The 141,772-nt window shown below is 43.8% G+C and overlaps 7 protein-coding genes and 1 non-coding gene across 12 annotated transcripts; 5 read left to right on the top strand and 3 right to left on the bottom strand.

Annotated features, from left to right (window-relative positions):
- Positions 1-2,063: 2,063 nt before the first annotated feature.
- Positions 2,064-23,499, top strand: ZKSCAN5 (zinc finger with KRAB and SCAN domains 5). The gene is made up of 7 exons (XM_021680215.1): positions 2,064-2,457; positions 2,717-3,234; positions 7,260-7,398; positions 12,017-12,099; positions 12,378-12,513; positions 18,318-18,926; positions 22,083-23,499. The coding sequence occupies exons 2-7, from the start codon at positions 2,821-2,823 to the stop codon at positions 23,207-23,209; spliced, it is 2,508 nt and encodes an 835-aa protein (XP_021535890.1). The 5' UTR covers positions 2,064-2,457; positions 2,717-2,820; the 3' UTR covers positions 23,210-23,499.
- A 5,660-nt stretch (positions 23,500-29,159) lies between these two features.
- Positions 29,160-33,842, bottom strand: FAM200A (family with sequence similarity 200 member A). The gene is made up of 2 exons (XM_021680207.1): positions 33,759-33,842; positions 29,160-31,069 (listed from the first exon to the last, which is right to left on the bottom strand). The coding sequence occupies exon 2, from the start codon at positions 30,917-30,919 to the stop codon at positions 29,249-29,251; it is 1,671 nt and encodes a 556-aa protein (XP_021535882.1). The 5' UTR covers positions 30,920-31,069; positions 33,759-33,842; the 3' UTR covers positions 29,160-29,248.
- Positions 33,843-38,319: 4,477 nt separating this feature from the next.
- Positions 38,320-53,481, top strand: ZNF655 (zinc finger protein 655). 4 transcript variants are annotated; one of them, XM_021680211.2, is made up of 5 exons: positions 38,320-38,547; positions 39,764-39,906; positions 41,101-41,186; positions 41,592-41,718; positions 42,739-43,557. In XM_021680211.2, exons 2-5 carry the CDS (start codon positions 39,771-39,773, stop codon positions 42,933-42,935), a joined length of 546 nt encoding a protein of 181 aa, XP_021535886.1. In that variant the 5' UTR covers positions 38,320-38,547; positions 39,764-39,770; the 3' UTR covers positions 42,936-43,557. The 4 variants fall into 4 exon arrangements, with proteins under 4 accessions (XP_021535886.1, XP_021535885.1, XP_021535888.1 ...); XM_021680210.2 differs by having other exon boundaries at positions 39,744-39,906; XM_021680213.2 differs by lacking the exons at positions 41,101-41,186; positions 41,592-41,718; positions 42,739-43,557 and adding exons at positions 49,131-49,235; positions 49,751-53,481 and having other exon boundaries at positions 39,744-39,906.
- Positions 53,482-54,496: 1,015 nt separating this feature from the next.
- On the top strand, positions 54,497-66,776 carry LOC110571857 (zinc finger protein 501-like). The gene is given in 4 exon segments (XM_044915284.1): positions 54,497-54,655; positions 55,670-55,835; positions 65,805-66,390; positions 66,464-66,776. Coding segments are annotated over 4 exon segments (1,224 nt in total).
- Positions 56,516-83,982, top strand: TMEM225B (transmembrane protein 225B). Of its 2 annotated transcripts, XM_021680208.2 has the most exons (9): positions 56,516-56,563; positions 56,816-56,977; positions 71,615-71,746; positions 73,442-73,520; positions 74,840-75,050; positions 76,542-76,688; positions 77,110-77,181; positions 77,505-77,642; positions 83,633-83,921. In XM_021680208.2, the coding sequence occupies exons 3-9, from the start codon at positions 71,673-71,675 to the stop codon at positions 83,803-83,805; spliced, it is 894 nt and encodes a 297-aa protein (XP_021535883.1). In that variant the 5' UTR covers positions 56,516-56,563; positions 56,816-56,977; positions 71,615-71,672; the 3' UTR covers positions 83,806-83,921. The 2 variants fall into 2 exon arrangements, with proteins under 2 accessions (XP_021535883.1, XP_021535884.1); XM_021680209.2 differs by lacking the exon at positions 77,110-77,181 and having other exon boundaries at positions 56,524-56,563; positions 83,633-83,982.
- A 3,629-nt stretch (positions 83,983-87,611) lies between these two features.
- Positions 87,612-100,102, top strand: ZSCAN25 (zinc finger and SCAN domain containing 25). The gene is made up of 7 exons (XM_021680199.1): positions 87,612-87,654; positions 89,168-89,281; positions 90,353-90,768; positions 91,932-92,133; positions 92,733-92,824; positions 94,317-94,443; positions 98,336-100,102. Exons 3-7 carry the CDS (start codon positions 90,382-90,384, stop codon positions 99,166-99,168), a joined length of 1,641 nt encoding a protein of 546 aa, XP_021535874.1. The 5' UTR covers positions 87,612-87,654; positions 89,168-89,281; positions 90,353-90,381; the 3' UTR covers positions 99,169-100,102.
- A 9,483-nt stretch (positions 100,103-109,585) lies between these two features.
- Positions 109,586-109,689, bottom strand: LOC123324955. The gene has a single exon (XR_006540132.1). It is a non-coding gene; the product is annotated as a U6 spliceosomal RNA (small nuclear RNA).
- A 5,152-nt stretch (positions 109,690-114,841) lies between these two features.
- On the bottom strand, positions 114,842-115,785 carry LOC110571856 (olfactory receptor 1F12-like). The gene is given in 2 exon segments (XM_021680039.2): positions 114,842-114,873; positions 114,876-115,785. Coding segments are annotated over 2 exon segments (942 nt in total).
- Positions 115,786-141,772: the final 25,987 nt, after the last annotated feature.

Below are 141,772 nucleotides of genomic sequence, written 5' to 3'. Positions count from 1 at the left end.
AAAATGTGTGGCCCACATGCCTCCTAGCACCCCAACTGACAATCAGCCAATCCCCAGAAGGAGAAGTGCTTATCTCACCCACAGCTGACCACAGACAAAAGGAGCCCAGCAGAAAAGTCACCCAGCTAAGCGTGGACAAATCACCAGCCCACAGAGTCATAAGTAAAATAAGTGGTTGCTTTTTTAGGTCACTAAGTTTGGTGTGGTTTATTATGCAACAAAAACTAACAGACATACTTTTAAACACCAGAGTAACTCAATTCACAATTTTAACAAAAAAGATAAAATACTTAGGAATGAACGTAACAAGCTATGTGCAAAATATATGAAGAAAACTAAAACACTCCTGAAGGATCCAAAATTAGGCTTTCTTCTCCCACAAATGGAAAAACATACCATGTTCTTGGATAGGAAAATCAACTTTATAAGAATGTCAATTCTCCCTAAGTGAATATAAATTAAAAATGATCCCAATAGAGACTTCTCTCTGGAACTAGAAAAACTGAATCTAAAGTTAAATTTGGAAAAGAACTAAAGAAGCAAAAATACCTTGAAGAAGAAACAGAACTGGGGGGACATTTGCCCTAAGAGATACTAAAACCAAGGGCGCCTGGGTGGCTGAATCGGTTAAGCATCTGCCTTGGCTCAGGTCATGATCCCAGGGTCCTGGGATCTAGCCCCGCATCTGCTCCTTGCTCAGTGGGGAGCCTGCTTCTCCCTCTCCCCCTGCTGGCCGCTCCCCCTAATTGTGCTCTCTCTCTGTGTCAAATAAATAAAATCTTAAAAAAAGAGAGAGATTAAAACCAATGACTGATCCTCAATAAATGAAAACATCATATTATCACAGGGATAGAACATCGCACCAGAATAGAAAATGTAGAAATAGACCACAAAACACGAGGATTTAGTGTATGAAAAAGGCAGCATCACAAATCAATGGGAGGTAAAGACACTTTGTCATAAATGATGAGACAACTGGGTAGCGATTTGGAAAAAGACAGAGTTAGAGCTATACTTCACACCATACACCAAGATAATTTTGAATGGACCAAAGGCTCAGTGTTTAAAAGTGAGCGTACGCAAAGTAAATGTAAAAAGTGAAACCACAGCAGACATACCGCAGTGTCAATTTAGGCGTTTGTAAACACACACACAAACGAGAGGTTATTAAGAAGGGCATCCCTTTGGCTAGAGAAGCCCTGCATAGACGAGTCCTCTACTTCGCAGGAACTCATTGCACCGAACTCCACTCTCCCCAGCCTGGAGAGCAACCCACTCCGCCACTCTCGGCCTTGCCCGCAGAGGCGCTCGAGGAAACGCCTCCTTGCCTTCCCACATTCTGATAGGCTCTCGAGACCGAGGCTGCAAAGAGACCCACGGCCCTATTGGCTAGTGGGCGCGGCCTGCGCGGGGCTTCATGGGAGTTGTAGGCTCCTGCGACTCGGCGTCTGACGTCGGTGATTTCGGCCCCGTGAGCACTGCGGTGGTGAAGAGGTGGGTGTGTCTGGAGACGGGGTGCGGGGAGGGGCGAGGATGCAGGTGCAAAAAACGAAGGATTTAAAATTAAAAAGAAATTAGGGTTGCGGGCCCTCAGGAAGGGGCGAACCTACTTGGAAGTGGGGCACAGAGCGTTTGGGTGGGGGAGCGCAAGTTCTACGGCCAATCAGACATTAGCAATTCTTGCCTTAGCAACCACTCCGGACAGCTAAGGCCCGGTCCCTTGCCCCCACTCCAAGGAAAGGGGAGGAGCCCGGGCTGTTTAAATGGCTTTGGGCTCGGGTGGAGAGAAGCCGGTACCGTTTCTTTCCCCGCTCTGGTGGCTGGGAACTTGCGGCTCGGTGGGCGGGGAACAGCCGCGTCCCGGAGGCACGCCAAGTCCCCGCCGATTGGCCCACAATTCCTCGGGGGCGGGGTCTGGGGCGGGCAGATTCCCGCCCGCTGCGAGGCGAGGACCTCCGGGATTCCTAGAGAGGACTCGGAAGTGCTGTTGGCGGTGGGATTGATGGCTCGACCCCGTTGGACAGGGAAAGCTCGGACTTGCTTACTTCCGGCGAGGAAGTGTTGCGAAATGTCGGCTTCGGTTTTCTCTCCGTTTGTGGGAAGAAACCTGTCTTCCCAAGCGTGGCTGCGAGAGCTTGGTCTCCAGGAGAGCTCCCCGGGACTGGTGCCTGGAGGAAAGGGGATGGGCTTTGTGTCCAGACGGGGGTCCTGTGTCTAACCTTGACCGGCCCGGTTTCCGTGACTATGGGGTCGGGGGCGCTTCTGAAGAATCCAGGTCCAAATCTGTACTTATAACTGTGCTTCTTTTCGGGACCAATGAAGTCTCTTCTTGGTCTGTCATGCTCTTGTGGCATGAAGGACAGGACCCGTTTTGGCCATTGTAATGTTTTTAACCCCTGTTTTGACTTAAGTTTGGCTTGTGGTAGAGAAAAGCAGAGACTGCGTCTGGACTAGTTAGTAAGTCTTGTCCTATTACTTATATGAAATGTAATGTTCTTCACCATTAAAACTGTATTCGGTTAGGCCTGATGTCAGATTTTTATTGTTCTTCTTTACATTTTTTAAATGTTGGAAATGTTCTCTATTAGTAATTTTATGGGTGGAGTGACGGCTGTCTTGTAGTCTATATTTTAAAGTAAGTTGCACTGTTGAGTGGTCTTTAGTACTGATGACCTCTTTGTCATCTCTTTGCTAATAATGATTTCCAATATATCAGTAGGTTGCACACTAATGGAAGTGCCCTTCAGAAGATCTTAAAGAGCAGAAAACAGATCTGATCTGTGTGACAGCTAACCTGGAGAGACATCCCTCTGAGTTGGAATGATAATGACAGAGTCTGGGGAAGTTATAGACTTAGACCCTCCAGCTGAGACTTCACAGGAGCAAGAAGACCTTCTAATAGTGAAGGTGGAAGAAGAAGACTGCACGTGGATGCAGGAGTACAATCCTCCAGTGTTTGAGACTTTTTACCAGCGCTTCAGGCACTTCCAGTACCATGAGGCCTCAGGCCCCCGGGAGGCCCTGAGCCAGCTCCGGGTGCTCTGCTGTGAGTGGCTGAGGCCTGAGCTGCACACCAAGGAGCAGATCCTGGAGCTGCTGGTGCTGGAGCAGTTCCTGACCATCCTCCCTGAAGAGTTCCAGACCTGGGTGAGAGAACATCACCCGGAAAGTGGAGAAGAGGCTGTGGCTGTGGTAGAAAATATACAGAGAGAACTAGAGGAACGCAGACAACAGGTGAGTGAAAGGGGACACATTGGAGCAATGAGGAAGGAGAGGAAGAGAGTTAGGTGCTGCTGAGCAGGGGTGAGATCCTTTGAGCTCTGGTGCTTCATCCATATTCTTTTGTTCTCCTGGGATTAGGTACACTGTGGAGATTTCCTGCCACTCCAGCAAAGAAGCAGTATCCAGTGTGTTAATCTGGAGAAGACAGTCAGCGATTTTATTTATTTTTAAAATTACTGTTTCTATTTTTTGAATGACATGATACAAAATTCAAAAGGTGCATAAGGTTGTTATGAAAAGTAAGTTTCCTCCCGCCCCTAATTCCCCGGCTGCCTAGTTCTCTTCAGACGCAGCCACTGTCACCTGATAGCTGTATATCCTTACAGAGATAGACTTTCTTCTCTCTATATAAGCATACGTGTAGATGACATGCTTTAAGAAAACACAAATGTTTTTAAATCACTGTGCGCTTCTGCCTCTTGCTTTTTTCTCATATCTTGGTTTGTTCCATGTCCGTGCAAACAACGCTGCCTCACTCTCTGAAACTGTGTTATATTCCATTGTGTAGATGGATATACCATAATTTAACTCCCATTGAAAGCCATTTAAGTCATTCCTTTAGGATGTTTCTGAACTTTTACTATAACAAGCTGCAATGATTGTCTTTTACATATGTTATTAATTATAGAATAAGTGCTTAGAAGAAGTCAGATTGTTGGCTCAGGGGCCATATGCATTTGTAATTTTGACAGCTGTTGACAGCTTGCCCTCTGTAGAGCTTATACCGGTTTTTACTCCCTACTGCAGGGTATGAGAGAAATTTTTTGCTCACAGCCTGATAATGTGATGTTATCCAACTTTTTGTTAGTGCTAATCTGAAAGATGCAATATTCCATTTCTGTGCAATTTTAGTATGCATTTCTCATATTATGAGTGAGTTTGACCTCAGTATGTATTTTAAAGGTCTATGTGTGTACCCTTTGTTGTTGTTTTTTTTTTTAAAGTAAGCTCCACACCCAGTGTGGGGCTTGAACTCACAACCCTGAGATCAAGAGTCACATGCTCCACTGAGTGAGCCAGCCAGGCGCCCTATGTGTCTACCTTTTTTTGTGAATTATCTGTTTACAGTATTTACCTATTTGAAAAAAATAAGCAGTGTGTCTGTCATCTGAGTTGCAAGTTTATTTTTCCACTTTGTTGTTTGTCTTTGCTTATGCAGATTTTTGTTTTGCAGGGTTTTTAATTTTTATGTAGTCCATTTATTTTTTAATTTATGGTTTCTGGGTTTTGTGCCATACTTAGAAAGGCCTTCTCCACTACAATATTATAAGGAAATTTTCTAATAGTCTCTTCTTAGTTTTTTATTTTTATTTATTTTTTTGGTGCATGGTGTTTGATATGGTTATAACTTTCTTTCCCCAGATGTCTATCCAGTTGCCCCAGCAACTTATAGTAGTCCCTTTTTTTCCTCCCTGATTAAAACGCCATCTTTATTACATACCAAATTTCTGCATGTATTTGGGTCTATTTATGGTCTTTTTATTCTGTTTTATTGACCTTATTACCTGTTAATGTATCAGTATCTGAATTACTTGAGCTCTGTAAAGGGTTTTGGTATTGATAGGGCTACCCCTCCCCCTTCCAAATTTTTTTCAATATTTTCTTTTTTCCTTATGAACTTTAGAATTGCTTACTTAAAGTTTTCACCACTCCAAAAATCCTGTTAGTTTTTTTTTTTGTAGGGGGCGGATCCAGTAAATCATGTATTAATTTAGAGAGGACCGATACCTTTATGTTGTTATATCTTCTTGTCTTTTCTTCTCATTTATAACCTGATCCTCTACCTTCTTGTTGCTAGGGTCACACTCTCTTAACCCTTTTTTTTAGGCAAAGAAACAAAAATCATGAGACCTTAGGTCACAAGAGTTTGAAGCTAGTTGGAGAATTTCCCTCATTCTTTTTTTTTTTTTTTTTTTTAAGATTCTATTTATTTGAGAGAGAGAGTGTGAGCAGGGGGAAGAGGAGGGACAAGCCGACTCCCCGCTGAGCGGGGAACCTGACGTGGGGCTCGATCCCAGGACCCTGGGATCATGACCTGAGCCAGAGTCAGACGCTTAACTGACTGAGCCACCCAGGTGCCCTTCCCTCATTCTTGAGAGCCATTGCACTTCATTGTAAGGTCGCAGTCCAATTATTCTTCATCTCTGGGTAAGGGGTACTTCAGCCTTCCAGAACATCCTCAGGCTCTTCAGCTGGTTTAATTCACTCCATGAGGCAAGGGGGCAGCAGAGGGAATTGCTGCTGACCCTCAGCCAGACCCTTGGCTATACCCAATGATTGTCCTCCAGATGGGAATGTCTGAACCTTTCTATTGCCTCCATCAGGACAGAAAGTAAAGGTTCATGGTGACATCTCGTTATTCCTTTTTTAAGCCTAATTTGGGACATTAACAAACAAACTTGTCCCTCCTTTTTTTATAGTAATAAATATTCAAAAGTACAGTTAAAAACAGAAAGGATTTTTGAAACAGAGGATTTACAGCCGCTATGTACATTTACCTCTCTCATTGTGATATGCAGCCCGTCTTTGGAAGGGACACAGAAAAAAATAATTTCTTAGTGGTAGTCAGGGATTTGAGGCCCATAGAGGGGATTTTCTTTTTTTTTAAGATTTTATTTATTTATTTGAGAGAGAGAGAGAATGAGAGAGAGCATGAGAGGGAGGAGGGTCAGAGGGAGAAGCAGACTCCCCGCCGAGCAGGGAGCCCGATGCGGGACTCGATCCCGGGACTCCAGGATCATGACCTGAGCCGAAGGCAGTCGCTTAACCAACTGAACCACCCAGGCGCCCTAGAGTGGATTTTCTTAAGGGCCTTCACAGCTCACTTTGTTTGCCTTCCTTTCTGCCTGCCGTCTATATCCCCGACATTGTTCCTCAGCTTTATCTCCAGGTGGTTTTTGTCTCTGGCAGGCCTTTTCCCAGGCTTTATCCTTTACCCCTCCTCCTTGGTTTCTCTGGCCTAGTGTCAGAGGACCTCAAGGGCTGCTTTGCTTTTCGGTGCCGATGTGCCCTTTGACATACTTGGCATCATCTTAACTCTTATCCTGAGCAGGTCCACAAGGACACACAAATTTCCATGCAGAATGATCTTTGCCGCAACTGTTTTGTAGCCACCTGTTGATGTAACTCCTGTGCCATGTTCTGCCAGTGCTAAGAGGGTTAAAATTTAAAGTGCTTTGAAACATAAGGGAGGGGAAGAGGGGGATGGCAATTCTCTCTCAGTGCAGGATCTTAGTATCTGCTAGGATGCTGCTGAGCTAGTACCTTCCAGAAAAGACAGATTGTGGAGACCGGTTGTGGCAGAGTAACTGTGTGTCCCCTAGGGTTGACCGAGAGCCCAGAACAGAAAGATGGAGTACTTAGCAGGTCAGACAGGAACTAGCTCTGGTCTTGGTGTTGGCCTGTCCTACTTGAACGGGGTCTGCTAAGGAACTGAGTATGGCTTCCTGTGTCCTATATTGACCTTTGCAACCTCCCTTCTCACTTCTCTCCCCCTTCACTAAACTTGGCCTACCCTGGCTTTCTTATGGTTTCTCGACTGTACCAGATACCTGTTTCTGCCTGAGAGTCTTTGCTTATGTTGTTCTCTCTGCCCTGGACACTTCTGACTTTTTTCCTGGTGGGCTTCTTTTGCCCTTTAGGTGTTTACTTAAAGTGACACATCCTCAGAAAAGCCTGCCTTGGCCACCCTCTCTCAAGTAGTTTCATCTGTTCTGTCTTAAGGCACTGCTTTCTTCTCCTTTCTAAGGTATAACAGTTTGTAATTATGTATTTGTGCGTGGATATGTTTAATGGGAGTCCTCTTCACCTAGAAAGAAACTGTGTTTATTAAGCCACTGTGTAGTCAGTTTGCTTGGCTCATTGTAGATGCACATTAAATATTTGGCAAAAGAGTGAATGGAAGAAGAATGGAAATTTACTGGATTCTTCCATAGCCCTCCCTGCAATGTGCTGATCGGTGTGGTTGTGCTTGTTAGATCGTGGTGTGTCCTGAAGTGCTTCCTCAGAAGATGGTGCCACCTGGAGTTGTGCAGGAGTCCCTCAGCCACCAGCTCCCGTCTGTGGACCCCCAGTCTGAACAGGAGCCACAGAAGCCTCATCTCCTGGAGGAAAATGGTGAGGACGTGTGATTCGGTGGAACAGATGTGGCTAGAAGTGGGCGCCCTGGCCCCGTGGGTAAGCGGTATCTGTGTGAGAGAGACTTCGGGCTGGGCAGCCACTCTGCAGTCAGCAGGATCGGGAGCTTGGGAAGGGCTGGGGACCTGGCATCCAGTCCCTGGCATTCAGAGAGAGGTCAGCTTGTAGGATGGCTAGGCTGTGCACTGTAGTTCCGTGGGAAAGCTGTCGTGACGACGACAGCTCTCAGTGCAGGGACTGTCAGAAGATCTACAGGAGTCCTTTACAAAAGTGTCGTACTTGTTTTATGACAGCTTTCCGGCTCCACCTCGTCGATTTTGTTGTCTTACCGCTTGTGCAAGAGCAGCTCTCCAGTTCCCGATTGCACTCGTTTCTGGCTGCCAGTCGTTCACCTTGAAATCTTATTTCGAGCAGTGCCTCACAGTGACCTTTAGAGCGACTGTTCTCTCTCTCTCTCCTCCCCTACCCCCCTCTCAACCTTATTAACGTGTATTAGACACATGAAGGGTGAAAGTGAGCTGCTGCGTATCTTATTTATGACGCACATGTCCACAGGTCTTTAACCCTAATCAGAAACTCTCGCTATCAGATATATCTTAGGATTCAGAAATTTTCAGATTTATTAAGGGAATATGATTTATATACCATATAGTACAGTACCAGCAGGATTTGAGGTGGGACTCCACAGTGACACACATTAGTGAAATGTATGCTGCTTTACGGTGAGTGGATTAAATAAAAACTTTAAAGAGCTTCCCATCAGTTCTCGTCAGGTTTTGCTGTCAAATTAGTTCAGTGTGTAACTTAATGAGAGGAAGGCCTTTGGTATTGAGAGCGTGGGGATTTCAGAGTGTGGAGAACCCGTGTTCCAGGTTCGGCCCCAGGCTTGCTTCTGTTCTCCCCTTAGGGGTCAGGCCTTCCATTTCACATGCCCCATGGTTCTGACCTTCTCCAGCTTTCCTTTCACAGTGGTAATAATAACAGAAGTGTTACTTATGTAGAGTTTACTGGGTGTCGGCAAGTGTCCCACGTGCTTTACTTGTAGGAATTCATTAAGCCCTCAGTGTACCAGAAAAAATAATCTTTGCTGTTTACCACCCGGGGCCAAGGGATCCTTTATTTTATATATATATATTTACTATTTTATTTGATTTATTATATTATTTATTATTTTACTTTATATATTATCATGTATATGTCATTTATGAATAATTTACAGAAGAATCAAAGGATAATAAAAATAATTCTCAAGGAAATTTTAATAAGAACCTCTTTATATCAAGTACATTTTGATAATAGAAACATTGTAAAAAAATGAAAGAATACCGTTACACAGTACTGTCCCTGTTCCCTTTAGAAAAATGAATACTGTCCTTTTCACAAAATGGGATGGTCCAGAATCTTGTTGCAAAATCTTGCCTCATGAAGTCCTTCCTGTTGAATAATTCAGTGGATGAGAATGTCACATTTCCTTTTTGAAATTAGAAATAGAGTGTTTATCGTTGATTCTTATGTTTGAGAAAATTTACCTCTGATATTGTTTGTAGGATCCTTCAAAGATTTGCCCTTTGGCTTCAGTTTCATCATTATCGTGTAGAATACACTGCTCTGTCTCTTCATGTCATCTTCTTACTCATCTAGTAATAGTGAAGTGTCTTTTGCTGCAAATTTTTTTCTCTTTGCTGATAGGGGTGGAAAATGAAAAATTCTGAATTCACAGCTATGCTCAATGAAAGCTAAAAGCAGGTATCAATAGTCTTATACCTTCTTGAAGATGCTGCAGAACTCTGGGCAATGAATTTAATACTTGGAGACTAGTGAAGAATGATGATTTATTTCACTCTTACATCATCATCCTAAGTATTTCCTTTATTCTCCTGTTTTCTTACTATTTTAGTTTTTTCTGCTATCATTGGGAATAATTAATGAGTAATGATTGGTAAATATGTGGTAATTCCTAGGATGATGAATTAGGAAAATGTTTTATGATACAGGAAAAATAAGATCACTCAGATCTCAAAATGTACCCTACATGTGTAGAAGAGGCCAGTGGATCCATATAGAAATTACAAGACAGAATGAGTCGTATTCTATTTTTTAATAATACTAAAATAAGTTTTCTTCTTCAGAAGACCTCTAAAGGGATAAAAGTCATGTAATTCCAGCCTTTAAAAATAGTTAACACTAGGGCGCCTGGGTGGCTCAGTTGGTTGGTTAGGCGACTGCCTTCAACTCAGGTCATGATCCCAGGGTCCTGGGATCGAGTCCCGCATCGGGCTCCCTGCTCCGCGGGGAGCCTGCTTCTCCCTCTCCCACTCCCCCTGCTTGTGTTCCCTCTCTCGCTGTGTCTCTCTCTGTCAAATAAATAAATAAAATCTTTAAAAAAAAATAAATAAATAACACTAAAAAAAAATAGCTAACACTATTTATTTTTGGTTTTTAAAATTTTTATTTATTTATTTGGCAGAGAGAGACACAGCAAGAGAGGGAACACAAGCAGGGGGAGTGGGAGAGGGAGAAGCAGGCTCCCCGCGGAGCAGGGAGCCCAACACGGGGCTCGATCCCAGGACCCTGGGATCACGACCCAAGCCAAAGGCAGACACTTAATGACTCGGGGCCAGGTGCCCCGAGTTAACACTGTTTAAAAAAGAAACGCCAAGAAACGCCAAACCCCAAATTGTGTCTAATACACTTAGTTGGCATAGCAAGGGTTAATGTCCACACTGACCCAATAGAATAGGTACTACTGTTATCCTCATGTTAGAAATTAAGAAGCTGAGGCCTAGTCAGGTTAGGTAATTCATTCAAGGTCACGGAGCTGTCAGTGACTGAGCTGGGATTCTAACCCCAGCAATCCAGCTCTGCATTCATCCTTTTACCCCAGTCCGAGCTGTGCTGCTTTAGCCTTTCCTGCAGGCCCCCCCCAAGTGCAGACTCCTGTCCTCTTCCCGCCACTGCCAGGGTCTCATCATGCCAGGCTGCTCTTCCTTCTGTCCCCAGGTGCTGCTTCTCTTCTCTGCCCTGTTAGCTAGACCCAGCCAGTTTCTTTCTTCCAACAAAATTACGAGGTTTGTTTTGTGTTTGTTTCAGTTTTTGATTTCTGTGCACTGGGGAAGGCTGCATTCCTCCTGCCTTTGATAGCACCGAAGGCTGGTTTTCTGTCTCTGGGACTAATTCCAGCGTGAGAAGGGTGAAGTCATTTGCTGAAAAGCTAAAGAAACAAAAGGTTTTACAGGAACGTCATAAAATAAGTGGTATTGTTTGGAGTGTAATTATTATAATTATTCCAGTTGTAATTGGAATGTAGTCTATACTCAAAATCAAAATCACTGTTTAAGTACAGACTACATTCGTCCCTTTCTTTGAGTCCTGTTTTGACTCTGTAGCCACACTCCCGGTTTCAGCTGCCATCTCTGTTTCTGGCTTTCGTCTCTAACCATGATCTCTTTCTTTTTGTGTCATTGCTGATTACATCCTAGTCCTTGGACAGAAGCAAGCTGCATAACAACATACATCTTTAGGACCAGGGAAACCATAGCAACATCCTAAACTGTCAGGTTAAAGATTAATACCAGGTGGATCTGTCCAGATCAGGGCATATATAGACAATGAGATCGTATGCACCACCAGTCTCGCACAAAGAACAAGCAGAGGTGACACAGCAGGGGTCAGAAGGTCACCAACATCTAGAGATCAGACCCTGCAGGCATTGCACATGCAATTCACTCTGCCCAGAGAGCACCCTCATCCCCCCAACCCACCCCAGCCCTACTGACCAGAGTCACTTCCTGTGCAAAGGCTTTCCTGATGCTCCCACCTTCCCCCTCTCTGCCCTGGAGGTTCCCCTGTTTCCCTGCTCTTGTGGGAACTTGGGTGAATTTCAAGTATATTACCTTTACCCTGTGCTGGAAGTAAGTGAGGCTCACATGTCTGCTCTCCCCACTAGACAGTGAAGTTTTTGGAAGGCAAGAATTGCTTTATCTGCCTGTTCTTATAACACACAATGTAGACTTAGTGCATTACTAATTGCCTGACTCTCCATCAACCATACTAGCTTCTAGAAGGAAGAGAATGTGGACTAAGACCTTGCTAGTCAAAGGGTGGCTCAAGGAGCAGCACCAGAATCACCTGGCCTTGTTAGAGGTGCAGAATATGGGGGCCACCACAGACCTGCTGAGCCATATCTGCCCTGTACCAAGCCCTCCACGTGATCTGTGTGCGCATTAAAGTTTGAGAAGCCCTGGGCTCTTGGTAGCGCTTCAGCTTCGTGGAAGCTATGGGACTGGTTAATCTTTGAGATGACTAGATTTGATCTTGGCGGAGCAGATTGCATCCTTTACAGGGGACTGGCACAGTCTTGAGGTTACTGGCAGGGATTAGCCTGACCAAAGCAGGGAGTCTAGTTTTTCGGGGGGAAGAGCGAGTGTAGTTAGGTGGGGGAGGAGTCACAACGTGGAGGGCCTTGAGAGCCGAGCAGAAAAATTTGGCCTTGCCACAGCAAGGCGCCATCGTGGATTCTTGAGCGAAAGTAGAACATGATGGCAATCGGAACTGGGCAAAGATATTCTCACTGACACCTCTTTTTCTCCCCCCTCAGCCCTACCTGCTCTCCAAGTTCCTTCCCTTCCCCTGAAGGACAGCCAGGAGCTGACAACCTCACTTCTCTCGGCTGGGTCCCAGGTGAGCCAGCGTCCCATGCCCGCAGTGAGGACCCACGTCTGTTCTTGGACAAGTAGCTGCCCTAATCCTGAATCTCCATTAGGAGTTCTGTCTCTCACTGCAGACCGGGCCCTTCTGGGGTTCCTACTTGAATGTCGCTTTCCCTTCTACCCAGTGCTCCCCCTCCTCTTTGAAGCACAGACCCTCCCTCTGTTTTTTCCCTTCATGCTCCCAATTCTTCCCCTCACTCCAAATTTGAACCTAGGGAATGGAAATTTAGTGGCGATCTCGTGTTTCAGAAGTTGGTGAAAATTGAAGATGTGGCTGATGTGGCTGTATCCTTCATCCTGGAGGAATGGGGACATTTGGACCAGTCCCAGAAGTCCCTCTATAGGGATGACAGGAAGGAGAATTATGGGAGTATTACTTCCATGGGTAAGAATGATTTCATCTGTGCTTGGATTAGGACATCTTAATTTTGTTATAAAAAGTATTTCTGGCACATCGGATAAAAGCATGTATGTGACTTAATTACTGTGCTTATTTTTTTTTCTGTGAAAGAGTAAATTGACATTCCTTTTTTTTTTTCTTATTCAGCTTATTCTGATCATTTCCGTCATCATCAGGGTATGATTGACGTCTTGATAATACTTGGGGGATAGTATTTGCAATCCAGCAAATGCTCTCATTTTAGTGCTTTAAAATAAAAGAGCTCAGAACTAAAAGGCTTGGGTTTTAACAGATTCGTAGTAGTTATTGGATTCTGTTCCTTGACAAGTTGAATAATTTTTTTTTTTCAAAGATTTTATTTATTTATTTGACAGAGAGAGACACAGCGAGAGAGGGAACACAAGCAGGGGGAGTGGGAGAGGGAGAAGCAGGCTCCCCGCAGAGCAGGGAGCCCGATGCGGGACTCGATCCCAGGACCCTGGGATCACGACCTGAGCCGAAGGCAGTCGCCTAACCGACTGAGCCACCCAGGCTCCCGAATAATTATTTTTTTTTAAAGATTTTATTTATGTATTTGACAGATAGAGACATAGCGAGAGAGGGAACACAAGCAGGGGGAGTAGGAGAGGGAGAAGCAGGCTGCCTGCGGAGCAGGGAACCCGATGTGGGGCTCAATCCCAGGACCCTGGGACCATGACCTGAGCCAAAGGCAGACGCTTAACAACTGAGCCACCCAGGTGCCCTGACAAATTGAATACTTCTTAACTGAATAATTCTCACTTGTGAAAGCATCTCAGACCTCCACTGAATAACTGTTTATTAGAGTACATTTGACCCTTGAACAACACGGGGCCAGAGGTGCCGACCGCCCCACACAGTCGAAAGTCTGTGTATAACTTTTGACTCCCCCAAAACTTAACTACTCATAGCCTACTTTTGACCTGAAGCCTTCCAGTAACATAGAGCCGAAAAAAAAATTTTTTTTAATTTAAAAAATAAATAAATAATAAATTAAAAAATTTAGAAAAACCATAAAGCCGATTAACACATAGTTTGTATATGTGTCCTGTACTCTGTTCCTACATGAAAGTAAGCTAGAGAAAAGGAAGTGCTATTAAAATAGTAAGGAAGAAGAACTGCATTTACAGGGCTGTATATATCGAAAGAAATCAGTGTGTCAGTGGACCTGCGCAGTTCAAACTCATGTTATTCAAGGGGCAACTGTGTTATCAGAGGATCTCCCTTTTCCCCAGTGCGTGGGTGGCTGGTTGTTCACTCCATCTCCATTCTCAGATCATGGGTGCTTATTTCATGACGTTCGCCTTGCTATCTCCATTTTACATGTCCTCATCCCTTCTTGAATTTTGTGCCCCAAATGAGATTTTGAACCTGTTTCTAAATTATCCTGGAAACTCATACTCGATTATGTGCCTAGAGCAAATTATAAAAATCTTAGCACCATAGCAAACATTTTGGAGCTTATGGCTTTTAGCTTCTTTTGAATGAATTTTCTTAAAAGAACCACCACATACCAAGCACTCTGGTAGACTTTAGATGAAATACATATATAATGCCAAATCTCTGTCTTTTTTTTTTTTTTAAGTTTATTTATTTAATTAATCTCTACACCCAGCATGGGGCTCAGACCCACCACCCCGAGATTAAGAGTCACATGCTCCTCTGAGCCAGCCAACCCCATATAATGCCAAATTTCTTTTAAGCATTATAGCAGTTTACATTGTTCTAAGAGTTTTAGTTCACTTGCAGGCTTTTATTTAAAAAATAAGATGGACTCCTACTCTCTGAAATTTTCCATTTCTTTTAATACTAGTGATATATATTTGTATTTCCTTTTATTCGATTTACTTGTACGTGTTCTCTGCGGCTTTATCTGTGGGGATCTTAGTGGTGGTGTTTCATCTCAAGGGGTTACTTATGTAGCACAAATGTTATATGCAATGAAGATATTTTTTCATTCTTTTTTTAAATGAATTTCAAATACCTCACTTGTCTAATTTGAGCCTGGTAGTATTTTCTTTTTTTCAATTACTCTGCAGGCATTTAATGGGTTTCAGGCTTTCAGAACTTGGCACAGTTCTTTTTTATACTGTTTTCCAAGCACTTTTAAATTTGTCCTTTCCAATTTTTTTAAAAATCCATCTGTTCTTTACAATCTCTTTACAACTCTAGTGTAATCCTACATTAAGAACACATTTGATGATTTCTGCCCCTTAACTTCTCTGGGAAGGCCACATTAGGTATTTTTATGGCTGTGTGTTCCTAATAGCATTGAGTAGGTCAGGATTTGGGGCATCTGGGTGGCTCAGTTGGTTAAATGTCTGCCTTTGTTCCTGCCTTTGGGACATGATCCCGGGGTCCTGGGATTGAGCCCTTTGTCAGGTTCCCTGCTCAGTGGGGCTTCTCCCTCTCCTTCTCCCTCTCCCTATCCCTCTGCCCTTCCCCCTGCTCATGCTCTCTCTCTTAAATAAATAAAATCATTTTAAAAAAGAGAGAGAGAAGGTCAGAATTTTAAAAGTATCCATCAGATTCAGAAATGAGATTTTAAAAAAACAGATGTATCCTGGAGATAGCCATTTCAGTGGAGTGTCCGGGACGTTGGGGAACAAGAGACAGTTTCTTTGAAGATTGCAAAGGAGAGGAATTTGAGAAAGCTATCGCAGATACACTTTCAAGAACACTGTGAAGGAAATGAGAAAGGGGGCTTATCACTATAAGGGTACATAGCTTAGATGGATAGATTGGGGTTTTGTATGTTCTCTTTTTCTTTCTTTTCTTTTTTATTGGGGGGCGGGCAAAGGGAGAGGGAGAGAGAGAATCTCCAGCTGACTTCCCGCTGAGCGTGGCGTCCTACATGGGGCTTGATCTCACAACCCTGAGATCATGACCTGAGCCAAAATTAAGATTCGGATGCTTAACCGACTGAGCCACCCAGGCACCTCTGTACGTTTTCCTTTTCAGTGGGAGAGTTTTAAGCATACTTAAATGCTACTGGAAAAGAACTAGTAAAGAGTGAGTTTGAAATGTTGGGGCAAGGAAGAGGAGATCATTGATGAGGGTGATCCCTCAAAAACAGGATGGCATGGGGAGGTCGGGGGTCCGGGAGGGAGGCTTGGCCTTGGTCAGAGAGACAGCTCTTCCACCATGAGGCGAGGGGAGGATGACAGAGGAAGGCTGCCAACAAGTTTTTGGTTGGTCTGTAGGATGTTCAAGGAGCTTTGCCTTTCTTTCAAATAGGAGACAGTCACCTGTTGAGAATGAGCAGGTGATGAAGTAGGTGGCAGAGAAGAGGTTCGAATACATTGGAGAACCTTGTACATGCACATAGTGAAACATATTCAAATAGTATAAAGGGGTATAAAGTGAAAACTGAGTCACCTACCCTGCTTCTCAATCTTCTGTTTACTATTACCAGTTTCTGGATTGTATCTCTAGGCATATTCTGTATACACACGTTTTTGCAAAACATGATAACATGATAACATGCCATACACTAGTGAAATTTTAAAATAACAGTGATATATCTTGGAAGCCATAGTGGAGATATTTTGACATAGCTGATGAGAAAAATGAGTGGGGAAAGGAGCCAGCTGTAGGAACATAGAATGCCAACAGGGCAGCAGTGAGGTTGAAGAGCCTGAATCTTTAAAGCACCAAATCTGCCTGATTTGTTTTTGTCTCCCCTGCCCCCCACCATTGTATTACTAACCAGCTGGGCAGAGCATTGAGCAAGAAGCATGGTCTTCTGTCAGATACACAGATAAACCAAGAGAATCAACAGAAAGCTTGTCATGTACATGGGAAAGAGGTGGGGAAAGAGGGAAAAAGCAAATCTGTAAACCCATTGGTGTGACAACCTATGTAATCGTCGTATCAGGAAAAGGGCAATTGTTAATAGAACTAAAGAGGTTCATTGGGCTAATCTTATTTATTTATTTATTTATTTCAAATTCACCCCTGGAAAAAGAAAACCATGTGCTTTTTTGACTTGTTGGTTGGGAGAGAATTTTAGTAAGAATAAAATGTGTGGGCATAAGCAGATGTGAGTAAAAGAGAAAAAGAAATCCTGTGATGACAGAGATTACCTGCCTACTTAAATGGGGGAGGAAAAAGCGATTCTTTTTTATTATATGTTTGTTTCTACTATTAAGATGTCTTTTTAGGAAGAAAATTAAGGTAAAAGAGTTTTAAGAAATTAAAATTCGGGGCGCCTGGGTGGCTCAGTTGGTTGAGCGACTGCCTTCGGCTCAGGGCATGATCCCAGGGTCCTGGGATCGAGCCCCGCATCGGGCTCCCTGCTCAGCAGGAAGCCTGCTTCTCCCTCTCCCACTCCCCCTGCTTGTGTTCCCTCTCTCGCTGTCTCTCTCTCTCTCTCTCTGTCAAGTAAATAAATAAATAAAATCTTTTAAAAAATTATAAAAAAATAAAATTCAAGTTTTCTTGATGGAATAAGAATTATAACTTCTCACTCTGTAAAAAAAAAAAAAAAAAGGTTAGTAATAGTATCTACCTCAAAAGGTCATTGTTAGGATTATATGCCATAAAATCGTAAAACCCTTATAGTCCTGGTCCATTGTAGCACTCAGCAAATGTTAGCTTTCATTACCATTATTCTGTAATATTTGAAAACAATCTTGCTGTTTTTTTTTTTTTTAAAGATTTTATTTATTTGACAGAGAGAGACAAAGCAAGAGAAGGAACACAAGCAGGGGTGTGGGAGAGGGAGAAGCAGGCTTCCCGCTGAGTAGGGAGCCCGATGCGGGGTTCGATCCCAGGACCCTGGGATCATGACCTGAGCCGAAGGCAGATGCTTAATGACTGAGCCACCCAGGTGCCCCCCCAAAAAAAATCTTATTAGAAAGTTCTCAATTGACCCTGGTGTCTCTCTCTCTAGCACATAAAAAATAATATTCCCTGTTTTTTAATTACTGCAGATTTGTCTCTGCAAAGCATATTGAATGTCCATGCTTCAAGTGAAATATGGGTTGTTGATCCAGTTACATAGGGAGATGATTGCAGTTTGTCCGGCGTCTGTATTCATCAGTGACTCTTGGGTGTTAAGCTAGCTCTTGTCAGTACTAGATTCTTCTCTGGGTATAGAAAGAATACTTTTTTTCCTTTAGACTTATTCATACCAAACTGAGATTCTTGGGGGATTAAAGAAGCTGGAAAGATCATCTTTCTTCTCCAGGGTATGAATGAACAGGAAGAAGAAGGTGAAAACTGGGTTAGCTGCACAACCCAATATCACATTTTTTTTTCCTAAGATTTTATTTATTTGAGAGAGAGAATGAGAGAGAGAGAGAGCATGAGAGGGGTGAGGGTCAGAGGGAGAAGCAGACTCCCTGCCGAGCAGGGAGCCTGATGCGGGGCTCGATCCCGGGACTCCAGGATCATGACCTGAGCCGAAGGCAGTCGCTTAACCAACTGAGCCACCCAGGCGCCCCCCAATATCACATTTTGTGAAGAATTTGATATTGTACAGGTGTGCACAAACAGGTACTGTTAAGTACCCCACCAAGAGGACATCACCTTCACTAAATAGAAGGACTGCTTTCCCAGTTTCATCCGTTGGACACATTCTTGCCAGCTCTTCTGTCCGTGGCCTGTTTCTGCTGGAGGATTCTTTGTCCCCTCCCAGTAGCATAAAGCCGCCTTTGCCAAGTCCTGTGGTGCTAGCACACGTCGGCTTCATAATTACCCACATCCTCAGTCATTTTGTTTCTTCCAGTATGGGGAATAGCTAATCCGTTTTCCTTCTCTTATTTCAGATTACGAATCTGGGCATGACAATGTGGAACTCGCCGTAAAGCAGATTTCCAATGACGCTGAACCCCACTGGATGACTTCAGGAAGCCCTGAAAGAAATGTTCCCCAGAGTCAAGGGTTTGGAGAAGTTAGTGACCTTCATGGCATGGTAGAGAGGTGGCAGGTAAACCCCGCAGTGGGGAGATCAAGGCAGAACCCTTCCCAGAAAAAAGATCTTGGTACCATCGCGGATGTTAACCGTAAGCACAACACAAGTGGCGAGAGAGGTCACAAATGTAACGATTGTGGTAAATTTTTCCTTCAAGCCTCAAACTTCATTCAACATCGGCGAATCCACACTGGAGAGAAACCGTTTAAGTGTGGTGAATGTGGGAAAAGCTACAATCAGCGGGTGCATCTGACTCAACACCAGCGAGTCCACACTGGTGAGAAACCCTACAAGTGTCAGGTGTGTGGAAAAACCTTCCGCGTGAGCTCACACCTCGTCCAGCATCACAGCGTGCACAGCGGAGAGAGGCCATACGGGTGTACCGAGTGCGGGAAAAACTTCGGTCGGCACTCCCATCTGATCGAGCACCTGAAACGCCACTTCAGAGAGAAATCCCAAAGATGTAGGTATTGGGAGTTTGTGTTCAGAGAATAGATGGAGGCGAAAATGGTTTTATGAGCTTAGAGCAGTAGGACAGATGGGTTGTGCTGACTGGGAGCAGTAGCTAAGGGGCAGAAATCACAGTCCATTTTGTTGTTTTATACTTTAATTGGTCCAGTGAGTAGGCAAACCTATGCCCTCTCCACCCTCCCCACAGCTTCCCTCTTGGCAGAGGCACCTGCTTTCAGCTCTCTTACATGTTTCTTCTGATAAATCCCCCCCCCCTTTTTTTTAAAGATTTTATTTATTTGAGAGAGAGAGCACGGGCAAGGGGTGGGGAGAGGGAGAAGCAGGTTCCCCGCTGAGCCGAAGGCAGATGCTTAACCAACTGAGCCACCCAGGCATCCCTGTTAATTCCCTGTTTGTCAATAATATGTCTGTTGCCCGACTTAACTGATTTTAAACATTATCTCTTGCCTTTCTGTTGTAGTAAATGAGGATTTTGGCTTGCTCTCTCATGCTTCCCTCCCTCTTTCCCCTTTTCTCAATTTTGTTAACTCACATTTTACTTTAAAATGATAAAATAATACTAGAGCAGGAAGTTTGGAGGAAAGAAAGCAGGAGGAAAAAAAATGACCCACAATCCCACCATCCTAATAGAACTGTTATTATTTAGCATATTCCTTCTATCTTTTTTTTTATAAGCTTATTTTTATGTAGGTGTATTCAGAGGGTACAGTTAAATATTAGACACACTTTGTCCAGTGTGGCTTGGCTCTCCTGTTTGTTATTTCTGACAACCTGCCGTTGTGTGGAGACATCAACACTTAATTGTTCCTCAGTTGAACTTCTAATTTTTTCTCTTTTGTTCTGATAACTGTGCCTTAAAAAAAAAAAAAAACAACTATGCCTTAAAAAAATAGGATTATTTCCTTATAATAGATGCCCAGAAGTGGGATTAGTGGATGAAAGGCCAAAAACATTTTTATGGGTCTTGATACATACTGCCAAATTGCTTTTCCAGTCACCACATATTAGTTTTACTATATTTCTCCCAGGGTGATCAGACTTTTTTTTTTTTAAGATTTTATTTATTTATTTGACAGAGACACAGCGAGAGGGAACACAAGCAGGGGGAGTGGGAGAGGGAGAAGCAGGCTTCCCGCAGAGCAGGGAGCCCAATGCAGGGCTGGATCCCAGGACCCTGGGATTGTGACCTGAGCCGAAGGCAGACGCTTAACGACTGAGCCACCCAGGCGCCCCATTTTTTTTTCCACAAATGGGGTAAGCAGAAGAGACGTCTTTTCTGTATTCATTTTCATTAGTTTGGTTATCAGTAAGGTTGAACAATTTTCCCTGTTCGTTTACTTATTTTTTCTTAGCTGTTCAAGTGACATTAAATTTATATATGGAAGAGACCACAGTCAGTCATGCTGTGGGGCGCCTGGGTGGCTCAGTCGTTAAGCATCTGCCTTTGACTCAGGTCATGATTCCAGGTCCTGGGATCGAGCCCCGCGTCGGGCTCCCTGCTCTGCGGGAAGCCTGCTTCTCCCTCTCCCACTCCCCCTGCTTGTATTCCCTTTCTCGCTGTGTCTCTCTCTGTCAAATAAATAAAAATCTTAAAAAAAAAAATCATGCTGTGAACTTAAAGGCTCTTATTAATATTTTCCACATAACTCTTAAGACTGGCTTTAAAGTATTTATTTTTAAATTCTGCCTTTGACGTCCCCAAGCCCAGCTACTTGTCATTCGCATTAACAGTGACCACCACCTTCTCTATCATGGAATAGAAGATTATGAAGTTCTCAAGGCCTTTAGAGTCTGGGTGGAGCAGAGCTTTCTCCTCTGCCAGTTTTGTCCCTTCTGCTTGGTGGCCACCTCCTTGGGGAAACGCATCCAATAGCACTCCGGACCTGGGAAGCAATTACTTTAAAGTAGTCTTTATTTTTTTTTATTTTTATTTTTTTTAAAGATTTTATTTATTTATTTGAGAGAGAGAGTGAGAGAGAGAGAGCACAAGAGGGGGGAGCGGGAGAGGGAGAAGCAGACTCCCCGCTGAGCAGGTAGCCCGATGCGGGACTCGATCCTGGGACTCCAGGATCATGACCTGAGCCGAAGGCAGTCGCTTAACCAACTGAGCCACCCAGGCGCCCTAAAGTAGTCTTTATTCTTTCCTATCTCTTCGACAGTTGTTCTTATGACTAGTTTCCTAGTTGACACTCACCTACCCCCCCCCCCCCCCTTTTTTTTTTTTTTGATCAAGAGAGGGATCTTTTGTGCGCTCACGCTCATCCAGCCCTCATTATCGTGAGCCTGTGGTGCTAGGTGCTTGGGGTAGAGCAGTAAACAGAATCACACAGTTTGTGCCCTTGTGGCGCTGATGGTCTGGGCCGAGGAGCAGATAGGAAGGGTGGTGAGCATTCACAGGTTCGATGCCCTGGTGGGGAAACAAGCTCAGGTGACGGCTAAGAGTGAAGAGAGCAGAGATTCACCTATCACCCACCCCCTTGACGATAGTTTTTATTGGCTCATTTCTCTTTTGTCCTGGATCCTAATCAGGTATTCTTCCAGCTCCATCCCCCTCATAGTCCTTTGCTTCCCATTCTTCGGTTCCTATCTGCTGTCTCCATCCAGCTGTGTTTTTGTTCTGACTCAGTCTGTCTGCCTCAGTCCTGTTTGCATTTCAGAATCCTCTCTCTCCTTCCTGGATGTTAGAAGTGTGGTGCTCCTCCCTAGCAATTGCCTCGCCTCAGTCACTCTCACCATCCTGCTTAGGGAGCCTCTTCATCTCATTCTTTTCATGAGACAAATTCTTTTGACTCCCACTGGCGTCAGGCACATCCAGGCATCCTCCCCCCTCCCTTTGTTACTGCCTTCACATCGTGGTTTCAACTGATTATCCTCTTTCTCCTGACAGTTCATATTTCTACTGTAAAAGAACTGGTGACAGGGGCGCCTGGGTGGCTCATTGGTTTAGCGTCTGCCTTCGGCTTAGGTCATGATCCCAGGGTCCTGCGATCGAGCCCCGTGTCAGGTTCCCTGCTCAGTGGGGAGCCTGCTTCTCCCTCTGCCTGACCCTCCCCCTGCTTGCTCATGCTCTCTCTCAAATAAATAAAATCTTAAAAAAAAAAAAAAAACACAAAAAACTGGTGACATTTGCATTTCCTCTTTATTTCAGGCAGTGACAAAAGAAGTAAGAATACAAAATTGAATGTTAAGAAGAAAATTTCAGAATTTTCAGAAGCCGATGTGGAACTCTCAGGAAGAATCCAAAGAAATGTTTCTCAAGGTCAAGATTTTGGAGAAGGCCATGAGCACCCAGGCAAGTTGGATAGAAAGCAGGGAGTTCCCATGAAAGAGATACTAGGACAGCCCTCTTCAAAGAGGATAAATTTTAACGAAGTCACGTATGTGCACAAAAAATCAGCCACAGGAGAGAGACCACATAAATGTAATGAATGTGGAAAAAGCTTTATTCAGAGTGCACATCTGATTCAACATCAGCGAATCCACACAGGGGAGAAGCCCTTTCGGTGTGACGAATGTGGGAAAAGCTACAATCAGCGGGTGCATCTGACTCAGCACCAGCGAGTCCACACTGGTGAGAAACCCTATACCTGTCACTTGTGTGGGAAAGCATTTAGAGTGCGGTCCCATCTTGTTCAGCATCAGAGTGTGCACAGTGGGGAGAGACCCTTTAAGTGTAATGAGTGCGGGAAAGGCTTTGGGAGGCGGTCCCACCTTGCGGGGCATCTGAGACTCCACTCTAGAGAGAAATCCCATCAGTGTCATGAGTGTGGAGAGATCTTTTTTCAGTATGTTAGCCTCATTGAACATCAGGTGCTCCATATGGGTCAGAGAAATGAAAAAAATGGCATTTGCGAGGAAGCTTACAGTTGGAACCTGACAGTGATTGAAGATAAGAAGATGGAGTTACAAGAGCAGCCTTATAAGTGTGATATCTGTGGCAAAGCCTTTAGTTATAGTTCAGACCTTATTCAGCATTACAGAACTCACACTGCAGAGAAAACCAATAAATGTGATATATGTAGAGAAAGTGTTGGCCAGTGTTCCCACGTAAAACAACACCAAAAAACCTACTCCAACATGAAGTCCCATCAATGTAATGAGTGTGGCAGAGGCTTCACTCTGAAGTCACATCTTAATCAGCATCAGCGAATCCATACTGGTGAGAAACCCTTTCAATGTAAAGAATGTGGAATGAGTTTCAGTTGGAGTTGTAGCCTCTTCAAACATCTGAGAAGTCACGAGAGGACAGATCCCATAAATACCTTAAGTGTATAGATGTTTCTGTTGTAGAACAGCTCTTACTCAATTTTAGAGAAGCCTTCCTAAGAGAAACCCTCTTCCTGTAATGAATGTAATAACAACTTTCAGCATTCTCTCCAACGTAACCATCAAACCTACAGATATGTTGAAATCTTCAGTTAGAACTTAGGAACACTGGAGAATCCACAGTGAATAGATATCTGTTTGCTTTCGCCATCGAGAAGTGCTTTTGTTAGCATCTTCATGCTTAAGAATCTAGACAAGAGAGCACCTGTGGATATGGTGGATGAAGAAGAGCCTTCAGGTGGCACTCATTCTTTGGTTAAATTTCAGAACGTTGACACTGAGAAAAGCCTCACTAATGCAGTAGAAATAAGCTTTATTTGTAGTTTCTGCCTTGTTGGACAGCTTATTCAGGGAAGAGCACAGTGAAAGGAAGAGAGAACTCTTCAGCATGATGTCTGTTTTGGTACCTCAGCAACAAACCTTTTCTAGAAGCGTTGATCCCAGCCACTAGAATGCTCCAGCTATTGTTCCCATCTTGAGTATTAAAGCCTTTGAAAAGAAATCGACTTAAGGTATTTATATCCTGGCAAAATTGGGGTTCAGAGACTGGATGGTATGTGTTCCCATTGCATTATACGGTCTCTAATTTCTCCATGAAGCATTCTCTACCTTGTTTTTGTTTTGATTCTATTAGCATCAAAGTTGGCTAGTACCAAGAGGAGTTAAGTGTGTAAATCCAGGAGAGAAACTGTTGGTCAGTCACATCTTAAGGAGAAGAGAGAGGGACCTTGGGAATAGTGAAGAGAAAATAGGCCAAACTGTGGGCTGGTTTTCAGTCCGTCACCCACAAGAATGAGGGCAGCTGTGTTCATGGAAGGACTTAGACCAAGTTGAATTAAGAATCTTGGTCCAAGGAGAATGTGTAGCAATTCCCAGTGGCCCTGGAGATAGACCTCCTCCATAGGATAATGGTGTATAGAATAAGTGTCAGTTTGGATTGCAGTTGGATTTGAAAGTAAACCGTAACCAGGAGCAGAAAGGTTCGTGTTCTGGTTAGCGCTGTCTTGTGGGAAGGTCGGGGGGAAAGATGACATGGATAAGAGGGTTAATTTGAGCCTCTTTTCTAGAGACAGGGAAAGAGTGCTTCTGGGAACTACTACTGATTGCTGGGCTTACAATAAACAATAAATACTTGTTGACTGTATGTGTTGTACATTGGTGCCCTGCCCAGATCCCCTTTATCAAGCTGGCGTGCCCATCCCCCAGCTACTCTGAGTTTGGGCTGTTGAGTGCTCCTAACTCTCCCCCCTCTCCAGAGACTCTGGAAGGTTGTCCTCAGATGATGGGAGCTGCCTCACAGCTGGGGTGGGAGCTGTCCTCCACACCCCGCAGCCAGTGGCTGGTTGAAATGGGGGGTACAAAAGGCTGATTCACTAGGTCTGTCTCAGTGGGGGATAGGGGGAACTGTGGTGCATTTACTTTCCCTGCAGAAGGAACTTGTGACCTGCACCTTTCCCCATAGTTCCCTTACTTCTTTCTCATTGGGGAGGAAATGCTTCTAACTTGGTCTTTCTCCCAGACTAAGGAGGCTCAAGGAGCCACCGAGACGGCGAAACCTCCCGGATTCCTGGAGAACACCAATGAGGTGGAGGGGGGGCGGGGGCGGGGGCGGGATTTGAGGCACTTCCGGTGGGCTTTCTGGGGCTTGTATTTGTCCTGAAGGTCTGGTGTTCTGCTCGTCTTCCCTCTTCCGGGTCGACCCCGCGGCTCTGAGTTCCGGTGTGCGGGTGGCGGAGGGGTCACGAGATGCATCGTCAGCACCGCGGGGTCCGGCCCCAGCCGGAAGTGCAGGGAAGCGCCTCGCTCACGGTGCCCTCGGCCCCTGTCCAGCCCTGCTTTGTGCTTTGACTTAAACCTAATGACGGGACCCATTAGGAAAAGCATGGGAGGCAAAACGTACGACAGTAGCGTTTTTCTGCCTTGTACAGAATCGTAGAATGCCTTCACCAATAAGTGCAGTTCTGGTGGCTTGGACCTAAGGAGAAAGGACATAACCCAGAGAAGGTCCAGAAAAAGGAGATTACACAAATCAGAGTGACCACAGATTTGAACCTGTCAGAACACATGTAGTAGAACTAAGAGACACTATTTGAAATCAGAATGACACAGGGAGAAAAAGTAAGGGTAGGAAAGTAAGGAAGTACCTACGGAGATAGAGAAAATGCAGCAGATAAAAAAATTAGGGATATTCAAGGATGAAGACCAAAATGGAGAAACTAACGTCTTTTGGACTTGATGTCAGGGACAGTTTTACCTCTTTACATCTGTCTCTTGGTACCTCTGAGCATAATAAATCATGAGTTTGGTGCAGTATAGCAACTGGTTTGTTTTATCCTTGGCCAGAAATATTACAGGTACAGTATATATCACTGGTTGTGAGTGCGACCAGGAGAAAATAGGACTGTGTTAGCACAAAGCCATCAGTCAGTCTAGATAAGCAACCTTAAACCTTTGGGGTTATAATCTTGTTTCTTTTTTTTTTTTTTAAAGTTATCTTTTTTTTTTTTTTAATTTATTTATTAGAGAGAGTGAGAGAGAGAGCGCAAGAGGAGGTAGGGTTAGAGGGAGAAGCAGACTCCCCACCAAGCAGGGAGCCCGATGTGGGACTCGATCCCGAGACTCCGGGATCATGACCTGAGCCGAAGGCAGTCGCTTAACCAACTGAGCCACCCAGGCGCCCTATAATCTTGTTTCTAAGAGAAAAGAAGAGTAACATTTGTTGTGCGTTTGATGATGTGTTTATTTCTGTGTTGAGTACTTTACCTGGTATATCAATGTGCTCCTAATGCTGTAACAAAATGCTGCAGACGGGGTGGCTTAAGCAACAGCAGTTTATTTTCTTGCAGTTCTGGAGGCTGGAAATCAGAGATCCAGATGACAGCAGAGTTGGTTTCTACTGAGCCCTCTCCTTGGCTTGCTGACAGCTGCCTTGCTGTGCCCTCATATGGCCTTTCCTCTGTGTGTGTGCACTCTTGGTAGCTCTTCCTCCTCTTATAAGGACATCAGTCCTATAGATGAGGCCAACCCTATGACCTCATTTAACTTTACCCCCTTGTCTCCAAATGCAGTCACATTGGGGGTTAGGGCTTCAACGTATGAATTTTGGGAGACACAATTCAGTCCTACTTAGGAGTGTATTTACAACGCACTGGTTTCCAGTGTATTTCCAATACATGTAGATTTACAATACAATATATTTATAATAACTACTTAGTAGTGTGTCCCAATTTTATTTTTTTTAAAGATTTTATTTATTTATTTATTGGACAGAGAGAGACAGCTAGAGAGGGAACACAGCAGGGGGAGTGGGAGAGGGAGAGAGAAGCAGGCTCCCCACTGAACAGGGAGCCCGACGTGGGACTCGACCCCAGGACCCTGGGATCATGACCTGAGCTGAAGGCAGAGGCTCAAAGACTGAGCCACCCAGGCGTCCCATGTGTGTCCCAATTTTAGAGTTGGGCAATCTGAGCTTCAGAAAATTAGTAAATTTTCCACGGTCAGATAGGTAGTAAGGATCAGAGACAGAATTCATCTGTCCAGTTCTGAAGCCTGAATTCTTTCTCAGCAGCATGTGGCATATCTTTTTTCTTATGTATTTGTTTTTTTTTTTTCTTAAAGATTTTATTTATTTGACAGAGAGAGACACAGCAAGAGAGGGAACACAAGCTGGGGGAGTGGGAGAGGGAGAAGCAGGCTCTCCACTGAGCAGGGAGCCCCATGCGGGGCTCGATCCCAGGACCCTGGGATCATGACCTGAGCTGAAAGCAGACGCTTCATGACTGAGCCACCCAGGCACCCCTCTGTATTTACACCCTGTTTATATAGTGCTTTAAGTTCTATAATATTTAATACGGTCTTCAAATGCTCTGCAGGGAAAGCAAGCAGTTCAGTCCTCATTTTACAGATGAAGAGATGGAGGCACAGAGATAGGACTTGACCATAACTTATCTCTGAAATGGAGCCTGGAGCCTCAGGTCTCCTCAGTCCTAACCTAGACAGTGGTCCACACCACAGTGAGAGAAAAGGCCTGTATCTGATGTCTTCACAGCTTTCTAATTCTTTCTGGCAGCAAATTGTGTGAGCTTCACTCCTCATTCCAGTATCTTCCCAGATAAAGATGGGTGACTGGGATGTGCATATGTGTTCTCCCAAAGGGGTCAATGCAATTCCAAATTGTCCCTGGTTGAATGGTGCTGGTGAGTTATGTGTACTAGTTATGTCATCATGAGAAAACACAAAGGAAGCAGGTATTTGATCCAGAAGGGGCAGGATTTTAGTAGAAAAGACTCATCGTAAACTGCCACAGCCCATGGGGATGGTGCTCGGGCAAACCTGTATCTTGGAATTTGGCCAAAGGTCAACTGTCACTAATCAGGAGACAAAAAGATCTTGATTGTGGGCAGAGGAAACCAAACAAAGCAATCAGTCCTCAAGGACACAGAGATAAGACTTGGTCTCTCCTGTCCCTGTCTTGGCCAATTTGGATTCTTTTTTTAAAAGATTTTACTTATTTGACAGAGAGAGACCCACAGCGAGAGAGGGAACACAAGCGGGGGACTGGGAGAGGGAGAAGCAGGCTTCCCGCGGAGCAGGGAGCCCGATGTGGGGCTCGATTCCAGGACCCTGAGATCATGACCTGAGCCAAAGGCAGACGCTTAACGACTGAGCCACCCAGGTGCCCAGTCAATTTGGATTCTATTTCACAGGGTCTATCCTGCTCCCAGAGTTTACACCAATCCCTAAAACTCACCTCTACTGAAGTGGGCAAGCTGTTCCTGGTTTAAACTGCTGGTCTCAATATAGCTCACTGAAATCTTGCATGAGTACCTTTTGATTATTTTGCAGCTTTCAAATCTATCAGATGCTTGTTTCTTCTGCTTCCTTTTACACAATGGCTTGAGACCATGTTAGTTTTTAACTGTTGGTAGTACCTGATTTTGCTGTAGATGACATCCATGAGTTTCCGTTTGGCTATCCTGGTTGCTCTGTTTTGTTTTTTTTAAAGATTTTATAATTTATTTGACAGAGAGAGACAGCGAGAGAGGGAACACAAGCAGGGGGAGTGGGAGAGGGAGAAGCAGGCTTCCCGCCGAGCAGGGAGCCCGATGCGGGGCTCCATCCCAGGACCCTGGGATCATGACCTGAGCCGAAGGCAGATGCCTAACGACTGAGCCACCCAGGCGCCCCGGTTGCTCTGTTTTTAAGGAGGGACTTGGGGAGATTCAAAAACTATGCCCCTATCACTGCCTTCTCTTGTGTCCCTTTGAGAACAAGGGACCCCTTCACAAAAATATCCTAACAGAGTGGCCTACACATGCATCTCATTAGCAAGAATTATAACACGTGCCCATGCTTAAATAAACCCAGTGTGAGGATGGTGTTAAACCATGATTAGCATCAAGATTCACTTCCTGGAATGAGAAGAAAAAAGGAAGAACACATAAGTACATAGATGGTGAGAAATTGAACCTGAATGGGGCTCTGCCTGAAAGGGAGAAGCAAGGCAGCAGCGGTGAAGATGGGGACAGATCTGAGTATAAGACTATGTATTAAGAGTACTATTTTTCTGGGGTGCTTGTGTGGCTCAGTTGTTAAGCGTCTGCCTTCGGCTCAGGTCATGGTCCCAGGGTCCTGGGATCGAGCCCCACATCGGGCTCCCTGCTCAGCGGGAAGCCTGCTTCTCCCTCTCCCACTCCCCCTGCTTGTGTTCCTTCTCTCGCTGTGTCTGTCAAATAAATAAAATCTTAAAAAAAAAAAAAGTACTATTTTTCAAAACTGACAGTAATATGCAGAAATATATTTTCACATCATTATTCTGGATACACATACATCCAATTCGTGTAAGTGGAACAAGTTTCCTGAAATGATACTACATAGGAAAATGAAACACAGTAAATTCCAAATATAATTTTACTAATATTTAAATACAATCTACTAAAAAAAAAAGCCCTTAAAAAGTACAAAACCAAAATTTCATGGAGATTGGATTTAATGTGAGGGGTGTGCTTGCCTGTTCATAAGTTCATTCCAGTCAGGAACACAGGAGGATAAGGCTACACGCATGTCAGGTGCACTGTTGAGCCTATTTCTTTTCTTTGTTTTTAATCGTGTCAAGATTGAAAATCCTAGTTCACACAAATAGGTAGTTGTGAATGGTAGTAACAACAATATACTCTTTCTACTTAGCAATGGAAATTCATCTTTAATCTTAATCCAAAATGCTGATAAACTTAACGTCTTGTAATAATTCTTTAGTGTGAATGATGAACTGAGCTGCAATAATTCATTCTCTTCTTCAGGCTCCAAGTTTAACTCAATGATTGATTCTGGGGTTTGAAAAACAAATGGATCTTTTATCCAAATATTTTCCTTTAATGATTCAAATTTCTCTTCTGGAAAGTAATGATGAAAAGTTTGAGACAAAGAAGTGAGATGCATCAGTATCTCTAATTTTATTTCTTTTAAGCAGTCTTCATTTATAATGTTCTCTTCAATGTGTTGCAACAAAGTTGGGAACATATAGTAGCTAGGGCGATTACTTTTAAGTCTTGCTTGCCACAACAATAATGTCCTTTGGAATCCTAGAATATGTTCAAGATACTGAAATACATCGTTTTTCCCCTGTACTTTCAAATTTAACTCATTAAGAATGCCAAAAACATCACTTAAATATGCCAGTTTTGTTACCCAAATGTCATCTTCAAAAACATTTGCCAAATGAGATTGCTTTTCAATGAGAAAAATGTAAATCTCATTCCTGAGTTCATATACTCTGCTCAGTACCTTTCCTTTAGACAACCAACGAACTTCTGTATGAAACAGTAAGTGGGTATGGTTAACTCCAATCTCTGAACAAAATATTTCAAGAAGTCGACTGTTCAGTGAGCTTCCTTTAATAAAATTAACAATTTTCACTGCATTTTTCAATACATCCATTAGACTTGGTGGAATTTCCTTGGACACCAAAGCTTCTCGATGAATAAAACAGTGATTCCAAAGAGCCCTATTACATGTTACTTCTAACAGTTTTTCAATAACCCTGCTATGTTTTCCAGTCATATTTGCTGCTCCATCACTTGAAATTCCTTTACAATTTTTCCAGTTTAATTTATATTGACCAACAATGCACTTTTCTAATTCAGTAAATAAAGCTAATCCAGTTATGTGTGAATTTAAACTTAAACAACACAACAGATCCTCTATAAAATCATCTTGCCACACATACCTGATGTAAACCAGGAGAGTTGGACAACTTGCAATATCGGTGCTCTCGTCAAGTTGGATTGCAAAATCTATCCCAGACTGTAGCCGCCCAATAAGCATTGCCTCTAAATGTTTTGCGATCGTACAGATTCGACGAGATATCGTATTGTCACTAAGGGGTATGGTTTTTAATTTATCAGCTGATTTATCATCAAAAACTGTCCGTACCATATCCATACACGCTGGAAGAATAATTTTTTCAGCAGCTGTGTGAGCCATTTTTTCTTTTGCTACTCGATACGCAACCAAGTATGATGATAACAAGGCCCTCTCATTCATGGTTGTAGACCGACTAAGAAATGGTGGGGATAATTCTGTGCTGTTTCTTTCCCTTTGGAAATGGTCTTCCTCATCTTCATCTTCCTCCTCCACTTTCACAATCACTACGCCTTCCATCTCCTGGGTGGCCTGGGGAGACCAATCTGCGGTATGCCTTGACTCAGCAGTGTTCAGGTTCAAAGAACTGGCTCACTTGATCCAAACAGGGTCGGTCTGCAGGACTGTCCTTTTTGTCCTAGATGTTTTAGGAGACCAGTTTTTGCTATCCTGCAGAGTAGAAAAATTTAATAGCAGTATGAAAAAGTAACATTGTAGTGCAGTGCTAACACCTCATGTGAGTAGTCATGAAGACAATTCACTAAATCCAATGTCTTGGTATTTATGTGCAGACAGATTCAGTTGATTACATTATGTTTTTGTATATAGCTCATTTAATACCCACGGAAACCTTATGCAGTACATGATTACTCCGATTTTAAAAAGCTCAGAGAGGCACCTGGATGGCTCAGATGGTTAAGCATCTGCCTTCGGCTCAGGCATGATCCCGGGGTCCTGGGATCGAGCCCCTCATTGGGCTCCCTGCTCAGCCGGGAGCCTGCTTCTCCCCCACTCTGCTGCTCCCCCTGCTCATGCTCTCTCTCTCTCTCTCTCTGTGTCTCGAATGAATAAAAAAATCTTTAAAAAAAAAATAAAAAGCTCAGAAAGATTAAATAATGTGTCTAACACTACAGTGTAGTAGATCCACTACTCAAACCCAAGTCTTAAGTCCAAGGTCCTAGCTGTGCTGCCACACTGTTAATCTAGTCACTATAAAAGAGTGATCTAGTCATTCTTAAAATGACCATCTGAGTAGGGTGTACAGGATGACCCACTGGGGCACAGGGAAAAAAAATAAAACCTGTATTTGTATTTTAAAAAATACTGAAACCCACTTAACCTTTCCTGATAGCCCCCCCACTTCAGTACCCATCTCACAGCACTTATATTCTGTCACCATTTGTATTGCTGAACTTCACCTTACAACTATTAAATTTTCTTTGCTCATTTCTCTCCATGTTTAGTGATAGATCTTCTGAAAATCCCATCTGTCTGTGGTCTTTTAAGATGAAGGAAAAGGCATCTCAGTCTTTGACATCTGGGTCAAAGTTTTAAAGGTGGGGAAGGGGGAATCGATCACATGTTCCTAGATGTTCTCTCATAGTGGGAGTATGAATCAAAATGAAGGGACACGGAGGAAGTGAAACTCAAAAGATACAGGGCTGAGGTCAGGGGCACAGTCACTCCTCCCTGACCTGTAGGCCTGCAAGGAGTGGTGGTGCTAATATTCTGGGCAAGGGCAGCAGAAAGACAGGGTTTTACTTTACATTACTTGAATGATCCCAGAACCCAGTCCTCTTTCAACTTTAGACTCACTGTTTCCATTCCTAGTTTGATATATGTAATATTTTTATGGCTTTTACCCTGAAATTTCATTTGTAGTAGTTTCATGCCTTATCTCAACTAGACTGTTCCTTTGTGCTTTTGCTCTTATCGTTCCCTGTAAGTCATTCTATGTAGTTCCTTGCAACTCATAGACATTTAAAAAACACTGGTTTGAATACAAGGTCAGTACTTGCTGCCCATTTTTAGAAAGATCAACAAATTTGTTATAAGTCTGGTATTTCAACATTTGGAAGGGCATGCCATTTATAAATTAAACTATAAAGTTATTTGTAAAACATCTGAATAAGAATGGGAGGAATATTATAATAGCACAGATTTAAAGTACAGAAATAAATTATGTGTCCATGGGTAAGTTACTTATCTCCCATTGCACTGTGTAACCAACCTACTTCTCCAGCAAATAGGTTTCATTGGTATGCTTTCAATGAATTCTCTGCAACTGATTGATTAATTGCATACAATCTTTTCAGCACTGATCTGTGTTGTGTTTTCGAGTTTGTTTGGTCCTTCGCCACTTTCTCTCAATAACAGAAGTATCTTTCTGGTGGCACTGCAGGAAATGGAGATGGGACATTAGGTTTGGCCCAGGTGGATTTTTCAGTTAAATTCACTTATCAATGTATTTCCAAGTTGGAAGGACCCTTTGAGATAATCTAGTTAATTTTACTTAGGACAAAATTGAGACCTGGTGATGTTCCGTCCAAGATCATCCTGCTAATCAGTGGCAGAGAGCGCACTGGAAATGGTCTCCTATTAGCCCAACACACTTTCCATTGCATCCTCACAAATCCCCTTCACCACTCACCGCTTGAGGTCAAGCACAATTACCTTGCACAACTGAAAAATCCACCTGATGTCTGAAATCAGACATTTAAAAGTCGGAAAGTTCAGAAACTGCAAGGAAAAGAGTGAAGTGTATGTAATCTTTTCCTACTGCGTCCAAAATCACTTTATTCCCTAGTTTTCGAATACTAATCACCATTTTTGGTGATGGGCTTGGGGGGTGAGCACATGATCTGCAAACATTCATGAGGCTTAGCAAACTTGTCCCCTTAAAAAAAAAAAAAAAAAGCCCGTGGAGCTTGGTGGGTCTTCCTCATTTTACATTTTTGGGTCCCTAAGAACTCAGGTAAAAAAAGCCCTCACCAGAAGGAAAGCAAATGCGGACAACTGAGTAACACAGACATTAGCCCAGGGTCCTTTTGTCCGCTACCCCCGGAGTGAAAACCGAGGACAAGAGAGCCTAGGCGGGGCACGCAGTGGACCGCCTCTTCCCGGTCCCAGAGGCACCTCATCCTAGCCGGAAAACAAAACGCCGTTCCCTTTCCGCTTGGATCCGGGGCTGTGCTCTGCCGGGAGACTGCGCGTCCTCCGGCCGAGGCTGGGATGCAGGACGGGAACGTGGACCCTCCTCCTCCCGTCGGGGGCTGTCGTGGCGAGGGAAGTCGCGGAACTCGGCTCTACACATCCACCTCTTTCCCGCCCATCCTCCCTAGTCGGACCCACGTCTCACCGTGAACCCTGGAGAAGTCTGGGGGTGCTGGGACAGAAGAGGGAGGTGACTGGGACGGTCGAAAAGCAGCACGCAGCCCTTCGCTCGCCACTACCCTCAGTGCGCGCGCACGTCTGTCTGGCTCACAGAAGCCGGAAGTGCGTCAACACCAGCCTTTCGGGGCCGGGCTGCCCTTCGAGGTTCTCTCTAGGAACGCGGGAGGACTGCAGCCTTGTTCTCCAATCGCCAGTCTGGCTTTGGGGATCTCTCACCTCAGCTCAGCTTTTCCCGCCTCGGAAAAGGAGGCTTAAGTTTCCTTTGATACCATCCCGCTCAAATACTTACACGTTTATTCATGGCAGTAATCATAAGAATTCTAGTTCTTATCAAACAATACTAGTGATGGTGTGTCTGTGTAAGAGGAACCGTAACAAAAATGCAGACTGAGGAATATCAAAGGCAAGAATGAATGGTTTCACAAAACCCAAGTGGCGGCTTCTCTAGGGACCCTGATTACGTACTGCCATTTGAATGGGCAGTATTTTCAAAAATTTCTTCTATGGGCAATAAACTTCTTTAGTACTAGATAGTGGTGAGATTCTGAGCTTGGTGAAAGTTACCAGGGAGTTTTCGGCCTCATAATAATGTAATTACTACAGTAAGTCCAATTTTGCTGTCAAAATGTTAGCACAGTAGTTATGGCTTTTACCATTACTTGAGGAGAAGATCAAGAAACCTCACCTTTTATAAAACCATAACCAAGACCTTGAAAAGACTGACACACACACACTCGAAATTCCAAGACAAGTCTGAGCACAATGGAAAGCCCACCAGAGTTAGAGCCACATGCTACAGAGGCAACCAATGACCAGGTGATAGTCTGAGTAACCCTCCAAGCCCTAAATAATATCCCATCCCCTGTGAGGTTTGACCTTGCTGTGGTTGCCGCTGTTTTGTTTCTACTTCCCCATTGACTCTTCAATAAACCACTTGAGATCTTTTCCTTCTTTCTCTCTTTTTTTTTTAAAAGATGTTATTTATTTATTTTGAGAGAGAGAGAATGAGAGAGAACACATGAGAGGGGATAGGGTCAGAGGGCAAAGCAGACTCCCTGCCGAGCAGGGAGCCTGATGCGGGACTCGATCCAGGGACACCAGGATCATGACCTGAGCCGAAGGCAGTCGCTTAACCGACCGAGCCACCCAGGCGCCCGAGATCTTTTCCTTCTTAATCACTGGCTGACTCACTAAACTATCGTCCTCCTTGAAGACCTTGTAGTCCCAGAACTTCTTCCTCTACATACTTCCTCAAATTTCCTTCCGGTGTTCCAAGTCATCTCCAAGAGCCATTACATTGTTATGCGTTGTTTTTCTTGTCTAAACCCTGCCCTCACCCTTTCATCCCTACCACCCGCCCCCCTTCATTCCTACACTAAAGTGCCTAAAAGGTTCAGGAAGGTAGGTTATTGAATGCAGATGGCCGGTATGTTTTTGTATTTATGTAGCGTGTGTGGCAGAGACTGTGGGGGGCCTTTATAATAACTCCGTTCTTTGCCTGTTGATCTACCAGCACAAGGAACCTGAAGTGGCCTGGTGATATTCTCACTTTCCAGTTCCCTGGAACATTTAATGTAGCTCCTAGAAGAAATGTTCTTCCTGCAAATCAGAACCACAACCCAGAAGACTCTGGGCTTGGAGATAAGAAGCACAAATTCCACAAGTGAGTTACTGCGTATGATAGTAATAGGGGCTGCTCCTGTTTCAACCCCTTGGTTCCTGTACCCACTTAGTCTTTCTACTGGAGACAAAATATCATATATATGTTATCGGTTCAATGAGTATCAGTGCAAATACTGTATACTAGAGGACAGCTCCCCAACTTTGCAGGTTGTAATTGAGCTGAGTCTTCAATATGCCATTCCACAGTTGTTGTTGTTTTTTTAAGATTTTATTTATTTATTTGACAGAGAGAGCAGGAGAGCACAAGCAGGGGGACCTGCAGAGGGAGAGAGAGAAGAAGGCTCCCCAATGAGCAGAGAGCCCGACACGGGGCTCGATCCCAGAACCCTGGGATCATGACATGAGCCAAAGGTAGACCTAACCAATTAAGCCACCCAGGTGCCCCTGCCATTCTACAGTTCTATCGGATAGCTGCTTCTGGGTGATGAGTCAGCACCGTGAATTCTGCGGTTACAAGCTCATTGTCAGACCTCCTTGACCATAAAGTGGGTTCCTTGATTTAAGGTATGTCTAATGGATAAGGCATCCTATAAACCCTCAGATGATGGTGCCGGTGGAGATAAAGCAGTCAGGGAAAACAAACCCTTGTTTAGAGCCTGTGTCAATTCTGGTGTAATATTTTCTTTCTTTTGTAACTATCCATGCCTAGTGCAATGGTGGGCATATGAGAAAGACGAAGGAAGTGCTCAATCCCTTGGGAATAGTTGTTCATATATTTTTTTCTTTGAAGCAATAGAGTATAAGATAAAAATGACAAACTTTATGAGTTGGCTAACTATTGCACCTATGTCATCTGAAGAACTGTTGAAAATTTTGCTCAAAAGCAAAATTAGTTTCTAACTACTTTTTGTTAGGGATTGACGCCTACTGAAGTTTTTTTTTTTTTTTTTAAGATTTTATTTATTTAGGGGCGCCTGGGTGGCTCAGTTGGTTGAGCGACTGCCTTCGGCTCAGGTCGTGATCCTGGAGTCCCGGGATCGAGTCCCGCATCGGGCTCCCTCTGACCCTCCCCCCTCTCATGTGCTCTCTCTCTCTCTCTCATTCTCTCTCTCAAATAAATAAATAAATGAAATCTTAAAAAAAAGATTTTGTTTATTTAAAGAGAGAAAAGAGGGAGAGCACGGAGGGAGGAGCAGAGGGAGAGGGACAAGCAGACTCTTCAACGTGCAGAGTTGGAGCCCACAACCCCAAGATCATGACCAGAGCTGAAACCAAGAGTCAGATGCTCAACTGACTGAGCCACATAGGCGCCCCGAGAAGTGGACTCTTAAATGAGTGCTCCTAAGGGACTCTCGCTGGAGCAAACTGCCTGAGTCAGCTAAAACTTAAGACACAAATGCACCACTGCTGCAGTTTGCTCACCTCTGCTGCAGAAATGCAGCAGTCTAATTGGTACGACTTGTGGGGAAATGGCAACTCAGGAAAAAACCCCAAAGTCAGAGCGATCCTAGAATATTAGAAGAGCTATTAATGAAGAGGAGGAAGTAATGTGCCCTCTTCTGTCCCAGGGATCTCAACAGGAACAACAAACATCACCAGGGGGTATATTTTTGTTCCACAAGAAAAAGGTTCTAACTGGAGCTGTACAGCAAGCAACTGACTAAGCAGTGCATCTTCTGTGATGCTGACTCCATTGTGCCGATACTGTAGACTAGAGATTGTGTCATAGTAGGAAGTTGCATTAGATCAATGACACTCAAGAAGGAAAGAAAGCGAAGGCATATTAGAATCTCTGAGAGGCTGATGGAATTTGAAAAAGCATGTAGAATACTATACTTCTGATTTTTCTTATATTTAATTTGAAATGTCAAATGTCATTAAAGGATCATACTTGATTTGTAAACTTAAAGGACTAATATCTAAAGCCCCTTGCAAATCCAGTTCCACCACTAGACATCCCATTCTGGAAGGATCTGGGAGGTCACAATGCCCTCAGGGCTTCTGTTCTAGCGCCTGTCTTCATGCTCCCTGCTTTACCTATCCGTTTCTGTAGAGTCCAGTCTTTCCACCAGGAACGCAGCTGTCTTCCACGATCAATTTCTCTGACCAACTCCAACTTCCTCAATGCCCTGTCCCTTCCTCCAAAACATTAATAGTTTCTGATCCCACGATTTTCTGTGGTCCTCCTACCACCCAAACGCCTTCCACCCTCGCTTTAATCAGTGTGTTTTGGGGGTGCCTGGGGTGGCACAGTTAAGGGAGGGGCTCTTGGTTTCAACTCAGGTCTGATGTCAGGGTCATGGGATCGAGCCCCACAGCAGAAGACTCTGCTCAGTGCAGAGCCTGCTTGAGATTCTCTCTCTCCCTCTGCCCCTACGCCCCCCATCTCTCTCTCTCAAATAAATAAATCTTTTTTTATTTAAAAAAATTTTTTTTTTTTTTTTAGATTTTATTTATTTGAGAGAGAGAGACAGAGATAGTGAGAGAGAGCACAAATGGGGAGGAGAGGGAGAAGCAGGCTCCCCACAGAGCAGGGAGCCCGATGCGGGACTCGATCCCAGGATGCTGGGATCATGACCTGAGCCGAAGGCAGATGCCCAACCGACCGAGCCACCCATGCACCCTAAAATAAATAAATCTTAAAAAAACAGTGTACTTTGCACCCCTGTGCTGTTCCCCCCCCCCCCCCGCTGACTTAAGAAAGTGGGACCATGAGGTCCGCCACGCCTCCTCACCCCGACACGCACCACGTGGGCTGGCCACCACCCAGCGGGGGTTCGAGGGTTGGCTGGAACCACGGAAGGGCCAGCGGGACCGCTTTCCCAAATCCGGGGCTGTCGCGGTCATTACTGGTATACTGGCTACAGAGGGTGCCAGAGAGGTCAGCAGCGAGGGAGGTCAGACCCAGAGAAGTACACGGAAAAAAAAAAAAACAAGCCCGAGACCCTCGCGGTACGGGGCCCTCATCCGGGGCCTGCCTTTTGCCCACGGCCGTCGGACTCCGCCTCCGGAAGTGCCACTGAGAAGCGCCGGCCTCCGAGCGGGCTAGAGCGACCCCGGAAACCCTGGGGCTGCTCCTAGAGCGAGGGTGTCCGCGACGGGACGGCCGCTTGGCCTGCTCCTCCGCTCGGGTGAGTGCCTGGCAGCCGTTCTGGGGTCGCGGTGGGCGTCGCCGTTAGTTTAGGCTCCCGGGAAGGAGGAGGAGGCGCCCGGTTCCGGCCGACGGCGATTTCGTCCCCAGGAGCGCTCAGGGGTCGGGGTGCGAGGGCCTGTTTCTCCTCAGTCAGGGTTCACCCTGACGCCCGGCGGACTGAGGGCCTCGCCGCCGGGGCCCGGTGACCGTGCCCTGGTGCGAGCTGGGTCTCTGTGGCCCGCCTTGCTCTTCGGGGAGCGCGTGTTCACCTAACAGGGAAGTGGGAGGAGAGCAGCGCCGGGCGAGGCCTTCCGAGGGCAGGGCGCCAGGGCCGTTTCTGGGGTTGTGGAAGCGGGACGGAGCCCTGTGGCGTCCTTGGGTTTGAAGGACACGAGCCAAACCTGTTTGAGTCTCAGCTCTTCTCTGGATCACTGTCAGGGCCGTGGGAAGCGGCCTGCCCACCTCGTCTGCGTTGGTGAAGGGTCAGACCCCCACCCCCTCCCCCCACCAGATGGGAATTTTGTCATTAGGCAAGCCTATTTAGGAATTCAAAGTGGGCAGTGTTTGCCAAGTAATTCCTCGGGAGCCTGCCTTAAAAAAAAAAAAAAGGTAATCATAACTAGCATGTTTCTCTGGGTACAAACTTGACCCTTGAAAGAAGTCTGTACATTTCAAATATATTTTTTTAAGATTTTATTTATTTATTTATTTGACAGAGACACAGCGAGAGAGGGAACACAAGCAGGGGGAGTGGGAGAGGGAGAAGCAGGCTTCCTGCCAAGCAGGGAGCCTGATGTGGGGCTCAATCCCAGGACCCTGGGACCATGACCTGAGCTGAAGGCAGAGGCTTAACGACTCAGCCCCCCAGGCGCCCCTATACATTTCAAATATTTTAAACTTTCCTCAGAAATCTTTAAGTTGTGCTTTCTTGATTTTTGTTTTTCTTGAAATACCACAAATTCTGAATTAGTGGAGTTTAAAGCTGCACACTTGGACCATATGATTTGGTTCTTAAATATTTGAAACTGAATAATTTCCATTTTTCCTTCTGTTGTTTTATTAAGGTGGTTGGTTATTATTAACTGTTTTTATCGAGTACCTGCAGTGTGTAAGATACTTTGCTAAGTCCTGAGGATGTAAAATAATGGGCTGGCTTAACTTAGTGCAATAAATTCTCGCAATCTCACCCGGCAGTGATGGTCCTTGTCCTCCAGAACAGGGATGGAGGAACTATCCGCCCAGGAAGCAGCAGGATCACCAGCTGTCCAGTTTCAGTCTTTGGAGAGCCTGTCTGAGGGTCTGTCCCCAGAGCCTCCGTTCGTGCAGGACACCGACATGGAACAGGAGCTCAATGGGGGTAAGGCCAAGAGAGCACTTAAATCCAAGAGAACGGGGGTGCAGTGGGGCTCCTGGGCCTGGTATGAGAGAGGCCGGGAACTTCAATAAGAAGATGGCTCCTAGGGGAGGTCTGGAAAGGAGGGTCAGATGTGACTCAGTTCAGTCCTGGTCTTGGGCTCTTCTGTTAAGGACAGCCCGTCTTTCTTTAATAGGCAGAGTGGTGGTCATTCACTCTGCTTTGGCTTCTTTTCATTCATACAACCTTCACTTTATCCTGGTTTCACATCCAGAACAATTTCTAAGATACGCTGCTTTTGCTGCATCTCACAATCCTTGCCTCGCTCTTACTTCCTCTTAGATTTAGGGCCCTTCTCTCCCCCTGTTCCCTTCACTTAGTGTCTCCCTCCTTGATGACTTTGCGAGCTCTGCCCCCTGCCGTTCTGTTGCAGCTGCAGTGTTTGTGACTAATCTAATTTTGGCCAAAAAAGCAACCATTTAATTCCTTGGTCGAGCACAACGCCTGTACGAGCATATACATATCACATATTGACTCAGCAGTAACATCTTTATGTATCATATAGATAGGTTGACATGTCTTGTACTTTTTTTTGTTTTGTAAGAACCTTGTTTTAAATTGCTGTGGCCAACTGCAGTGCCTGAAATAACTTATGTGTCAGCAACACCAATTGAGTGCCATGGTGTGTAGAGTGCTATGGAGTGTTGTGGGAGTGTGGAAAAGGTTGTGAGGAAACAGATGACCATTCCTTATTCTTGGGAGCCTTACACAATGGTTGCAGAGACAGTGCCCTTTCACATGAAGGCTTACTGAAATTTACAGAACAGTGTCTGGGAAAGCATCAGAAGTCAACTAAATAGTCATTGCCCTGGACAAGTCACTGCAGGTCTTTATGCTTTGCTTTGCCCATCTGCAAAACAGGTGTAGTGCTTACCCTCCTGTTAGAGGAATGTCCTGTCATGAGAATAAAGTGAAATACGAGATTTTATAAGAAAATCCTGAATCACGGGTCTAAACATGGGTAAAGAGGGCATGCTGATGCTGAGAAGGAGCAGAGTAGATGCACTCAGTACCTGATAAACGTTCATTGGTTTTACTAGAATGTTGATGTGAAGAAGGGTCCCACTGACTCCCTCTTCTGTCAGGGAGCCCTGGGGAAGGGTTGCTCTCACTCTTGGCTCCTCTCTCCTCCCTCAGCTCCACCTGTTCCCCAGGTGCCTGCTCTTCCCCATGAGGGAAGCCCAGGAGACCAGGCAGCTACGCTCCTGACAGCCAGGTACCAGGTGAGCTGAGGAACCCTCTGTTTTTCCTCAGGGACTGTTGCTACTGATCGAGTGTGGCCCTTCCCTCATCCCATCCGTAAACCCTGCCGCGAATTTTTTTCAATAGCAGACCCCAGTTTGGGAATTGATCCTCTTCAGAGACCTGGACTTCACAGAAACCACCTTCCCATTTCCCCACCTCCACCAGTAAACACTGTTCCTTCTTTATCCCTGGTGCTGTGATGGGCGTTTATTAGATGTTAAAGGTTATGGAACTTATTCCCTAGTTTCTAGTCTGTTTTCCCTCCTCCCCAGCTTTGCTACACACTGGACACCCTCGACACCCTCTCTGTGTCATCTCCTTTTTTCTGGCCACGATGCTATAGTGGCCTCATTCCCCAGAGCAGCCAGGCTGTGTTATTTCAGGAGTTTGTGACATTCGAGGATGTGGCTGTGCACCTTACTCGAGAGGAATGGGGATGCCTGGACCCTGTTCAGAGGGATCTCTACAGAGAAGTGATGTTAGAGAATTATGGGAACGTGGTCTCACTGGGTAAGGACTTTCTTATTATTCAGTTTACCTATTAGGATTTCTTTACTTCCTTGTTTCTGAGGAGGTGCGAGGTCTCTGAGAAAGTAGAGATTGGTTCAGATTCCAGGTCTTAGAACCTCTGAATCCTCCATCTTCAAGGTCATTTCCTCTGGGAGTGGGTTTTCTTGGGGGGTGGGGAGGGTGAGTTCAAGAGGAGACATTTTACTCCTTATCTTTAATTAACGATTCCTACTTTCGTGGGGCATCTGTTTCCTGTTAGAAAAGGGAAACTTGCTTGTGCTTTGCCTAAGTTCTCACCTTCTCTATCTTTTCCTTTTTTATGAGAGGGACTTTAGAGCCTCCCAATCCACAACCAGACAGTTCCTTCCTGGTAATTCAGTGTCCCTGTATCTGAAAGTTTTCCATTTTTCTTGGAAGAAAAAATCCTTTTTTTAAAGATAGGCTGAAATCCTTGTTGAATGATCCCTCACCTCTTAACATTCCTAAATTCATCTCCAAGAGGCAGAGTTCAAGAGACTTCATTTAAAGACATGACTCACTGCAAGTCTATTTCAGTGAGTCATCCAGATGGTAGTCCTAAGTAACCTCACCCAGAGCAGCAGAAGTTTCAGCTTTAAACCGAGTCTCTCCTTTGTTGTTTGGGTGGTACAGCGGGCTGCCGGGATTAGGCACCCGGTAGTAGGCACCGGTAGTGCTCTAGAGCAGCATCAACGGGGCTGTTGGCAGCCCCCTTGATGTGAGCATTGCTCCTTTTCCTCTTTTTTTTGCCAGTCTCTACTTCTGCTTTTTTTTTGTTTTGTTTTTAATCTTTTGTATGTATGTATTTAATCACACTTTTTTTCTCTCTCTCTCTCTTTTTTTTTTTTTTTGGCTTTGCCTATGCTGGTGGCATCCAGGGTGTTCCTTTGTCTCCTTGATTATGCTCAGGATTAAAGAAGGCTTTTTACCTGTGGGGAGGCAGCCTGCCCACTGGGAAGGTTTTTAGTGTGTTTCCCATTCCTGGCTCTTTGATCTTTGTAGGCATACTTCTCCGCCTTCCTACCACCCGGATTCATAGTGTGAATTCCTGCCCGGCCCTGAGTCATACCCAGGCAAGTGCTTTCTCTGGAGAAACACTTGCAGTTCTTTCAGCAGGAATCTCCAAGAGATGGCCCAAGTATCGGCTTCCCATCGATATTGCTCGTCCCCGCTCGGAAACTCCTTTTCCACGATTGTAAGATATTACACTTGATTGATGCTCTCAGGATGCCACCACTGTGTAAAATTGCAGCTCCTCAGATGACCTTTGTTAAATTTCGGAAGGGCCAAGGAGGCCCTCCATTGCAGCCAGATGAATTTTGAACCTGAGTTCTGAGTTCATTCATAAGCCACGGTTGGTGGTCATCTACTTGTGTTCTGAGAAACCACAAAGTTCAACTCCAGCTCCTCAGTTATGATCTTTTCATGTTATTTTAGAATGTGGAACATATGCTGTGCACCTCTCTCTTCTGTAGTGAATATGACCAGCCCCTTCTGTTGTCTGACTTTTCTGTGACCCCTGGGCTTTCCTCATGTTTAACACTCTAGTCTTCTCCTTTAAGTCCCCATGGCCCCCTCCAAGGCCCTGACTTTGTCCCCTTTATTCTTTGTGGTGCTATACAGATTGATGCATTTAAATGACTTTTCCTGATCAAGTGTTCCTTAGCTCTGTCCTTGATGGATGGGAAATGGGAGGGCAGGAGTTTAATTTCTTTATTTCAGGGTATCAAATTGAATGTATATTTAACAACTTTGTAAACTGTAAAGTGATGTAACTGTAAACTGCTGTTAATTTTATCTAATAATTACATAATTTCCAACAGTTAACCTGTCTACTTTTTGGAGTAAACAAACTTCTTAGCACTTGAGTCAGCCTAGTAGCACAGCGTGCCATTAGACTGAATTTTATCCCATTTCCTGTGTCATCTCTGCACAAGTACAGGACACTCATGCACACGCACACATACTGGCTACAAATGCATACAACAGACCCTCCTGTTCACCTTGCTTTTGTGACCACGTCAGCAGCATTTTTAGTTAATTATTTTTTACAGTTCTCAGGAAATCATTCTCATATTTGTGGGCTCAGCAGACTCCACCTGAAATGTAAGTTTATACACCTAATTAGCTTAATGTTTGGTGTTGTAAAATAGGGACTTAGCAGCCCCACTGTCAAGTTCACATCTTTTCCCCACGGCAGTGGCTCAGTTGTCACAGGCATCAAAACTTTGTTCCTTTGGGTAAGTGCTTTTACTATATAGTAGTAAACATACAGAGTATGAACAGCTGAATAAAAGAATAAAAAAGTAAGTAAAAAGTCATTTTTCATTAACATATCTAAAAAGAAGCATGTTCTCTTGACAGCGAGTGAATTACTGGCTTGAGGGTCATACCCAAAGGGAAGTTATCTGTGACTTAGTGCCGGAGATTAAGGCCAGGAAAGTGGTCTGGATTGCATTTCATACAGGGTCAGTGTGGCAGGTGCCTTATTAGATGACATCATTAGAAACATGCCTATCAGAATTCTGGTTGTTAAGTAAGTTGATTGAATGGAAATGTTTGGCACATACCCTTTGGTTTTTGAAATTGATGTCATGAGGACAAAAATTATTTTGTATAGAATGTCTTTTACTACCATGGCTATTTACTATTTATTGAGGAGCCAGTGTGTTACGAGGTACTATACATATCTCGTTTAGTACTTGCCATAACCCTGTGAGCAAATGTTATTTTATTTTATACCTGAGGAAACAGGCTCAAAAGTTAAGTGATCCACTCAGGGTCAGAACTAGGCATAGGACTCAGATCTGAATCTGAAGCTCATGTTCTTTTTCATTGTTTTGCCCCTTAGGACAATTAGTCCAACCACATATGGTGTTTTGAGCTTTTGTTTTTGTTTTTTAAAGATTTATCCATCTAATTCTTTAGAGAGAGAGAGTGGTGGGGAGGAGCAGAGGGAGAGAAGGTCCCAAGTGGCCTCCGTGCTGAGTGCAGAGCCCGACATGGGGCTTGATCTCAAGACCCTAAGGTCACCACCCTGAGATCACAATCTGAGACAAAACTGAGTCAGATGCTCAACCAGCTGTGCCACCCAGGGACCTCACATGTGGTTGTTTTATATTCTTACGGCTTTATACTCTGATGACAATCAGAAAAAGCCATGAAAAATTGGACAGATGGGCATTAGGTTGTACAGTTTGGGAGCAGAAAGAACATGCATTCAAGAAGAAATAAAATTGTGTAGTAATACAGTCCATTAAAATAGGTATCTAGGGGCGCCTGGGTGGCTCAGTCGGTTAAACAGCTGTTTTTGGCTCAGGTCATGATCCCAGGGTCATAGGATCGAGCCTTGTGTCATGCTCCCTGCTCAATAGGAAGCCTGCTTCTCTCTCTGCCCCTCCCTCCTGCTCTGCTCTCTCTCACTATCTCTCTCAAATAAATAAATAAAAAAAAATAGGTATCTACATAAGAACAATATTACTAAGGAGAGATTTATTTTGTCTATTAAGGACCAAGAAGAAGGGCATAAAGCTTCCAGGTGGCTAAAATCTTAGCATAACTGGTATAAGCAAAAAAACAAATAATGAGGTGAATTTTAAATGTTATTTTTAAAGACCAGATTAAGTTAAAAATAAAGCTAATTGGAGAACTGTCAAGGTTTAAATTTTAAAAATTAAAAGGTTTTGGGGCGCCTCGGTGGCTCAGTTGTTAAGCATCTGCCTTCGGCTCAGGTCATGATCCCAGGGTCCTGGAATCAAGCCCCGTGTTGGGCTCCCTGCTCAGCAGGAAGCCTGCTTCTCCCTCTTTCATTCCCCCTGCTTGTGTTCCTGCTCTCGTTATCTCTCTCTGTCAAATAAATAAAATCTTTAAAAAAATAATAAAATAAATTAAAAGGTTTTAATAAAAGATTAAATAATTTTAGATAGGAAAAATTAATTGCAAATGCATATTTTGAAAGCATAGAGTTCTGACTTTAAAATTTAGGAAAGGGGCGCCTGGGTGGCTCAGTCGTTAAGCGTCTGCCTTTGGCTCAGGTCATGATCCCAGGGTCCTGGGATCGAGTCCCACATCGGGCTCCCTGCTCGGCGGGAAGCCTGCTTCTCCCTCTCCCACTCCCCCGGCTTGTGTTCCTGCTCTCGCTATCTCTGTCTCTGTCAAATAAATAAATAAAATATTTTTTAAAAAAATTAAAAATAAAAAATAAAATAAAATTTAGGAAAAGGCATTCAGGCCAATGGCAAGAAAACCTGCCTTAATGCTTCCTGTGACCCTTAGAATGTTAGACTAGAAAGAATATAAACTGTGGAATCAGACTTGGGTTCATCTTACCAACTGTCTACATTGAGCAGATTATTTAAACTGATACTTATTTTCTTCAACTATAAAACATGAAAAATAATGTCTGCCTTTCTGGGTTTATGCCAAGGATTAAATTAAATTATGTTGTGAGTGTAAGTACCTGGCTCATGGTAGTTACTTAAATGCTTTTTTGGAAAGGACTGCAGGTGATAAGAGCTGTAGATCAGATTTAAAAAAAAAAATTTTTTTTTAAATTTTTTAAGTAGGCTCCACGCTCAGCATGGAGCCCAACACAGTGAAAGAGTTTGGATTTTTATTTTAAAGAGACTTTCATTTCTTTGACACTTAAGTGATCTTTTAGTTTGCTTTTAACTAGAACATCCATGACTCCAAATATGTTGGATCCTGGCTATCCGTGTATTACTCTATAATCACTATTTCTCTGTTCTTTTTTTTTTTTTGAGAGAGAACACGAGCGGAGTTGGTGGGGGGGAACAGAGGGAGAAACAGACTCCCCACTGAGCAGGGAATCCGAGGTGGGGCTCAATCTCAGGACTCCAGGATCATGACCTGACCCGAAGGCAGACGCTTAACCAACTGAGCCACCCAGGCGCCCCTCTCTGTTCTTTTTTATTTATTTTCACCTTTTACTCCATTGTCGGTATGTTGATCTCCTGTTGTCTTTCTGTACATATGTTGGAGGAAGGGACAGATTTCAACACAATCATTATTTTTTACTAGCAGATTATGTGAAAGCCAGGTTCTGAAAGACTGGGTTTGAGCCCTGGCTTTGCTAGTTATTGTGAACTTGGGCGAGTTATTTAAACTGTCAGTCTTAGTTTTCTTATTTGTAAAATGGGTACAGCGGTAGTTTCTACTTCATAAAGTTATGATGAGTATTAAATTAGTGAAAATTTGTAAAGTTCTTGGTGTGGTACTTTGCACCTACCAAATGTGCAGTAAACCTTAGCTTAATATTTTAATGGTACTGATGATATAGATGACTTTTAAGTCTATATTTTGAACCCTGTTCTCTCATCAAAACTAGTCTTTTTTTTTTTTTTTTTTAAAGATTTTTTTATTTTTCAAAGAGAGCACAAGCAGGGGGAATGGTGGGCAGAGGGAGAAGCAGGCTCCCCACTGAGCAAGGAGTCTGATGTAGGACTCGATCCCAGGACCCTGGGATCATGACCTGAGACGAAGGCAGACGCTTAACCGACTGAGCCACCCAGGTGCCCCCAGAACTGTAGTATTTTATCTCTAACTGCCTACTAGACATTTTCTCTTATTCCTGACTGCATTAACTTAAACACAATCTAAAATCAAACCCTTCTTTCCACATGGAGACGGTCTTTTTTGTTGTGTATAGGTGATGTGGGTAGAGATATAGAATAAATAAGCAACATTTGCTTCAGTTATCAAATACTTAGAAACACTTTGATATCTGAGCTAAAAGTTACAGATTCTGTTATCAGAATTCTGAGCAGAATATTTGCTGCTTCATGCCATGCTTTTTTTTTTAAACTTGAAAACTATTTCATTTGACATGGAGGACCTCAACTAAATAAGCGTCCAAAGGAGGGGAATAGACTATTAATGCCCAGCAGGAATTCAGGAACACAGTAAATGCCTTTCTTTTATCTGTTCTGTATCTTCCTGTTCATAGGTTCTCACATGGAATCCCAAGAGGACAGCTGTTGGTTTGTCATATTTTACAGGCCTAGTACCCTTTAATAAACTGGTTATGTCTTATATGTTGATGCTAGGACACAAAATTGGCACTCATTAAGTAGCTCTTAAGTAAATAAATCAAAAGAAGTACAAGATATAAGATACATGGTCCCTGTTAGTAAGAGTTTATAAATGAAGTAGGGATGATAATTCCTGAAGCCAGTTAAATAAAAATCTATAAACTCCATTATATAGTGACATGTCAGGATAAGAGGAACAAATAATAAATTGTGTAGACATTCAGTAAGTGGAGGAAAAGGCTTTTGGAGTTGACGGGCTTGAGCTAGCCCTTGTATGTGTGCTACTAGAAGATTTCTGGTCTGAAGACGTATAAAAACTTCCCCTTTGATACTATAATAGTTCTGCCCCCCTCAGCATCAGACTGCTTCTTGCTTTTGCTTTAAAAGAGATTAGATTCTTTTTTTTTTTTTTTAAAGATTTTATTTATTTATTTGTGAGAGAATGAGAGAGAGCACATGAGAAGGGGAAGGGTCAGAGGGAGAAGCAGACTCCCTGCCGAGCAGGGAGCCCGATGCGGGACTCGATCCAGGGACTCCGGGATCATGACCTGAGCCGAAGGCAGTCGCTTAACCAACTGAGCCACCCAGGCGCCCAAAAGAGATTAGATTCTAGCAGTCCATCATGTAAGCCAAGAAAGACCATTTTTATGTGAAGGTGCACTTTCATTGAACTTGGCTCTCTCTATCGTATTATAGTTAGTTGTTTATATCTGTCTCTACATAGTTTCCGTATGGGAGGCACCCCGTAGATGTTTGTTGAATAAACAAGAGTGTAAGCTCCTAATGGGTAAGAATGTGTTATTTTTTGTTTCCTCATGTTCACTGAAGCGAATTGAGATTGGTGAAGTTTCTTGAGATTGGTTCTTGGAAAATCAGTCCTCACTGATTCTGTTGCTGCAGTTTAGCTCACCACACAACAGGTGCTTGAGTATTCACCTTCCTCCAGTCCAGCAAAGTTATATTTTGATGACTTCCCTTTTGACCTGGTCTAGTACTTGTAGACCAGGTCTAATACAAAGATTGATCTATAGGCAACAGCTGAAGAGTGAAAATGATCACTTCTGTGAAGACAGGTACACACTCATGCACCAGTTCCCTTGTCTGAGTAATGTTTAAATGAATACTTCTCCCAAAGTCATCAACTTGCCCCGTAACACACCTCTTCCTGGAGCACAAGTAGGAGCTCCCTATAGAAGATCTTTGCCCTTCTTACTCTCCAGGCCTTCCCTAATGTCTTCTAAGAATTTACTTTCTCTCTCCATTAACTGTTAGTTAAGAGAAAAAGTGTCTTTGTGTAGTGTCTGGGGATAAATCTCCACATCCCATTTCCTTCTCTGTGAGCAGGATTTCCAATTTCCAAGCCTGATGGGATCTCCCAGCGGGAACAAGATCTACAGGTCTTTGATCTGGAAACTAAGAATAGAGAAGTCTTAAGAGATGACTGCTCAGGTGAGTAAGGTAGAATCAATCAGATGGAATTAGTAGGGAAGTAAGAGTCAAGTTGTTGAGCCAAATTGTAGCTGCTTTGGCAGTCAGAATGAAGAGCTCGGTCTATATACTAGATGGCGAGCTCCTTCCTTTTCCCTTCAGTTTTGATGAATTCTTTGCATTTACTTTATCCCTTATCCACAAGTTGTACTGGGTCCCTGTTCAAGTTGCTTATCTATAATTCTTTTGAACTACTTCCCTATTACCTGCTTTGAAACACCTTAATTGGTTATCTTCTTTGCCAAAAACGTCCTCTGTTTCTACCACACCCTGAACCATTTGTGTATTACCTCACTGCTCCTATTCATGCCCTTGCATCTGCTATTGAGATTTTGTGCCTGTGCTTCAGAGTAAATAAACTCTCATTTTAGTAGATTCTAGATTATTTAGTTTTCTCCTCTCTGAGGTTTTTTTTTTCCCCCCCTAAGCACAGGGTACAGATTACATTTGCATTTTCTATTTATATATTGAATCAGATGGAGAGACAAGAGAAGAGAACAAGCTGTTGATTCCTAAGCAGGAAATTTTGGAAGAAGTACATTCATACAAAGTGAGAGTAGGAAGACTCAAAAAGGATATTGCCCAAGTTCCTGGGACTAGAGAAGTGTCTAAACCTGAGGACAGATTAGAAAGGCTTCAGGAAATCCTAAGGAAATTTCTCTTCCTGGAGAGAGAGTTTAGGCAGATAACAATCAGCAAGAAAGCCTTCACCAGTGACAGTGAATGTAATGAACCTGAAAAAAGCTTCAGTCCGGACTCTACCCTTGATACAGATCAGAGAGTTCTTAGAATACAGAATATTGATGATACTGATAAGTATGACATGGGTGTGAACCAGAATTCAGCTGCTGGTAAACAAGAACAAATAAATCTCATACAGGATGTTCAGAGTAGTGAATATAAGGAAAGCTTAATGGATCTCTCCCACCTTAGTAAATGTGACAGCATTCCTGCCACAGAGAAATCCTATAAATGTGATGCATGTGAGAAAGTCTTCCATCAGAGCTCTGCCCTTTCTAGACATCAGAGAATTCATACTAGAGAGAAACCCTACAAATGTAAAGAATGTGAAAAATCTTTCAGTCAGAGTTCAAGTCTTAGTCGACATAAAAGAATACACACTAGAGAAAAACCCTATAAATGTGAAGCATCTGATAAATCCTGTGAAGCATCTGATAAATCCTGTAGTCAGAGCTCAGACATAACTCCACATAAGAGGATTCACACTAGAGCAAAGTCTTATAAATGTAGTAATTGTGAAAGGGTTTTCAGTCGCAGTGTACATCTTACTCAACATCAGAAGCTTCACAGAGAGATGCCCTGTAAATGTACTGTATGTGGCAGTGACTTCCATCATACCTCACACCTTGCCGAACATCAGAAAGTCCACTGTGAAGAGAAAGCCTATGAATACAATGATTGTGGGTTGACCTTTATGAAACATCAAGGAATTCATCTCAGAGAAAAGCCCTATACGTGTAATGAATGTGGAAAGGACTTCAGATTGAATTCCCATCTTATTCAGCATCAAAGAATTCACACAGGAGAGAAACCACATGAATGTAATGAGTGTGGAAAAGCTTTTGGTCAAACTTCATGCCTTATTCAGCATCACAAAATTCATGGGAAAGAGAAGTCCTATGAGTGTAATGATTATGAGGAAAGTTTCAATCATAGCTCAGATCTTGTTCTTCAGCAAGAAGTCCTCACCAGAGAAAAAGCCTTTGATTGTGATGCATGGGAAAAGAACCTCAGTCAGACAGCACACCTTGGTCAACATCAAAGAATTCATACCAAAGAGAAACCTTATGAATGTGACGAACGTGGGGAGACGTTTAGTCAAATTCAGGCCTCATTCAACATCTGAGAGTTCACACCAGGGAGAAATTATATATGTACTGAAGGTGGTGAAGCCTTCAGTCATAGCTCAACCTTATTCAGCATCAGAGAATCTACACCAGAGAGAAACTCTCTGAATGTGATGAATGTAGGAAAACTATTTGTCAGTGTTAAACTTCATCAACATCTGCGAACCCATACCAATGAGAAAATCTATGAATACATTGAATGTGGTAAATGCTTCATGCTATTTTCATACCTTAGTCACCATTGGAGAATTCTTACTGGAATAAAATTCCATCACTGTAATAAATGTGAAATAGCCTTCAGTCAAAGAAACTACCTTGTTCAGCATCAAATTCATTCCATGCAGAAAGCCTATGAATGTAATAAGCATGTATGCGCATGGGAGGATTCAGTCATATTCCACCCCTTATTCAACGTCAAAGAATCCGTGCCCAGGAGAAGCCATTCAAGTGTAGCAAAGGTGACAAATCTTTCAGTGGGAGTTCAAGTCTTTTTCATCATTAGAATCTCCACACCAGACCAGAATCTGATACAATGCAAATGGAAAAAATGTACCTCTACATTTCAGGCTTTACTCAACATCAAAATACTGGAGAGAAATTTTTATATAAAATTGTTAGCCCTGATTTTTTCATTGCAGAAGAAGATAGTCTGAGGAGTGACTTGGTGAATGCAATGCTGTTTCCTCATGGTATTCTTTTATTTAATAGGTGGTGTAGGTAGGTATATAAACTTTATTTATGGAGCTCATTTAAACTGTTTTTTAAAATATGGCCTATGAACATTTTTATTTTTCCTGAAATTTGGTTCCTGTTACAGCTTCTCTAAGATATTGTTAATATACCCATGTAAAAACATAATTAACTTCTGGAAAGTAGCTCATTTAGATTTTTCTGCTGTTCTCAGCCCAAGTTCTCTCCAAAACAGACTCTTAGGTCTGCTGTTTTCTGAGCATCCTACTTTCCTGTTGCTTTCCAGCCACAACACTTGGATTCCTGTTAATTTCTCCATTTTCTTAGTACCTTCAAATGATGGTTTTCTAGTTTTAAGCTTCTCACCAGCAGGTTTGCCATCCCTACTTGATGTTCGTGTTCTGGTGTCTTCTTTCCTAAAGTGAAGCATCTACCTTTAAAAAGAATTGGATTTCCACATCCTGTCCATCCATGAGTTTGAAGGATTCCATCTCTACTGCGTTTGCGGCAGGCAGCTAAACATTTTCAAATGACACCCCACCCAATAGCTGTCTTGTCTGCATCCCACAGCCCTCTAAAAGAGATAAGGACGTCAGGGAGCCAACAAGACTCCTGATGGTCTAGCTACATTCATTCAGCGCCTGTTCTGCATGTCAGAGTTTAGAATTATTTTATATACTTCCTGTTGAAGGACAGCAAAATGCTCAGGTCTGCTTTTGATAGGGCAAAATATAAAGAACATACACAGAAAAGTCAGAGAACTTCATAAGGGAATGCAGCTTTTCAAAAAAGATACTGCTGTTCTTCTGTAATCTCTCTGGAGAGAGTATTTTAAGAGAGTGGCAGGTCTTCCTGGTAAAATTTTAACTACTGCGATTGCTTCTTTATCTGTTTGGATTTTTGCCCCCCCCTCTCCCATCAATCCAGGACAGTATTTGAAGTGTGGGGGCTTTGTGTATAATTGTTTATTCGTCATCGCATTTTCTGTATTTTACAAGCGTCTACAGGCCATATAAAAGAACTTGGTTTTTTGATTGATAAAAGTGATCACAGATGTCAGGATGTCCAGAGTTCAGGGTCACTGTAAACACCTAGCCAAGAATTCATGATTCTTTAGATGTTGTCAAAGCATTTTATTATATTTTTCCATCTTAAGTTTCATAATATTTTGTGAATAAGACAGGTGTTAACTTAAAATTCTTATTGTCATTCCAGCAAGTGAGGCCTTCATAGTTCAGATGTTATAATATTCACTAGGGATTCTCAACAAATATATAACAATTTACTGCTTATTCTGTAATCCTCTTATGGCTAAGCTCTAAGATAGTTCTACCACCGTATTTTGCCTCTTAGCCATCAGCAAGCATAGGATCTTATCAGGGCAAAGTAGAGATCTAAATGAATTGATTTAAATGTAAAAGCAAATGAAAAATGCATGTTTTTTTCCATTGTTTATGAATGTGTATGCCCTTATGTACAGAGACCAATGGTCACTTCTGGTGATTATGAAACAGATTAATCCCTAAATAGCAGAATATGTAAAAATCACATGTATGCATTTGGTTTAGGAATGTGCTTTTGTACTTCCACTTGAATAAAGGTGTGTTTGATACTCAGAATCTGTTTCAAAAAATATCTAAAGGCCTCAGCCAGAAGCATTTGGAAATCTTGGAATCACCTTCCTGGCTGCGACTCAGTTCCTTCCAGAAACCTGCTTCACAACAGGAGTGGATCAGTCTCCTTCACACTGATATAAAGCTTGCTCTTCCACAGACTTGGGGAACAAAGTCTGAATGTTTAGGGTTTTAAGGATTATTCAATTGGGATGTTGTTGGCACATAAATAGTTTGAGGTTTCAGTAGGACTAGGCAGAATGTGTGGTGTTTTTTTTTTTTAATAAGTAAAACACATTTTAAAAAGTGAGAAACCAAAATAATCCTGGAGGACAGTTGTCTCTTTAAATTTGCAATATTTAATCAGTCCAATATAATGTGAGTTTGTGTTTTTAGTGTTTTAATCTTGAAGATTAAAGGGGAGGGAAGAGAAGAAATCTAATAGTTGAGGTACACCAATATCCACCTACCTACATGCATATGTATGTTCATATTCAAACTTAATCCTCACACCTCTGCAAGGGAACTAGCTCTGTTTTACAGAGGAACTGAGGTGTAGAGAGGTTGAAGAATCTGTTAGGGTCACTCAGCAAGTTAATGGCTCAAGTCTGGCCTGACTCCCAGGCTTTCCATCATCATGATGTTGATATTAGACACATCCCAGAACCCAGAGAAGTTTTCTTTGATAGCTCTTCATTCCCTGTTACATCCTCAGTGGTTGACTATTACCAGTTTGCAATTAATCTGAATGCTCCCAGAGCTGTCTGGGGTACTAGGAGAAAATATCCCAGTATCTTTTGGGAGCTAATCAGAGATCCTGCTCCCTGAAACAGGCTTAGATGATTTTGACAATGACATGCCACAGGTCAGAGCTCCCAGATTCTTAACTCTTGTCAAGCTATCCCAGCTCCCATTACTAGATTTACATTTCCATTTCTCAGTGCCCAGAATGTGCTCTTTTTCCCTGCTAACTGGAACTTGCTGATTGATGGACATGTATTAGATTTCCTGTCACTTCTGACTAAATTACAGCATTGGAGCAAGGTGGATAATGGGAAAATCAAGTTTGATTGCTAGGTTTTTGAGGAGCAAAAGCGTGGATAGATGTAGACTGGAGAAATGGGGACCACTGGAAGAGGAGCAGGGAGAGTATTTCAAGCAAAAGAGCATATCAGAAGGCCTTCAGATGAAAGAGTTTGGCATCTTCAAGGTAAGAAGCTCTCTGGAGGAATGCATTACCCTAGGAAGTAGTATGTGGGCAACCGAGGAAGTTTAAGAATGAAGTTGAAAGGAGGCCCCTCGGGTGTCATAACGGCAAAGCACAATGGAATTCCCACCTCTGAAAATGTGACCTCATCCATTCATTCATTCAGTAGTACAGTTGCCAGATGTGATGATGTTCAGTGCCAGCCCGTGGGCACAGTTAACATAAACCATCAATATTAAGTGATGAAGACAAACAGATTAGAGTAGTTGTCACAGCAATGACTGGAATTGGACATACCTGTTTGAACTTTGCTATTTACTAGCTGTGTGACTTTGGGCATGTTAGCCTCTCTAGTTTCCTTGTCTATATGATGGTTAATGATAGCATGAAAATTAAATGAGTTAATGTAAAAGGTACTGGTTATATCTTAAGTGCCAAAAAGTTACGAACATAAACACCAATATAAAAACCAGTGAGAATGTAAGTGTTTAGCATAAAATCTAAAAAAGAGGGGATTAAGGAGCAAGCATTTAGCAGTGCAGGACTAGCATTGTCCAGGGAGGGATATTCTGGTTTTGGAGAATTTAAATATGAATTGAGAGGTCATCAGGAATCCTAGACTGTGGTAGGAACTGCCTCCCCATAGGCACTCCTTACTGGAGTCAGCAAGCCTTGACATCTGTCTTTTCTTGCTAACATCTGTATCCTATGGCATCACATCTGACACTCCCTTCAAAATACGGGCACATGAATGAATCTGTTTAATCTGAGACTGGAAGGATAATTTCAAACAGCGTACTGTACAAGTCAATGAGAAAATAAATACTGGAATTTTTCATTTTGCTGATGCATCCCATTCACACCCTTCACTTTTAGAAAATAGTTAACCTCATATTTGTATCCCATTCATGTTTATAAATTTACAACTTGGGCATAATGACAGTATCTGTCTTTTTCTTTCCCACACTTGATCCTATTACAAATCTCCACCTGGTCTAACCTTTGTCCTCCCCCCAGGTGCAGTTTGACTCCAGGCTCTGGTTTGAACTGGCCAGGGTTCTAAAGGCTGCCTTTACTTGCTCACTGAGTCTGCAGTTTTTGGCACCTAAAATTTTGAAAAAGTATGAACTTAATGAGATTGTTGTGAAAATTAATGAGATAATGCCAGTTTACTCCAAAACTGGTAACTGTTTCTGAGTTTAGCAGGACCCCCCCCCCCCCGCCCCCATCACGAACAACTCATTTCCCTAACATTTTTCCTGCTTCAACATATCAAAGCTATCTCTGGCAAACTCGTCCAGGCACAGTAGAGTGTTTGAAATCTTGACCCTATTTCTAAGGCTTTTCTTCCTCTTTTAGCCCATTGGTACCAATGTTACTCCTGCTTACTTACATACTCAGGCACAATTGGGAGGCAATGGAGTAATGGAGCGGAAACACCAGTCGGGTTGAAGCAACCTAGGGAGAGGACAGGCTGGACTGTAGGCATAGATAAGGGATTCGGGTCCAGCGGAGTCATCCCCGCTTTGTGGTTTGCAAGGAGGGAGGTGGGGATGGGTGGTAAAACGGCAGGGGTCAAGGGAAGCGGCAAATGAGGTGCACAGGGGACAGTGGGGGTGAGAAAGAAGGGAACAACCAATTTAGATCCTAGGTCCACGTGGGCGATGAAGGGCAAATAGAGAAATCTAGCCCCATCCTCCCTCAATGCCTCCTTGGGTAAGGACAAACGCCAAAGGAGGCGCCATCCCAACGCGGTTCTGGGCCCAGCTCCCCAGCCGCCCCCGCAGAACCCGCGATCGAGAGGAGACCTCCGAGCTGCCTAGACGGGACCCGGAACTGCGCGCCGGGGAGCCCGAGTTTCCAGTCGTGCCCGGGGACCGAGGGCGCCGCCGCTGCGGAGCGGCTGCGCGAGTGAGTATCAGGGCCCCGGACTGGGGGCTGCGGGTCCGCCCTGCCGCGGGGGAGAGAAGCGCGGGCTGAGACGGGGGGGGGGGGGCTCGGGCCGAGGGGACGCCGGTGGCGTGGGGTTGGGGCCGCAGGCCTGACCGCGCCCCCGCGCCGGGGCCCACCCAGCCCGGGGACAGTGAAGTGGGAGCCTCTCCTGGAAAAGCTTCACTTGCCGTTTCCCCTACATCTGCCCTCTTCTCCCTCCCTTTCCCGCAGTGACTGCCCGTCCGTTGTGCCGCGCTCTGAAGAAATTTTAGAGGAGGTCTTGTCTTTGGAGCAGCCCTGGGGATTGGATCCAGCCCATGGAGAAGCTGCCTGAGCAGATAACCCCGGAGTCCCTGTCCCCATCCTCCAAGCAGGAGCCCCGAAAGAGCAAGGGTGAGGAGCTGACCTAGCTGGCTTTCTTTGTCTAAACTTTGTCCTTCCAGCCGCGGCCTCGGATCAGATGGACACGATTAACTTTATACTTAGAATTGTCCTGGTGAAAAACTACTTTTTTTTTTTTTTTTTTAGCCCCAAGGCTCTATTACATGTAAATAAAGCCTGTAACCAACGTTTCCTCTCGACTGTGTGGAGCAGACCTGCAGCACAGTAGTATCCTAGCACTAAGTCTAGGAGGATCTGTCCTTCCAGCACCTGCCAACTTGCTTGGCCTTTGGAGAAGCTCAGTAAATGTGTGAATAAATAAATGAATGAACTCAGCCAAGAATGTCCCATACCTCAAGTACCAGGAAAAGAGCGGGCTCCTCCACTCATCCTACCCAAGCTCTCCTTCATCCTTAGGGAGGATACATTTACCACCCCAGGTATAAACTCCAAGCTGGTGCCTTGCCTGTGAAGTACAGTAGATAAGCCAGCCACCTGCTGATGGAAAATGAGGTTAAACTATTAGTATCAACGTTTTTTCCTTAAGTATCAACATTTTTGTTTCAGTCTGCCATCCCACCATTATGTATGTCTGGCCCCTAAAAAAATGGACTTGGCTTATTTAATTGGGTGACAAAGGCTTAGATAATTCACATCATGGACTCTGAGATGGCTTATATTTGGGGAGATTTTCTTTTACACATTTATGTGTAAAAACTGTGTTTTCAGACTAATTTTTAACTTGACAGGTATTTATTGAGCTGTTAGTATGAGGTGTTGAGACTAAGTTGAAAGAAAACTTAACCCCTACTCACCCACAAACTTAAGAGTTGAGTTGGAATAGTTACCTGTGAGAGGCTATGGACAGTAAACTATGTAGAAGTTTACAAGAGGAGATCCCTGTGAACTGGGTTTTGGCCCAGGAAGTCTTAGAAAGTCACAAGTTTGGCCTTGAAAGAATTTAGAGTAAGAAAGGAATCAAGTTGGCCTTTCTTTCTTTCAACAATACTATTGTTATATTTATTTAGAGAGAGAGCGAGTGAGCCAGTGGAGGGGCAGAGGGAGAGGGAGAGAATCCTAAGCAGGCTCCCTGCCCAGCGAGGAACCCGGCATGGGGCTCAATCTCATGACCCTGAGATCATGACCTGAGCTGAAATCAAGAGTCAGACGCTTATCTGACCAAGCCACCCAGGTGCCCCAGAAAGGAGTCAAGTTTTAAATGAGAGGGGATAGATGCTTACCATGGGCTCCCAGTTGCTAGTCTTTCTAAAAGGCCAAGTGCCTGTACTCACCTTCCTAAAACACTCACTTACTCATGTTGGTTCACAGTGCCCACTGCATTCAGCCCATACTCCATAACCTGGCATCCAGGGTCCTCAGCAGTGTGGCCTCAACCCACCTTGAAAGTCTTTCCTTAGTGTGCCCCAAAACAAACCAGCAAGACTGGTGTGTCTGCACAAAGTAATGCCAAAGACCCTGCACTCTCCACCGTTGTGTCTTTGTGTCCTTTTTCTCATACATTACTGTCCCCTATATTCTCTGCCTATCCAAACACTACACATCCCAGCATCCTGCACAGGGCAGTCTCCTAGGTGAAATTTCTGAAACAGACTTGGACTGTGAGGAAGGAAACAAACAGATGCAAGAGACATTTACACGAAAACCTGAGGACTTGGTGGTTGATTGAGCATTAGGGGGAAAATGGGTACAATCGCCCTTGTTCCCTTCACTGTCATACCTCTTAAAAAAAAATCACTAGTTGCTATTGCTTTTGTAACGCAGGGCACTGCTTCTGCTCCATCAGAACTGATGATATCCAAGTTGCCAATGGCTTAGCTAATGAAGCCACTGGACACATTTTTTTCAGCTTTAATTTTTTGACCCCTTCCTATTTTTTGTTGATGTGATCACTCTTCCTCGCACCTCTTGTTCTTTGGTTTTGGAAGCACCGTTTTCTTCTGGTCTTCCTCTTGCCTTCTCTGGGCCTTCCCCACTCCTGTTTCTCCATCTGTTTTTAAACATTAATTTTTCCCCAAGACCGTTCTTAACCCTCTTTTTTTCACTCCTGCGGGTGATCATATCCCCTTCCAGGACTTCTCTTAACCGCTAGCTGCTGCTCTTGCTGCCATCTGGGTCCTGAAAACTAGATGTTCATGGGTGTACCTCGGAGCTCCTTGTTTTCTGTCAGGCCCACACCTCCCTACCTTCCAGTGACTGCCTTGGTTAATTTTATTTTTTTAAAAGATTTTATTTATTTATTTGACAGAGGGAGACACAGCGAGATAGGAAACACAAGCAGGGGGAGTAGGAGTGGGAGAAGCAGGCTTCCCCGCAGAGCAGGGAGCCCGATGCGGGGCTCGATCCCAGGACCCTGGAATCATGATCTGAGCCGAAGGCAGACACTTAACGACTGAGCCACCCAGGCGCCCCTGCCTTGGTTAATTTTAGTGACTGATTTTCCCAAGCTAGAAAACTTGGATTCGTACTCTACTATTCTCCTTCCCTCCGTATTCAGTCAGCCACCAAATCTGTCAGTTTCTCTTCAGAGAGGCCTGATTCTGTTGCCTGTGATTGCCATTTCCTCATTTTAGACCCATTCTAGTTTTCTTGGGTTGTTGACACATCCCTATGCTATTGGTCATGTACCCTACTCTAGGCTATCCTCCATTCTGCTGCCAGAATGAATTTCCCTAGGAACAAATTTGATCATGTCAGTCTCTGTCCAAAGCCCTGGGTGTGGTATATATGCCTCTTCATATCTGGCTCTGCTCTATTTTTCTTTTTCTTTCTTTTTTTTTTTTTTTTGAGAGAACTAGAAAGCGTGAGCAGAGGCAGGGGCAGAGGGAGAGAATCCGAAGCAGACTCCATGCTCAGCGAAGAGCCCGATGTGGGGCTCACTCTCAGGACCCCAAGATCATGACCTGAGCCGAAATCGAGAGTCGGACACTCGACTGATTTAGCCACCCAGGTGCCCCGTCTGGCTGTACTCTATTTTTCTGCTATATCTCCTGCTTCCTGCCCACATGGGGTATACATTTCACTCACATGGAGTTTTTGTTTTTGTGTTTGTTTGTTTGTTTGTTTCCTATTCCTTGAACTTAGTGTTCCCTTCTATGTTGCTGAGCCTTAGCAGATGTGATTACTTTTGTCTGGAATACTCTTCACCTTGTTGATCCTGATCATAGTTCAAGATCCAGCTCAACATCATTCTTTGAGGCTACCATCTCCAGGTCACCTAGGTAGGGGTTGTCCTTCCTAATTGCTCTTTGAAGCACCATTATAATCCCTCTACCGGTATCTGGCACGTAGTAGATGGTATGTACGTTTCCTGATTGGTTAAATCAAACAGGGAGTGTATTTGTTTCCTAGGGCTTCTGTAACGAATTACCACAACTTCATAGTTTAATACAGCAGAACTGTATTCTCTCAGTTTTGGAAGCTAGAAGTCCACGAGGGCTGTGCTACCTCTGAAACCTCTGGGGAAGAATCCCTCCTTGGCTGTTCCCAGCTTCTGGTGGTCCCCAGCAATCCTTGGTGCTCCTTGGCTTAAGGCCTCATCACCTAGTCAGTGTCTCCATTGTCACATGGCCTTCTTTCCTGTGTGTTTCCATGTCTGAATCTTCCTCTCCTTTCTCTTATATAGATGGCAGTCATTGGATTTAGGACCCACCCTAATCCATTATGACCTCATCTTAACTCTGCAAAGACTCTGCTTCCAAACAAGGTCATATTCTGAGGTTCCAGGTGGACATGAATTAGTGGGGGTGGGGCAGGGAAACGACACCGTTGGACCCAGTACAATAAGTATTGCTCATTTCTTCTGCTGTTAGAAGTAAATATACCTGGGATCCCACGGCTTTGTAGTTAAACAAACTTGAAGAACTGCGTAGATTTTTTACCCCTTCCCTTTAAATTAGAAGCAGATCAGCGAAGAAACTTTTTTTTTAAACCTTTGTCCACAGGAACACATTTGATTTGCTTATTTCAGGGGGCAACTGCTCGCTTCTTGGGCTTCTCGAGCTCTGTCTCAGAGCAGCCACTGTCTGCTGAGGCATTCCAGAGGGTCCTGCTCTCTACCAGAGTTTGAATCCACGTTTTTGATATTTTTTCTGTAAGTGGCTCTGACCCATGAGGAGATATACCTCTCTGAATTCTATTTGAGCCTCAGTCCTGAAGACTTTTTATAAATGGTCTATTTGGGACCCTCAGTGACTTACAGATTCTTCTCTTGATTGCTGGGAAATAATCAGGAGCATTTTGAAGCACCGAATGTGTGCAGGGTTCTTTACATAGCACTGGGCTTGGAGACAAAGAAATGGAAGACATCTTTTAAAATAGAGATGCTTTCAGCATAAATTGAAGGGAACACACACACAACTAAAAATACTTTTGAGGAGAGGCCCAAAGACAATGTGGTTAAATGCCATGAAGGAGACAGGAAGCGAATGCTTTAGAGATTTAAAGGAGAGCTCACTTCCAGCTGGGATTAGAGTGGGGTTAGGTTTCAGGAAGGAGGCTGCCTTGAGCTGGGTCTGGAAGGTTGAATAGGATTTTGATAGGTGGAAGAGAAGTACATGTGTGGGGATATACATGTTCAGGAAACTGTTCACATTGACTGGAGTATAGAGAAGATGTGATAGAAGATGAGTCTGTGAGGCAGAGTGGAGTAAGACTGCGAAAGGAATGCCAGGCAAAGAGCTTAGCTTTTGTTTGGCAGATATTGAAGTATGTTATGTTAGCTTTTCTTAATAGGCGGCTAGCCGGTGAGCATTGTATATCAAGGGAGAGAATCTGATTTGTTGAGTGTGGTATGGGAGGTGAGGTGATTAGGATCTGACTTTAGGACGTTCCTAGTGATAATAGGAAGGTAGGGACAAAAACCAAGAAGTGTGTTGTAGGTAGAAGCAATAGTACTTGTTTACTGAGAGGATGTGGGGGCAGAGAAAGGAGTCACTGCTCGTTCTCACCCCTTCCTTTTTTATTTTGAAAAATGCTAAAGCTACCGGAGAGTTGCAAGAACAGTATAACAAATACTCATATGCCAGAAGGAGGAGCACGTTTGAGACATACTGATCTCAAGAGACTGGTATGAGAGCCATGTAGAAATGTCTTTTTAGATTACTGAAGATGCTGTAGCCTGTTATAAATATCGCCCATTTCAGGAGATGGGGACACAATCCCTCCAGCTACTCAACCCAGAGAGAAAACTTTATTCTCTCATATCATACCCATCAATCAGTAATCTTGTCCACACGACCATCAACATTTTTTTCCAGAATCCCAGTACTTCTTACCACCTCTGCCACCATCTTGGTCCATGGTGCTATCATCCCTCACCTGGATTATTGCAGTAGCCTCCTGGCTGGTTGTCCTGCCTCTGCCATTGTCTCCCTATTGTCTCTTCCCAACATAGCCGGCAGCGTGATCCTGTTAAAATGTCAGGTTTTGTCTTCCTCTGGTCATAAGCCTCCCATAGCTTCCTATCTCACTCAGTAAAAGCATACCTCTTACAGTAGCCTATCGGGTCCTATGTTCTCACTCAGTAAAAGCATACCTCTTACAGTAGCCTATCAGGTCCTATGTTCTCTGAAAATGAGGTCTCTTACCTCAATAGTAAGAACCTTACTATTCTTCCCCTTGCTCATTGTGTTCCAGTCATACTTGCCTCTTTGAACACCCAGGGCCTTTGCACTTGCTAATTCTTCTGTGTGTAATGCTCTTTCCCAGAAACCTTATCTCCTTCAAGTCTTTGCTTCAGTGTCATTTTCTTAGTCCTTCTTTGACCATGGGGTGTAAAATCGCAATCCTTCTGCCCACCCCCTCCCTCTGACACTCTACGCTTCTTCCTTGCCTTTGTCTCTGTACCACTGTGTCAGCTAGTAGAATGTAATTTACGAGGTTTCTTGTCCAGCTCCCTTATTATAATGGAAGATCTTAGAGGGTGGAGATTTTGCCTGTTTACCCCCTGATGTATCTCAGCCCCTGGAACTGTACCTGGCATGTTGTTGGTGCTCAGTAAGATAAATGTGAATGAGTCAAGTGTCACAGGACTGGTAAAGAGAAGGATTCAAGAGTTACAGGAGAAGGATCACCTTAAGCTTAATGGAGAAAGTGATACTGAACAGGGTCTGAGAGCTGTAGGATTTACATTCTTGAAGATGTCGGGCAGGCTGTCAGTTCTTTGTCAGTGGGCCATATAAAAGGCTCGTCCTCTAGAACACTTAAGCCTTCAGAAGTTGGGAGAGAACAAATAGCGTGGTCCAACAGAAAGGAGAAGAGGCTTCATGTAAGGGAGGAGATGGGAATGAGGCTGGAAAGACAGGGGCCAGGTCAGAAAAATGTAGAAGAAACCTTCGTTTTAGTATTTGCCCAAGTCAACCACAGAAGGCATGTCTCCTGCTTCATAAATTATTCCAAATCCAAGTCCAAACGGAGGCATTCCCAGGCTATGGATCTTTCAATTTTTTTTAAAGATTTTATTTATTTTAGAGAAGAGAGAGCAGGGGGAGGGGCAGAGGGAGAGAGAGACTAGCAGACTCCAAGCTGAGTGTAGAACCCGACGGAGGGCTCAGTCTCACGACCCCGAGATTATGACCTGAGCTGAAACCAAGAGTTGGAAGCTTAACTGACTGTGCCACCCAGGTGCCCCTGATCTTTTACTTTCTGAAGGGCTTCTAAGTTTAGGTGCCCCCAGGCTTGGGGGACAGATGTGGCAGATTTAGGAAGCTTTTGAGTTGTGCTGTCCAGTAGGGTAGCACCAGCCACATGCATTAATTAAATTGAAATTAATTAAATACAATTAAAAGTTCAGCTGCTCAGTTACACTGGCCACATTTCCAGTGCTCAGTAGCCACGTGTGGTCATTGGCTACTGTATTGGACAGTGCAGATGTGGACCAGCTGTATAACCACAGAAAGTACTGTCGGACTGTGCATAGTGAGTGACTCGAATTTATAGTACCAATTCATTGTGGTATCTTGCTAAAAAGAATTGGCTGCCTAGCTAATATTTAGACTTGATTGATGCCTTTATCACTTTTTTTTTAGGTACCTAACTTTTTAGACCTAGTTGGTGTTCTCCAACTGTTTGCAATTTGTGTGACATATAAGAGAAACAGTTAAACACATGTACAAGCGGATGTAAAACACTAAGCCAGTAATCACTCACACCTGATAGAATGGTTGTCGCCTAAAAGACAAGAAGTAACACGTGTTGGCAAAAAGGCAAACTGGTGAACTACCAATAGAACTACGTAAGATCTGTCAATTCCACTTCTGAGTATTTATCTGAAGGAAATGAAAGCACTGTCTCAAAAGATATCTGCACCCCTATGTTCATTGCAGCATTATGTACTGTAGCCAAGACATGGAAACAGCCTAAGTGTCCATCGATGGATGAGTGGATAAAGCAGATGTGGTGTACATACAAATATACGTGAATATACACAGTGGAATGTTGTACAGCTGTAAAAAGAAGGAAATCCTGCCATTTTTGACAACACGGATGGACCTTGAGGGCATTACACTAAGTGAAATAAATCAGACAAAGACAAATACTGTGTGATCTCACTTATATGTGGAATCAAAAAAAAAAAAAAAAAGGAAACTCAGGCACAGAAAAAAGACTGGTGGTTGCCAGACATGGGAGGTTGGGAGTGGGGGAATTGGATGAAGGGGGTCAAAATGTAGAAACTTCCAGTTATAAGATAAATAATGTACAACCTGGCAATTATAGCTGATAATGCTGTATTGTGTGTTTGAAAGTTACTAAGAGAGAAGATCTTAAAAATTCTTATCACAAGGAAAAAATTGTTAAAAATACAATATCTAAACTGAACATACAGAGGATGAGGACATATTTAGAGGTGGAGAACAGGTGTAAATATGGTTCTGTGATAAGATATCACAGACGATTATTAAATTCCTTAAAGAAAATGACCATTGACAAATAAAATCAAGGCTGTTTATTGTGTTAGGCTTTCACTGCTGCTGGAAATGCTGCATTGGCTATTTCTCAGCAGCCCCTCCTTTCATAAAGATCCCTCTTAGCAGAGGGCCTACTTTCTCTAATAATATCATTGCAAAACAACCTCTCTAGCATTAGTAAGCCGTATTTCAGTTAAGAGGAGAAATATATTAAACAGGAGATGTTTTCTGTCCTGTCTCCCTTGAATGCAGGGTACAGGATTTGTTTTTGTATATTCTGTTAGAGTCAAAATCGACTTGGGAATATTTCTCTGTACCCTGTGCTTCATATTGTAAATAACTTTTCCTCCTCCCCCCTCTTCCTTTATCACATCTTCCCCACTTGCAGTATTTCCAAAAGATGCATATGAGGTGTGAGTGTGTCTGTGGTCACGAGTGAGCATGTGAACATCTGAGTGTAGAGAGAGATACTCTGGTGAGGAAGGTGTTGGTCTCTGATTACATGAAGGGAGTCTTCTCTGTTACCTCAGGGATGGTCATATGGCCAGCGTGCTATGTGGGCAGAACCTCTGGGGGGAGGTTCTCCTCTTTATTCAGTCCCTGCCCCTCCCCACACATAGCCCCCAGCATCTCCCTTCTAAAGTTCTGAGATGACTCCACTTCCCTCAAACTCTGCTTCCCTTTTCTGCTAATCCCAGTATGTCTGTCTGGTTAGCTACTTCATATATAAACCTGAATTTTAGTTTCCCCACCACTTTCTCCAAATCTGTTCAACTTGTATCCGTCTTTTCCCTATATTGCAAGGCCATTTTTCATACTTTTTTGAACCAAATACTTCCGGAATACTCTGATCATCCTGTTCCCCACCAGGAGTTTTTCTTGTTACATTTTACCTTTTTTATATTTTCTGTCAGATGGTGAGACCTGGACTGAGGATCAATTAATTATAAAGCAGAAAACTCTTGAAGTAGGGCTGCGACTACACGAAGGAGATGAATGTGAACAAAACAAAAGGGGCTCTGTGAATATGGACAAAGCTTTCATAACAGCACAAACTCTATCCAACAGCCACAAATTCTTAATTGAAGAGAAATCCCAAATGTGTAATATTTGTGGAAAATTACTCAGATGGGACTCATACCTTATTCAGCATGAAAGGATCTATACACAAGAGAAACCTTATGAGTGTCATGAATGTGGAAAAGCTTTTGGCCATAGTTCGAACCTTATTCAGCATCAAAGAATACATACTGAAGAGAAATGCTATGAATGTAGTCACTGTGGGAAAATCTTCCAGCACAGCTCACATCTTATCCAGCATCAGATAATTCATACAGGAGAGCTGCCTTATATGTGTAATGAATGTGGGAAAGCTTTAGGTCAGAGCTCAAGTCTTGTTCGACACCAGAGAATCCACATGAGGGAGAAACTCTATGCGTGTAGCGAGTGTGGGAAGGCCTTCAGCCAGAGCTCAAATCTAATAGAACACCAGCTAGTTCACACCAAAGAGAGACCATATGAGGGCAATGACTGTGGGGAAACTTACAGTCGTAACTCGCACCTCATTGAACACCACAGGGGAGACTCCTTATGATTGCAGCTAGTGTGGGAAATCTTTTAGTAGGAGTTCACTTCTTATTAAACACCACAGGATTCACACTGGAGAGAGACCCTATAAATGTTGTGAATGTGGGAAGGCCTTCAGTCGGAACTCTCACCTTATTCAGCACCAGAAAACTCACACTGGAGTAAAGGCTTCTGAATACAAAGAATGTGGGAAAACCTTCAAGTACAGTTCATACCTTTCCAATCATCTGGGAATCCACACAAGAGAGAAACTGAATGAAATGAAGGTGGTAGAGCCTTTGGTCAGAGTTCAGCTCTGATTGAATGTCAGAGAGCTTGCAACTGGGGAGAAACCCTTTGGGTTTTGTGAGGGTGGACGGCCTTCAGTGCTGGTTCAACTCTTATTAAAACCTGAAAATCCAGATAGTAGACAAATCTCATTGGTGTGTTCAATGCACAAAAACCTTTAGATGGAGTTTCAGCATCAGCAGATTCACTTTGGAGGAGAGTGTGTCAGAGAGGGGCATGAAAGGGACAGAATGCAGCATGACCAAGGTGATGGCTAAGCGGAACCTTCAGTTAGCACTATTGCTTATTTGATGTTGAAGATCTGCATCAGAGGGAGATTCTGTGGTTTGCTTTCCAAATCTTCATAGTTGTCCTCTGAAAATGGAATGAGTTAAGTCCATCCCAGGGAGGAAAGAATCAGGGAATTCTGGATTCAGACTTGTAGGTCAAGAAAGCAGCAGGTTGACCTTTGAACCCAGTAACTCTCCTTCTATCTCATCTATTCCATTTGTTGTAACTATTAATGGAAGTGGCTCTTGGGTCTTAGACCAGCATTTCGCCCCTCAGTGTTCTGCAGACTATTGAATCTCTTTTTGTTTTATATGACATAAATGAACTTAATAAACGGGCAGATTTTCTAGACCAAACAGTTTCTCAGTATGACATGTTACGGGCTTTGTTATGTGTCAACTAGGCTGAACTGCATTTGCCGTAATTCCCTTTCCTGTATTTTTTGGTTCTTGTGGCCTAGAGGGAGATTCTTAGGGGACCAGGAGGGCGGAAGAAAAGCAGCAGTTACTATATTTTGTGGCTCATTCATGTTGTTGCTAATCTGCTGACTCTGCTCACTAGGGAGACACAGCAGCTGGGCCTGCAACTGGTCTACCTTCCCCTGGATCCTCCTCTGCCTTTGCTGGGCTGTGTGTGTGTGTGTGTGTGTGTGTCCTCGTAGTTTTACTTCTCTGATTGAATCCTAGTCAAATGCATGCTTACTGTTCTTGTAACAAGTACACAGTTATTTTAAGTTTAGATAGAGAGAAATGGTTAATTTCTGGCTGTTTTTGGAAAAAAAAAACACCTCAATGATTTTTAACATTTCCTTTGAGAAAAAGCCACGGTTCAAACTCCTTTATAAGAAAAATTACATCATCACCCGAGGCAGAGCTTCATTACTGTGTAATTGTCGAGGAAAACGTTGAATAGCAAAGCAGTTGAATAGTGTGCTACATGATGGATAAAACTTTTTAAAAGATTTTTTATTTTTAAGAAATCTCTACACCCAGTGTGGGGTTCAAACTCACGACTCCAAGATCAAGAATCACACGCTCCACCAGCTAGCTGAGCCAGATAGGCACCCCCATAAAATTAAAAAAAAGAAAAACACCAAACTTTTGAGCACCCATTTACTATGAATATTTTAATCATTAAAAGACATTCCAAAAGTACCTCTACTGGGTAGTATATTGTTAGATCAGGTATCTGAGAGAAATTCCTACTTTGTTGTAAATGCACTTTTTTGCCCTTTTTTTTTTTTTTTTTTTTTAAATGCAGGGGACAAACTCATGACCCTGAGATCAAGACCTGAGCTGAGCTCAAGAGTCGGATGCTTAACTGACTGAGCTACCCAGGCTCCCCAAGTAAAGGGTTATTTTTGGTTACAAAAAAAAAAGATTATTTTTCCTCCAGTTAGTTTGGGTTAATGATTATCTAAAATATCAGTGAAAATTATACTTACAATGTGGACTCTTAAAGTTGAAAATTGCCTGTCCCGTAGCCCCCAAGCCTGGTCTGGTGCTGTGCACACAGTAGGTATTGAGTGGATGGCTCTGGAATGAATCTGTTTACTAGACACGAAAATCTTGTCTCAAATCTCCTGTCTGCACTCCTCTACTTTTCTCCCTCTGTAATCGATAGGTGATTATCAGCACTCACTGAGGGTCACCTTGCTCTAAGGACCGCCTTGCCATCTGGACGTCCCGAGTATGGACTCGCACTCTGTGAGGTCAGGTCTGAGCTCTGAGCCAGTGTGCCTGCTTACTCCACTCGACACACAACCCTCCTTGAGTCCCTCTCCACTCCCTTCACCACAGAAAGGGCCCTTTCCTTCTGTGGGGTCTTGAGAGGCTTCAGGGATGAGGCAGGCTTGACGAGTTGGGGTTGAAGGCTAGGTGGGATTCTGATTGGCAGAGAATAGCAGGGAGGGGCCTGTGTGCGGAGAAGGCAAGTGTGTGAGGTCACATGCCAGGCTCCAAAGGCAGAGGTGTCTGTGGAGACCAGGAAAGGGGAGAAAAGAGTTTGTCTAGCAGCATCAAAGGCACCGAAGTTGGTGTGTGTTGGAGTGGGGGAGATGCCTGGCTGGCTCAGTCAGTAGAGCATGTGACTCTTGATCTCGGGGTTGTAAGTTCGAGCCCCGTGTTGAGTATAGAGATTAAGTAAAGAAATAAAATGTTTAAAAATAAAACAACCCACTGAAGTAGGGCTCTGGTTCTTTGGGCACAAGTATTACTAGTGGCCAGACAGTTGACCAAGCTCTTAGATCTCAGGTAAACACAAGGGCAACCACTCAGCCCAGCTGTTGGCCAGGCCTTTCTCGGTCTTAGTACTGAAAGTCCCACGTCAGGAAATACTCAGTCCTGTGCAAACCAGGATGGCTGGTCACCTGACCCCATAGTAACCCCACCTCCCTGCCCCCTCATGGCTCCTAGCTGCAACAGGACCCAGTAGTGCAGGAATTCCTAACTTAGGTTGCATACTGGAATCACCTGGGGAGCTTTCAAAGTACTGATGCCTCAGTCCCAATCTCAGAGATTTTATGGTGTGGAGTCTGGCCTGGATATTGGGATTTTGCAAGTTCCCAGGTAATTCTAATGTGCACCCAAGGTTGAGAACCTATAAAATATACAGGTGCTGAGAGAAAGACACAAAAAGACCGCATAGGATCTGTGGCATAGTCACTAAGGGCTAGCAAGAGGAAGGCGCTGGGAGTGGGGATTGCATCAGGGGCCCTATGCGAAAGTGGAGAGAGGGTGTCCCAGGTGGAAGGAGCTGTGGGAGGGGGCCAGCTATTGGATTCCCTGCGGGCAGTAAGCTCGGTCTCGGGGTGGGTGGGGAGCAGGCACCTGCTCACTTCCCAGTTCTGTTACCTGGTAAAACTACAGTTTGGGTGACTTGGATTTTCCCTTTGGAGCTCTGGCCCAAGGAAGCACAGAGCCTAGGGGAAGTCAGAGCCCCAGCTCATGGGGACTCCACCCCGTTTTCCAGCAGGCAGTTACTCTTCCCTTGCCTGGCCTCTACCCTGGACCTGGGAAAATATGAAAATGCTTCCAGAGGAGGCTATAACCTAAACCTGTGCACACATTCTAAAATTTGCAGTCCTGGTCGGGGCTGGCTTGGTAGTCCCTAGCCACGCTGTGTACACAGCCTTGGGACCCCTGAGTGAGAGGCATTTCCTGTGCTCTGCTTAAAGAGGTAGGAGTCTTTGCGCAAAGGGATGATAGGAGGAGGAAGAGGAATTTGGGCATTGGCACCCAAACGTGACTGCTTTAATCTCACCTCTCATAGGATAAAATTCTACAAGACCCTTCACGTCCCAGCTCTGCCCATTGATTTCTTCAGTGCTCTTGGGGCTACTCCTTCCAATCATTTTAAAATTCATTGTGTCCTTGAACAAAGTATTTTTCAAATGTAGGTCAAAACAACTAGTGGGTCATGAGATTAATTTATCATAGGGGTGCCTGGGTGGCTCAGTCCTTAAGCGTCTGCCTTTGGCTTAGGTCATGATCCCAGGGTCCTGGGATTGAGCCCCGCATCGGGCTCCCTGCTCAGCGGGGGGCCTGCTTCTCCCTCTCCCACTCCCCCTGCTTGTGTTCCCTCTCTCGCTGTGTCTCTCTCTGTCAAATAAATAAATAAAATCTTTAAAAAAAAAAGATTAATTTATCATAGTGAGTTGCAACCAGCACTGAGGGTAAAAGAAAAAAATAGGCAGGACCAGAGTGGGATAGGCATTATTTATGTGCATTGCACATAGCAGAGGTAAGTGGGACTTTTCCGTGTGCATGTGCACACGTGTGTGTCATGTATAGTAGTTCTTGCTGTAGAGAGAGTAAAAACTTTTGCACAATGCAGTCCCCCTTTTGGGGATAAGATTCCGTCTAAATCCTGCCTCCTTGCAGGTCTTCCTTTGAACTGAATCGTACTCTGCAATCCTTGTAGCATGATGTGCTTCTTTTGTGCACTGATCACATTAAAAAAAAAAAGATTTATTCAGTTACCTGTCTCTGTGCTAGATTACAAGCTCCATGAGGGCAAGGACTGTATGCAGCAAACACCGTATCTGACATTTGAGAAAGCACTCAGATACTGTGTAGCTGAATGATATACCTGAGTTTAGGGTCCAGCTGTATATGTGTGTGTTTGTATATATATATCTATATATATAGTGTATATATAGATATATATAGATATAGATAGATAGCATATATATGTACATATATACATATGTATATATGTATAGATGCATATATATGCTATCTATCTGTATCTATATATATCTATATATATGCTATATATATATCTATATAGTGTGTATATAGATATATATAGATATATATATAGATATCTATATATATAGCAGGGGGAGTGGGAGAGGGAGAAGCAGGCCCCCCGCTGAGCAGGGAGCCGGATGCGGGGCTCTATCCCAGGACCCTGGGATCATGACCTAAGCCAAAGGGGGGGGGGGGCTGAGGGTCTTGGAGAAGGGGAGTGACCTGGCAGGCTCCTGAGAAGTCAGGGGGCTTCTTCCAGGCGCTTATCATTAGACCCTTTCAGCCATCCAACCGGAGGAGTTACTATTATTATTCCCGTTTCACAGATGAGAAAACTGACACCCAGGAAGGAGAAGTAGCTTACCCAAGGTCACCCTGCTGGTAATGGCAGAGCTGGAATTGAATTCAGTTCCGCCCGGCTCCCGATCGCTCCCACCCCCACCCCCTTCAGTGCACAGGTGAGCAAGGCCCGCCCCGCGAACAGCCCCGGAGGCCAGGTGCCCCTGGGCCAAGGGCCCGGTGAGCGGAGGGCGTGGCCACAGGGCGGGTGAGTCCCTGCCAGCCTCCGCAGGGCCCCGCGGGCTCCGTGGGCAGACGGGCGCATCCTCTCGCTGCGGGCCTCCAGGGCCAACGGAAGCTCAGGGCCGTGGGTCCAAGGGGCGGGTGAGGGCCTGGGCGGGTGAGGGGCTGCCCCGCCGCATGGGGGCCCTCCTGAAGGTAAGTCCTGCCCAGGAGACCCCAACGGTGCCCAAGGAGGGAGGGGAGGCCGCCGGGGAGGGAGGGGTGGGGTGGCTACACGGAGAGGGGGGCGTGGAGAGGGCCCCCAACCCCCCACCTCCAGGCCACACAGAACCCTACGGGCTGTTGGGACTCACTGTGGGGTGGGGGCGGATCGTCAGATCTGGGTCCATTTTGGGGTCTGGAAAATGTCCCCGTGGTTTTGGGGCCAGAGAAGGGCCGAGGAGGCTTGTCAGCAGGAAGGATCCTCTGACCAAACCCGGGTCAGTTTGCTGCCCAAGTTGCCCCGAATCACTGGTGGGAAAGGGAATGAGGCTCCCTGCGGCCCTGACAGGTACCCCCACCATTCCAACCCAGATGTACTTTCTGTCGCCCACCTCTTTCAACCCCCAGTACAGTTCCCTGCTGACCTGGGGGCTGCGCGGGGCCTTGGGAGGGGACAGGGCTGCATCCAGGCTGCTGCAGGGTGGCTCAGGGACTCTTCCAGGGGAACCCAGACTGAGGAAGCTCCCCCAGGCCCGTGGTGGCTCCCGGCGGTCCAGGCTCCACGAGCGAGCGAGCAACTCTTTTACTTTCCTGGGTCTTTTTAAATAATAATTAAGACAGTGTGATAGTTGCTGACAGTTGTTTTTGTTTTGTTCTGAATGCTTTTTTTTTTTTTTAAAGATTTTATTTATTTGTCAGAGAGAGAACGAGCGAGCACAAGCAGGGGGAGAGGCAGGCTGAGGGAGAAGCAGACTCCCTGCTAAGCAGGGAGCCCCATGCACGACTCTATCCCAGGACCCCGGGATCAGAGGATTAACTGACTGAGCACCCAGGTGTCCCTGTTTTGAATGCTTTTGGCAAAGTAAAGTTTTGTCAATTCTACCCCTCCCCCCCATTCACTCTCCCTTTCTCACACATGCAAATGAGCATACCTAGTAGGAAGAATTCACAGGTTCCACTAAATTCCTGACTTGAGAGTCACCAAACTGAACTCCTGGCCTGAGGCCTGAAGTGAGAGGGAGGGTAACCATGTGGGGTTCTGGTCCTTGCCCCAGTGCTGACCGACTATGGGATCCTGGACCAGTGGTGGGTCTTTTGTCTCCTGTTCTCCATTTCAACAGTACAAAGGGATCTGCAGATTCCCTATTGTATTAACATGGCTAGGGTCCTTTGAGTCTGGCCTAGATCAGTGCATCCCCCAAGTTGTATATCCATGGGGCACAGTCATCCAATCCCCGTGCTAAGGGCTGTTCCAAAAGGCTGGTGAGGTCCTCCTCGCTGGAGAGCCGCGGGTGGGGAGGGGCGGAGGAGGGGGATAACGACAGACAGGAGGTGGTGCGCTGGGGTGCACCTGGCCCTGAAGTCACCCAGGCAGGGGGCAGGAAAGCATTGTACCCAGTGACCTGTTTATATGTCTTTCTCCCCCATAGTTACCAAGAGCCTGCGAGTTCCTGTCTTTTTTTATCCCTGAATCGCTGCTGCTGGCCTGAGCTGGGCATGGGGCGTCCAGTAAGTGTGGAGGGAATGACGGACAGTGGCTGGTGGCTGGGAGGGCTGCATGTGGTTTACGGGGCCAAGCTGAGCTTTACAGGGGAGGCAGAGAGGGCACCCCCGGGAAGGAAGGCCCGCGTGGAGGCCGGACGTGCTTGGGAAGGAGACCTGTGGGCATCAGGCAGGAAGGGTGGGGGCTTGGGGACTTCCCGGGAGGAAGGCCGATGAGATGGAGGTGCGGTGAGAGAGAGAGAGGCCAGCGCGAGCTCCAGGCCAGTATATGGTGACGGATCATGGCCAAAATGGGGGAAAACACGAAAGCCAGTTCTAGACAAGTTGAGCTTGTGGGAGGACAAACGGGCGCAGACCGTCCGCTGACAGTGTCCAGCGAACTCCGCCCCATCCGGAGCATGGGGGTCAGGACGGAGCCATGACTCCTACCAGAGAATTTGAGCGCTAGGACTGCTCTTGGGGCCGACTGACTCCATCATTTTAGAGCAAAGGAGACGGGGGCCTGGCAGTTGAGGTGACTCATCAGTGTGGCCTGGAGGGTGGAGGGAAGATCTAAGGGGAGCCTTAGACAGAGGGAAGGATTATTCAGGTGGGAAGAAGGGAAGCTAGTGACAGGAAGGAGGTGAAAGCCCATGAGGATGTTTGCAAACCAGTCTGACAGCACTCAGAGAGGAATGAATAGCTGTTAACGTGTGTATAACCAGTGGATCTGGGAGGGGGGTTGCAAGAGTGCACCCACACTCCGCCCTCTGCGGGTCCCACAACCTCAGAGGCACTCCCTGCCCTGGCTGCAGTGAGGGGGTCTGCCTCGGGACCGAGAGAGGCCACAATGCCTAGGCATGAGCACAGATGTTTGCACAGGGTGTGGACCAGAGAGAGCAGCCCACTCCCTCTGAGGGCCTTGTCTTCTACACTTCAGACTCCGGCCTAATTACCACCCCGGGGGTCATCCTGAAATCCCCAGGGCTATTGGCTGTTAGCTGCCTGTGGAGCACAGTGCCTAGGGTCTTTGTAGGTGGGGTGATTGTTAACAGAATCCAGCGGTGAGAACTTTAGGGTTGGCGGAGGTTTGGGGATGGCCTAGTCCAACCTAAACCTCATTTTATTGAGGCTGAAATTGGGGCTCAGAGAAGGGACCCTACTTTGCCCAAGATCCCCTGGTGACTTAGCAGCAGAAAATGTCATGCATTTTTTAGGTCTGCTGAAGAGGTCTGTAAGGTTGTAAAGTTTATCCACGCAGAGAAATCAACATTCCCTGAGGCTCACGTATGTGCTAACATTTCTGCAGGCGTCATCTCCTTGCCCCTCCCTTTTCCCTTGAACAGGTGATGCTGACTTTAGAGGACAAGGACGTGAAGGGATTCACGTGGGCCATAGCCCCCGCCTTGACCTCCTTGGGCTACCTGCTCATACTGCTGGTCTCCATCTTTCCCTTCTGGGTACGGCTTGTAAACGAGGAGTCCCACGAGGTGTTTTTCAGTGGCCTGTTTGAGAACTGCTTCCATATCAAATGCTGGAAGCCTCGACCCTTATCAGGTAAGAAGGGATGGAGGCAGGGACGGGACAGGGGTAGATGGGGCCTGCGTAGGGGCTTGGGTGACAGAGGACTGGGTGGAGTCAGAGAGGACAGAATTTAATAAGCCCATAAGGGCATTTTCTGAGTCTCTGCTCTGAGGTTAGCGGAATGTATGTGGCTAGCAAAAGGTTAATAGTATCAAGCTGACCACCAGGGTCGGCAGCAAATGTGTCAGCAACAAAGTTTCTTTCTGGGGTAGGAGTGGCTCCACCTAGGATGGAGGGGTGGGGGTCCTGCCCTACTGTGTGAGGCTCTGCCACCTCTCAGGGCTGCTGTTAGCTCCCCGACATGGGACCTTTTTGTGTGGGCACAGCTCCCAGCTGGGGAACAGCCTTGTTAGTAGAGTGCAGGCTGGATTTCAGCCCCCACTTGTCCCCTCTGCCAAACACCTGTCCAACTCTGGGTGGCAGCTCTGCAGATAAGGTACTTAGGCCCGAGTACCGCATTTTCAAGGGAATGCACACGAATATGAGCTCAATGGACTGTGGACGCGCCTGAGGCCGTTTTACAAGGGACTTGGGAAGGTCAGGAGGATTCTGTCTTGGAAAAGAGGTGAGCCTCTTTGGGGAAGAGCCCTTAGGGGCTCTCTCCTGGTAATAGAAGAGGAGAAACCTCTTTGGGGAAGATGGGCCACACTGTGTGCGCTCTTTGATCTGGAGTTCCTCAGCCTTGGCGCTACTGACACTTTGGCTGGATAATCTTTGTTGTGGGGGTTTTCCTGTTTCTTGCAGGACAGTTAACAGCACCCTTACCCTCTATTACCCGATTGATGCCCTCAGTTTCGACAACCAAAATTACCTCTTAGCACTGCCAAATATCCCTGGTGGGGGTGTAAAACTGCCCCCAATTGAGAACCATTGGTTTAACCCAAGAGTAGAATCTAGAACATTTGGGTCTTTAGCAACACCTTTGTCTTTTTGTCCCACCACCAGCTGTCCATCTCTGCATGCTTAGGAGGGAATACAAACTTGTTTTAACATGGGTCTGAGTCACGCCAGTAGGGGATCATCAAGACCCTGGCTCTGCTATTTTGGGTCTGTTTCATTACTTCTGTTAACCAGGATAATTAAATAAGCATTTCCCCCAGAGTTCAGAACATCTTAACCTCACAAGTTCTGATTTTCCACCGGTGGCTTATTTCAGTGTGAAGCAGTACTGATGCAATTCTTCACGTTTTCACATGCAAATTTTATAATTTTTATTGTTTATTAAAATGACCGTTTGCCCATCTAATTTTTTTTCCCCATACACTTCCATGTCACAGGGAACAAAATGTTGGGACCAGAGCACTCTTGGAGGCAAAGTGGTGGGGCTGGAGCCGTGGTTCCTGGCCGCACTGTGGGACTGAGGGTGGTGAGCTCCGGGGGCCTTCTCTGCGCAGGTTCTGTGGGGCGCTGTCCCCTGTCACGGGTCAGGGTGCCCAGCTGCAGCCCAGCCTCCCTCCCCCGCAGTGCACATCATTCTCGGCCGCGTTTTCCTGCTGTCTGCAGTCATCCTGTCTTTCCTCACCACCTTCATCCTGGTGTCCTTTGCATCTCAGCTGTTTCCGAGGACCCGGAAGCACAATTTGGTGTCAGCCTTCATCAGCTTCCTCACAGGTGTGGAACAGGCAGGCAAGCCTTGTCCTCAGGCAAGCCTCAGCTTTGGGGAGGGTTTGAGGGGGGCACCCAAAGGCAGGGAGATGGTTGGTTTCTGTGATGTCAGGAGAGAGGGAATTTTTAGGGCCCCTCTCTCCTGCTGCCTTCTCTGAGGCAGCCTGCCCCCCAGGATGACAGTCGCTCTTCCCGGGGGTCGCTGGGCACCCTGCACTTCCAAGTAGCACAGCACTCACGCGTTGGCTTGGGGCCATTTGTCTGGGGGTCTTTTTACCATAATCTCTATCCCAGCAACTGTCATAGAATCTGGCACAGAATGATAATATGGAAGTGAAATATATAATGTAAGTGAAATATAAGTGTTTCTTGGACGAATGGATGGAAGACACCATCTCTGCCCTTTGGAACCTTTTGACTTTAAAAGGCTGGCCATGGCCCTACCCTGGGAGGCTCCCATCACATGAAGGAGGTGGAACGCTCACAGTGGGAAGATCAGGTTGAGTTGTACCCAAAGCATCACACCCAGGGGGCCCCATCTGGAGTCAGCCAATGGCACGGCCACAGAGGGGACCCGGGAAAGGGCTTTCTGGTTATGGGGCCCTGGGAGGTGAGGCACATGGGCTTTGAAATGAGCTGGGTTGGAGGGAAAGACAGGCATGTGGGGTAGAGGTTGCGGGTTCTGAGAGGGCCCAGGTGTGGGCTGGGGAAAAGGGCCTCCACACAGGAGCTGCACCGGTTGTGGGCCATGAGACTGTCTGATTAAGAGCAAAGGTGGGAGCCATGGGAGGAGAGCAAGAGGGCCTCCCTGTGACCCTGCAGGGGTCTGTGCCTTCCTGGCCCTGTTGCTGCATGCCCTGGAGATCCAGAATCTGAGGATGAAGCCCACCCCCCCCCAGATCTCCGTGCAGTGGCCTTACTACGTCCTTGGCTTTGCCATCGTTCTGTTCGTAGTGGCTGGTGAGTGTCCTGGGGCTGGTGCCCTTCTCCCTGTCCTCTGTCTGGATTCAAGAGCCATGGACGCTCTAGAGTGGTGCTGTCCAAAACTGCAGTCACTAGCTACTTGTGGCTATTTAATTAATTAAAGTGAAGTAAATAGAAATTCAGTTCTTCAGTCATTGCTGGCCACATTTCAGGTGTTTGGTAACATTATGATGTATCTAGTAGCTGCCATATTTAGTGGTGCAGATGTAGAAATTTCCATCATTGCAGAAAGCTCTACTGAACAGCACTGCTCTAGAGCTCAGCCCTATCTCTCATCCTTGTCCTCCTTGACTTTAGAACCAACCTCCAGATTTCATATTCTATCTTATTCTGTCCTGACTCCTACAGGTTTCTATGCCTATCTCTATCCACCTCACCTTCACCTTACTGTCTTATCTTTATATACCATCACCATCTAAGCCCTCAATACTCTCTAATTTTGTCCTTTTTCCTAATTTCCTGCTATATTAACCTGACCCATAATATAATCTATTTTAACTTGATTTTATTATACATTGAATATATAAAAATATTTATAATATATGAGCTAGGTAATTAAAAATAAACTGTATGCCCATTTCCACCATTTAGTTTAAGAACTAGCCATATTTTCATGGAATCCACTGTTTGTAAGTTACATTCTTATTTATGTATCACCGAGAAAGAAAAAAGGATGCCAAGAATAATTAATTATAAGGTGTTGTAGCTTGTAAGGCACATCCTCACTTCAGAAATGTGAAAAAAATGGGCTTGTCAACATTGATGAAATATGGTAGAATATTAAGTATCTTTGAAGTCTTCCCCCGCTCAACCATGTGGCTCTTCCTGATCTCGTCCTCTTGTCTCCCCTCAGGAACCGATTATTCTGAAGTTTGTGATCATCATATTTACTACATGTGTATTTATCCTTAAACACTTTATTACTTTGTTTTACTTGTTTTAAAACTTCGTATAATCATACTGTGTTTATACAACAGTATAACCTCCATGTTAATACAAGGAACTCTAAGGTTCATTCATTTTTACCATCTTAAGTGTTTAATTGTACAACTAAGCTTGTTTGTAGAAGGAGCATGGTATTTCTCCGTGGGAGAATTTTAAGCTCATGATTCAGTTTCTTTTAATGACTATAGGACTATTGAGGTATTTGCTTTCTCCTTGAGTTAGTTTTGGTAATTTATATATATTTCTGTAAGTTTGTATATTTTGCCTAAATTTTGAAATTTATTGACATAAAGTTACTCGAAATGTTTTCTTTTTTAACTTTATTTTGTGATGCATCTGTAGTTACATGCTTCATTTTTCATACTTAATTTTCTCTTTTTTCATTGCCAGGTTTGTCAGAGGTTTACCACATTTTTAGTCTTTCCAAAGAACCAGCGTTTAGCTTTCTTGAACCTTCATATTTTATGTTTGTTTTCTATTTAATTAATTTTTGCTTCTTATTTTGAACCTCCGTCACTACTACTTTTTTGCATTTATTCTGCTATTCCTTTTCCAGCTTCTTAAGTCCGGATCTAAACTCATTGCTTACTTCTTTTCTTTTCCTTTTTTTTTTTTAAAGATTTTATTTATTTATTTGAGAGAGAGAGAGAATGAGAGAGAGAGCATGAGAAGGGTGAGGGGCAGAGGGAGAAGTAGACTCCCCGCTGAGCAGGGAGCCCAATGCAGGGCTCTATTCTGGGACTCCAGGATCATGACCTGAGCTGAAGGCAGACGCTTAACCGACTGAGTCACCCAGGCGCCCCTACTTCTTCTTTTCTAAGTAGGCAATTAAAGCTTCAATTTCCCTGTAGGAATTGCTTCATTTGCAGCTCCCATTTTCATATGCAGTATTTTATGTTACTGTTCTATTTCAAATATTTTCTAGTTCCCCTTATGATTTTTTTGATCCATGAATTATTTTAAACTATACTTTTACATTTCCAAGCATATAATTTTTTATTGTATCTTTGTGTTAAATGATTTTGACTTAATTTCAATGTGATGAGAGATCATGGTCTATATAATCCTAATGTGTTCAGATTTATTGAGACTTGTTTTATAGCCTAGTTTGAGGTCCATTTTCATGTTTTATGTTGAGTGCAACTTTTATAAACATTAGATCAAGCTTATTTATTATATTGTTCTAATCTTGATTTAGAATTGTCCTATTTTAAGCTAGTCACAGAAGGACAAATACCACATGATTGCACAATGTGAGATGACCAAAATAGTCAAAGTTGTAGAAGCAGAGTAGAATGGTAGTGCCAGGGCCTAGGAGGGTGAAATGAAATGTTGTTTGATGGATATAATGTCTTAGTTATTCAAGATAAGTAAGTTCTAAAGATGTGCTGCACAACGTAATGCCTATAGTTAACAATACTGTACTGTACACTTACAAATTTGTTACGTAGGTAGATCTCATGTTAAGTATTCTTACACAATAAAAAAAATTAAAACAATAGTTGAAAATAATGAATTTGTTTTTCAAAAATATGCTTTTCTCTTGATTTTTGCCTGCAAAACTCCTCTAAACTGTCCTCATAAGCAGCTTAATGACAGCCTAACAATTGACCTTGCTCTACCACAGAATGCACAGATGTGGTTGGCATCACTCAGGCCAAGAAACAGAGTTGAAGCAACGTGGAAAGATCCACAAAATCACAGTCTCCTATAAAAGCATACCTGTCCAGAAATTCAGTTATTAACAAAGTTAACTCACATTTTAATTGCATCATACTTGCTTCAGGGATAAAGCAAGAAAACACATGTGTTCAACTTTACCAGTAAGAGACAAATATATGTATAATGAAATTGTATTCACAGTTTTTTATAAGCCGACTCGTGCTCACAGCGAAGTAGAAAACCACATCAAAGGAGTGGCAGCCGCAGAGAAATTCACAGGTTGACAGATTTCAGTTCAACTATAGAACAAGCCTTTCAAAATCCAACGAAATGGAAATACTAGCACAAGTATGGGAAAATACAAGAATGTTCTCAGCAGCATTGGGGGGGGGGGACAAGTTGGGAAAATTGTGTATAAAATGATTTTAAAGGCAAAAAAAAAAAGAATTGTTCTGTTTTACTGGTGAATTGAACTTTTAATCATTATGCATGCTGTGATCCTTTTTATTTCTAGTAATCCCTTTTGCTAAAGTCTGTTTTATCTGATATTATTCTAGCTACTTCTACATTCTTTAGGTTAGTATTTGCCTGTTATATATCTTTCTTTTTTTTTTTATTTATTTTTTTTATTATTTATTTGAGAGAGAGAGAATGAGAGATAGAGAGCATGAGAGGGAGGAGGGTCAGAGGGAGAAGCAGACTCCCTGCCGAGCAGGGAGCCCGATGCGGGACTCGATCCCGGGACTCCAGGATCATGACCTGAGCCGAAGGCAGTCGCTTAACCGACTGAGCCACCCAGGCGCCCTGCCTGTTATATATCTTTCTAATCTTTTACTTATATGTAATCATATAGCTGATGATTGTATTTTTTTATCTAGTTTTATAATCACTGTCTTTTAACTGGAGCATTTATTATTGATTTACATTTATTGTGACTACTGATATGTTTCTATTTTTTCCTACCACCTTACTTTTTGTTTTCAGTTTTTTCTGCTCCCCACCCCCCAACCTCTCTTGCCTTGCTTTGAATTGATTGACTTTTATCGATACAGTTCTCATTATATTTTCCCCCTCTTTAGTTTGGAAGTTATGTAGTCTATTTGTATTCTTGTAGTAGCTACTCTTGACATTTTAACATGCTTACTAAACAAAGATGAAAGTTCATCAACATATTTATTTTCTTTTGCCTTCCCAATTTATATGCTATTTCGCACGTTTTAGTTTCTTCTGTTTTCTTTTTAATTCTATATATTTGATTGTACTGTTATTTTATGCGTTTGATATTTGTTGGTTTAAATTTACCCACATATTTACCAATTTAGTTGCTTATCAAACCTTCTCAGACCTTCTGTCCTTCTGCCTGAAATACATCCTTTATAATGGGTTTTATTAGGGTCAGTTAGAGATACACTCTCTCATATTTTGTTTGTATGAAATTATCTTCCTTTCATTTTTGTTTATGAAAATTAGTTTTGCTGAATTTACATTTTTAAGTTGACAGTATCCCCAAGCATTCAAGGTATTATTCTATTATTATTATTATTATTATTTTACCACTTCCATTGTTGTTGACTCTAAAAATATCATTCTTTTTGAAGCAATCTTTGTTTTTTCTCAGACTTTCTTTGGTACTTTACAGGGTGTGGATATTTGTATCACTTGTGGTATGAACTGTCTGAGGAATGATGTCTTTCAAAATTTCTCTATCATTTTAATCTCTTTTTTATCTCTATGTTCTTTCCTTCTCTTTTCTTTTCTTTGTGGAACTCCAGGAAGACATCTGTTAGACTTTGTCACTCTATCGTATGTCTCTCTCTCTCTTTTCATGCTTTCCATCTCTTTGTCTTTCTGGGCTGCATTCTGAATAACTCATATAGATGTATCTTCAGTTTCATCCATTCACTTCTCAGCTGTGTCTGGTTGGCTGCTTCACCTATTAAATTTTTATTTCAGTCAATCTGTTTTTATAACTGGAAATTATATTTTCCCTTAATTCGTGTTATTTTTATACTCTTTTTCCTCACATATATAGTTTTTAAAGATTTTATTCATTTATTTGACAGAGAGAGACACAGCGAGAGAGGGAACACAAGCAAGGGGAGTGGGAGAGGGAGAAGCAGACTCCCCTGCTGAACAAGGAGCCCGATGCAGGGCCCGATCCCAGGACCCTGGAATCATGACCTGAGCCGAGGGCAGACGCTTAACGACTGAGCCACCCAGGCGCCCCCTCACTTACATTTTTAATCTGTTCTCTAAACATATTTTTATTATACATGTTAAACATACTTTGCATTCTGTGTCCTATAAGTTTAACAACTGAATGATATGATATGCTGGTCTGAGTCCATTGGCTGCTGTTTTTGCAGGCTCTTGCTTATGGTGTCTTGTTTCTTGGTATGTTTGTGAATTCATTTTCCTTGGAAATTTTTTTTTTTCGGGTAGAAATTCTTTGAGGCCTGTATTTAAAGCGTTTTTTCAGAAAGGGATTTGCATTTGCTTCTGCTTGATGCTTGGGTGCACAGCTAGCCAAGGATCACAACAGGTATTGTGAATTTTAGTTGCAGACCCACAGAACAGCTAGCCTCTGTTTATGAATTCTCAGTCAATACAGTTCTAGCTTCATATGGCAGACCCTTCTTAGATTGCTCATCTTGAGCAGGCCCTGAGCTTTTCCTCTCATTTTGTGTCCCAAATGGCCAACAGAACGAAAACTCAGGGTTACCTGGATTGAGTGTATGTCTCCAACGTGAAGGCTAATTGTGTGCTTGCTTAAACTCTCTAGGTTTCTGTTTTCACTAGGGTTTTGTTCCTAAGAATGCCTTACCCTGATGCCAGTTTGATGATGTATTTACAAATAGGTGTTTGAAGAAATATCTTATATAGAATTTTTGTTGTTTTTATTGGGAGAGTATGTAGTCTCCTATCATGCTGAACATAGAAGTTGTTCTTTCTCTTAGCCTTAACCTTAATACAACATTTATTATTCACTCAAGATGTCTCCATTTGTTTTATGACAACAATTCTCTTTTTCCTTTCTTTTACTTTACTGGGGGTCTTGAGTTGGGCATTAAGAGGCCTGGGTTTTGTGTTTGACCTTCCTCTTAAACCTTGTTTTCTTACCTATTAATTGTTAGCCGGTTGCTAAGATGCCTTCCAGCACTGGCTATGGTTTTGTGAGTTTTATCCATCTTTTTGTATGCCTTGTCTTGTGATGCATTCTATTTTCTGTCTGTCTCTGTAATACTCTATATTGGAGGGGAGAACTAGGAAGGGTGGGTGCAGACCAGAGGGGGTCACATTCGAGGAGGGAGTTCCTGATCTCACTCTCCAGCCTGACCCAAACTTTCGCTGTTACCCAGGTGCCATCTGCCTCTTTCAAGAAACAACCTGCCTTAGCCGCCATCGGTTGCCCAACTCCCGGAGTATCGAGGAAACCCAAGGGGTCCCCCGCCTGGAGAATCTGGAGAGTTTGGGAGGAGACCTGAGCTCAATACAAAAGGAGACACTGCTGAAGGAAGAAACGATTATCTAGTCCGGGAGAATGTCCTCCAGCCGTCAGCTGCATGAGTGCCTGTGTGGGGGCCTAAGGGGCAGCCAGTCTCTGCAGCTTCTGATGAGCTTCCCGAGTCAGATCAGTGCTCCCCTTCCCCGTACTCACAGTGATTCTGTCTTGCTTGTCTTTGCAATTTATTAAAAGTTTTTTGAATTATTCTGTTTCCTGAGTGGGGTGTGTGTGTGTGTGTGTGTGTGTGTGTGTGTGTGTGTTTGGTTTTGTTTTGCAGCTGTTTTCAATAAAATGACTACTGAATGTTAATCCAAACCTCAAGAAAACCAGCCTGGAGGACAGGAGGGGAGGAAGGAATACGACAAAATGATCAAGTGAAGTGAGCTTTTGTAAAACAAAAACCGAACAGAATATAACCACAACAGAGGGTGTTTGAGTTAGTGACATTAAAAAGAAAAAGTGATGGGGGTGCCTGCATGGCTCAGTTGGTTGAGCATCTGCCTTCAGCTCAGGTCGTGGTCCCAGGGTCCTGGGATTGAGCCCTGCATCGGGCTCCCTGCTCTGTGGGAAGCCTGCTTCTCCCTCTCCCACTCCCCTTGCTTGTGTTCCCCCTCTCACTGTGTCTCTCTCTCTCTCTCTCTCAAATAAATAAGATCTTAAAAAAAAAAAAAGAAAAAGTGATGTCCCCAGACAAAGGTGTGACTCAGTACAGTAAACTTAAGTATGTGTTGGAGGGAAGGGTTGGGAGTGGTTAAAGGTCAATGCTTCTCAGGATTAAGCCCCCAGGTCTGGAAGTCTGAGCCTAATGGGTCTGTAACCCCCCGGGGGCAAGCAGAGGCAAGTTAGCCAACTAACATATGGGTGTACATCCTCTCACTAAAGCCAGGGGCATCTCTAACGTGTCCTGACGGTGCTTATGGACTGGGGAGCTCTCAGCCCCCCAGCTAGGATGGGTATGGCTGGGAAGTAGGAATGCTTGGGGGGCTGGCTAGAACAGTGATCCAAGCCCTCTGCAGACTTCATATCCACCCTTCATCTGAACAATACCCACCATCAATGCTTCCCCACTTTGCTCTGCAAGGAACACATGGGGGAGGGGGGAAGCTCTTATAACTTAAGCAGTGCAACTTCAGAAACAGGTATGTGGAGCCCGATCTCAGGTCCTGAGCTGAAATCAAGAGTCAGTCGCTCAACTGACTGAGCGACTAGGTGCCCCCTATAACCTTCATTTCTATGGTTAATGCTAAAGCAACTCTTACATCTGCCATTTTACTTTGTCCTGCTAAAGATAGGCCAGGTATAATTCTACCCATTTTTCTTTAAAGAACCAGAGAGGTGATGTCTTCTATCAGATAATTTTCTTCCTCTTTCCATCTGCCCCTCTGTCTCTTTCCCTCTTTCCCTCCTCCCTTTCCCCCTTCTTTTCTCTCAGGACCTCACAATGCTCTCAACTCATTCAGTACCATGTTCCTTGCTAGGAAAAAGTGACTTCATTTGCTCAGCATCCCTGAAAATCTGTCTTCTTTTTGACATTGCCATTTCCCTAGCAATCCTTTGGTTATATTCTGATCTCTCAGGGCCAGGAGCATGAGGTTGGAATTTGTCTGGTTTCCTTTGCAGTTTTTAGACTACTGTTGTTAATTTTTCTTCAAAAATCTTCTCTTTATATCATGGGAAAGAAGGGCCAGTGATGTAGAAAAGCTCTTCCAAATATAAAAGATAAGTATAAAACTGCGGTTATTAAACAATTTGGCAGGTCCTGACATAGGATCCAGGTAGATTACAGAATAGGAATCCAAATACAGAGGCAACTTTATACAAGGAAAAATAGAGCCTTCAACAAATGGTGTTGAGGAAAACTTGTTAGCCATTGGGAATATGGAAGGCAGAGATTTTTTTTTTATAAAGATTTTATTTATTTGAGAGAGAGGGAGAGAGAGAGCACGAGTGTGTGTGTGTGGGGGGGGGAAGGCAGAGGGAGAGGGACAAGCAGGCTCCCTGCTGAGCAGGGAACGCAACTTGGGGCTTGATCCCAGGACCCTGAGATCATGACCTGAGTGGAAGGCAGATGCTTAACCGACTGAGCCACCCAGGCGCCCATATAATTTTTTCTTACATCATTCCTCACAATAGATATTTCAGTTTTTACTCCATTATTTAAGCCTATCACTGTCCCATGCATTCTCAGCAGGTAATATCACTGGGGCAGGAGGCCAAGAAAGAAAGAACTCCTCAAACGCCTCCATAGTATGATTTTAAAACCATCTACTTCAGAGGTCAGCCAACTACAGCCCTTGTGTCAAATCTAGTGCTGGCTGTGAGCTAAACATGGCTTTGACATTTTTACAGGATTGCAAAAATGAGTATGTGAAAATGTGTCCAGCAAAACCTAGGATAGTTACTTTCTGGCCTTTCATAGAAAAAGTTTGCTGAGCCCCAACCTAGACCATCACTCATCTTTGAATCTTTTCTCCCAATTCAGAGGAGTCCCCTTTCCTCTCCAAAGCTGCCCTGGAAACCTGTGATCTGATCCAATCTCCTCCTGCCTTTGCCAGAATGCTCTCTTCCCTGTGTCTTCTCCATGATAAGCTGAAGGAAGGTTTTTGATATCACTAGGAATAGTTCAGTTTTCCCAGACAGATTGAGCCAATCGGGCTGTTTCATTTGGCCCCGGATGACAAGGTTGTCTCATACCTCTCAGATGTGAGTGCATGTTAGTGGATGGAGGCTATCTGACACTATTCCCAAGGTGGATTGATCATGTAATTTGTAATATAAAAGAATCTGAGATCCCATGAGCCCAGCTGGACTTGGTCCTGGATGCGGTATAAGGTATGGACCCAACATTATCTCTTTCCAGATGACCAGCCAGTTGTCTGCTTTTTAAATGTTCATTCTTATTGATAAATGTGGCCTTGGTCATTTACTAAATTATTCCACCTTCTCTCTCATCCTCCAGACCCAATCAATCCTCAAACCTTGGCAATTTTACTTCCTCAGTAAGTTTCCTATTGAATCACTCCTTGCAATCTCTGTTCTCACCGAATGCCCCAGGTCTGTCTCACCCTCTCTCTCCTGGACTGCCTTTTTAAGCCTCTTTTTATGCGACAGTCAGCCGTCTCATTTCTCCACCTCCCTCCCTTCTTGCTCAGTCTTTCTCGATGGGTTCTCAGCAACATCTTTCCCAAATATGTCCCTTCCCGCCTTTAAACCTTTCCATGGCTGCCTATTGGCTTTAGCTTATCAACCGAAATTCTTAGTTTAACCGTCTGCTAGAGTGGCCTGCGTGGTGTGGGAATGAGGTCAATCCCTCCACACTCACTAGGGACACTCACCTCACTTTTTAAAAGGTCCACCCTTCAAATCTGAGCTGAGGTGCCGGCTCCTCCAGGAAGCCTTCCCTGACTCCCTCCTCCCAACTACTCGGGTGGAGGCCCCTCTTATGCGAACCTATAGCATTCGGTGCTTCCCTCTGTCACCCTCGGCCCCTGCGCCTTGCACAAAGTACAAGAAGCGGAATAAGCACGTGTTGACCGACTGGACTCTAAAGCCCATTAACACAGGCTTCGTGTCCAGGAGTATGTCTGGAGGGACCTTCTCACGGAGGGAAAGCAGATGCAAAAACACAGAGGCGCCAAAGGGCCTGACGATCGCGAGGACCGCGAGCCTCTAGGGGACGAGTTAGCCTGGAAAGAGGCGCCCGGTGTCCCGGAACAGGCCCAGGGGACCAGCGACCATAGAGACACACCGACCTCCGGGAGTCCTAGAGAGGAAGCGGAAGGGGCTCTTTCCTCACGCACCTGTCTGACAGCGTCCGCGGCCCACTTCCGGTCCGCTGAGGGCTCGGGCCAGGCCGGCGCTGTTGAGGGACCGCGGGTGAGAGGCGGGTTGGGGTGGCTGGGTCGAGGCGGAGGCGGCGGCGGGCCGGGCTTCGGGGCCGCTGCGGCCCGCTGCGGTGGCGGTGGTGGCGGTGGCGGTGGCGGCGGCGGGGCTGAGGTAGTGGGCGGCGCGTCTCCCCAGAGCTGCCTTCCGCGGCACGGAGGCCATGGCGGGGCGGGACGCGGGGGCTCAGGTGGGAGCGGGGTTGGGCGGGCCCGGCCAGGGTTGCCTCAGCCTCGGGGGCGTCCACGAACTCGAGACCTGGAAGAGCGCGGATCTCTCACAAAATTGAAAGTAGCCATTTTAGAGCAAGACGTGGGACACTCACGTAAAGAATGGCTTCTCTTTAAACCTTCTCTTCGTCAAGTGCCAGGGATGAAAGATGAGTGAGGACCTTTCGCGCCTTCAGGGAATCTGGTAGTCGGAGACACATTGGTAAACATCTGCGCTGTAGTGCCCTCAGTGCAACAGGGGAGTGAATAAATGCAGCAGCTGGGAAGTCGTGGAAGAGAAATCTCAGTTGGTGCAGCGGAGAAAATGAATCGACTGAAAATGTAAAATAGGTTTAAGAAGGGTATATAAGTACACGAACACCCAATAGAATATTGTTTTTTTTCAAGGATTTTATTTATTTATTTGAGAGAGAGAATGAGAGAGAGAGCATGAGAGGGGGGAGGGTCAGAGGGGGAAGCAGGCTCCCTGCTGAGCAGGGAGCCCGATGCGGGACTCGATCCCGGGACTCCAGGATCATGACCTGAGCCGAAGGCAGTCGCTTAACCAACTGAGCCACCCAGGCGCCCCCACCCAATAGAATATTAAGTAGGAGCTTCGGAAGTACCTCCTGCCAGTTTATTCTCTGTGGCGTTAAGATTGATCTTTCCCTCCTCTAGAAACTGAGCCCCTTCCCCACTTTGGACTTCCAGGTCTGTCTCCCCAGCCTACCCTGCACCCCCAACCTGAACCCGGCATGAAATTAAATAGTACTCATCCTCCAGTCTAGTGTAAGCCCCTTCTTTTTTCATGAGTACTTGAACGACATTCACCTTTCTCTCATTTTGGCTCCCCCTGTGGCTTATCTGTGCCATATCCTTTGGGCTGCGGACCTTGGCCACTAATCTCTTCCATCTCCAGTTTCTTCGTTTTGAAAGGGGAGGGGTGTAATACTCCTTATACAGAATGGTTATTAAGTATTAAATGAGAGTGTGTGTTCAAAGGCTTTCTAACTGGTAGAGCCTACACAAGTTAAAAATCTGTAAAAAAAAAAAATTTTTTTTTTATTTGAGAGAAAGAGCAGGGGGCGGAGGGGCAGAGGGAGAAGGAGAGAATCCTGAAGCGGACTCCATACTGAGCGCGGAACACAAAGCAGGGCTGGATCCCAGGACCCTGAGATCATGACCTGAGGGAAATCAAGAGTCTGCCCTTAACTGACTGAGCCATCCAGGCACCCCACAAGTTAAAAATCTTTTGATCAATTATAATGACATATGTGTCACTCTGTTGTTTTCTTTAGGCTGAGCACACGGTCACATCCAAGCCACTGGCAAGTCTATTGGTTTTACCTCCAAAATATGTCTTGACTCTGTCTGCTTTGCCACCATCCCGAGCCTCTCCTGCTTGGACCACTGTAAGTGCTGCTTCCCTTCTTATTCCCTCTAATCTATAGTCCATTGACACAACACAGGCAAAATGACCTTTGTAAAACAGGTGGCTTCCCGCCAAAGTAAGGTTAAGCCGTAGTTTTTAGTGTGTCCCAGTTCCTGGATAATCTGGTTCTGCCTGCTTCTGCCACCTTTTCTCGTGCAGCTCTGTCCCTCACTTTATTCTGCAGAAGCCATACTGCACTTTGGCTTGTTCTCAGATACACAGAGTAATTTCTGGCCTCAATCCTTGTGCCTGGAAAAATCTGAATGACTGGCTCATTCTCATTCTTTGGGTTTCAGCCTCCATGTCATCTTTTCAGAAAATCGTTCTTCAAGTTCATCCTCCATTAATAGAGCACCCTACCTATTTGCTTTCTAGAACTTATCTCCATTTATAATTTTAATTTATTTGCTTATATATTTTTTGTCTGCTGCACTAGTATATAAGTATCAAAGGATAAGTGCCTTGTTTGTTTTGTTCTGTATTATATTTCCTTTTTTTTTTTTTTAAGGATTTTATTTCTTTGAGAGAGAGCAAGAGAGAGAGAGAGAGCACAGAGGGAGAGGGAGAAGCAGACTCCCCGCTGAGCAGAGAGCCAGATGTGGGGCTTGATCCCAGGGCTCCAAGATCATGACCCAAGCCAAAAGCAGATGCTCAACCGACTGAGCCACCCAGGCACCCAATCTGTGTTATATTTCTAGTTTCTGCAGGTCTGGCATATATACTTATTGAAGGTGTATTATACCTTTGGAAGAGTAGGCCCGTGTGACTGATCTAATTATTTTATGTTCTCTGATTTTAGTGTTACCTCCCTAATGAGATCCTGCAGTGTTTGTGGGTATAAAGTAAACCCTATACATTTTTTTTGCACATACTGGCTAACATATATTTACTGAATTGAATTGACGTGATTTTCAGGATATATGTTCAGTCTTTTGAAAGTAATTGTCATGTTCTCTAGCAGAATATCCATTGATGTAGACACAGAACTGGGATGGACTGACTTTTCCTTTGTCTCATTTTTGCTGCCATTTTTGTTTGGTCTTCCCAACAGACCTTCAGTCTTCTGGGAGGGGTGTGAAGATGCTTAAGGAGCGTCCAAGGATGGCAGAAGACCCTCAGCAGCAGATGGGTGTTCCTGTGGTAAAGCTAGAGAAAGAGTTGCCATGGGGCAGGGGAAGGGAGGACCCTAGTCCGGAGACTTTCCGTCTGAGGTTTCGGCAGTTCCGCTACCAGGAGGCAGCTGGTCCTCAGGAAGCCCTCAGGGAACTCCAGGAACTCTGTCGCCAGTGGCTGAGGCCTGAGCTGCACACCAAGGAGCAGATCATGGAGTTGCTGGTGCTGGAGCAGTTCCTGACCATCCTGCCACGGGAGTTCTATGCCTGGATTCGGGAGCATGGCCTGGAGAGTGGCAAGGCTCTTGTGGCCATGGTGGAGGACTTCACAGAGAGAACATTGGAGGCCAAGGCGGTGGGTGAGAAGGGGGTATCTGGGTCTTGTTTCATTGGTGTGGGAAGGGGAGATTTAAAGAATTGAAAAGTTTGAGGAAGCAGTGGGAGTAGATGAGGTATACAGTCTCCTTCATCTGCTCCCAGACTCCCTGAGGTACTGTTTGGAGGGCAGTGGAGTTTTCAGGAAGAAAAGTCATTCTCAGGGAAGCTGCAGGGCCTGTAGAAGGGCTGTTAGCTTCCTTTTTGGTCATCAGGACAGAGGCCTGGCCATGTTTCCCTTGCGAGCCTCAGGCCTAAAGAAGGCAGTTGTGACCAGTTTTAAGCTCCCTCATAGACTCATTCCTCTTTGGGCAGAGATGCATGTGGGAATACAGAGAATTCCACTTGGGTGAATATTCTTACTAAGAAGCATGGTCTGCACAGTGCTCAGGTGGCTCACGTTAGCGATTCTGTGGTGGTGTTCTGGTGATACCAGGCAGTTGCATCTCAGATGCTTCCTTGGGACTTTGGCAACGTGTCTGTGACTCTTTGGTACAGTCACCTGATTGTTGGCTGAGAAAGAAGAGAGCAGGACTTAACATAACTGTTTTGCTTGCAAGTAACCATCTTTCTTCACTTCATTCTTCCTTTTCCTACTGTAGTTACCCCTGACTTCCTCCATAATCCTAAGAATTGTTTTATTTACTCCCAACCCAGGAGCTTTAAAGTAGACCAGAAAGGGCCTGTTTTTGTGACTGTGTCTCAATGTGAGTTGTCCTGATTTTTCTTGCTATTTTTAGAGCAAGTTTTTCTCACTAGCCTAGTTCACTGCGGAATCAAGGTTTGTATTTTTTACTTTTAGCATTTGTAATTGGGGGATTTTTTTCCTAGTAGGGAGTGTTTTGGGCTAAAGTTCTCAACCAAACAATATTTAGCCTCTCTGTGATACTATTCATGGTGGAATTCGGTCAGGCCAAAGGGACCCTTACAAAATGGCATGGACACATAACAGTTGCATAGAGCCTGATAAAGAGAGGTTAGCCTCTTTTTCACCTTCCCACTGACATCCTGGGGAAGAACCTAGCCAGCTTTTCCTACCCTCCTTTGCAGCTGGAATAGTTGTTTTCTTGGTTCTCTTTTTAGGTTTTAATTCAAATCCCTCACCCAGGCCTCATTCTAATAGGTGTTGGGGACTGTCCTTAGGTTCCGTGCCACGTGCAGGGAGAACAACAGGAGACAGCACTTGGCAGAGGCCCTTGGGAACCAGGTGTCCACCTGGGGCCAGTGGAAATCAAGCCCGAGTGGGGGATGCCCCATGGGGAAGGAGTTCAAGGCCTAGACCAAGGCACTGAGGAGCAACTCAGTCAGGATCCTGGAGATGGGACCCAAGCCTTCCAGGAGCAGGGTAAGATGCAAACAGTAAAGAAGTAAGGACACAGAAAACTGTGCTTTGTGACTCTGTCTTTTACAAGCCCAGCAATTGATAAATTAAGTGACCTGTGGGCTGTAATTATGAGTTTTCCTGGTTACTTCCTTGACTTCAGTAGGAAACAGATGAAGTGAAATTGTTTTCTATATCTTGACTCTCTGATTTCTGTAGGGGATACCTGGGATTATGCTCTCTTACCATTTCTTTTCTTCTCTTTTCCCTCACATCCCTTTCTAGAAACCTCCTGGAATATGCAGGTGACATGTAGAGATATTTTTTAAGTGGGCAGACAAACCATATCCCTAAAAGTAATATGTGACTTCATTGTGTTACTGAATCTCAAACGGGGTTATTTCCAGAGTGTGACCAAGGAGCATGGCTGGTCTTCAAGGGGCAGGGCATATTGGGTTGGGATTGTTTTCTTGGTTGAGAACAGGGTAGGCTGTACCCAAACCCCATCTGTATGGAGTCTCCTTAAGGTTCTTAGGGTTCTGTTTGTCAGGCAGTGGACACCTTTGAACAAGCTAACTGCAAGACAGTGCTAATCTTTCTCATGCTTTTTTCCCTTTGCTTAGCTCTGCCAGTTCTTCAGGCTGGTCCTGGCCTCCCTCCAGTGAACACCAGGGACCAAGAGATGGCAGCTGGATTCCTTACAGCTGGATCCCAGGTGAGCTGTACCTCTGCCCTTCTGGGGACCATGACATTGTTTTGAATGAGTTCACTTTCCCTAAGGTTTCTCTGCACAACTAAGTGCCATCCACAGGTTGAATTATTCCACCTTTCTTGTTCTGATGGATATGACAGCTTTGTTTTCTCCACTTTATCATCCTCAGTTAACTTGAGTTGAGCCTTATGCCTGGACCCTTAGGGTCAATAAGGCTCAATACACTCATTTTTATTGCTCTGTGACTTTTTTTTTTTTTTTTTTTTGCTTGACTCAGGATTACTCTTTTAATTGTGAGGAAGAAGATGACCTTATTGATCGAAGCCCCCTAGGCTTGATCTAGGCTGTGGCAGTTGGTCAGTAACCCTTTGCAGATAGCCTTTATGGATACTTCTGCTGCTACTCTTCCTCTGAACCCTCCTTCTCCCACATCAGCAAGAACGTAGCTGACTCAGGGTTCGGACTCCCTGGAGCACTGAGCAGAGTGGTTCCACTGGCCCCTATCCTGGCTACACCAGGAGTTTTGGCCTTGTTTGCACTTCTTTGCCTGCCACAGATGGGGGTAAAGAGCACAAATGGGGCACTCTTGCCATGTCCACTGGGTGCTGTTAGCAGGGAGGTGGGGGATTTCCAGCATGGCACCTTTCTGAAGGGGACAGTGGTTTTAAAGTGAAGAGTTCTTGTAGAAGGAAAGCTGTCATTTGGCAGGAAAAAAAAAAAAAAAGAATCAAGGCTGGTCTAGCTAAAACTTTGGGCAAGGTTTATGCCTGTGTCATTTCCTATTCCTGTTTTTCCAGGATGGAGATAAAGGATGACAACATGTTTTAATTTTGCCAGACCCTCCCCTTCTCCTGTAATAGTTCTTCATGGTGTTGAATGATACTGAATTTATTTTAACACAACATTGTTCTTCAGACAAGGCCTGCCCGGGGGCGCCTGGGTGGCTCAGTCGTTAAGTGTCTGCCTTCGGCTCAGGTCATGATCCCAGGGTCCTGGGTTCAAGCCCCGCATCGGGCTCCCTGCTCAGTGGGAAGCCTGCTTCTTCCTCTCCCACTCCCCCTGCTTGTGTTCCCTCTCTTGCTGTGTCTCTCTCTGTCAAATCAATAAAAAAATCTTAAAAAAAAAAAAAAAAGACAAGGCCTGCCCAAATATTTACTTACCTCTGAGGGAAAATCAGTTTTAGATGAGTGGATCTGCTCTGAGGCTTGAATGGAGGCACTTGAAAAATGGGAATTGGGTTCTGTGGTTGTGAGGGTATAAGCTCGGTGGCTGCAGCAAAGTCTCGGAAATACAGTGGCTCAGATGAATCCATTACTCCCCTGTCATTAACTGTCGAGAGGTAGGCCTTTCTGCCCCCAAGACCACTAACGACTTAGTTCCTTCCGTTTTCTTGCTGCATTCTTCCCTAGAGTGTTGTCCCCTGTTGTCTTCTGCTTTTAGACTCTTCCTACGTTAGGATTATTTTTCTATCTATAGCAATTTCCTATTGTTTCAGGGGTTGGGGCCATTTAAAGATATGGCCCTGGCCTTCCCCGAGGAGGAGTGGAGGCATGTGACCCCAGCCCAGATAGACTGCTTTGGGGAATACGTGGAACCCCGGGACTGTGGGGTCTCAGCTCCAGGTAAGACTGTTTCCATCCCAAAGGTAAGAAACTGAGGAATTTTGAAATTCTGGAATTTTGAAAACAGGAATAGGAAATGACATAGGCATAAACCTTGCCCAAAGTTTTAGCTAGACCAGGTCGGGGTTCTTGCCCTTGCCCCAGATTTCAGAACCTGGTACTACTGACAAAAGAAGATGAGTAAATGGGTCCAAGGAAAGAGCGTGGATCCAGGTTTAAGGAGCTGGCCATGTGCTTCCCTTTCAGGAGAGGAGTGGACAAGGGGGCAAGAAAACACCAGGCTGTGATGAGACAGGTCGGTCATTAGGATTCCTGGAGCACCTACTCTGTCTGTGACTGAAGAGTACCCAGGCTCGAGAGCAAAAGAGCGGCAAAAAATGATCCTCTGATCTTGTTCATTCAGTAGGGATTTATTGAGTTGCCCTCTGGGTGCTGGCCCCACCTTAGCAGTTTTGTGTTGGGGCAGGACTAATGGCAGGGAACCTTTGGGAGCACGAGGTGTGTGTACAGAGGATGGCAGGAGGATGGACAGAAGGATGTTAGAAACCGGAGAGGTCCATGTGCTCCCATGTCACAGAGCGAGCAGAGCCTGGGCTGGGCCTGTCTCTGGTGGCCAGGTTTTACCTGGGGTTGGAGCTGGAAGGGCGAGACCACGATGCAAATGAAAAGCCCACAGGAGGAGGAGCAGCAAGAGAGGAGGGAAGAGCGAGCCCAGGGAAGTACAAGGAGAGGCCCTGGTGGGAAAGCCGGGGAGGAGGGGGCTAGGGACTGCCAGAGTGGAGAGGAATCTCTGCGGGTTGGAGGGAGGGAGGAAAAGAAACGTGGTTGGGAATGGCCCTCTCCTTTGTTCCCTCTGCTTCTTTTCCTTTCCTAACTTTCTAAGTTATGTACTGACTGCTCATCTACTGACCCCACCCCATCTGGCCGATTTTCATCTTGAAACATGTTGAGGGATGAGTGAGAGTATCACTATACTGCCTTCAGCACATGAGACTCCATCCTGGCTCCATCACTTACTGATTGTGACCTTGTACACCACAGGTGACCTTTTTAGGGCTCTGGTTTCTCAGTTGCAAAATGGGAAATATCATGGCATTGTGAGGATTAATGTTTGGCGAATGTAGTAGTGTTAGATATTTTTATTAGCTCTACAAATATTATTTTTTTATGAGTCAGTCAACATTCATTTATTTATCACCCCAAAATATTTATTTGGCACTTGCTATGTGACCAACATTCTGCCGGTGACTATGAAGTCTTAAAGGTCCTTGCCTCTACAATCTTAGCAGCTTGGATGAAGAGCCCAAGTGTATGTAATAATGGTAGTTATGGAGTAGTGTAAGGGACACTAGAGGAGGGACGTAGGAGAACTGGGTCCAGGCAGGGTTGTCACGCCATGGCAGTGATGTGAGTGGCCAAAGGCTGCCAACATATGTTACAAAGAGATGTAAGACTTGTGTAATGGCAGAGGACGTGGAAACCCTCAGACATAACTGTGCAGCGCAGGAGCTCCTGCAGTGTGCCCCAGATGGTGGTATTAGCATTTCAGCACCTTGGTTCCCCTCAGGGACAAAATTCTGCCACCAACGCTGCTGTGTGCTGGAAGATTCTGCCCTCCTATTGCTAGAGGGTTTTTACATGCCCTTGGCCATTCTGACTCTGCTAGAGAGTCTGGCTGTATGTTTGTCCTCTTCCCATTGTTTGAAAAAACCTAAGCACTTCCCTAAGTGTTTATGCTGTCTTGGTGGGCTGAGGTCCGTTTCCCACGCATACTGTCTAATGGCTGTCTCAACCTTCAGATCATCCTGGGATTTAGTCCCATGAATGTGTGGCTCCTGCATTGACAGCTGTGTAGGATTGGGGCCTGAGAAACCAGAATTCCATGATATGTAATACCTAGCACATACTCATATCTCCTCAGGGTCTAGGTAAGGCTTGTGCTTTACATTTAGTTTCAGTTTTACTATTCATAACACCTCAAAACTGGAAACTACCCAAATGAACATCAGCCAAGTTAACAAATAGGTTCCAATATATCCTTACAGCGTAATACCATACACTAACAAAAAAGAACATAGCGTAATTATAGCTATGTTCCACAATGTGGGTGAATCTTAAAAGCATAATAATGAGCAGAAGCAGCCATAAACAATGTGTGAATCCAATGCATAAAGTTCAAGACCAGGCAAAAGCACTTTATGATGATAAAAGTCTGGATAGCATGTTTGCCTAGGGGGGCAGGATATAGTCACTGGAGGGCATGGGAGAGGGCTTTCTGGATGCTGGTAATGTTTCTTGAGCTGGATGCTGTTTACATGGTTGTGTTCATTATGAAAATTCTTTGAACTCTGTAGTTAATGTTTTGTGCAGTTTTACTTTCCTGGGAAATTTACAAAAGAATCCGTCAGAGGTGAGAGTCCTTCATCTTTGTTTAGGTCAGGAGGCATGTGATGTTTTTCTTTTTTCATTTTAACAGCGTCACCTGAAAGGACCCTTTCCATCTTTAAGTGCTGCTTGTTGTCTCTCTCTCTTTCTTTTTTTTTAAATTTTATTTTTAAGTAATCTATATACCCAGTCTGGGGTGCGAATTTACAATCTGAGATTAAGAGTCGCATGCTCCACGGACTGAGCCAGCGAGGTGCCCCTTGTTTCTCTTTTTTTCTGTCTTGGCTATTTTGCTCCCTAGAGCCTTCCCTTTTTTTCGCCTTCCTCCTGTTCTTCTGTGAATAATTGTGTTAATTTAGAGAGAATGAAAGAGGGATCAGAGGAAGGACATCTAGACAGCTTGAGGCATTTCAGTAGCATTCACAGGCATTTCAGTCTGGTAGAAGTCAGTGACAGAGTGGGTTTGTTCATTCATCCAGCAGCCAGTAAGCCTATGCCAGGCTCCCAGGAGACCCAGATTGATAAAACCTGGTTAGGCGGAGGGAGCAGTGTGAGCAGGGACCACTTGCTGAGCAAGTGTAGGGAGGATATGGAGAACTCCAAGTAGTTCACCATCCCTGGAATAGGTTTGTAATCTCTAGGGAAGGCAGAACACCTTGATGGATGTAAAATAGCATTTTCAACAAGATTGTGTGTAAATAAGTGCAGGATAAGCAAAGTGCTAATTCAGTATATATTCGCTGAAGAGAGCAAGCAGGGTTGGTTTCTTCAAGGAAATCATTAAGTTAGATTTAGAAGGAAATGAAAATCCAAGTTAGTAGAACGTTAAGTGAGTGGTGGTTAAAACTTGGCAGACTATTCTGTAAAAAGGTACAGAGATTGTCTTAGCTCGGGTTGCTATAATAGAATATTATAGACTGTGTGGATTAAACAACAGACATTTCTCAGAGTTCTGGAAGTTCAAGATGAAGGTTCCTGTAGATTCAGTGTCTGGAGAACGCCCTCTTCCTCGCTTGCACCTGGCTGCCACCTCACTGTGTCTTCACATGGCAGACAATGGAGGGATCCATCTTGTGTCTCTGCCTCTTCACAAGGGCAGTAATCCTATCATGAGGAATCATGCTCACATGACCTGTGTGTGCAAAGCGCTCTGGTTTCTCTTCCTTTTCTTATAAGGACACTAATCCCATTTGGGGGGGCTCCACCCTTATGACTGTACCTTATTACTTCTCAAACACCCCATCTCCTGATAGCATCACATTAGGGCATAGGGCTTCAACCTATGAATTTGGGGGGTTGGGGACACAAACATTCAGTCAATAACAGAGATGGAGAGAAGTAGAGCAAAGTCTGGTTTTAGAGTCAGTGAAAGGAAACTGTATTGAGGTTGTCAGTCAAAGGGAAAAAGAAGGAATTGTTAGGGGGATACCTTAGGAGCCAGATTCTAACGTATAAATTTACTTTCATCGTTGCTGTAGAATCAGTCTGTATCTCCTTTGTCCTGTAGGCATTGGGAGCAAGGAAAAGGAGTCTAAAACCCAGCAGGCAGACCTCAAGGGGGCGCTTGCTCGGGTGACGTCAGAGAGGTTTGGGGAAGCCACGCTTCAGAGCCCTGAGCTTGGAAGAAGCTGTGAGCAGGAGCCCAGTAGTTCTGTGGGAAACATGCCAGGGCCGTCGCCTCCTCAGCATGGCATCATACCCCTGCCAGATGACCTCAAGACCCACAGCTCCTTCTGGAAGCCCTTTCAGTGCCCCGAGTGCGGAAAAGGCTTCAGTCGGAGCTCAAATCTTGTCAGACACCAGAGAACTCATGAAGAAGAGAAATCCTATGGGTGCGTCGAGTGTGGGAAGGGGTTCACCTTGAGAGAGTACCTCATGAAGCACCAGAGAACACACCTGGGAAAGAGACCCTATGTGTGCAGTGAGTGCTGGAAAACCTTCAGCCAGAGGCACCACCTTGAGGTCCACCAGAGGAGTCACACGGGGGAGAAGCCCTTCAAGTGTGGTGACTGCTGGAAAAGCTTCAGCCGGAGGCAGCATCTGCAGGTGCATCGGAGAACTCACACGGGGGAAAAGCCCTACACCTGTGAGTGCGGCAAGAGCTTCAGCAGGAACGCAAACCTGGCTGTGCACCGGCGAGCCCACACGGGCGAGAAGCCGTATGGGTGCCAGGTGTGTGGGAAGCGGTTCAGTAAAGGGGAGCGGCTGGTCCGACACCAGAGGATCCATACTGGGGAAAAGCCCTACCACTGTCCTGCCTGCGGGAGGAGCTTCAACCAGAGGTCCATCCTCAATCGGCACCAGAAAACTCAGCATCGCCAGGAGACCCTGGTGCAGTAAGGGTGCCATGCTGAAAGGCACCTTTTTTGTAAATGGAAGGTCCTGGAAGGTGCAGGACCTTTCAGGACCACAAATGGAGGGAGACCTCATTGGAGGATGCATTCGTCTTTACTCACTGAAGGGCTTTGAAGTGGGGGCTGAAGAGTGATGGGGTGCAGAAAGGCACTTTGACCCATTTTCTTTCCATTTGTTGAAAACAGAACCAGGGAAAGGCCTGATTTATTTTGAGTTTCCAGAGAGCACAGCTCCTCATGTCTTTTATCCAAGTGATGTGAACAGTTTCTCACTGTCTTTTGGGGAAAGGCTATCCTGAATTTCAGAGCCTCCTTTGGTGGAACGTTCATATCCGCCTCTTGAGCAAGTCTGGTAGTTAAAGCAAAATTTTCTCCCGTGTTGGAAGCTTAAACCTCATTTTTATGAGGGCTGTATCTACCTGCAAGATCATTAGTTCAGACTTTGCCTTCTTTCTTTTCCATTTAACAAATATTTATTGAACAGCTACTCTGTGCCTGGTGCTGGGAACACAGTGGTGAACAAGACACATGAGATCTGAGCCTCCCGGAGCTTGTGATTTAGCAATGGAAACACACAGAATCATTAATAACTCCAGGCATTCTAAGTTATGTTTGTGCTAAGTGCTGTGTGAGAGGATAGTCTTCTGGTGCTCACTCGTTCTGCCCTGCTGCTCAGGTGCCTGGATCTTTCCCTCCCCAGTTGGGATCTCTCAGGCAGCTTTGTTGATTTTACTTTATTTGTAACCCCCTTTGTCTCTGTACCATTGTACCCTGATCTGTAAAATTTCCCCATTATTCCTTGTACTGTAACAACTGTTCACCCATCCATTAGGAAATTAATATTTTGTTGTTGATCACTGAATAAACATGAAAGTATTTTAAAAAACATTCAGTTCTATATAAAGATCTGATTAAATGAATCCAAAAGATGAACTGGTATTAATACCTTATATTTGATGGCATTTTACAGTATATAAGATGCCTTTTTTTCTATTCTTTATTCATTCCACACATATTTGTTGAGGCCCAACAGGAACTCAGCTAGGTGTTCGCCATACATCAGTGAATAAAATAGGGGGAAAAGATCCTTGACCTTGTAGAGCATACATTTTAGTGAATATATTTGATCTTCAGAACCACCTAAGGTGGAACCCGTGGATACTCCCATAAACACTGGATCTGGGATCTGCACCTTTGTTCTTGGTCCTGTCAGTGTCTTGCCTTGAAATGCATTCGCCACCTACCCCTTGTTACTAAATAGTCTCTGTTGATACATCTAGAGCCTTGTTATCTGAGAGGATCTTGGTCGCCAACTATGGATGATGAGGTGGTAGTGATCTGTTTTGCATGAGTGCCAGTTCAGGAAAAATAAAGATGTTTGTAGGCATTTAAAAATACATAATAATGAGAAGGTATAGTATTTGTAACTGTTCATGCTTTCTTATTTTGCCATCACTAAAGAGTTTTCTTTCTGCTTAAAATTCTGTGTAATGAATGTGGACCACACAGCAGTATTGTTGTAGTGCGGTGCCTTTGAATGCTGGCTGCTGAGTGAGAGAGTCTGAGTACTATAATTACAAGATGTGATTTGTCTTGTGGTGCCTTTTGTTTTTATTTTTATTGATTTATTTTTTAAAAAGTTTATTTGAGAGAGAAAGAGCGCGCGCACGGGAGCACGAGCAAGGGGGAAGGTCAGAGGGAGAGGGAGAAGCAGAAACAGACTTCCTGCTGAGCAGGGGGAGCCCGATGGTGGCTGATCCCAGAATCCCGGGATCATGACCTGAGCCGAAGGTAGATGCCTGACTGAGCCATCCAGGTGTCCTTTATGGTGCCTTTTAATATTAGATTCTTTTCCTGAGTATTTTTCTCCCCATTTTTTCATTGTAAATAAGATAAATGATGACTTCAACACAGAGAGTTTCATTACTCAGTCTACTTTGAAACACATTATTTTATCACATGTTTCTTAGATAGCCATGGTAGATAGCCATGATGTTTCATTTTAATTTAGCAGATGACTTCCTGGCCTCTCAGCTGTCCCTATGAGCCTGCAGTAGCCAGGGCATAAGTGTATCTGAGATGTCATACACTGTCTGAGACACTAGGCTGCTGCTACTTAGCAATGTTGAGGTCCAGATGTAAAATCAGCTCTTCTTTCCCACTTCCCAGACAAGCTTGGCTAAGCTTACAGCCACCTTGCAGCCAAACCCAGGGGAAGGCTTTCCCTAAATCTCTGGCTTGTGGTCTGTAGGACCTGGGGCTGATGTGGCCTGAGTTTGGCCTTCTCTAGGAGGTCCATATTCCAAAACTAGTCAAGGAGTCTGGGGCTGCTACAGGCTGGGAGTAGCTCATCAATGGTCTTTCTGTTTACCTGAATTAAATTTATAGATTCTCTTTGATCATATCCTTGGCCAAATAGGACTTCGGGTTTTCAGCCAGTTGGAATCTCTTCAGAGAAGCTTTGGTAGGAGCTAGGACTTGTTGGCTTTTTCTTTTAGGTTCCCCTATCTGCTTTGAGACCAAAATTTATGGATGATGCCTCGAAAAAGCCTCAAAAAAAAAAAAATATTTCCATGGAGTTTTAGTAATATTTTTGCTACTTATTCAAATGTTAAGTAGTTTGTTTTCTATGTTTTTCTATTTAGAAATTTTTTTTAATAGAAAATTTCAAACATATATAATGAACCCCCTGTATTATTTGGCTTTACCCGTCATAAACTCATAGCCAATCTTGTTTTTTTTCTACCCCCTTCCCTGTCTTCCATCCCTACTGAAGTATTTTGAAACGACTCCCAAGTGTTGTCTATAAATATTTAAGTGTGTACCTCTGAAAGGTAAGAACTCTTTGAAAAAGAAAACCCACAATACTATTATCATACCAGTAAAAATGAATAATTCCTTAATTTGTAATTAATGTTTTCTTAAAAACCACGTACTTTTTATTTAATTAAATTAATTAATTAATTAATTTAAAGATTTTATTTATTTGACACAGAGACACAGCGAGAGGGAACACAAGCAGGGCGAGTGGAGAGGGAGAAGCAGGCTTCCTGCTGAGCAGAGAGCCTTATGCGGGGCTCAGTCCCAGGACCCTGGGATCATGACCTGAGCCGAAGGCAGACGTTTAATGACTGAGCCACCCAGGTGCCCCAACCACGTACTTTTTTAAAAGTTTGAGTTATGGTCCAAATAAGATCCATAAGTTGCAATTCGTTGCTTTGTCTTCTAAGTCTTATAATCTATAGTTCCTATTTTTTCTCTTGAAATTCATTCATTGAAACAACTGCATTATTTATCCTGTAGAATTTCTTGTCTTTGAATTTTGCTGTTTGCATACCTATGATATTATTTAATATAGTTCTCTGCCCTCTGTATTAACTAAAAACAAGTCTAGAGGTGTAACAAGATTCACTTCTCATATTTTGGCAAGAACACATTAGAGATGGTGGCATGTCTGGTTGTTTATATATGATGTTAGGAGCCTGGATTTATTTATTTCATTAATTCTATAAATGATTCTTCGTTTATTAACTGGGATTCTTGTATTAGAAATTTCCCCTCATTAACTAATAGATTACTTTTAGATACAGTTCATACAGAAAAGAAAATGCTTGGTTCTTCCTTTTGCCTGTTTTCACAATAATGATCTGGTTGCTTTGCTTCCTGTGACTGATCAATTATTTTTTCAAAGTGCATTCATGAATTTAAACCAGTCTGCTGCAGTTCTTCTTATTGATGCTCAGATCATTTCACCTTTGGTCAGTACCTTTTCAACTTGGCTCCTGATTGCTTTTGACATAACCCTAAATCATCTTTGGTAGCCTCTTTGCTTTCTGGTATGACAAGATGTTGCAAGCTCATCTCATACATTTCCTGCTCCTTTGACAGTGAAGGGAAGTGCTATTAATTATGCCAGGACAGTATTGTAAAGTGGAACTCCAGGACAAACGGGGATATTTGGTCACTTTGTTTATAGCCTTCATCGTGTGTGATTTGGTGTCTGCAGTTTCTTCACCCAACTATAATGTGCACTTTCAGGGCTGGCTGCATGTGATAATGAAGAGTGCCAAAGGGGTATGACCTTTGTAAGAGAAACCCCTCCTTAGCCTTTGGGTGGTGATAAAACCAGATAACTTTCTGCCCAAGGTCTGTCCTGGGGAGTTATTACTTTAACATTTGCTTTTCAAAAGGTATGGCATGAATCTTACCTGCAGCCTGATGAACTGTACTTCAGTACTCACGAGGTTTTTCCAGCCTTTATTTCGAAGGGTTCCTGCTGCTGGACTGAGGCACTGATGGAAGGAATGGGAAATAAGTGTTGGGGAAAAACCCCAGCAGGTAAAACAGTGTGGGACTTGCGCATGAATAGACCAATGGGATAACAGAAAACGTTGAGAATAGCCCCGGCTCTGTACAGAAATCTAGTGTGTATTAAAGATGGAATCTCAAATCTCTGGGCAGAGATTTATTTATTTATTATTTACTTATTTTATTTTTAAAAAAAGATTATTTATTTATGTTCGTCACCGTACAGTACATCATTAGTTTTTTTTTTTTTTTTTAAGATTTTATTTATTTGACACAGAGAGAGAGGTAGTGAGAGAGAGAGAGAGATCACAAGCAGGGGGAGCTGCAGGCAGAGGGAGAGGGAGAAGCAGGCTCCCCGCAGAGCAAGGAGCTCGATGCGGGGCTTGATCCCAGGACTCTGGAATCATGACCTGAGCTGAAGGCAGTGGCTTAACCAGCTGAGCCACCCAGGCACCCCCATCATTAGTTTTTGATGTGTTCCATGATTCATTGTGTATAACACCCAGTGCTCCATGCAGTATGTGCCCTCCTTAATACCCATCGCTGGGCTAACCCATCCCCTCACACCCCTCCCCTCAGTTTGTTTCCCGGAGTCCATAGTCTCTCATGGTTCATCTCCCCCTCTGATTTTTCCCCCTTCATTTTCCCCTTCCTTCTCCTAATGTCCTCCATGCTATTCCTTATGTTCCACAAATAAGTGAAACCATATGATAAGTGACTTTCTTTCTCTTGACCTATTTCAGTTAGCATAATCTCCAGTCCCATCCATGTTGATGTAAAAGTTGGGTATTCATCCTTTCTGATGGCTAAGTAATATTCCATTGTATATATGGACCACATCTTTATCCATTCGTCTCTTGAAGGACATCTTGGCTCTTTCCACAGTTTGGCTATCGTGGACATTGCTGCTATGAACATTGGGGTGCATGTGGCCCTTCTTTTCACTACATCTGTATCTTTGGGCTAAATACCCAATAGTGCAATTGCTTGGTCATAGGGTAGCTCTATTTTTAACTTTTTGAGGAACTCCACATTGTTTTCCGAAGTGTCTATACCAACTTGCATTCCCACCAACAGTGTAAGAGGGTTCCCCTTTCTCCACAACCTCTCCAACACTTGTTTCTTGCCTTGTCAATTTTTGCTGTTCTAACTGGTGTAAGGTGGTATCTCAGTGTGGTTTTGATTTGAATTTCCCTGATGGCTAATGATTTTATTTATTTGAGAGAGAGAGAAGGAGCAGGGGGAGGGGCAGAGGGAGAGGGAGAAGTCTCCCTGATGAGCAGGGAGCCCCAAAGCTGGTGCTCCATCCCAGGACCCCGAGATTATGACCCGAGCCGATGACAGATGCTGAATGGACTGAGCCTCCCTTTTTTAAGAAGTCTCATTGGGATAATTGGACAATGATTTGGAGAAAGATAAAAATGACCTATTTCTCACATCACATTCAAGAATAAACTCCAAATGAATCAGGAATCCAAATGTGAAAAATGAAAGAATCCAAGTACCAGAAAACACCGTGGATGTGAATTCCTCTAAAACGCGGGTTCAGGGAAAGATTTTAAATCTAGGACTGAGGATCCAGAGGCATAAAAAAAAGATTGATGCATTCCTACATAAAAATTTTAAGAACTTTTGAATGGCAAAAACAATAAACAAAGACAAATGACAGGTTGGGAGAAAAAAATTGCAACATAACACAAAATTCTAATATTTCTAATACCTGAAGAACTTTTTTAAAAAAGAAAAAAAAAAACCCAAATGAAACAATCCCATTGAAAAACTGACAAACTTGACTTCATAAAAAAGATATGAAAATGGCTAGTAAGCATATTCAAAGATGTTGACCTTCACTTAAATTCCAATAAAACTATACTGAGAGATTTTTTTCCCATCCGATTGGCCAAAATTCCAAAGCTTGACAGTACGTGCTGTCAATGAGTTTGTGGGGAAACTGGAATTCCTATGTGTTGCTGAGGGCATGCAGAACAGTGTACCTCATGCGGGGGAGAATTTAGCAGTATCTTACAAAATTATGGGTGGGTTTAAAGAGGGATCTCTAATAATATGAAAATACATAGGCAGAACATTATTCATTACAGCCTTCTTACTAACCGCAAAAGTGTTGGAAGCTGCATAAATATCCAGAATAGGCAATTGAAAAAACTATGGCACGTCCACACAATGTAGTGTTGTGCAGCTTTAAAAAACATTATTGGTTCGGTTTTCACAATTGGAATATGGATCTAGATTAGATAAAATTATTGTATTGATGTTAAAAGTACTAGCATGGATAACTATGTTGTGATGTAAGAGAATCTCTGTTCTTAGGAAATACACACTGAAGTATTTGAGATTAAAGGACTGTCGTGTGTACATACATAAATATATACATATGTGGACTGTCGTGTGTACATACACAAATATATACATACACACATATATATATATATACAGAGGGGAGGTGGAAGCAGGGCAGAGGAGGAGGGAAGAAAAGAAGGTAAAAATGTTAATGATAAATGAACCTGGGTAAAGGATATATGGGTATTTTGCACTATTGTTTTTGCAACTTTTCCTGTAAACTTTAAATTATTTTATTATAAGAATTTAAAATTAAAAAAAAAACCGATGGGATTTACTAGTTATGAATGTGGGAAGAAAAGGGAAGCAAGTCCTTGTCCAGTGATAATGGCCCTGAGGTGGGAGCAGGAGGGTGACACAGCGTATAGCTAATGAGATGCGCTGAATTGATCGTACCTCATCTTGCACAAGAGCTGCAGATTCATTTCCATGCTTTTTTCACTATGCGTGTGGTTGACCAAGGCTCCTTCCTGCAGTGACTGAAGGAAGACCTTTCGTGTGGCAGCTTCCTTTATGGAAAGTCCTGTTTTCAGTGTCTTCATCCCTGGGCTTGGTTTTGTGTAGGCGTATACCTTCTGCTCCAAATGAGGGATCATTTTCCCCAAATCTGCTGGTTTTAGCCCATTGCTTCAGGGAGCATCTTTGTAATTAATGCATGTTCTGGTTAATACAAATGTACAGGTATCCCGGTGGCATTTAGTCTCACAGTGTTTTGGAATTATTTCACAATTTGTATCTTCCTTGGTGCTTATGACAGACCTCTATAGCAGGGCAAAATTGATGGTCAAATAAATGAAATCTGGAGGGTTAACTGTGTTAACTGTTTTGAGCAGCAATGAATTAAAAGGGAAAAATTAGTCTAATTTTAGAATTGTTGAATATGAAATAACAGAAGGGCTGTTAGATGTTGGGGACTGGTCTTCAGAAAGCCTAGTTTTTTTGTGTTTTTTTGTTTTGTTTTTTAGATTTAGCTGATATGCTGGGAATTAGGTACCCAAAAGGCATTCGCTTGACACCTCTAGTGTGTGATAGAGTTTATGTACCACCCAGTGACTATAGGTATACATCTGAAAGCTCCCCTAACCCCAGGCCCTAGCAAACCTCAGAGGACCTCAGCTCCAGCCCACATCCAGTGTCTTCATGCACTATTAAATCAGCAGGAGCCGCTACCCCTAGAGACCCAAAACATGCCAGTGTCCTTACTGTTCCCTAGCTTCTCTGCCCTCCCTGACTCCAAAAATGACCCAAATGCCTCTCTGGTAAATCCCAGAGATAACCTGGCGCTTATCATACCTCTACATTGAAGTACTTTATACTTCAGTAGGCTCAGGGGAGCAGTAGGAGAGGTAACTAGATCATGTGGGGTTGGACTCTAGAAGATCATTTGCTCATGGAATAATGGCATCTGACTCAAAAGATCCAATGTATCAGATCTAGAAGCGAGCGATCCAGCTCCACTGTCTTAGGACCTTTCCCTTGCTTTCCGTGATCCTGCAGAGAAAATTGCTCCCTCTGGGTGGTAGTCAGCACTCAGTAAAACCAGCTCTGTCAGCTTGCTGAGCCATGAGCTGTATTCACACCTTTGCTGGTAGTGGAGTTGGCAAGTCCCTGACATACTTAAGGTGAAAACTATCCTTAGGATATTCCAGATTGAGATTTTGTCCTTCATGCTATTAAATTACTTAAACAAGGAGGCCATTAAACAGGTAGTACTAATGCCTTGGCAGCCTACATAAACAACCCCAAACCTAGGTCTGTCAATGCCTCAAAGTTAAGGAATTGAAACATAAGGGCAAACAACCACAAATATCCATTGGCTTTCCCCTATAAGGCAACTTTAAGCTATAGCCAATGAAATACTTTCTTTGCTTTGCTTCCTATGTTTATAAGTGTCTGGCCGCTACCTACTGTGGGTGGAGGGCTGCTAGCCACTTCTGGTTTGGTACTGTCTGATGGGAATTGATTTTTGCTCAAACTCTTAACATTTTTAAAGATTTTATTTATTTATTTGAGAGAGAGAGAATGAGAGAGAGCATGAGAGGGAGGAGGGTCAGAGGGAGAAGCAGACTCCCCGCCGAGCAGGGAGCCCAATGCGGGACTCGATCCGGGGACTCCAGGATCATGACCTGAGCCGAAGGCAGTCGCCCAACCAACTGAGCCACCCAGGCGCCCTCAAACTCTTAACATTTTTAATACGCCTCAGTTTGTCTTTTAATAATGCTTTTCAACAGAGATTCTCACAGTATTATTTAACACAGTATCACTTAACATCAAAATCACCTGGGGAACTTGTTTAAAATGTATTTGTGGATGTCCACAGGGAATCTTCATTTTACGCAGCCCCTCAGATGATAATCACATAAATCTCAGGAATGATAGCTCCATTGTGGGAAACATGCGGCTTCACCAGAACACCCATTCAAACATTGGAACAGATCCTGAAGTTTACCCCCACCAGCCCAAAGCAGGTATGGCCCTAAGAAGGAACAGCAAGGCATGACTTTCCACAGCAAAGTGTTATTTTACTCCTTTCAGGTTGTAGCCATAACATGTGAATCTCTTCAACAATACAGGATACTTACATCCTGATCTCTCCCAAGAAAAATACTTTGATTTTGATTTTTTTTTTTATTTGTCAGAAATCCATTCACTCTGTCTCAGGGCTCACTGTAATGCCCAGCTTAATAAATGTGCTTAAGAAAGATTTCTTCAGTGAATCCGTGGTGGCCGTCCCTCCCCAGTTTTCTTGGTTGCCATTGCTTTACTCCACTTTAATGTCCCCATAATGGGTGAGGAGGGTGAAGCACTTTCTTTTGGGTGTCCCAAGGGTGCAGCTCAATGGAAAAATGCTTGAATTCTGATGTAGATGAGGTTGTGCTTATCCCTGACTAGGTGCTGGGCTGGATGTGGACAGCACAGCAAAGTAGGTGAATTAGTTTCTATAGAACAAAGTAACAAGACGGTCACGCTCTGTCTAGCACCTTTCTCTTTGCGTACTGTTTTTTAGTTTTAGCGAAAGCCAATAAGCAGAAATCAATAAAGGTCATGTTAATCATTACAAAGGAAAAATGAAAGAAGGCTATGGCTGTAATCCAGAAAATGATCTAAGATTTGGAAAAACAAAAATATCCTAACATATAAATATAGTTCCTCCGAGGCTGTCAGGAGGAGACGCTTGCAACCTGATCCTGTGTCTGTGTCTCCTCATTGGCCGACGCCATCCTTTCCTACGAGAGACCCACCCCAGCTGGAGCTGGACTCCGGCATAATAAAGCATACATGCCCTTTGTGATGGCTTCTCCCAACAAAGTGATAGCCAAATCTACAAATGGCCTTGCACTCACTCTTCCCCTCCCTTATCTTCCTCCCCCTTAGAATTAGTTTCATTATGATTGCTTAGCTAGGCGTAACTAAGATGAGTAGTCACTTTATCATGAAACCCCAGAAATATTCCCACAATTATAAAGATTGCCATAAACAAAATGAAAGAGAATAGCAGGAGCCAGCTGTGGAGTCTCCTGTTTTCAGGATCGTCCCCCATACTTGGACCTTGTCAAACAGCATGAGTAGCTTGGCTCACGCCATTATTATGCAAAGATAGCAAAAATAATAATTCTTATCCTTCTCCCCCCACTGGATCTTTTCTCAGTATTTAATTTAATTTTAATTCCAGTGAGTTAGCATACAGTGTTATATGAGTTTCAGTTGTATAATCTAGTGATTCAGTGATTCCATACAAAAATATAGAACGCTTCACGAATGTGCATGTCATCCTTGCACAGGGGCCATGCTAATCTCTGTGTTGCTCCAGTTTTAGTATAAGTGCTGTCAAAGTGAGCACTCTTCTCAGTTTTAGTATCTATTTCCTTTCCACACTTTTATCCAAACTGTTCCATTGTCCCACACAACTTAATGTTCATATGGAGTTGACTCTAAGTGCCAACTAAGGGGAGATCCATTCCTAGACCACCACTTGTATAGATCATATCATTGTCAGAATAACTCCATTCATACAGAACATACTGACCCCTTATCTCAACATTGGATCGTTACTCAATATGTATTATGTTCTTGCGTTTCATTTTCCTTTCCTAATTTACTAAGTGTAGCAGCAAAAAAGAAAAAAAGAATTAGATTAACCCCAACTAGAGACAGATAGCAAAGACATGCAACTTTTCACTGAAGATGTTTAACAGAGATTTCAATTTTTTTTTTTTAAAGATTTTATTTATTTATTTGACAGAGAGCCAGAGCCAGAGAGCACAAGTGGAGGGAATGGCAGAGGAGAGGGAGAAGCAGGCTCTGCACTGAGCAATGTGCCCGACGTGGGGCTCGATCCCAGATTCCTGGGATCACGACCTGAGCCGAAGGCAGATGCTGAACCATCTGAGCCACCCAGGCGCCCCTCAATTTTTTTTTATCTCTTAGTTTGGATGTGGAGAAATTGGAAAACTTGTACACTTTTGGTGGGAATGTAAAATGCAAAAAGTAAAAAAAAAAAAAAAAAGCAAAAAGTGCTTTGCAAGACAGTTTGGTGGCTCTTCAAAAACTGAGAACTAGAGTTACCATTATGACACAGCAATTCCACTTCTGGTATAGACCCTAAAGAATTGAAAGCAGGGACTCAAAGAGATATTTGTACACCCATGTTCATAGCAGTGTTATTCACAATAGTCAAAAGGTGGAGGCAACCCAGGTGTCCATCAGTGGATGAGTTGATAAAATGTGGTTTATTCATACAATGGGTTATTCAGCCTTAAAAAGGGAGGGAATTCTGACATGCTACAGCACAGATGAAACCTGAAGACATTGTGCTAAGTGAAATAAAAGGACAAGTGCTATATGATTCCACTCACATGAGGTACCTAGAGTAGTCAGATTCATAGAGACAGAAAGTAGAAGGGTGGTTGCCAAGTGCCGGGAACAGAAGGAATGGGGAGTTAGTGTTAGATGGGGGCAAAGTTTCAATTTGGAAAAGGAAGAGTTCTATGGATGGATGGTGGTGTGGCTGCACAACAGTGTGAATGTGTTTAATGCTACTGGCCTTATCAAGTTAGAGAATCATTGGTGATATTGGTGAGATCTGTTTCGGTGGCATAGCCGGGGGGTGGACGGGGTGGGGAGGGGAAAGCCAGATCCCAGGGGGCTTTGAATTCCACTGAGTTCTCACAGATACAGCTACCCACTTGAAGATCAAATAGGCATCTCAAACTCTTTGTTTTCTCTCCACCATCCAAACCTCTTTTTTTTTTTTCTCATCTTAGTGGATAGATCTTACATTCCCTCAGTTGCTCAGGCCAAAAAGCCTAGAGCCCGCTCTCTCATACCCCGAATCCAAACCATCAGTAAATTCTGTCGATTCTATTTCAAACCACACACAGTCTAGCAGCTTCTTACTACCTCCAGCACTTTCAGGTCTGAGCCACCATCTTCTCTCTTGGACGACTAGCAGGGAGCTGCTTCTTTTCTTTCCATTCTATAGTCTCTTCATCATAAAAGAACTTTAGAAAATATAAGTAAGATTATTTCACTTCTCTGTTCAGAACTTTCCAAAGGCTTCTCTTCTCGGAGTAAAAGTCAAAGACCTTACTTAGCTAACAGTTCTTTCTGGAGCATGTTGGCCAACATGCCAAGAATGCTCCCTAATCTTAGGGGCTGTGCTCTTGTTCCCTGTGCCTGGAACCCATTTCCTCAAGACTTTTTACGACTTTATCTCTCTCTTCACGTGAGTTTCTGTCTTGAGAGATCTTCCCTAAGTACTTGTGATATTTTTAAAACATGTCTGCGAATTCTTTGACATTCTTCCCATCAAGAGTTACAGTCTAATTCCTTTCCCCTTGAATATTGTCTGGCCATAGTGACTCACTTTTAACAAATAAAATATGAAGGCAGTGATGCTGTTACTCCTCAGGCTGGGTCATGAAAAACAGTGCTTGGGATGCTTGCCCTTGGGACCGAGCCATCATGCTGTGAGGAAGCCCGCGTCACAGACAGGCCACACATAGATACTCCAGCAACAATAGCCCTAACTGTGGTCCTCGCTGACAGCCAACATCAACCCTTCGATACGTGAGTGGGGAATCCTTCAGGATAACTCCAGCCTAAGCCTGTTTGTCTGCAACCACATGACAGACCCCGAAGGAGCGTTGCCTAGCTCAACACAGCCACTCCCAGAAAGATGAGAGATAAAATAAATGATTGCTTTTATTTTTTTAAGTTGCTTTAAGTAATATTTTATTGAGTGTTTACTATTTATTACAGGCATTTTATATACAAGAATTTGCCTGAACTCTATAACAGCCCTGGTTAAGTAGGCATTATTTATTTTTTATTGTTTTATTATTACTTTTATTTTCAGCAGACTCCTCGCCCAACATGGGGCTTGACCTCATGACCCTGAGATTAAGAGTCACGTGCTCCATCCATCGACTAAGTCAGCCAGATGCTTCAATGATTGCTGTTATTTTAAGCCACTAAATTTGGGTGGTTTGTTTCTCCGCAATGGACACTTGAAGCACCACCCTGCCACAATTACTCTCCTTATCAATTGCTAGTCCCTGACCTTGATATGTTTTTCTTTATGGCACTTAGAGCTTTCTGACATATTTTATGTATACTTGTTCTCTCTCTCTCTTTTTTTTTTTTTTTTTCTGTTCTCCTCCCATTGCCCTGGAACACCAGCTGCATGAAAGTAGAACCTTTGTTTTGTTTGCTGATATATCCCCAGTGCCTAGAATGTAGTACCTGGTACAGAATTGTCACTTGAGCTCAAATTGTATGTGTTAAGTGGATGTAGCTGTGGCCCTTTGGTGTGGAAAAGGCATACAGTGTGAATGAGATGTTGGCGTGAAAAGATTTTATGTGACTTGGAAAATGCCATATAGGTGATATTTATTATTCTCATTATTCTTTTTTTTTTTTTAAGATTTTATTTATTTATCTGAGAGAGAGAGAGAGAAACAGCATGAGAGGGGAGAGGATCAGAGGGAAAAGCAGGCTCCCCACTGAGCCGGGAGCCCGGTGTGGGACTCGATCCCAGGATTCTGGGATCATGACCTGAGTGGAAGGCAGTCGCTTAACCATCTGAGCCGCCCAGGCACCCTATTCTCATTATTCTTGAAGATACTTCCACTTTATTACTAGTGGTACTTAATAATGCTATTTTAAAAATGTAGATAATGGAACTATTTTTCTTCCTTTCTTCTTGAATATTTTTAAAAATTAAAATTAATGTTCTGGTACGTTCATGGGATTGGGTTTATGCTGCCAAGTCTGTGAGGGTGGTTGACGTCAACATTTCTTCACATCATTTTTACAGGTTTGAGGTGAGATTTTGTTGGTATTGTTGTGGTTTTATGGTCAGAGTCCCAGGAAAGCCTATCCTGCCCTGCCAATTATCCCAGCTCCTGAGGGCTCCTAAGGAAACAATATGCTCAAAGAACAATAGCAAACTTTGAGCCAGAGTGCCACTTTGTTAGTATCTGAGTTACACCCAGTAACCTCCATCGTGGACCCACTGGTCAAAGGTTAGCTGGAAAATGGTCTAGGCCTACCCCCTCCCACTCTTAGTCCCAAATCTGAATTGAGGATCTGCGTGCTTAGCCATGGTGTATACATAGAAAGAGGGGTGACTCGTCCCAAAATGGGGACTCCAAGGAGACCATGAATAGAAGAGGAATAACCAGGGGCAGGCTGGAAGGAAGGGGGCTTCATCCCTGGATGTTAACCCTTTAGGGCACACTGCCCTTCATAAAATATGCACCAGTGAACTCTTTAGGTTCTGACCAGTTGGATTGGTAGCTCTTTTTTCTTGGAGGGGGAGGGGGAGATAGAAAAGGTATTGGTTAAGACTAAATTATGGGGGGAGAGGACATAAGTGTTCTTTCTGCAGTGTGTGCTGCCATTGTCCTGGTCGTCATCAACATCTATTACCAGCGTACTTTTATTGAGTCATTATTTTAAACCCAGCACTATGATAGAGTCTTCTGAGGATGTTTCTTAAGATGAATAGGACCTTTTATAAAATTTAAAAAGGACCCAGCCATCCTGTTTGGAGTGGAGTTATGGTGAACATGAATCATGCAAAGCCAGGTATGAAAAGGATTGACAGAATTATATGGCGTTCAAGGGGAGAGAAAATACTGTCTCTTGGTTGGGGAGATGTGAGGTGGCTTCATGAAGGGCATGGTATTTTATCTGAGCTTGAAGGACACCTGGAATTTTGATAGAAATGGGCAAGTTGGGCCTGCTGGAACCACAGAGTAGAGACTAAAAAAGCACAGTGTTTGGTAGAATGGTGAATTTCAAATGGACTGGAGTCAAATGGCCAGTAACTGTGGTGCCAGGACTAGCGGCCCCAGTGGGTTGGACTTTCTGTGTAATGTTCTTTCAAGCTCTACCATACCCCTTGCCACCTGCTTAGGTGTTCAGCTGAGATATTGCTGCAGGCATTCCTGATGCAAGTACCTAGAGTATGGAACCCCACCCAGCAGCATCCAAGGCCACGAGTGGGATGGCTTTGAGGACAATCAAGTCTGTCCCCAGAGCTAGATTCAACCCAGAATGTGGGGATGGTGGTTGAGGAAGTGGGGATGTAGCAGAGGAGTTTAGAAATTGCGATGCATGAGGGTTAAGGATTTTGAGGACCTGGGGGTGTCTGGGGCTCTCAGAGGGCATTCCTTTGGCATAGGCTATCAGCACAGGCCATAGATTCCTATGAGTTCACCTTTTTCACGTGAACCCTCTCCAGAAGGTCTGTAGATAAAGCTAATTTGCATTTGTTTATGTGGTTCTGTCTTTAGGGGAGAGTTTATGTCCCTCAGCAGTCTGTGCGGGGGGCCAAGAAGGGACTTGCAAATTACTTATGGAGTAATGAGAGGACTCCCTGGCCATGGTGACCCAAGACAATGAGGTCTGTGTTTTTCCAGCCTTCTATATGTGGAGCCTGTCCCTGGTTCATCCCATTCCCAGCACAAAGGCCCTGAGAGGGGCTGTCATCGCCCACAGGATAAAGCCTTCCCTCCAAGAGTTTTCTTAGAGCTCCCTTCATGTCCTTGTTCCTCAGGCAGTAGATGAAGGGGTTCAGCATGGGTGTGACCACCGTATACATCACTGAAGCCAGTGATTCCTTGTCAGCTGAGTGGGAGGATGAGGGATTCAGGTAGACCCCTGTGATGGTCCCACAGAAGAGAAGGACTACAGTGAGGTAAGAGCCACAGGTGGAAAAGGCCTTTTGTTTGCCCCTGGCAGATGGGACCTTGAGCACAGCAGACACAATGTGGGTGTAGGACACAAGAATGCCGAGAAAGGGGATGAGAACAATCAAGCCCCCCACCAGCAGAATCATGAGCTGGTTGAGCTGGGTGTTAGAACAGGAGAGCTGGAGCAGGGGAATAAGGTCACAAAAGAAGTAAGGGATGACGTTGCTGGCACAGAACTCCAGCCGAGCCATGAGGACAGTGTGTAGCAGGGAGTGGAGGCTGGCAATGAGCCAGGAGCTCCCCAGCATCAGGGCACAGATTTGCAGACTCATCATGGTGGAGTAGTGCAGTGGGTGACAGATGGCCACGTAGCGGTCATAAGCCATTGCTGTCAGGAGAAAGTTGTCCATGTTGGCAAGCAAAATGCAGAAGTAGATCTGGGCTAAGCAGCCACCATAGGAAATGGACCAAGTCTGCATCTGGATGTTCACAAGCATCTTGGGGACTGTGGCAGAGATGAAGCAGAAATCCACCAGGGAACGGTTGCTGAGGAAGAAGTACATGGGCGTGTGGAGGTGGGAGTCTGAGCCAATGGCCAGGATGATGAGCAAGTTCCCTGCTGCCCCGGCCAGGTACATGACAAGGAAGAGCCCAAAGATCAGCTCCTGCCTTTCAGGCTGGCTGGAGAGCCCTAGGAGGATGAACTCAGAGGCGCTTGTCTGGTTTTCTCCCTCCATGATTGGCTGGTCCTGCTGAGAGATCCAGAGCAGGCACAGGCTATAGGGAATAGGGGGTGGCACCCATGCCTCCCTTCTTCCCTCATACAACCCCTCAACTCACATCCGGCTAACTGACATCTCTCTGTTCATTTGGTATGAAATCCAAAGAAGGCTCTCTATCTACCAAAGGAAAAGCTTCAACCAGGGAGTCTTCTGGCCCCAACAGACCTCAAAGTCAGAGTTTTAATTATTTCACTACCAAAATGCTCTGATCCCAAACCTGCAAAGCCCCATCTGCCATCCCTCTAAGGAGAATCCTTGTGACATATGGCCAGGGACTCAGTGGTGCTAACAAACAAGGAGTGCTTAGGGTGTTTTGCCCCCCAAACTTCTGTTGTACTCTCATTCTTTGATTTGAGCAACTGATGTTGTTTCACTATTAAGTAAAGAACTATAGTTTCTTCTTACTCCCAAAAAGATTGCCACCTGAAGGCCCTTTCTCTACAGAATTCTGGAACCACAATGGCACATATATAGAACCAGGGGGTATTATTTGTACATACCCTCCTTCCCCTCAAATACTTTGTCTTCCTTTGTTCCCCCAGTCACATATGGCCCAGGACTTAGGGTGGTCCAGCTGCCGCTTATCACGGGCTCTGGGTTACCTTGGTCCTTGTGATAATGATGTGGATGGAGTACGTCAGGACAAACCTGGACAGAAGAGCCTGCTGACTGGGACAGCTCAGCCAACCCTTCTGTCTGGGCTTATCCAGGAAAGGACTTGCCTCTGGAGGGTAAGAGTTGTCCCTGCAGGTGACAAAGAGAAACTACAAGTGTAACATTGCCCAAAGGAATGGAATGGGGGAAAAGAAAACAGTAGGACCGCAGAAACTGGACTCCAGAAACTGGAGTTCATGATAGTTCAGTGTGAGCTCAGCTGAAGTTCCATTAGATATAATATCAATTATTTTCCACTGCTTCACAAGACATAGTTGGGATTTGGGTCCTGTGAGAATGTAAATCACAAAGAGGGAGGGGGGGAAGGAAGAACTTGAGTCAGTGTGCTGAGCAGGGATGGGGGAAGAGCTGACGGGGGAAATCAGTCTGGAAAAGCCATGGGGGCAGGGTTATGACCCACCTGGAACTGGGCAGGGAATGACAATGGGAAAACGGTCTTGGGCGGTTGCCTTTGTCCACCCCACCATTTTGCTGAGGTGGAGCCTGCTTGGAGCAAAGAAACTTACCAGTGCAGGTGGGGAGGGTAAAGGAGGGATGGAGATTTTGGCTATGCTGCAGATCCCAGTTGAGTTCTCGGCCTGTTCCTTAGTGTGGAAGATAAACGTGTTCCTTCAATTTCACTGCTTTGATTTTCTCCAAAAGACCAAAAAGTGCTACCAGGTGAACTTAGCCTTGGGGCTTCTGTGTAAATGGGTCAGGGCTTCCTGGAGTGGCCAGCGCTGGGGCAGGAGAAGGGGCATGTGGAGCAGGTGGGATGGGGCAGGGACGTCGGGGGAGAGGATCACCTGTACTGGGAGAGATACATTTTGAGACGGGGAGCTGTGGCGTGTGTCGTGGCAAAAGCTCTGTCCCTTCCTTGACTAGTACTCCTTTCCAACCAGGGTGACACCATCCTCTTTTCCTTCCAATCCTCCACTTCCCCGGAGATGTGGGAGAAGAAAAATTTCTTGTTACTACTTCCCACTCGTTAGGAAAGTACTCTTCCCAAGTACTGCCTATTTGAAGAAAACCCAAGCTAAGAGAGTCTAACTTGAGACAAAAAGGATTTTTCTCCTGGCTTCTGGATCATTCCTGTCAACATCCAGACATCACCCAGTTTTGAAAATCCACCCTTGGCCCACATTCCCCTCTGGCTGTCAGCTCACTTCTCTACTCCCCCTTTCCAGAAAAGTCCTCAAACTATGTCCAGTATGCAAACCATAGTTCCCTTCTTCCTGTTGCTCATGAAGCCGCCTTCTGAGGCTTCCCCACAATCCATGAAACTTACCTGGTCAAAGCCACCATTGCCACATCTGTGGTTGGTCCTCAGGCTCCATCTTACTAAAACCAACAAGCCGCAGTTGGCACATCCACCTTCTGGAAACACATTCCCCACTGGGTTCAGAGCGCAGTTTTGTTGTGGCACCTTTCCTGCCTCACTGGTTTCTTGCCCTCGGTCCTCCTCATTTTCTGACCAATCATATCATAAGCTCATGAGGGCAGGAGCTTTATTTTTATGTATTGCTATATCCCCAGTTTCTAGAACCATGCCTGGACTAAAGGAGACACTCAATGATTTTATGCTGTTGTTGAATGAAGGGATAACTGTTCTTAATGTTCCCTTTCGTGACCATACATCTTTGAGATTGGGTGAGACCTTAAATATAGTCCTTCTTCACCTGATATCAACTTCGTGTCTCCCAAATGTCACTACATTTACTTATCACCTATATTATTATTTCGTTAATACTCTTATTTAACTCACTGATTTTGTTAATTGAAATTCATTTATTAAAATGAAAATTTATGCTCCATGATACATAAGAAAACAGTATCACTTACTGAATTTTAGCTAGACACCATTACCTGCAGAGAGTTCTCAGTCTGAAACCTACTTTTCCTTGGTTAAAAAAGGAGAATGTAAAGTCCCAGGGAGGAGTTGGGAAATAGCACCTGAGGATTTCTCTGAGAGGGAGTCAGAAGGGTTGAGGGAGAACTCAAAAAGGAATCACTTTCTCACCAAGTGATTTGATGCTACTTGTCTCCATCTTTGTAAACCACCTAATGCCACTACTCAGACCCCCGTAGGTACAGGCTCTACACTGCACTAACTCATACATACCTGGACTCAGACACCTATTTGTTGAGATCTGATCCTTAGCCAGCCAGCGCACAGACTGACCTTGTGTTCTGCTTCAGCAGCAGTCCTGCATCTCTCTCTCTGGTGACCACCACAACTCTGGGGTTTGTGTTGGCTTGGATACGGGACCTGTTCTGTGAGAGCCCAAGGGGTGGAGAAAATGCTTGTCATTGACTTTGGAGTCCTCATGTTTAATTTTACCCAGTGATTGAGCCATAATTAGCTCTGCTTAAATAATTTAGAAGGGGAAACAAGTTAAAATGTAGATAATAAAACTAAAATCAAATGACCCAGAAAAAGAAAAGTTATTTAAGCAGAAATCTGATAATTGATTCTTTGAAAAAGAGTTAATGAGCAATATCAGTTTTGATAAACAAATGAGAATGAAAATGAGAATGAGGTCAGGATTTGGAAAATTTAATAGCTAGTACAAAAGATTTATATTTAAGTTGACTATTATTTTCAATTAGAGGCTAATATATCTTTTTTTTTTAATTCTTTTTTCTTTTTAGATTTTATTTATTTATTTGAGAGAGAGAGCACAAGCAGGGTTGAGGGGCAGGGGGAGAGAGAGAAGCAGACTCCCCAGTGAGCCAGGAGCCTGATGTGGGGCTCGATCCCAGGACCCCCGGGATCATGACCTGAGCTGAAGGCAGATGCTTAACCAACTGAGCCACCCAGGCACCCTAGAGGCTAACACATCTTATCAAATAAAATAGATGACTACTCACAAATATGCTCAATAGCCCCCAAAATGCAAAAAGAATTAGCATGAATATAACACTAATGGAGAAAGAAATACAAACTTATTAAACAGTCTGACTCCAATGAAGAAAATATTCCAACCCTCTAAGGACCAATTAGTTCAATAATAAAAGTATAAAAATAGAAAATTATGACATAGTAATAATCTGTAAAATGGATTAATAATATCTGCATACAGGGGTTGTTATGAACATTAAATGAGGAAATACCCATAATGTGCATAGAACAGCAGTGTTGCACACAGTTGGCACCCACTTAACTTGGCTATTGTTATTCTGTTATTATTCTTCAATTCATTTTTAGAGGCAAATATGATTTTAAACTCGAACTAAACAAGATAATGAAAGGAATATTTTAGACCAATTTTGTTTACAGACGCAGATGCAAATGCCCCAAGTAAAAAAATGTGCAAGCCAAGAAAACAATGCATTAAAGGAATTATCTGTCAGATTCAAGGAAATCCATTACCTAGTTTAACACAAACAAAATACCAACTACTGTAATGAGATCCAGATAAATTTGTCAAAACCTTATAGATTAGAACTCTGAAAACAGTAGTAATGCTTTTTTTCTTGATAATGATAAGCGGTGTATTTAAAAACAAAGGTCAACATCATGTTTTTTGAAGACTTATACTTTTTCCCTAAAAAGAAGAACAAAATATGGGTATTCTCTGTTTTCATTTCTTATTTAATATCTTGCTAGAAATGCTGGTGATGGCTATCTGGAAAGAAAAAAGAAATAAAAACATAACTTTTTGCAAAATATCTATCTTATAGCTAAGCTATTAAAAGAAATGAAGTCACTGCTAAAAATAAAGTTAGCTGAGCAGAGTTGTAGAGTGTAATGTTACACAAAAATTAGTAAATTCCTTACTAATAGATCAACAGTAAACCAACCGAGCCACCCAGGCGCCCTAAACATTAGTTTTTAAATTCTACCCCAGAGTCTATATCTTTGCAACTATGATGTATCAATGCAATGGAATATTATACAGATACTAAAAATGAAAAAAATGTGTTGATTTCTGGATATTTGTCTATGACATAGACTTTAAAAGCTGAACATAAAGTAGCAGGTACATACAGATGACATCTATGTACATCTGACAACAAAAATATGTTAATTTGGGGGCGCCTGGGTGGCTCAGTCGTTAAGAGGCTGCCTTCGGCTCAGGTCATGGTCCCAGGGTCCTGGGATTGAGCCCTGCATCGGGCTCCCTGCTCGGCGGAGAGCCTGCTTCTCCCTCTCCCACTCCCCCTGCTTGTGTTCCCTCTCTCACTGTGTCTGTCAAATAAATAAATAAAATCTTTAAAAAAAATGTTAATTTGGAGGGTAATGGGAACACTTTGAGGTTTAATTTCTGCTAGTGTTTTCCTTGCTAAGTTGCTTCCATTAAACAAGCTATAGGAATTAGGCCATTGTAGGCAGTCACCTCCTCTCCTTCTGAGCGTGTCTGAGCGCCAGCAAATATTTTCAGATGTCTCTTCCAAGGATAAGCATTAGAAGGTGTTGGAATTACTGGATAGGCCCTCACAGTCGGGAATGAGGGCAGGGCTGAGAGAGGTTGTCCCGAAATCTAATCCTACATGAGTTTAGGAAGTTTGTAAAGTGATGGGGTTGGATCCCTGCCTGGTTTCCAAGGTCCCCTACAGGTCTCTGATTCTGCTTGTCTTTGAGAAGTGGAGTGTCTTAGGCTTACACATTTTGGGGCATTGAGAGAAGAGTGTCTTCTTCTGCCCTTACATTATCACTGACCTGTTCAGTTGGTTTGATTTCTGCCAAGCCCACCCAAGGAAGCTGCCTCCTCCTGAGTTGCTCCTCCTTGCTAAGGAGAGGCAGATGGCTCCTAAGCTTCCTAGAGCCAGAGACTCAAGCCTGGGCCCCACTGGAAGCAAGATGCAGAGCAAGTGTGTGGGCGGAAGGCAGGGTGAGCAAGGAGGCTGAGAGAGCAGGGCTCATTCCCTGATTCTTGGGCCAAGGAGAGATGCGTGGGGCTCACACTTGAATTATTTGCAGGGTTGCCATTGGCCTCTAGGGAACAATACTCAGTGGGCATTGTTAAAAATAAATGTGCAGTAATTGCCTTGGGTCTGGCTGGGCCCAATTCTCCTGGACTCCAGACACATCATCTCCTTAGGGTTTTTCTACTGGAAAGTTACTACTTCCAGGGGTTTAATTTGTTACTTTTGTCTACAGGGAAAGCCTTAACATTTTCTTACTTTTTATTTTCCGTGCAGGGAATTCATGTTGTTTATTCAATCAGATTAGAACTCAGTGTTTATGTTGATGGTCATTTAAAAAAATTGTGATGAGGGCGCCTGGGTGGCTCAGTCGGTTAAGCGACTGCCTTCGGCTCAGGTCATGATCCTGGAGTCCCTGGATCGAGTCCTGCATCGGGCTCTCTGCTCGGCAGGGAGCCTGCTTCTCCCTCTGACCCTCCCCCCTCTCATGTGCTCTCTCTCTCTCTCTCTCTCATTCTCTCTGTCTCAAATAAATAAATAAAATCTTTAAAAAAAATTGTGATGAAATGCATATAATATCAAGTTTACCTTCTTAACCATTGTTTAGTGTACATTTCAGTAGTGTTAAGTATATTCATATGGTGTGTAACTAATCTCCAGAATTCTTTTCATCTTCCCAAACTGAAACCCTGTACCCATGAAACAACCTCCCATTCCTCCTTCCCACCAGCTCCCTGGCTACCACCACTGTCCTTTCTGTCTCTATGAGTTTGCCTACTCTAGACACCTCATATAAGCAGAATCATATAGTATGTGTCCTTTTGTGACTGGCCTATTTTACTTAGCATAATCTCCTCAAGGTTCATCAGTGTTGCAGCTGTCAGGATTTCCTTCTTTTTTAAGGCTGAATAATATTCCACCATATAGATATAGTCCATTTTCTTTTATCTGTTGATGAGACACTTGGGTTGCTTCTACCTTTTGGTTATTGTGAATAATACTGCTATGAACATGGGTGTACAAATATCTCCTTTAGATTCTGCTTTCAGTTCTTTTGGGTAGATTCCCAGAAATGGAATTTCTGGATCATGTGGTAGTTCAATTCTTAGTTTTTTTTTAGGAATCTCCAATACTGTTCTCCACAGCGGATGCACCATTTCACATTCCCAACAGTGCACAAAGGTTCCACTTTCTTCACATCCTCATCAACACTTATTTTCTGTTTTTACTTACTAAAGTTTATTAGGAACAAAGAAGAATCTACAGAGGGAACATCAATAAATATAAAATACGTGTGAAACTTTTAGGGAATCACACACAACGGTGTCAGCAAGTATATGCAAGCATGGGAGGGCACTGTGACTTGGACACTTCTACATATGAATTTATGGTCAAAGGGCTAAAACTTTGTCTTGCCAGAGGGAACTCAGGCACCAGCACAAGGTGGAATTGCTTTTGTCTTCTAAGGGCCTTCTTAACAATGATAATTGAAACTTTTGTAATTATTTTGTACAAGTGGGAGGGAGGTAGAGTGGATACTGTTTTATATATATACACACACACATATATACACATGTATATGTACATATATATGTTACATATGTATGTATATATATATATATATGTGTGTCCGTATATATAATAGTAGACATTCTAATGGATATGAGGTTTTGGTTTGCATTTCCTGAATGATTAGTGCTTTGAACATATTTACATGTGATTGTTGGTCATTTGTATATCTTTGGAGAAATGTATATTCACATCCTTTGCCAATTTTTTTTATTATGTTCAGTTAGCCAGCATATAGTACATCGTTAGTTTTTGATGTCGTGTTCAACGATTCATTATTTGTGTATAACACCCAGTGCTCATCACCACACGTGCCCTCCTTAATACCCATCACCCGGTTACCCCAACCGCCCCCCTTCTGTAACCCTCAGTTTGTTTCCCGGAGTCCAGAGTCTCTCATGGTTTGTCTTCCTCTCTGACTTGTTCCCATTCAGTTTTCCCTCCCTTCCCCTGTGGTCCTCCGTGCTATTGCTTATGTTCCACTTTGAGTGAAACCATATGATAATTGTCCTTCTCTGCTTGACTTATTTCACTTAGCATAATACCCTCCAGTTCCATCCATGTCGATGCAAATGGTGGGTATTCATCCTTTCTGATGGCTGAGTAATATTCCATTGTATATATGGACCACATCTTCTTTTCTTTTTTCTTTTTTTTTTTAATTTTATGTATTTGACACAGAGAGAGACAGTTAGAGAGGGAACACAAGCAGGGGGAGTGGGAGAGGGAGAAGAAGGCTCCTGGCTGAACAGGGAGCCCGATGCGGGGCTCGATCCCAGGACCCTGGGATCATGACCTGAGCCGAAGGCAGACGCTTAACTACTGAGCCACCCAGGCGTCCCTGGACCACATCTTCTTTATCCATTCGTCTGTTAAAGGGTATCTTGGTTCTTTCCACAGTTTGGCTATTGCGGACATTGCTGCTATGAACATTGGGGTGCGTGTGGTCCTTCTTTTCACTACATCTGTATCTTTGGGATAAATACCTAGTAGTTCAATTGCTGGGTTGTAGGGTAGTTCTATTTTTAACGTCTTGAGGAACCTCCATACTGTTTTCCAGAGTTCCGTTGCCAAATTTTTTTTTTAAAGATTTTATTTATTTATTTGACAGAGACACAGTGAGAGAGGGAACACAAGCAGGGGGAGTGGGAGAGGGAGAAGGCTTCCCGCCGAGCAGGGAGCCCGATGTGGGGCTCGATCCCAGGACCCTGGGACCATGACCTGAGCCGAAGGCAGATGCCCAACGACTGAGCCACCCAAGCGCCCATTGTTTGCCAATTTTTTGGTGAGATCTTTTTTTAATTATTAAGTTATAGGAGTTCTTTATATATTCTGGATATTAAGCCCTTATCAGTTATATGATATATAAATATTTTGTCCCATTCCATAAATTGCTTTTCACTCTGTTCATTGTGTCATTTGATATAGAAAAGTTTTAAATTTTGGTATTCATGTTATCTATTTTTTCCTTTGTTTCATTTGCTCTTGGTGTCATATGTAAGAAATCACTGCCAAATCCAATAGTGTGAAGGTTTTACCCTATGTTTTCTTCTAAGAGTTTTATTTTTTAATTATTTAAAAAATTTATTTATTTTAGAGTGGGGGGAGAGGTAAAGGGGGAAGGAGAGGGACAAGCAGATTCTGCCCTGAGTACAGAGCCCAGCACAGCTTGATCCCACAACCCTGAGATCAGACCTGAGCTGAAATCAAGAGCTGGCCGCCCAACCAACTGAGCCACCCAGGTGCCCCTTCTTCTAAGAGTTTTATAGCTTTAGCTCTTACATTTAGGTCTTTGATCCATTTTCAGTGAATTTTTATATGTGGTAAAGTGAGGATCCAACTTTATTCTTTTGCATGTGGATATTGCATTTTCCCAGCACCATTTGTTGAAAGGACTGTTCTTTCCCCATTGAATGGTTTTGGACCATTGTCAAAAATCATTTGACCATACATATGAGGGTTTATTTCAGGGCTTTTTATTCTGTTCCATTGGTCTATATGTCTGTCTTTATACCAGTACCACACTATTTTGATTATCATAGCTTCATACTAAGTTTTGAAATAAAAAAGTCTGAGACCTTAACTTTGTTCTTTTTCAAGGTTGTTTTGGCTATTCAAGGTCTCTTGAGATTCCATACAAGTTTTAGGATAGATTTTTCTATTTCTGAAAAAAAAATGCCATTTGAAATTTGATAGAAATTACATTAAATATATAGATTGTTTTGGATAGTATTGACATCTTAACAAGTTTTCTAATCCATGAATATGGGGTATCTTTCTATTTATTGGTGTCTTTAATTTCTTTTAGCAACTTTTTGTGGCTTTCAGTGTATAAATTTTTTGCCTACTTAGTTGGTTCTATTCCTAGTATTTTATTCTTTTTTTTTTTAAATATTTTATTTATTTGACAAGGAGACAGCGAGAGAGGGAACACAAGCAGGGGGAGTGGGAGAGGGAGAAGCAGGCTTCCTGCTGAGCAGGGAGCCCGATGTGGGGCTCGATCCCAGGACCCTGGGATCATGACCTGACCCGAAGGCAGACGCTTAACCGACTGAGCCACCCAGGCGCACCTATTCTTTTGTTTTTAAGGATTTATTTATCTATCTTGGGGGGGAGGGGCAGAGGGGGAGAAGAAAGAGAGAATCTCAAGCAGACTCCCCACTGAGTGTGGAGCCTGACTCGGGGCTATCTCATGACCCTGAAATCACGACCTGAGCAGAAATCAAGAGTCAGATGCTTAACCAACTGAGCCACCCAGGCAGCCCTATTTTATTCTTTTTGATGCTATTATAAATGAAATTGTTTTCTTAATTCTTAATTTCCTTTTTGGGCTATTCTTTGTTAATGAGCACAAACACAGATGATTTTTGTATGTTGATTTTTATATCTTTCAATTTTGCTGAATTTATTAGTTCTTATATTTTGTGTGTGTTATCTTTAGGGTTTGCAACATATAAGATCCTTTTGTCTGTGAAGAAAGATAGTTTTATTTCTTTCTTTCCTGTTTGGATGCCTTTTATTTTTCTTGCCTAATTGCTCTGGCTAGGACTTCCACTATGTTTTTAAAAATTTTTTATTGTTATGTTAATCACCATACATTACATCATTAGTTTTTGATGTAGTGTTCCATGATTCATTGTTTGTGCACAACACCCAGTGCTCCATGCAGAATGTGCCCTCTTTAATACCCATCACCAGGCTAACCCATCCTCCCACCCCCCTCCCCTCTAGAACCCTCAGTTTGTTTTTCAGAGTCCATTGTCTCTCATGGTTCGTGTCCCCCTCAGATTTCCCCCCTTCATTCTTCCCCTCCTGCTATCTTCTTCTTCCTTTTTTTTTTTCTTAACATATATTGCATTATTTGTTTCAGAGGTACAGATCTGAGATTCAACAGTCTTGCACAATTCACAGCGCTCACCAGAGCACATACCCTCCCCAGTGTCTATCACCCAGCCACCCCATCCCTCCCACCCCACCCCCCACTCCAGCAACCCTCAGTTTGTTTCCTGCGATTAAGAATTCCTCATATCAGTGAGGTCATATGATACATGTCTTTCTCTGATTGACTTATTTTGCTCAGCATAATACCCTCCAGTTCCATCCACGTCGTTGCAAATGGCAAGATCTCATTCCTTTTGATGGCTGCATAATATTCCATTGTATAGATATACCACATCTTCTTTATCCATTCATCTGTTGATGGACATCTTGGCTCTTTCCACAGTTTGGCTATTGTGGACATTGCTGCTATAAACATCGGGGTGCACGTACCCTTTCGGATCCCTACTTTTGTATCTTTGGGGTAAATACCCACTAGTGCAATTGCTGGATCATATGGTAGCTCTATTTTCAACTTTTTGAGGAACCTCCATACTGTTTTCCAGAGTGGCTGCACCAGCTTGCATTCCCACCAACAGTGTAGGAGGGTTCCCCTTTCTCCGCATCCTCACCAACATCTGTCGTTTCCTGACTTGTTAATTTTAGCCATTCTGACTGGTGTGAGGTGGTATCTCATTGAGGTTTTTTTTTTTTTTTAAAGATTTTATTTATTTATTTGAGAGAGAGAATGAGACAGAGAGCATGAGAGAGGGGAGGGTCAGAGGGAGAAGCAGACTCCCTGCCTAGCAGGGAGCCCGATGCGGGACTCCATCCCAGGACTCCAGGATCATGACCTGAGCCGAAGGCAGCCGCTTAACCAATTGAGCCACCCAGGCGCCCCTTTCATTGAGGTTTTGATTTGGATTTCCCTGATGCCGAGCGACGTTGAGCACTTTTTCATGTGTCTGTTGGCCATTTGGATGTTTTCTTTGCAGAAATGTAGGACTTCCACTATTAAGTTGAATAAAAGTTGTGAAAGTGGACATCCTTGCCTTGTTCCCAATCTTAGAGGAAAAGCTTTTAGCTTTTCACTGTTAAGTATAGTGTTAGCAGTGAACTTGTCATATATGGTTTTCAATATGTTGAGGTATATTCTTTCTGTACCTAAACTGTTGAGAGTTATTATCATGAAAAGATGTTGAATTTTGTCAAATGCTTTTTCTGCATCTATTGAGATGATCAAGCGATTATTTTCCCCATCATTCTGTTGATGTTATGTATCACATTGATTAATTTGCATATGTTGAACCATTCTTGCATCCCAGGGATTAAATCCACTTGATCATGTCATATAATCCTTTCAATATGCTCTTGAATTCAGTTTGCTAGTATTTTGTTGAGAATTTTTATATCTATGTTCATCAGGACTATTGGCTTGTAATTTTCTTGTAGTGTCTGGCTTTGATGTTGGGGGTAATGCTGGCCTCATAAAGTGAGTTTTGAAGTGTTCCCTCCTCTTAATTTTTTGGGAGGAGAGTTTTAGGAGGATTGACATTAATTTCTCCTTAAACATTTGGTAGAGTTCACCAGGGAAGCCATCTGGTCCTGGACTTTTCTTTGCTGAGAGATTTTTGATTACTGATTCAATCTCTTTATTAGTTATAGGTCTATTCACATTTTCTGTTTCTTCATGATTCAGTCTTGATAGATTGTATATATGCAGGAATTTATTCATTTTTTTCTAGGTTTTCCAATTTGTTGGTATAATTGTTCACAGTAGTCTTTTATGAACCTTTGCATTTCTGTGGTATCATTTGTGATGTCTCCTCTTGCATTTATGATTTTGTTTTTTTGAGATATTTTTCTTTTCTCTTAGTCTTGCTAAAGATTTGTCAATTTTGTTGATCTCTTCAAAAAAAGCCAGTTCTTAGTTTGTTGATTTCTCTTCTATTGTCCTTTCAGGCTCCATTTCATTTATTTTTGCTCTGATCTTTGTTATTTCCTTCATTCTGCAAAACATTGTGCTTAGTTTGTTGTTTTTCTATTTCCTTGAGGAATAAAGTTAGGTTGTTTACTTGTGATTTACTTTCTTAACGCAGACAGTTATTGCTGTAAACATCCTGCTTATTACTGCTTTTGCAGCATCCCATAAGTTTTGGTATATTGTGTTTTCTGTTTATATTTGTCTCAAGATACTTTTTGATTTCCCTCATGATTTCTTCTTTGACCCATTGATTGTATAGAAATATGTTGTTTAATTTCCAAAAAATGTGAATTTTCTAGGTTTCCTTCTATTATTTATTTCTACTTTCATATCATTGTGGTTGTAAAAATGCTTGATATGACTTCAGTAGTCTTAGATTGGTTAAGATTTATTTTGTGATCTAACATATGATCTGTTCTGGAGAATGTTCTGTGTGCACTTGAGAGGAATGTTTATTCTACTACTGTTGAATGGGATGTTCTGTATATATCTATTTGGTCCATTTGGTCTAAAATCTAATTCATGTGCAATATTTCCTTTTGATTTTCTGCTTGGATGACCTACCCATTGTTGAAAGTGGGGTATTGAAGTCCCCTACTATTATTTATTGTTGTTTATACTTTCAGAGTTGTTAATATTTACTTAATACATTTAGGTGCTCTGATGTTGGGTGCATGTGTAGTTACAATTGTATACCCTCTTGATGAATTGATCCTTTATCATTATGTAATGACTGTCTTTGAATTTAAATAAAATAAATTATTACTGTTATTATTATTATTATTATTATTACTATTATTATTACTGTTTTTGACTTAAAGTCTGTATTGTCTAAGTATAGCTTACGGTTCCATTTGCATGGAATGTCTTTCCATTCCTTCGCTTTTCATGAGTGTCCTTAAAGGTGAAAGGAGTCTCTTGTAAGCAGCATATATAGGGTCTTATCTTTTTGGTATGTGTGGGGATGTCTTATTTTTTATTCCATTCAACCTCTATATCTTTTGATTTGAGAACATAATCCATTTACACTTAAATTAATTATTAATAGGTAAGGATTTACTTTTGTCATTTTGTTGACTATTACCTGGGTATTTCATAGATCCTTTGTTCCTTTCTTCCTCTCTTGCTGTTTTCCTTTGTGATTTGATGATTTTCTATAGTGGTGTGTTTTGATTTCTTTTTCTTTATCTTTTGTGTATCTACTGTAGGTTTTTTCTTTGTAGTTACCATGAGGCTTGCATAAACCATCTTATAGTTATAAGGGTCTATTTTAAGGGGCTAATAACTCAGCTTCTATTGCATACAAAAACTGTACTCTTTTACTCCCCTCTCCCCTACATTTTATGTTTTTATATCACGATTTCTGTATTATATTGTGTATCCATCAACCAATTATTGTAGCTATACTTTTTAAAAAAATACTTTTGACTTTTTTTATTTTAGAGAGAGAGTGTGAGCATGAGCGGAGTGGGGGAGGGGCAGAGGGAAAGGGAGAGAGAGAGAATCTTAAGCAGGCTCCATGCCCAGCCTGGAGCCCAACATGGGGCTTGATCTCATGACCCTGAGATCATGACCTGAGCTAAAATCAAGAGTTGGATGCTTATCCAACTGAGCCACCCAGGTGACCTAATACTTTTGTCTTTTAACATTTATGCTAGAGTGAAGTGATTTACATACACTATTCCAGTATTAGTTGTTTTTTTTTTTTTTTGAGAGAGAGAGCACACACGCGGGGGGGGGGGCAGAGGGGGGGGGAGAGAAAGAATCTTTTTTTTTTTTAAGATTTTATTTTTAAATTTATTTTAGAGAGCACATGAGTAGGGGGAGGGGCAGACGGGGAGGGAGAAGGAGAGGGAGAGAGAATCTCGAGCGACACCAAGCTGAGCAGGGCTCAATCCCATAACCCCAAGATTATGACCTGATCTGAAACCAAGAGTCAGACACCCAACCAACTGAGCCATCCAGGCACCCTGAAAGAGAATCTTAAGCTCTACTGGGTGTGGAGTCTGAGTTCGGGCTTGATCTCATGACCCCGAGATCATGACCTGAGCTGAAATCGAGAGTTGGATGCTTAACTGACTGAGCCACCCAGGTGCCCCCAGTATTAATGTATTCTGAATTTGACTGTATAATTTCCTTTAACAATCTGTTTAAACCTTTGTATGTTTTCCTGTTACTAATTAGCATCCTTTCATTTTCGCTTAAAGAACTCTCTTTAGATTTCCCTAAGGCAGGTCTAGTGGTGATGAATTCCCTCAGCTTTTGTTTGGGAAAGTCTTTATATTTTCTTCTTTTCTGAAGGACAGCTTTGCCATGTGAGGTATTCTTTTTAAAGATTTTTATTTATTTATTTTAGAGAGAGAGAGTGAGAGAGAGATCATGAGCAGGGAGAAAGGGTAGAGGGAGAAGCAGACTCCCCGATGAGCCAGGAGCCTGATGTGGGACCCAGTCCCAGGACCCTGGGATCATGACCTGAGCCGAAGGCAGACATTTAAACAAGTGAGCCACCCAGGCGTCCATCTTCACTCTTTTTCATTCTTTTTTTCTTTTTTATCCTCTGGATAATTTAAAACGGTTTGTTTTTGAGTTCACAGACTCTTCTTTTTAAAAAATTTTTATTTTAGGGCGCCTGGGTGGCTCAGTTGGTTAAGCGACTGCCTTCAGCTCAGGTCATGATCCTGGAGTCCCGGGATCGAGTCCCGCATCAGGCTCCCTGCTCAGCAGGGAGTCTGCTTCTCCCTCTGACCCTCCTCCCTCTCATGCTCTCTGTCTCTCATTGTCTCTCTCGCAAATAAATAAAAAATCTTAAAAAAAAAAAATTTAAAAAAATTTTTATTTTATTTTATTTAAATTCAATTAAATAACATATAGTGCATTATTAGTTTCAGAGGTAGAATTCAGTGATTCATCAGTTGTATAAAACTCAGTGCTCATTACATCAGGTGCCCTCCTTAATGCCCATCACCCCGTTACCCCATCCCCCCATTCCTCTCCCCTCTAGCAACCCTCACAGATTCTTTCTTCTGCTTGGTCGTGTCTTCTGTTGATGCTCACCTCTTCAGTTTTCATTTCAGTCATTGTATTCTTTATCCCGAACATTTCCATTTGGTTCTTTAAAAAATGATTCATCTCTGTTGATTTGTCTCATTTTGATCATGTACTCTTTAAGAGGTTTCATCAAATTGTTTACTTGTGTTCTCTTGTAGATGGTTAGTAATTATTTTAAATTCTTTGTATAGCAATTCATAGATACCAATTTCTTTGGGGTCAGTTACTGGGAAATTATTGTGTTCCTTTGGTGCTATCATGTTTCCTTGATTTTTTTTGTTTGTTTGTTTCTTGTAGCCTTGCATTGATATCTGTGCATTTTTTAAAAAGATTTTATTTATTTATTTGAGAGAGAGAGCACAAGCAGGGTTGAGGGGCAGGGGGAGAGAGAGAAGCAGACTCCCCAGTGAGCAGGGAGCCTGATGTGGGGCTCAATCCCAGAACCCTGAGCTGAAGGCAGATGCTTAACCGACTGAGCCACCCAGGTGCCCTGATATCTGTGCATTTGATAGAGCAATTACCTCTTAACAGATTTTACAGACTGGTTTCGATGGGGAATACCTTTACCTGTGGGTAGGCGTGAGGGTGTTTGCTGGGCAGGATGTGGCAATTTCAGCTCCAGAGAAGGCCCAGCAGCATAGTCTTTGTGCAGCTCCTTTAGCTGAGGTAAAGGTTGGTGAAGATAGCAAGGGGTTCTCAACAGTCAAGGCTGTAAATATCTGCAGCAGCTATTGGGGATCTTTCGCTACTGGGAACCTCCTGATCTCTTTTTCTCTTACAGGTGTTATCATGGCTGGGAGGACCCCTTTTGGCACTGTATTCAGCTTGTGGGTGCCCTTGCGGTAGTGGTGAGATTGTGTTTAATGTGTGGATGACCATGTGGCTACCATGGAACAGGGGACTGGAATGCATGAGGACAGTGGCTCCAGGTTCAGGGACACTGGATAGTCCACATGGGGATGGCTCTGTTGCCCAGATGCTGGCACTTGCAGAGCAGCAACAGAGCCAGAGTCTGGAGTGCAGGTGCTTACAGAATGACCGTGGCCGTGGAGTCCTGGCATTGGCTAGCCCACAGTGGCAAAGGCTCTGTTGCAGGAGATGTGAGTGCATACCAAGTGGCCACAGGGGCAGGGTCTAGAGCATGGGTGTGCGTGGAGCAGTGGTGGCTCTAGGGTCTGGGGCGCTAGCTAGCCCATAGCAGTGGTGTCTCTGGTGCCTGAGACAGGGATGTATGTGGAGCAGCCATGAATCTGGGATTTGGAGTGAGAGCACATGCAGAGTGGCTCTGGAATCAGGGTCTGAAGTGTGGGCACAGGAAGAGCAGCCAGGGCTCTGGAGTCTGGGGGCATGCACGAGGTTAAGGGAGGCTGGCAGCCCTGCCCTGGTCCTAAGGTGGCATAAGAGCAGCTCCTTCTGGGGGATGTGCAGCAGCATATCCCTTTTTGGGGGGGGTCTTCTGTTGCAATGGCCATTAGTTACCACAGTGTCAAAAGCTTCCTCTGTCTCCTGCAAAGCAGGTCACTGGGGTCTGTACCAATGAACACTATGGAATCTTCCACCAAGAAAGCTGTGGGGAGGCTGCAGTTTTTGAATTAAAGGCTATTTTGTCTGATATTAGTATAGCCACTTGTGTTCTCTTTTGGCTGTCATTTTCATGGAATATCTTTTACATCCCTTAACTTTTAATCTATGCATGCCATTAGATCTAAAGCGAATCTCTTGGGGGACACCTGGGTGGCACAGTCAGTTAAGTGCCTGACTCTTGATCTTACTCAGCTCAGGTGTTGATCTTAGGGTTGTGAGTTCAAGCCCCATGTTGGATTCCATGCTGGGTGTGGAGCCTCCTTAAAAAAAATAAAGTGAATGTCTTGGGGCAGCTGGCTAGCTCAGTTGGTGGAGGATGTGACTCTTGATCTTGGGGTCGTGAGTTCGAGCCCCAGGTTCGTTGTAGAAATTATTTTAAAAAATAAACTTCAAATAAATAAAATGAATCTCTTTTTTTAAGAGAAGGGGAGAGAGGAGGGGGTAGGGGCAGTGGGAAAGGGAGAGAGAGAATCTTAAGCAGGCTCCACGCCCATCTCACAACCCTGAGATCATGTCCTGAGCCGAAATCAAGAGTTGAACAATTAACTGACTGAGCCACCCAGGCACCCCTAAAGTGAATCTTTTATAGACACAATATAGCTGGATTCTATTTCTGACAATTTCTGTCTTTTGATTGGGTGGTTTAATTTATATTTGTATTTAAACTAATTACTGATAGGGAAGGACTTGCTATTACCATTTTGATATTTATTTTCTGTATGTCATATAGCCTTTTCGTCCCCATTTCCTACCTTACTACCATCCTTTGTGTTTGGTTAGCTTTTTGTAGTGACATGTTTTGATTCTCTTCTCATTTGCTATTGTGTATATTCTATAGATATTTTCTTTGTGGTTACCCTGTAGATTATATAAAACATCCTGAAGTTATAACAATCTATTTTAAACTTAACTTCAATCACATAAAAAGGACTCTACTCCTTTATAGCTCTGCACTCCGCCCCCCCATTTTATGTTATTGATGTCATAAATTATATCTTTATATATTGTGTACCCATTAATATGATTTATAGTTCTTTTTTATGCTTTTGTCTTTTAAATCCTATAGTACAATAAAAAATGGAGTTAAAGCCAAAATTACCATAATACATGTATAATACATGTTTTTATATTTGTTCATATATTTATCTTTACTGGAGAACTATATAGTTTGTACGGTTTTTGAGTTACTGTGTAGCAAAAAAAAAAAAAAGAAGAAGAATCCATTTCTACCAGCCTGTCAGAATACTAAGGGAACATTACATACTTCCGGTTTCCCTCTTGAGAAGTATTTGAAAAATTCTGGCTTCTGTCTTTGCTAGAGTAACTTCATCAGCATTGGGGTTTGTTGATTTAAGTCCCCCAGCCCCCAGATAATTTAATGGGTATGGACCTGTTATATTTCAGTCAACTTCCATAGGGCTTTTTCTTTGGTGAATATAATTCCTGGGCATGCACATAATAGCCTTTAGGTTCTACTTTAATGTATATATTCTGAGAGAATTGAAACTGTCAAAGAAATCTTGACTTTGAGTGGCAGGCATTAGAGCTGTTTCCTAATAGTGTGTTTCTGGGTGAGCTGAGTTCATATTCTCAACCTGCTTGTACTAGTCTGATTATAATCTGAATTTCCTAAGGTTCATGTGCCAAGTTGAGGTCATTGTTTAATATTCAACAAGGATTATGCCAGCAAAGCAGTGCTGTGGGAAAACATCAGATATGTGTTGTAATTGGTGACTTGATTTGAGTTGCAACATATTCTATCTGGTTATTGATCTCAGCCACCACTCCTGCCTTCTATCTCTGTCTTCTAGGTCTGCAACCTTGGAAGTTTAAAACTTAGTTTATAGAATCCTGGTACCTGGGCACTGAGAACATATAGTACAACCTCCTTACATGATGGACAAGGAGTTGAGAGTGAAAGGGTCTTGCCCATGGTCAAGTGAATGAATAACAGATTGGAGTGGGGCCCTCAGATCTAGACTCCTGTGACTTCTCCCCAACAATACATTCCAATTGTCCCTTCATTTCCTTTATAATGTCATATCTGGTCTAATCTGGCTGTTTCCCGCTTTCCACTCTTTGCCTTCTTCAGTGCCCTGTTTGTAGGTCACTTTGTGACCCAGAGACCTTGACTACATTCTTGGAAGGAATGCTAAGCCACAATTTACAAAGTTGATCTGGGTGAAGCTGATGGGAGGCCTGGGCCTTGTCCACTTGGCATCATTGTCTTCTGACATCTGTTTTCCACCTCCATAGGTAGCCCCCATTTGAAAAAAGTTGTTCCAGGAGGTCAGACTTGACCCTTTGGCTGATCTTGGAGTGCTCACTCAAGCTGCTGCCCAGTTCCTTCCTTCCCATCCTCTTCTCATCCTTTAGACATATACTCTGTTCCAACTCAGCAATTCTGTGTGTTGTCTCCCTGTGGGGACTTTGCTTTCCAGGACTATGCTAGACTCGATGGAGAGAGCTGCAAGTCCATGGGAGTGGCCTGTAGAGGCTCTGAAACAGGAGGTGAGACAGCATTAGCAGTTGACAGGCCAGGAGAGAATGGCTGAGCATAAAAAGGCTCTCACTGTCATCCATGGATAAGCATGTCTTCCCTAAGCTCTCTTGCCGGGCATGGTACTCGATGATGGAGAAATAAAAACAATTTTACTTTTTTTAAAAAAGATTTTATTTATTTATGAGAGAGAGAGAGAGAGAGAGAGAATGAGTCGGGGAAAGGGCAGAGAGTGAGGGAGAAGCAGACGCCCCGCTGAGCAGGGAGCCCAACGTGGGGCTCAATCCCAAGACACGAAGTTCGTGACCTGAGCCGGAGTCAGATGCTTAAGTCACTGAGCCACCCAGGCGCCCAAAACAGTTTTACTTCTATCAAGATTTCCAACTCATTAGCTATTAATTCCATTCTTCTGAAAACTTTGAGGGTATATGCTCCAGGCAAAAAGGGAAAGGAGAAGGAAGACTAACATTCAATTATATGCGTATTAGAGTATGTGCTTTGGGTGTGCCATTCATATCCCTGAAGACAGTTTGCATGCTGAGCGCTTCCTGTGCCTCAGGGACTGGGGGTGCTCTCTGCTCACTGGCATGTGTTTGGCTCACTGAGCAACAAGCAGGAAGTGCCAGGCAGTTAATGCCCAAAGCAGCGATCTTCCACAAATAAGAGGTGAGAAAACATCCTAGCTTCCCTTTCCCTCAATATGGTTCTGAGGCCCATTCTGCACAGTCATCAGAAGGTCCCCTGTGGGATGGGGCTCCAGTTTTCCACAGCAGTGACCTGCTCATGAACATACACTGTATTCACATTCCTACCTTCCTTTAGCCATGTCTCCATCCTTTTAGAGTGCTTCCTGGGATCACCCCCTAAATTAACTACATACAAATATTTGTCTCAGGGTCTGCCTCTGGGGAATATTCAAACTAAGAGCCCTCTTATGTACCAGGGGTTTTACATGCATTGTCTCACTTACTTTTTGCACAAGCCATGAAATATGCACCAAATCCTTTTTAGAGATGAGGATGCTGAGGTTCAGAGAGGTTGAACAGATTCCTCAAGGTCACACAGCTAATACAGGTAGAACCAGGATTTGAAACTATGTCTGTGTGACTCCTAAGCTTGTCCCATTTCTGCCATCCCAGGATGCTTCGGGGGAAAGCCCGTGAGTGAGGGTCAGCAGATCTAAGCTCTGGATTCAATTCTTTCTCCACATCAACGTGTGACCTTGGGCAGACCCCTTGGTTGTTCTTGGTCTTAAGCTCATTTGCATTCCTACCTCAGGGCTTTTGCACAAGCTGTTCTCGTTGTATGAGATGTCTTCCTCTCGTTTATCTCTATGTTAGGGGTCCTGAGGACCATACCCAAGTTCAGTGATTTGCGAGAAGGATACATAGAACTCAGTAAAGCTTTTATACTCATGGTTATGAGTTGCTACAGCAAAAGGGTATAAATTAAAATTGGCAAAGGTAAAAGGCACACAGGATCTAAACTTTCAGTTTTCCCCTCCCAATGAAGTTGTACAGACAGCCCTGAATCCCCCCAGCAATGATGTGTGACAAAATGTATGATGTGTTGCCAACAAGTGAAACTCACCCGAGCCTTGCTGCCCAGGGTTTTTGTTGAGGGTTGGTCACATAAGCAGGGAGTGCTCATGTGACTAACCTTAGTTATTCCGTTTCTAGCACTTCCAAAGGTCAAACTAATACAGCATGGCCCAAGACCCCTACCATAATTCACACTGCTGGCATAAACTATCTGGTATGCCCCAGGGCCCAGGTATGCAAAGACTCATAGTAGGCAGCATATTCCAAGGGCTTAAGCATTTTTTCCCTGGAGCTGGTCAGGATCAGTCCTTTCTTTGGAATATGTAGGGTTTGGACAACTCAGGCCTGCTGAGTTAGCCCTTTACTATACGCTCTTGTTGCTTTTTCTTGTCACTCAAGACTTAAACATGATTTCCTCAGAGAGGCTTTTGTCAACCAACCATCCTGAACCCTCTATCACTTCCTATCATTTTGCCTGTTTGTTTTCATCATTGCTCTTCTGAACACCATATATTTCCTTGCTTATCATCTACCTCCTCCTTCTAGAATGCAAATTACTCAAGAGTAAGGACTTTATTTTATTCTGCACAGTCATCAGAAGCTCAAATGCCAAGAACAGAGAATGGCAAAAAATAGGCACTTAATAAACACTTTTTGACAAATGAAGGAATCTGGACAATGGACTGATTTCTAATATTTTTTCCTAGCTTTAAACTACCATTAATCAAGTGAATTGATTTATATTTTTCTTTTTTTAAAAAAGATTTTATGTATTTATTTGACAGAGAGAGACACAGCGAAAGAGGGAACACAAGCAGGGGGAGTGGGAGAGGGAGAAGCAGGCTTCCCGCAGAGCAGGGAGCCCAGTGCAGGGCTCAATCCCAGGACCCTGAGATCATGACCTGAACCGAAGGCAGACGCTTAACCGACTGAGCCACTCAGGCGCCCCGATTTATATTTTTCTAGCTAGATTTTGAGTTCTTATAAGGAAAGACTATTTTTCCTATGATTAGGTTACCTGAAAGTTCCCACATCTGTGTTGGGCAAGAGCAGGTGCCTGAGGAATGCTTGTTCATGCATCACTTCTCCTTTCCTTGAATGAACCACACCTCTCATGCTTTCCTGGGACTTTCTTTTCCCCTGCCTTCCCTCTTTTCCTGTTTTGCTATTATGATTTGTGAATCATGCTGCTTACCCCACCTTGGTTTCTCCCATTTTCTGGAGCTCTTTTGTAGTGAGCAGGCACTTCCTGAGATGACAAGTGTATCTCTCTTTTAAGAACTATGGCTGTCTGATGACCTAATTCTACCAGAAAGTTCAGAAGATGCCCACTGGAAGCGAGCCTTGAGGGGTTTTTTTTGTTTTTTTGTTTTTTGTTTTCTGTTTTTTGTTTTTGCCACAGCAGGCTAGGGATGACATTAGTATTAGTGCCCTAGGTTGCCATAGCAAATTTACCATAAGCTGGTGGCTTAAAATCCAGAAATTTTACTGGAGTGCCAAGGTCAATAGGGGATGGGTCATCAAAGCTAAATGTGGCGATCATCCCCTGTGCCAGTAATTGGTCCAGGAGTGGATGTATGTTTGCTATTCTAGCCAGTGAGACATAAAGGAAATTTTCTAGGGGCTTCTGGGAAACATCTTCCTCCATGATAAAAGAGAAGTGTGTGAAGAGAGAACTCCTTTTATCCCTACCTTCCCTTCCTATGTTTTCCCATATTTATGTGAAGATGTGATGCTCAGAGCTGCAGCAGCCATTTTGCAGCCATGAGGGGGAAGGTGGGTACTCTGAGGATGACAGAGTTGAAAGATTAAAGGAGTTTTGTTTTGAATGACCCCATTGCACCAATCCTGGCACTACCTACCTCCAGAATCCTTTTTATGGGAGATAACTGTCTTTGTCACTATTATTTGTCTATTACTTGAAGCCAGATGCCTCCTTTCCAATATAGTTGATATTCTGTGTCTCTTCACATTTCCATGTATCCTTGAAATAAACTACCATTACCTAGGACCACCTAAACTGTTTTTTGCAATTTGAAAGAAACTACCACCTAGTTTTCTCTTTGTGTGCTGGAGACCATGCTTGCATATTCACGTTCTTTCATAGGATTGAAAGGGAGAAGCTGTGTGTGGCCACATCTATTGCTCTTGCCTTCCAGCTTCTCTTCTCCCTTTTTTGGGAAACACCCCTCTCCTACTCCAAGTTCATTTCTTATCAATAGATTGACTCTATTCTTCTGTGCTGGGGTTGGGCAGGTGATCCAGGCCTGGCCAATCAGAGTCAGAGCAATTGGTTTACGGGTGAGCATGTGCCTGATTCAGACCAATGAGAGTTAGACTTGCAACTTTTGCTAGAACAATTGAGGTAAGAGACATGTGTGGTTTTTTGTTTGTTTGTTTGTTTTGTTTTGTTTTTGTCCATTTTTGGATTACTGAACTATGAGGATGTGAGCTTGGAGCTGCTGATGGCCACCTTGCGCTGTCAGGGGGAGAATGTTGGGGAGGGAAGCCCACATGGTTACTAGAGCCAGAGAATTCTTTTTTCCATTTATATACATTTACATTGGGTTTTTCTTACTTATAAAAGAAAGAGGGCTCTCTGACACGTAATGTCTTATTTTTCCCTTGTCTGTGTCCTAGGAGCCCCCATTCTTTCTCCCTGCTTGTTTATGTTAGTGTTTCAGGTTTACAAAAAAAGATATTACATCAAAAGGGTTTGCAGACTTGGCCCAGCATTTCATCCTCTGGTTTGGTGAGGGTAATTTTGTCTCTGGCCACATAGCTACCCCTTCTTTTCCTTATAAAGGATACTTTGGCTATGACAGTTTAAACCTGGCTGTTTGTGCAAATCACAGTGATGCCCTGAGGAAGCAGGAGAGTCTACAACAGTGTCTGACAGGAATATGATGAGATTCACATATGCATTTTAAATTTTCTGATAACCATATTGAAAACATAAAAAGGAAGAGATGAACTTGATTTTAATAGTATATATTATTTAATGCAATATAGATCCCAAAGACTATCATTTTCAACATGTGACCAACATGCAACTTAATAATTAAATGTGTTACTTTTTTTATACTAAATCTTCAAAATCTAGTAAATTCATATAATGCTTTATAGCAAATCTCGATCCAGGGCAGCCGCATTTTAAGTGCCCAATAACCCAGTGGCTGCTGTATTGGACAGTTTGCCTGGGGAAGGAAAAGAAGCCTGGAAGAGGTCAAGAATTGGGAAAAGAAAAGTAATGGTCAGGGGATCAATAGGCGCCCCCAGACTTAATTTCAAGGGTTTTTTGTGCAACAGTTGAAGCCAAGTTGAGAAAGAGCCTTGAGTCCAGATTTTTGCCATGGTAAGGACTGTCATGAGGAACATCTTCATGCAGATTCGAGCACTTGCCCTGGAGTTCAACAGCCTGGGTTTAAACCGCACTCCAACACAGACCAGCTGTGTAATGTGGGGCAGGCACCTCCTTTGTTGTGTGGGGAGGGGAAGGTCACAGGGAAGGTCACATTAGTTTCAGGCCCAGAGGTTCTGTTTTTGAAGGCTCCAAACTTTTCACCTCCTGTTAAGTTGTCCTCCTAATGGAGTGATGGGTACCAAATCAGCAGAAAAATGGTTCCATTTCCTGCAAAGACACAAAACTTTGGGGACAGCTGAATAGCCCACTCATTTGGAGTGAAGAGAGGAAATGCCCTCACAGGGGAACTGGTGATGCTGGGTATCAGTCTCAGAAACACTAGTTCTGTGAAAGGAGCTTGGAGCCATCTGGAATATCTTGCATTATGTTCCATAGCATTCCAGAATTTTGATTTATTCAACCAGTACCTGTTGAACTTCTGCTCTGTGCCAAGCATTATTTCAGTGTTGAGGATACGAGGGTGAACTGTAGTCAGGGTTTCTGCCCTCGTCATGGGGTCACATCCTAGTGAGGAGAGAGATAGCCAATAAGAAGGCAAATATAGCAACTAGATATTGCTGAAGAGCCAAGAAGGAAATGAACTGGTGCTGAGATTGCAGCTGGGGGATCTCATTAGCCTGGAGGGCCAAGGAGGGCCTCTCTGCGGAGATGGTATTTTAAGCTGAAACATAAGAATTAGGCCCCATGAAGGGCCAGGGGAAGAGCATTCCAGGTGGTGGAAACAAGGTATACAAAGGCCCTGAGGCAGGAAAGGGCTTGGCTTCATCTGACAATGATGACACCCATGTGGTTGGAGGGCAGCAAGTGAGGCCGGTGGTGGAAGGAGAGGGAGCTAGAGGGGTGGGCAGGGACCTCGGGGGCCAGTGGCAGGAGTCTGACTTTTCTTAAGTGCATGGGGAACCCACTGGAGGGTCTTTAGCGGGAGAGTGAGACAATGGGCTTTCCCTGCAGTGGCAACGTGGAGACTGGCTGGGAGTGGGCAGAGTGGAGGTTGGGGGCTGGTTGGGAGCCATGCTAGGTATTTGGGAGAAAGATGATGACAGCATGGCCAGGATGACAGCAGTGGCGGTGGTTAGGAGATGCATTCTGTGGGAGAAATGGACAGGCCTTGAGGATGTATGGAGGTGGGGGAAAGAGAGAGAGAGAATGCGAAAGAGAGATCAAGGAATTCCAGCTTGAGCACTTTGATATCACTCACCATGATTTTTCTTCCGGCCTGATCCATACATACCTGTTGTGCTTTGGGAGATTCAGATCTGACCTCTTTGGGTGCCCCAGGGGCTCGTTATGAGAGGTAAAATCCCAGAAAAGCTGAACTAGAGGTCAGACGTGGGAATTGGATTGTCCACTTCACACTTTAATGTGTTTATTTAGCAGCTTCTCAGGCTTGCTTGGGTAACCTGGGTTTTTTGAGTTCAGTCTTAGTGATTTCCTCCCCCTTTCTCTTACCC

This window comes from Neomonachus schauinslandi, chromosome 5 (assembly GCF_002201575.2).
Source record: "Neomonachus schauinslandi chromosome 5, ASM220157v2, whole genome shotgun sequence".
Taxonomy (NCBI): Eukaryota; Metazoa; Chordata; class Mammalia; order Carnivora; family Phocidae; genus Neomonachus; species Neomonachus schauinslandi.
This window is presented reverse-complemented; position numbering and strand designations above follow the sequence as displayed.

Coding starts and splice junctions, on each gene's coding strand:
- ZKSCAN5 (XM_021680215.1), top strand. CDS start 2,821: ATGATAATGACAGAGTCTGGGGAAGTTATAGACTTAGACCCTCCAGCT. Junction 7,399..12,016: donor TCATCTCCTGGAGGAAAATG/GTGAGGACGTGT, acceptor CTCCCCCCTCAG/CCCTACCTGCTCTCCAAGTT. Junction 18,927..22,082: donor CAGAGAGAAATCCCAAAGAT/GTAGGTATTGGG, acceptor TCTTTATTTCAG/GCAGTGACAAAAGAAGTAAG.
- FAM200A (XM_021680207.1), bottom strand. CDS start 30,919: ATGGAAGGCGTAGTGATTGTGAAAGTGGAGGAGGAAGATGAAGATGAG.
- ZNF655 (XM_021680213.2), top strand. CDS start 39,771: ATGGAGGAACTATCCGCCCAGGAAGCAGCAGGATCACCAGCTGTCCAG. Junction 39,907..49,130: donor GGAACAGGAGCTCAATGGGG/GTAAGGCCAAGA, acceptor CTCTGTGAGCAG/GATTTCCAATTTCCAAGCCT. Junction 49,236..49,750: donor CTTAAGAGATGACTGCTCAG/GTGAGTAAGGTA, acceptor ATATTGAATCAG/ATGGAGAGACAAGAGAAGAG.
- TMEM225B (XM_021680208.2), top strand. CDS start 71,673: ATGGCAGAGCTGGAATTGAATTCAGTTCCGCCCGGCTCCCGATCGCTC. Junction 75,051..76,541: donor GAAGCCTCGACCCTTATCAG/GTAAGAAGGGAT, acceptor CCTCCCCCGCAG/TGCACATCATTCTCGGCCGC. Junction 77,182..77,504: donor GCTCACAGTGGGAAGATCAG/GTTGAGTTGTAC, acceptor GTGACCCTGCAG/GGGTCTGTGCCTTCCTGGCC.
- ZSCAN25 (XM_021680199.1), top strand. CDS start 90,382: ATGCTTAAGGAGCGTCCAAGGATGGCAGAAGACCCTCAGCAGCAGATG. Junction 90,769..91,931: donor GAACATTGGAGGCCAAGGCG/GTGGGTGAGAAG, acceptor GACTGTCCTTAG/GTTCCGTGCCACGTGCAGGG. Junction 92,825..94,316: donor TCCTTACAGCTGGATCCCAG/GTGAGCTGTACC, acceptor CTATTGTTTCAG/GGGTTGGGGCCATTTAAAGA.